The 144,179-nt window shown below is 39.0% G+C and overlaps 1 pseudogene; it reads right to left on the bottom strand.

The window, feature by feature from the left end:
- Positions 1-92,486: 92,486 nt before the first annotated feature.
- Positions 92,487-143,239, bottom strand: LOC138421178 (craniofacial development protein 2-like; annotated as a pseudogene).
- Between the last annotated feature and the right edge of the window lie 940 nt (positions 143,240-144,179).

The raw sequence follows: 144,179 nt of genomic DNA, 5'->3' as shown, positions 1-144,179 counted from the left end.
CTCTCTCCATACATTTCACCCTCTCTCCATGTCCATAAGTCTGCTCTCTATGTCTGTTTCTCCATTCAGTTCAGTCACTCAGTTATGTCCAGTTCCTTGGGACCCCATGAACCGCAGCATGCCAGGCCTCCCTGTCCATCACCAACTCCTGGAGCTTACCCAAACTCATGTCCTTTGAGTCAGATATGCCATCCAACCATCTCATCCTATGTCATCCCCTTCTCCCCCTGCCCTCAATCTTTCCCAGCATCAGGGTCTTTTCAAGTGAGTCAGCTCTTTGCGTCAGGTGGCCAAAGTTTTGGAGTTTCATCTTCATCATCAGTCCTTCCAATGAACACCCAGCACTAATCTCCTTTAGAATGGACTGGTTGGATCTCCTTGCAGTCCAAGGGACTCTCAAGGGTCTTCTCCAACACCACAATTCAAAAGCATCAATTCTTTGGCACTCAGCTTTCTTTATAGTCCAACTCTCACATCCATACATGACTACTGGAAAAAACCATAGCCTTGACTAGATGGACCTTTGTTGACAAAGTAATGTATCTGCATTTTTCTCCACTGCTGTTCTGTAAATAAATAATTCACTACCATCTTTCTAGATTCCATATATATGCATTAGGATACGATACTTATCTTTCTCTTTCTGACTTACTTTATTATGTTTAATAGGGTCTAGGTACATCCACCTCATTAGAACTGATTCAAAGATGATCCTTTTATGGCTAAGTAATATTCCATTGTGTACATGTACCACAACTTCTTTATCCGTTCATTTGTTGATAGATATCTAGGTTGCTTCCATGTCCTAGTTATTGTAAATAGTGCTGCAATGAACACTAGGGTATATGTGTCTTTTTCAATCTTGGTTTCCTCAGAGTAGATGCCTAGGAGTGGAATTGCTGGATCATATGGTGGCTTTATTAGCACTTTTCTAAGGAATCTCCATGCCGTGTTTCATTGTGGCCATAACAATTTACATTCCCATCAACAATGCCAGAGTATTCCCTTTTCTCCACAACCTCTCCAGCACTTATTATTTATAGACTTTTTGATGATGGCCATTCTGACTGGTGTGAGGTGATAACTCATTGTAGTTTTGATTCGCATTTCTCTAATAATGAGCGATATTGCACATCTTTTCTTGTGCTTGTTAGCCATCTGTATGTCTTCTTAGGAAAAATGTCTGGTTAGCTGTTTTTCTTACTTTTTGATTGGGTTCTTTGTTTTTCTGGTGCTGAGTTGTATGAGCTGCTTGTATATTTTGGAAATTACTCCTTTGTCAGTTGTTTCATTTGCTATTATTTGGCCCATTCTGGGGGTTGCCTTTTTTACCTTGCTTATAGTTTTCTTTGCTGTTTAAAAGCTATTGAATTTAATTAGGCCCCATTTATTTATTTTTATTTTTATTTCCATTACTCTAGGAGGTGGATCATAGAGGATCTTGCTTTGATTTATGTCATCAAGTGTTCTGCCTATGTTTTTCTCTAAAAGTTATATAGCTTCTTGTCTTACATTTAGGTTTTTAATCCATTTTGAGTTTATCTTTGTCTACGGTGTTAGGAAGTGTTCTAATTTCATTCTTTTACATGTAGCTGTCCAGTTTTCCCAGCACCACTTATTGAAAAGGCTGTCTTTTCTCCATTTTATATTCCTGATTCCTTTGCCAAAAATAAGGTAGCCATAGGTCCATGGCCTTTTTTCTGGGCTTTCTATCATATTCCATTGGTCTTTTTTTTTTTTAATTTTAATGACATTTTATTTAATCTTACATAATCAAAACTATCTTTACATGTCATCAATATAAACATTATGAACGGAATATTTTACATTCTTTTTTCAACATTAACTCTGTGATATCTGGTGTGTATTTTACTTACGGCACATCTCAGTTTGGACTAGCCACATGTTTAGGTGCTCAATAGCCTTGTGTGTGCTGCTGTTTAAGACTATGGGACTAGAACATCTCTGCTGCCCGTTTCAGTGCTGGTAACATTCTTTTTTTTTTTTTCTTTAAGTTTTTTTTTTAAGTTTTTTTTTTTAATTTTAAAATCTTTAATTCTTACATGCATTCCCAAACATGAACCCCCCTCCCACCTCCCTCCCCATAACATCTCTCTGGGTCATCCCCATGCACCAGCCCCAAGCATGCTGTATCCTGCGTCAGACATAGACTGGCAATTTAATTCTTACATGATAGTATACATGTTAGAATGCCATTCTCCCAAATCATCCCACCCTCTCCCTCTCCCACAGAGTCCAAAAGTCCGTTATACACATCTGTGTCTTTTTTGCTGTCTTGCATATATTGCTGTTTTGTGCCAGGACACACTACAGTCTTGATGACTATAGCTTTATAGTATAATCTGAAATCAGAAAGGTTGATTCCTCCAGCTCCATTCTTCTTTATCAAGACTACTTTGGCTGTTCAAGGTATTTTGTGTTTCCATAGGAATAGCGAAATTTTTTGTTCTAGTTCTGTGAAAAATGCCATTGATAATTTGATAGGGATCACATTGAATCTGTAGATTGTGTTTGGTAGTATAGTCATTTTCATAAAATTGATTTTTCCTACCCAATTGAGCACTTCCTACCCAGTGCTCACGAGCTCAGTGTTCATGAACCGTGAACTTCCAGATGTTCAAGCTGGTTTTAGAAAAGGCAGAGGAACCAGAGATCAAATTGCCAACATCCGCTGGAGCATTGAAAAAGTAAAAGAGTCCCAGCAAAACATCTATTTCTGCTTTATTGACTATGCCAAAGCCTTTAACTGTGTGGATCACAATCAACTGTGGAAAATTCTAAAAGAGATGGGAATACCAGACCGCCTGACCTGCCTCTTGAGAAACCTATATGCAGGTCAGGAAGCAACAGTTAGAACTGGACACGGAACAACAGACTGGTTCCAAATAGGAAAAGGAGTATGTCAAGGCTGTATATTGTCACCCTGCTTATTTAACTCCTATGCAGAGTACATCATGAGAAATGCTGGTCTGGAAGAAACACAAGCTGAAATCAAGATTGCCAGGAGAAATATCAATAACCTCAGATATGCAGATGACACCACCTTTATGGCAGAAAGTGAAGAGGAACTCAAAAACCTCTTGATGAAAGTGAAAGTGGAGAGTGAAAAGTTGGCTTAAAGCTCAACATTCAGAAAATGAAGATCATGGCACTCGGTCCCATCACTTCATGGGAAATAGATGGGGAAACAGTGGAAACAGTGTCAGACTTTATTTTTCTAAGCTCCAAAATCACTGCAGATGGTGACTGCAGCCATGAAATTAAAAGACACTTACTCCTTGGAAGAAAAGTTACAACCAATCTAGATAGCATATTGAAAAGCAGACACATTACTTTGCCAACAAAGGTCCATCTAGTCAAGGCTATGGTTTTCCCAGTGGTCATGTATGGATGTGAAAGTTGGACTGTGAAGAAAGCTGAGTGCTGAAGAATTGATGCTTTTGAACTGTGGTGTTGGAGAAGACTCTTGAGAGTCCCTTGGACTGCAAGGAGATCCAACCAGTCCATTCTGAAGGAGATCATACCTGGGATTTCTTTGGAAGGAATGATGCTGAAGCTGATACTCCAGTACATTGGCCACCTCATGTGAAGAGTTGACTCACTGGAAAAGACTCTGATGCTGGGAGGGATTGGGGGCAGGAGGAGAAGGGGACGACAGAGGATGAGGTGGCTGGATGGCATCACTGACTCGATGGACATGAGTCTGAGTGAACTCTGGGAGTTGGTGATGGACAGGGAGGCCTGGTGTGCTGTGATTCATGGGGTTGCAATGAGCGACTGAACTGAACTCAAGAACATTGAATAGCTCTCCATCTGTTTATGCTGTCCTTGATTTCTTTCATCATATAATTTTCCGTATAATGTTACTTTGTCTCCTTCAGTTCAGTTCAGTTCAGTCACTCAGTCATGTCCAACTCTTTGTGACCCCATGAAATGCAGCATGCCAGGCCTTCCTGTCCATCACCAACTCCCGGACTTCACTCAAACTCATGCCCATCGAGTCAGTGATGCCATCCAACATTTGTCTCCTTAAGTAGGTTTAACCCTAGGTATTTAATTCTTTTTGTTCCAGTGGTAAATGGGGTTGATTCCTTAATTTTTCTCTCTGATTTTTCATTGTTTTGTTTGTGTGTGTGTGTTTGTTTGTTTGTTTTTAATGATGTTGAGAATTCTCAGCTGTTGTAGAGTCTTGATTTCTTTAAAGCATGAGAAGTTCTGTGGGTAGTTCATATGGTAAAGCTTTTGATGCATGCAGCTCTGTTCAGTCGCTCAGTCATGTCCAACTCTTTGCAACCCCATGGCCTGCAGCATGTCAGGCCTCCCTGTCCATCACCAACTCCTAGAGCCCACTCAAACTCATGTCCATTGAGTCAGCGATGCCATCCAACCATCCCATCCTCTGTTGTCCCCTTATCCTACCACCTTCAACCTTTCCCAGCATCTGGGTCTTTTCAAATGAGTCAGTTCTTTGCATCAGTTGGCAAAAGTATTGTAATTTCAGCTTCAGCATCAGTCCTTCCAATGAATACTCAGGACTGATCTCCTTTAGGATGGACTGGTTGGATCTCCTTGCTGTCCAAGGGACTCAGGAGTCTTCTCCAACACCACAGTTCAAAAGCATCAATTCTTCGGTGTTCAGCTTTCTTCACATTCCAACTCTCACATCCATACATGACTACTAGAAAAATCATAGCTTTGAGTAGATGGACCTTTGTTGGCAAAGTAATGTCTCTGCTTTTTAGTGTGCTGTGTAGGTACCTCATAACTTTTCTCCAAAGGAGCAAGTGTCTTTTAATTTCATGACTGCAGTCACCTTCTGCTGTGATTTTGGAGCCCCCACAAATAAAGTCTCTTACTGTTTTCACTGTTTGGCCATCTATTTGTCATAAAGAGATGGGACTAGATGCCATGATTTTATTTTTCTGAGTGTTGAGTTTTAAGCCAACTTTTTCACTCTCCTCTTTTACTTTCATCAAGAGGCCATTTAGAACTTCTTCACTTTCAGCCATAAGTGTGGTGTCATCTGCATATCTGGGGTTATTGATATTTCTCCCAGCAGTCTTGATTCCAGCTTGTGCTTCATTCATTTCAGCATTTCTCATGATGTACTCTGCATATAAATTAAATAAGCTGGGTAACAATATATAGCTTTGATGTACTCCTTTACCAATTTGGAACCAGTCTGTTGTTCCATGTAGAGTTCTAACTGTAGTTTCTTGACCTACATATAGATTTCTCAGGAGACAGGTCTGGTGGTGTGATATTCCCATATTTTTAAGAATTTTCCACAGTTTGTGGTGATCCACACAGTCAAAGGCCTTAACTTAGTCAATAAAGCAGAAATAGATGTGTTTTTTTTTCTGCTACTCTCTTGTTAATATATAGGAATGCAAGTGATTTATGTGTATTTATTTTGCATCCTGGGACTTTGCTAAATTCACTGATTAGCTCTAGTAATTTTCTAATAGTATCTTTTGAGTTTTCTGTATATTGCATCATGTCATCTGCAAATAGTAAGAGCTTTATTTCTTCTTTTCTGATCTGGATTGCTTTTATTTCTTTTCCTTCTCTGATTGCTGTGGCTAGGACTTCCAGATCTATGTTGAATAATCGTGGTGAGAATGGACACCCTTATCTTGTTCCTGATCTTAGGGGAAATGCTTTCAGTTTTCCACCATTGAGAATAGTTTTTGCTGTGGGTTTATCATATAAGACCTTTACTACGTTGAGGTATGTTCCTTCTATGCCCATTTTTTGAAGATTTTTAATCATAAATGGGTGCTGAATTTTGTCAAAGACTTTTTCTGCATCTATTGAGATTATCATATGGTTTTTAACTTTCAACTTGATAATATGTGTATCACATTGATTGATTTGCATATATTGAAGAATTCTGGCATCCCTGGAATAACCCCAACTTGATGATGTTGTAAGAGCTTTTTAATATGTTGTTAAATTCTGTTTGCTAGAATTTTGCTGAGGATTTTTGCATCTATGTTCATCAGTGATATTGGGCAGGTTTTTTTTGTTGTTTGTTTGTTTTTTGCTGTCTTTTTCTGATTTTAGTATCAGGGTGATGGTGGTCTTGTAGCATGAGTTTGGAAGTGTTCTTTCTTTCTTTTTTCTTTTTTAGTTTTTTATTTTTTAAATTTTAAAATCTTTAATTCTCACATGCGTTCCCAAACATGAACCCCCCTCCCACCTCCCTCCCCATAACATCTCTCTGGGTCATCCCCATGCACCAGCCCCAAGCATGCTGTATCCTGCGTCAGACATAAACTGGCGATTCAATTCTTACATGATAGTATACATGTTAGAATGTCATTCTCCCAAATCATCCCACCCTCTCCCTCTCCCTCTGAGTCCAAAAGTCCGTTATACACATCTGTGTCTCTTTCCCTGTCTTGCATACAGGGTCGTCATTGCCATCTTCCTAAATTCCATATATATGTGTTAGTATACTGTATTGGTGTTTTTCTTTCTGGCTTACTTCACTCTGTATAATCGGCTCCAGTTTCATCCATCTCATCAGAACTGATTCAAATGAATTCATTTTTACAGCTGAGTAATACTCCATTGTGTATATGTACCACAGCTTTCTTATCCATTCATCTGCTGATGGCCATCTAGGTTGTTTCCATGACCTGGCTATTATAAACAGTGCTGCGATGAACATTGGGGTACATGTGTCTCTTTCAATTCTGGTTTCCTCGGTGTGTATGCCTAGCAGTGGGATTGCTGGGTCATAAGGTAGTTCTATTTGCAATTTTTTAAGGAATCTCCACACTGTTCTCCATAGTGGCTGTACTAGTTTGCATTCCCACCAACAGTGTAGGAGTGTTCCCTTTTCTCCACACCCTCTCCAGCATTTATTGTTTGCAGATTTTTGGATCGCAGCCATTCTGACTGGTGTGAAGTGGTACCTCATTGTGGTTTTGATTTGCATTTCTCTAATAATGAGTGATGTTGAGCATCTTTTCATGTGTTTGTTAGCCATCCGTACGTCTTCTTTGGAGAAATGTCTATTTAGTTCTTTGGCCCATTTTTTGATTGGGTCGTTTATTTTTCTGGAATTGAGCTGCATAAGTTGCTTGTATATTTTTTTTTTTTTTTAGTTTTTTAGTTTTTTATTTTTTAAATTTTAAAATCTTTAATTCTTACATGCATTCCCAAACATGAACCCCCCTCCCACCTCCCTCCCCATAACATCTCTCTGGGTCATCCCCATGCACCAGCCCCAAGCATGCTGCATCCTGCGTCAGACATAGACTGGCGATTCAATTCACATGATAGTATACATGTTAGAATGTCATTCTCCCAAATCATCCCACCCTCTCCCTCTCCCTCTGAGTCCAAAAGTCCGTTGTACACAACTGTGTCTCTTTCCCTGTCTTGCATACAGGGTCGTCATTGCCATCTTCCTAAATTCCATATATATGTGTTAGTATACTGTATTGGTGTTTTTCTTTCTGGCTTACTTCACTCTGTATAATCGGCTCCAGTTTCATCCATCTCATCAGAACTGATTCAAATGAATTCTTTTTAATGGCTGAGTAATACTCCATTGTGTATATGTACCACAGCTTTCTTATCCATTCATCTGCTGATGGACATCTAGGTTGTTTCCATGTCCTGGCTATTATAAACAGTGCTGCGATGAACATTGGGGTACATGTGTCTCTTTCAATTCTGGTTTCCTCGGTGTGTATGCCCAGCAGTGGGATTGTTGGGTCATAAGGTAGTTCTATTTGCAATTTTTTAAGGAATCTCCACACTGTTCTCCATAGTGGCTGTACTAGTTTGCATTCCCACCAACAGTGTAGGAGTGTTCCCTTTTCTCCACACCCTCTCCAGCATTTATTGCTTGCAGATTTTTGGATCGCAGCCATTCTGACTGGTGTGAAGTGGTACCTCATTGTGGTTTTGATTTGCATTTCTCTAATAATGAGTGATGTTGAGCATCTTTTCATGTGTTTGTTAGCCATCCGTATGTCTTCTTTGGAGAAATGTCTATTTAGTTCTTTGGCCCATTTTTTGATTGGGTCGTTTATTTTTCTGGAATTGAGCTGCATAAGTTGCTTGTATATTTTTGAGATTAGTTGTTTGTCAGTTGCTTCATTTGCTATTATTTTCTCCCATTCAGAAGGCTGTCTTTTCACCTTGCTTATATTTTCCTTTGTTGTGCAGAAGCTTTTAATTTTAATTAGATCCCATTTGTTTATTTTTGCTTTTATTTCCAGAATTCTGGGAGGTGGATCATAGAGGATCCTGCTGTGATTTATGTCTGAGAGTGTTTTGCCTATGTTCTCCTCTAGGAGTTTTATAGTTTCTGATCTTACATTTAGATCTTTAATCCATTTTGAGTTTATTTTTGTGTGCGGTGTTAGGAAGTGATCTAGTTTCATTCTTTTACAAGTGGTTGACCAGTTTTCCTAGCACCACTTGTTAAAGAGATTGTCTTTACTCCATTGTATATTCTTGCCTCCTTTGTCAAAGATAAGGTGTCCATAGGTGTGTGGATTTATCTCTGGGCTTTCTATTTTGTTCCATTGATCTATATGTCTGTCTTTGTGCCAGTACCATACTGTCTTGATGACTGTGGCTTTGTAGTAGAGCCTGAAGTCAGGCAAGTTGATTCCTCCAGTTCCCTTCTTCTTTCTCAAGATTGCTTTGGCTATTCGAGGTTTTTTGTATTTCCATGCAAATCTTGAAATTATTTGTTCTAGTTCTGTGAAAAATGTGGCTGGTAGCTTGATAGGGATTGCATTGAATTTGTAAATTGCTTTGGGTAGTATACTCATTTTCACTATATTGATTCTTCTGATCCATGAACATGGTATATTTCTCCATCTATTAGTGTCCTCTTTGATTTCTTCGATCAGTGTTTTATAGTTTTCTATATATAGGTCTTTAGTTTCTTTAGGTAGATATATTCCTAAGTATTTTATTCTTTTCATTGCAATGGTGAATGGAATTGTTTCCTTAATTTCTTTTTCTACTTTCTCATTATTCGTGTATAGGAATGCAAGGGATTTCTGTGTGTTGATTTTATATCCTGCAACTTTACTATATTCATTGATTAGCTCTAGTAATTTTCTGGTGGAGTCTTTAGGGTTTTCCATGTAGAGGATCATGTCATCTGCAAACAGTGAGAGTTTTACTTCTTCTTTTCCAATTTGGATTCCTTTTATTTCTTTTTCTGCTCTGATTGCTGTGGCCAAAACTTCCAGAACTATGTTGAATAGTAGCGGTGAAAGTGGGCACCCTTGTCTTGTTCCTGACTTTAGGGGAAATGCTTTCAATTTTTCACCATTGAGGATAATGTTTGCTGTGGGTTTGTCATATATAGCTTTTATTATGTTGAGGTATGTTCCTTCTATTCCTGCTTTCTGGAGAGTTTTTATCATAAATTGACATTGAATTTTGTCAAAGGCCTTCTCTACATCTATTGAAATAATCATATGGTTTTCATTTTTCAATTTGTTAATGTGGTGAATTACATTGATTGATTTGCGGATATTGAAGAATCCTTGCATCCCTGGGATAAAGCCCACTTGGTCATGGTGTATGATCTTTTTAATGTGTTGTTGGATTCTGATTGCTAGAATTTTGTTGAGGATTTTTGCATCTATGTTCATCAGTGATATTGGCCTGTAGTTTTCTTTTTTTGTGACATCTTTGTCAGGTTTTGGTATTAGGGTGATGGTGGCTTCATAGAATGAGTTTGGAAGTTTACCTTCCTCTGCAATTTTCTGGAAGAGTTTGAGGAGGATAGGTGTTAGCTCTTCTCGAAATTTTTGGTAGAATTCAGCTGTGAAGCCATCTGGACCTGGGCTTTTGTTTGCTGGAAGATTCCTGATTACAGTTTCAATTTCCATGCTTGTGATGGGTCTGTTAAGATTTTCCATTTCTTCCTGGTTCAGTTTTGGAAAATTGTACTTTTCTAAGAATTGGTCCATTTCTTCCACGTTGTCCATTTTATTGGCATACAACTGCTGATAGTAGTCTCTTATGATCCTTTGTATTTCTGTGTTGTCTGTTGTGATCTCTCCATTTTCATTTCTAATTTTATTGATTTGATTTTTCTCTCTTTGCTTCTTGATGAGTCTGGCTAATGGTTTGTCAATTTTATTTATCCTTTCAAAGAACCAGCTTTTGGCTTTGTTGATTTTTGCTATGGTCTCTTTTGTTTCTTTTGCATTTATTTCTGCCCTAATTTTTAAGATTTCTTTCCTTCTACTCACTCTGGGGTTCTCCAACTCTTCCTTTTCTAGTTGCTTTAGTTGTAGAGTTAGGTTATTTATTTGACTTTTTTCTTGTTTCTTGAGGTATGCCTGTATTGCTATGAACTTTCCTCTTAGCACTGCTTTTATAGTGTCCCACAGGTTTTGGGTTGTTGTGTTTTCATTTTCATTAGTTTCTATGCATATTTTGATTTCTTTCTTGATTTCTTCTGTGATTTGTTGGTTATTCAGAAGTGTGTTGTTCATCCTCCATATGTTGGAATTTTTAATAGTTTTTCTCCTGTAATTGAGATCTAATCTTAATGCATTATGGTCAGAAAAGATGCTTGGAATGATTTCGATTTTTTTGAATTTATCAAGTTTAGATTTATGGCCCAGGATGTGATCTATCCTGGGGAAGGTTCCATGAGCACTTGAAAAAAAAGGTGAAATTCATTGTTTTGGGGTGAAATGTCCTATAGATATCAATTAGGTCTAACTGATCTAATGTATCATTTAAAGTTTGCGTTTCTTTGTTAATTTTCTGTTTGGTTGATCTGTCCATAGGTGTGAGTGGGGTATTAAAGTCTCCCACTATTATTGCGTTATTGTTGATTTCCCCTTTCATACTTGTTAGCATTTGTCTTACATATTGTGGTGCTCCTATATTGGGTGCATATATATTTATAATTGTTATATCTTCTTCTTGGATTGTTCCTTTGATCATTATGTAGTGGCCTTCTTTGTCTCTTTTCACAGCCTTTGTTTTAAAGTCTATTTTATCGGATATGAGTATTGCCACTCCTGCTTTCTTTTGGTCTCTATTTGCGTGGTATATCTTTTTCCAGCCCTTCACTTTCAGTCTGTATGTGTCCCTTGTTTTGAGGTGGGTCTCTTGTAAGCAGCATATAGAGGGGTCTTGTTTTTTTATCCATTCGGCCAGTCTTTGTCTTTTGGTTGGGGCATTCAACCCATTTACATTTAAGGTAATTATTGATAAGTATGATCCCATTGTCATTTACTTTATTGTTTTGGGTTCGGGTTTATACACCTTTTTCGTGTTTCCTGTCTAGAGGATATCCTTTAGAATTTGTTGGAGAGCTGGTTTGGTGGTGCTGAATTCTCTCAGCTTTTGCTTGTCTGTAAAGCTTTTGATTTCTCCTTCGTATTTGAATGAGATCCTTGCTGGGTACAGTAATCTGGGCTGTAGGTTATTGTCTTTCATCACTTTAAGTATGTCTTGCCATTCCCTCCTGGCCTGAAGAGTTTCTATTGACAGATCAGCTGTTATCCTTATGGGAATCCCCTTGTGTGTTATTTGTTGTTTTTCTCTTGCTGCTTTTAATATTTGTTCTTTGTGTTTGATCTTTGTTAATTTGATTAACATGTGTCTTGGGGTGTTTCGCCTTGGGTTTATCCTATTTGGAACTCTCTGTGTTTCTTGGACTTGGGTGATTATTTCCTTCCCCATTTTAGGGAAGTTTTCAACTATTATCTCCTCAAGGATTTTCTCATGATCTTTCTTTCTGTCTTCTTCTTCTGGGACTCCTATAATTCGAATGTTGGAGCGTTTCATATTGTCCTGGAGGTCTCTGAGATTGTCCTCGTTTGTTTTAATTCGTTTTTCTTGTTTCCTCTCTGATTCATTTATTTCTACCATTCTATCTTCTATTTCACTAATCCTATCTTCTGCCTCCGTTATTCTACTATTTGTTGCCTCCAGAGTGTTTCTGATCTCATTTATTGCATTATTCATTATATTTTGACTCTTTTTTATTTCTTCTAGGTCCTTGTTAAGCCTTTCTTGCATCTTCTCAATCCTTGTCTCTAGGCTATTTATCTGTGTTTCCATTTTGATTTCAAGATTTTGGATCATTTTCACTATTAATATTCGGAATTCCTTCTCCAGTAGATTCCCTACTTCTTCCTCTTATGTTTGGTTTGGTGGGCAACTGTCCTGTTCCTTTACCTGCTGAGTATTCCTCTGTCTCTTCATCTTGGTTATATTGCTGCGTTTGGGGTGGCCTTTTTATATTCTGGTAATTTGTGGAGTTCTCTTTATTATGGAGCTTCCTCACTTTGGGTGGGGTTCTATCAGTGGCTTGTCAAGGTTTCCTGGTTAGGGAGGCTTGTGTTGGAGTTTTGGTGGGTGGAGCTGGGTTTCTTCTCTCTGGAGTGCAGTGGAGTGACCCGTAATGGGTTATGAGACATCAAAGGTTTTGGGATAATTTTGAGCTGCCTGTATATTGAAGCTCAGGGGAGTGTTCCTGTGTTGCTGGAGAATTTGCATGGTACGTCTTGTTTTGGAACTTGTTGGTCCTTGGGTGGAGCTTGGTTTCGGTGTAGGTATGAAGGCATTTGATGAGCTCCTATTGCTTAATGTTCCCTGAATTCAAGAGTTCTCTAATGTTTTCAGGCTTTGGATTTAAGCTTCCTGCTTCTGGTTTTCAGTTTTATTTTTACAGTAGCCTCTAGACTTCTCCATCTATACAGCACCGATGATAAAACATCTAGGTTAAAGATGAAAAGTTTCTCCACATTGAGGGACACTCAGAGAGGTTCACTGAGTTACGAGGAGAAGAGAAGATGGAGGGGTAGTTAGAGGTAACTGGAATGAGATGCGGTGAGATCAAGAGAGGAGAGAGCAAGCTAGCCAGTAGTCACTTCATTATGTGCGCTCTATAGTCTGGACCACTCAGAGGTATTTACAGAGTTATACGGGGAAGAGGAGAGGGAGGAAGTAGACAGAGGTGACCAGGAGGATAAGAGAGAGGAATGAGTAGGAGAGAGACAAATCGTGCCAGTAACCAGTTCCTTAGGTGTTCTCTACCGTCTGGAACACACAGAGATTCACAGAGTTGGATAGAGAAGAGATGGGGGAGAAAAGAGACAGAGGCCACCCGGTGGAGAAAAAGGAGAGTCCAGAGGAGGAGAGAGTGGTCAAGCCAGTAATCTCGCTCTCAGGTAAACTTGGGTAGTGAAGTTTGGGTTTTTAAATGTACAAAATTGACAACAAAACCTAAGAGCAAAGATTAAAAATCTAGAGTAGAGGTTGGATTTTCAAAGATACGATATTAAAGAAAAGCAGAAGGAAAAAGGAAGAAAGAAAAAAAAATAATTATTAAAAAAAAAAAAAACCAACAACCATCCAAAGAGTATATATGGTGTTTGCCTTAAAAAAAAAAAAAGTCTTTTTTTTTAAATAGTAATAATAGGTTATAGAAATAAAAATTAGAGGAGAAATAGAAGACCTAACAATTTAAAAAAGCTAGGAAAAAAAAACAAAAAAGCAAAAAGCAAAAAAAAAAAATAAAAAGGAATGATTTTAAAAATATTAAAAATTCTCTGACGTTATGGGCCTTGTGGGCTCACTTCCAAGGTGGTTCCCTCTGTTTAACTTCTTCTGTTTGCTGGTGTTTTAGGCTCACTAGTTCAGTCGCGCTGTGGGGAGGGGGTATGCTGCAAACAAATAGCACTGTCGTGTGCACACCGTATCTCAGCCCCACTTGACCTGTCCTTTCTCGCGGCGCACAAACCGCTCCGGCTCTATGATGCTCAGCCGGAAACCGTCTGGGGCCGGCCCTAGGCTGCGTGCACTTCCCCGGTCCAAGTCGCTCAGGTTCAGCACTCAGGCAGCCCTCAGAGGCACAGATTCGGCTGGGACTGCGCTTTGTGCCCTTCTCAGGTCCGAGTAACTCAGGAGTTTGGCGAGCGCGATCGCCGCGGCTTGTCACCTTTTCCGCCGCTGCCGCTCAGCTCTCTGGGTGGACCGCTGGCGCATGCCGTGAGGCAGACTGTGACTGTCCAGCACCCCCAGAAGTCTTAGCAAAGGAGCCTGCTTGCAGTTAGGTACGTAAAGTCTCTCCGGGTCTGTAATTGCCCCTTTCCAGTCCTTACGGCTCTGGCTGCCTGTCCCCGGCGGGGAATGGTCTGCAGCCGGCTTTTTCCGTTCCATCCTTTGTTCTGTGCTTGGTCCTGGTGGTGTCTTATGTTCGAGCTTTTCGTGTGGTAGCTATCCCACAGTCTGGTTTGCTAGCCCAAGTTAGATCGTTCTGGTTGCGCGTGGGGCGTTCCTGCCCGATTCTTGCAAAGCTCTGCAGCCCGCGCCTCCCGCGCGTCCCTGCCCTGCCCCCACTTCCCAATGGCGGATGCAGGCATCTGTGCTGCTTTTCCGCTGGGGGAGTTACTGTTGGGCTTGTAATCTGTTGGTTTTAAATATTTATCTATTTTTCCTTCCTGTTATGTTGCCCTCTGTGTTTCCAAGGCTCGCCACAGACTCGGCAGGGAGAGTGTTTCCTGGTGTTTGGAAACCTCTCTTCTTAAAATTCCCTTCCTGGGACGGGCTTCCCTTCCCGGGACGGAGCTCCCTCCCCACCTCCTTTGTCTCCTTTTTCGTCTTTTATATTTTTTCCTACCTGTTTTTGAAGACAATGGTCTGCTTTTCTGGTTGCCTGATGTCCTCTGCCAGCCTACAGAAGTTGTTTTGTGGAGTTTGCTCGGCGTTGAAATGTTCTTTTGAGGAATTTGTGAGGGAGAAAGTGATCTTCCCGTCCTATTCCTCCGCCATCTTTCCCTCCCCCCTCTGGAAGTGTTCTTTCCTCTGCAATTTTCTGAAAGAATTTTAGAAGGGTAGGTTTTAACTCTTCTCTAAATGCTTGCCAGGAGAAGGCAATGGCACCCCACTCCAATACTCTTGCCTGGAAAATCCAATGGATGGAGGAGCCTGGTAGGCTGCAGTCCATGGGGTAGCTAAGAGTTGGACAAGACTGAATGACTTTAGTTTTACTTTTCACTTTCATGCATTGGAGAAGGAAATGGCAACCTACTCCAGTGTTCTTGCTTGGAGAATCCCGGGGACAGGGGAGCCTGGTTGGCTGCCATCTATGTGGTCACACAGAGTCAGACACGACTGAAGCGACTTAGCAGCAGCAGCAGCAGCAGCAGCAGCAGCAGCAGCAGCAGCAAATGCTTGATAGAATTGATCTGTGAAGCCATCTGTTCCTGAGGTTTTTCTTTTGAGGGAGGTTTTTAATCACAGCTTCGATTTCAGTGCTTGTAATTGGTTGTTCATAATTCTATTTCTTCCTGGTCCAATCTTGGAAGATTAAGCTTTTTAAAGAATCTGTCCATTTCTTCCAGGTTATCCATTTGATTGGCATATTGTTGTTCATAATAGTCTCTTATAATCCTTTGTAGTTCTGCATTGTCTGTTGTAACCTCTCCTTTTTCATTTCTAATTTTGTTGATTTGATTCTTCTCTCTTTTTTCCTTGATGAGTCTGGCTAAAAGTTTGTCAATTTTCTTTATCTCCTCAAAGAACCAGCTTTTAGTTTCATAATCTTTACTATTGTTTTTTTTTATTTCTTTTTCATTTATTTCTGCTCAGATCTTTATGATTTATTTCCTTTTACTAATTTTGGTATTTTCTTTGTTCTATTTTTTCCAGTTGTTTTAGGTGAAAAGTTAGGTTGTCTATTTGATGTTTTTCTTTTTCTTGAGGTAGGATTGTATTGACATAAACTTCCTTCCTAGAAATATTTTTGTTGTATCCCATAGGTTTTGATTTATGTTTTTGTTGTCATTTGCTTCTAGAAATTTTTTATTTCCCTTTCGATTTCTTCAGTAATTTGTTCATTATTTCAAAATGTATTGCTTAATCTTCATGTGTTTGTATTTTATACAGTTTTTTTTTTCCTGTAATTGATATCTAATCTCATAGTGTTGTGGTCAGAAAAGATGCTTGATATAATTTCAATTTTCTTAAGAGGTTTGATTTATGACCCAAGATGTGGTCTATCCTGGAGAATGTTCCATGTGCACATGAGAAGGTGTATTCTGCATTGGTAGAGAATATCCTGAAGATATCAATGAGATCCACTTCATCTAATGTATCATTTAAGACTTGTGTTTCCTTATTATTTTTCTGTTTTGATGATCTGTCCATTAGTGTGAGTGGGGTGTTAAAGTCTCATACTATTATTGTGTTACTGTCAATTTCTCCTTTTATGTCTGTGTTTGTCTTATGTTTTGAGGTGCTCCTATGTTGGGTGCATTGATATTTACAATTGTAGTGTCTTCCACTTGGATTGATCCCTTTATCATTATGTAGGGTTTTTCCTTATCTCCTGTAATATTCTTTATTTTAAGGTCTACTTTGTCTGATATGAGGATTACTACTCCAGCTTTCTTTTGCTTCCTATTTGAATGTAATATATTTTCCTATCCTCTCACTTTCAGTCTATGTATCTTTAAGTCTGAAGTGGGTTTCTTGTAGACAGCATATATATGGGTCTTGATTTTGTACCCATTCAGCCAGTCTGTGTCTTTTGATTGGAGAATTTAATCCACTTATGTTTAAAGTAATTATTGATATATATGTTCCTATTGCCATTTTATTAATTGTTTGGTGTTTGATTTTGTAGATCTTTTTCTTCTCTTGTATTTCCTGACTATATAGTCCTTTTAACATTTGTTATAAAACTGGTTTGATGGTACTGAATTCTCTTAATTTTTGCTTGCTGAAAAGCTTTGAATTTCTCCATCAATTTTGAATGAACCCCTTGCCAGTTAGAGTAATCTTGGTTGTAGATTTTTTCCCTTTTAATACTTTAAATATATCATGCTGTTCCCTTCTAGCCTGCAGAGTTTCTGCTGAAAGATCAGCTGTTAAACCTATGAGGTTTCCCTCATATGTTACTGGTTGCTTTTCCTTTGCTGCTTTTAATAGTCTTCCTTTGTGTTTAATCTTTGTTAGTTTGATTAGCATGTGTCTTGGTGCATTTCTTCTTGGGTTTATTCTGTATGGGACCCATTGTGGCTCTTGGAATTGATTGACTATTTCCTTTTCCATATTGGGGGAATTTGCAACTATAATCTCTTCAAAAATTTTCTCATACCCTTTCTTTTTCTCTTCTTCTGGGATACCTATAATTCGGGTGTTGGTGCATTTAATATTGTCCCAGAAGCCTCTGAGACTATCGTCAGTTCTTTTCATTCTTTCTACTTTATTCTGCTCTTTAGCAGTTATTTCCACCATTTTCCCTTCCATCTTACTTATCTGTTCTTCTGCTTCAGATATTCTGCTATTGATTCCTTCTAGAGTATTTTCAATTTCAGGAGTTGTGTTGTTTGTCTCTGTATGTTTATTCTTTAATTCTTCTTGGTCTTTGGTAATTGATTCTTGCATTTTCTCCTTTCTATTTTCAAGGTTTTTTTTAATCATCTTTACAACGATTATTCTGAATTCTTTTTCAGGTAGTTTGCTTATTTCCTTTTTATTTATTTGGACTTATGTGTTTCTAGTTTGTTCCTTCATTCATGCAGTATTTCTCTGCCTTTTCATTATTTTTTTTAACTTATTTTATTTGATGTCTCCTTTTCCCAGTCTTCAAAGTTGAATTCTTTCTTCCTTTTGGTTTCTGCCTTCCTAAGGTTGGTCCAGTGGTTTATGTAAGCTTTGTATGGGATGAGATTTGTCCTTGGTGTTTGTTTTTTTTTTTTTCCTGCCTCTGATGGGCAGGGCTGAGTGAGGTGGTAATCCTGTTTGCTGGTGACTGGGTTTGTATTTTTGTCTTCTTTGTTATTTGCATGAGGTGCCCTACACAGGCTGCTACTAGTAGTTGGGTGATGCCAGGTCTTGTATTCAAGTGGTTTTCTTTGTAGGAGTTCTCAGTATTTGATAATCTCTAGGGTTAGCAGTTCTCTGGTAGTCTGGAGCCTTGGAGTCAGTGCTCCCACTCCAAAGGCTCAGGGCTTGATCTCTGGCCAGGAACAGAGATTTTATAGGTGGTTTGTTACGGCATTCTGTAAGATTAAAACAAATATCCAAAAATGAGAAACCAAAGATGAACCCCAGACAAATTGCAGGTGCAAAATCAGGAAAATAATAATTAAAGTAGTGGAATACACACATATACATATATACCCATAAGCAAAATCAAAACAGCCCAACAAAAATTAAGTACAATAGGTTGACCCAGTGAACAAAGGAAACCAAAAATAATGTCCACCATTTAAAACAAAACTAACTTAAGTACCATCTGGAAAACAAAATTAAGCAAAGTGCCAACTGGCGAATAAAGCAATGAAAACAAAACTAACAAATATGGTGAGAAAACGAAAGGAAGGAAAGAAAAGAAAGAGAGAATAGGTATGGAAGTTAAATAGAGGTAGAAGTCCATGGAATTCTCCAAGCCAGAATACTGGAGTAAGTAGCAGTTCCCTTCTCCAGAGAATCCCCAACAAAGGCATAGAATCCAGGTCTCTCGCATTGCAAGAACATTCTTTAGCAGCTGAACCACCAGGGAAGTCCAAGAATACTGGAGTGGGTAGCCTATCCGTTCTGCAGCAGATCTTCCCAACAGAGGAATCGAACCAGGATATCCTGCATTGCAGGTGGATTCTTTACCAACTGAGCTATCAGGGAAGTATAGCCTAATATCAAAGAGCATGATCCTCCAGCTTCATTCTTCTTGCTCAAACTTGTTTTTGTCATTCAGGGTCTTTTGTATTTCCATACAAATTTTTGTTGTTGTTCTAATGCTGTGGAAGATGTCATTGGTATTTGAAAGAGATTTCATTGAAACTGTAGACTGCCTTGGGTAGCATGATCATTTTAACAATATTGATTCTTCCAATCCAAGAACACACTAAATCTTTCCATATGTTTGTGTCATCTTCAATTTCTTTCATGGGAGTCTTACAGTTTTCAGAATACAAATCTTTTGCTTCCTTAGGCAAGTTTATTACTAGGTATTTTATTCTTTTTGAAGTGATATGTCCCTTCTAGTGAGAGATCCACAGTGTGAATTTAATAAGGATCAAACACAAGTAGAAAAAAGCCATCCTCAGCCTTAATGTCTCATATAAGCTATGACCAACCTAGACAGCATATTTTGCCAACAGAAGTCCATCTATTCAAAGCATGGTTTTTCCAGTAGTCATGTATAGATGTGAGAGTTGGATTATAAAGAAAGCTGAATGATGAAGAATTGATGCTTTCGAACTGTGGTGTTGGAGAAGACTCTTGAGAGTCCTTTGGACTTCAAGGAGGTCAAACCAGAGAGTCCTAAAGGAAATCAACCCTGAAAAGTCACTGGAAAGACTGATGATGAAGCTGAAACTCCAATACTTTGGCCACCTCATGCGAAGAGCTGACTCATGGGAAAAGACCCTTATGCTGGGAAAGATTGAAGGCAGGAGGAGAAGGGGATGACAGAGGATGAGGTGGTTGGATGGCATCACCAACTCGATAGACATGAGTTTATGTAAACTCCAGGACTTGGTGATGCACAGGGAAGCCTGATGTGCTGCAGTCCACAGGGTTGTAGAGTCGGACACAGCTGAGCGACTGAACTGACTGACTGATGGTCATTTAATTAAACACTTATTACAATTAAACACACATACATACAAACATATGGCAAAAGAAAGCATCCCATAAAATATTTTTACAAACTTTTCAGCAGTATGAAAGATACTGATAATATTTTAAGATATAAAAATCAATAGAAATATAACCCCATTTTTCATAAAATGAAACTTACTTGTAGATAAATAAACTGGAAATAAGGGTGGATCTTGATTTTGTATAGTCTAAAGTTTATACCATGTGAGGAAGAGACCATCTTAGGAAAAAAATACAAAATGATGAACACAAAATTACCTGGGCTCCTATCAAGCCCTGGAAGGGGACCGATAGAAGTTTTATTAGCTCCATACAAATCTGTCCTTGTCTAAAAGTTTTTACCACACAATGTTAACAGGTATATATCCAGGTAGCAAGGTTACCAGTGATATTTTTTATTTCCTCTGTCCACTATTCTTTTCTTAAGTTTTATAACAAAACAAGTAATTGCTCATTTAATAGGAAAAAAAAAAGTACTTTTAAAAAGTTTTGACAAAGTAAACTTCAAAGGAAAATTTGCACAGCCTGAGTAAAAGAATATTGATTTCAACTGTCAGATAGGATAGATTCAGTATATGCTTATAACAATATCTGAAGAGATCGATTGATAGTATTTCTTAAGACAACAAACAGTCAAGAATGACTCAGTCCATCCTATAATGAGAACTAGAGGTTTTATCCATGGTAACTATAATAAATATGAAAATTCAAAAGATACAAAGTATTTCTGATGTAAAATGGTCAGTTATTCTTTAATTCACTTTTCATCACATCCTACTTGGAATCACAAAATGATATTAGTTCTATCTAGTATTTTGAAGTCCAAACTCTTTCTCCTCTCCTCCACTTCTCTAGTCCAAGACACTGTCAGCTCTGGCCAGGACTACTGTGTCAGTCTTGCAGTTAAATTTGGCTTGCACACTCCACCTCAGTCCATTATTCACTGGCAGATAAAATCATCTTCTAGAAACATACAATAGATGGTGTTGCTCCTGCTTTAAATTACCCTGGGTGGTTCCCTCTGGACAAGGAAGGAGATGCAAATGTGGTCACATGGCCTTGATGGGTCTGTATGATTGGGCTTCTGCCTCCCTTACCAAACTTACTTAGAATTCTCCCTTAACATTCCAACCATACTCATCTCCTTCCCCTGCCTTGAGCAACAAATTTCTTACTTCACTGTCTTTGCATTTACTATTCTTTCTATTTAGGAAGTTTAAGTGCCAGTTTTTCAATTGCCCAACTGCTCCATATCCTGCAGGTTTTCACTTACCTATTGTTGCCTCTGAAAGGTCTTCCCTGTCAGCCTCCTAAAACTGCAGCTCCACTCATCAAGACTCTTTATTTTCTAATGCATCCCCCAAATATAAATAGATGTTCCCCCTCAGAGGCAGAATTACAGATTCTTTCTTCTTTCTACATTTTTGATTTACTGAATTTTTGGAAAGCAGTAGAATAGGAAAGACTAGAGATTTCTTTAAGAAAATTGGAGATAGCAAGGAAATATTTTATCCAAAGATAGGCAAAATAATGGACAAAAATGGCAAGGACCTATCACAAGCAAAAGAGATTAAGAAAAGAAGGCAAGAATACATAGAACTTAATGACCCAGATGGCCACGATGGTGCAGTCACTCACCTAGAGCCAGACATCCTGGAGTATAACGTCAAGGAGGCATTAGGAAACATTACCACAAACAAAGCTAGTGGAGGGGATGGAATTCCAGCTGAGCTATTTCATATCCTAAAAGATGATGATGTTAAAGTGCTGTACTCAATATGCCAGCAAATTTGGAAAACTCAGCAGTGGCCACAGGACTGGAAAAGGTCAGTTTTCATCTCAATCCCAAAGAAAGGCAATGCCTAACAATGTTCAAGTTGCCATACAATGGCTTGCATTTCACATTATAGGAAAGTAATGCTCAAAATCCTTTAAGCTAGGCTTCAGCAGTATGTGAACAAAGAACTTCCAGATGTTCAAGCTAGATTTAGGAAAGGCAGAGAAATCAGAGAACAAACTGCCAACATCTGTTGGCTCATAAAAACAAGAGAATTCCAGAAAAAAATTCTGCTTCATCGACTACGCTAGAGCCTTTGACTGTGTGGATCACAACAAACTTTAGACAATTCTTCAAGAGATGGGAATAACAAACCACCTTACCTGTCTTCTGAGAAACCTGTATGGAGATCAAGAAGCAACAGTTAGAACCGGACATAGAACAAAGGACTGGTTCCAAACTGAGAAAGGAGTATGTCAAAGATATATGTTGTCACCCTGGTTATTTAACTAGTAGGCAGAGTATATTATGCGAAATGCTGGACTGGATGAAGCACAAGCTGGGATCAAGATTACTGAGAGAAATATCAATAACCTTAGATATGCAGATAACAACACCCTTATGGCTGAAAGCAAAGAGGAACTAAAAAGCCTCTTGATGAAGGTGAAAGAAGAGAGTGAAAAGACTGGCTTGATATTCAACATTCAGAAAACTAAGATCATGGCATCTGTCCCATTGCTTCATGGCAAATAGATGGGGAAAAAATGGAAACAGTAACAGATTTTATTTTCTGGGCCCCAAAATCACTGCAGATGGGGACTGCAGCCACGATATTAAAAGATGCTTGCTCCTTGGAAGAAAAGCTATGACCAACCTAGACAACATATTAAAAAGCAGAGACATCACTTTGCCAACAAAAGTCCATATAGCCAAAGTTATGGTTTTCCAGTAGTCATGTGAAAGCTGGATGGTAAAGAAAGCTGAGCAGTGAAGAATTTATGGTTTACAACTGTGACATTGGAGAAGACACGAGTCCCTTGGACTGAGAGGAGATCAAACCAATCAGTCCTAAGGAAATCAACCCTGAATATTCATTGGAAGGACTGATGCTGAAGCTGAAGCTCCGGTATTTTGGCCACCTTATGCAAACAGCCAACCCATTGGAAAAGACCCTAATGCTGGGAAAAATAGAAAGGAGGAGGAAAAGGGAGCAACAGAGGATGAGATGTTTAGATGGCATCACTAACTCAATCGACATGAGTCTGAAAAACCTCTAGGAGATGGTGAAAGACAGTGAAGCCTGATGTGCTGCAGCCCACAGGGTCACAAAGTGTTGGGCACAAGTGAGTGACTGAACCACATGCAGACTACATCATGCAAAATGCCAGGCTGGATGAAGCACAAGCTTAAACCAAGATTGCCAGGAAAAATATCAGCAATCAGATATGCAGGTGATATCACTTTAATGGCAGAAAGTGAAGAGGACCTAAAGAGCCTCTTTATAAAAGTGAAAGAAGAGACTAAAAACGCTGGCTTAAATCTCAGCATTCAAAAACTGAAGAGCATGGCATCCCGTCCTATCACTTCATGGGAAATATATGGACAAAATATGGAAACAGTGTCAGAATTCATTTTCTTGGACTCCAAAATCACTTTGGATGGTGACCGCACCCACAAAATTAAGACACTTGCTCCTTGGAAGAATGAAAGTATTAGTTGTTCAGCTGTGTGTGACTCTTTGTGGCCCCATAATCTATACATGTAATTCTCCAGGTAAGAATACTGGAGTGGGTTGCCATTCCCTTCCCCAGGGTCTTCCCAATTCAGGGATCAAACCTGAGTCTCCTGCATTGCAGGCAGATTCTTTACCATTTGAACTACCAGGGGAGCCTTAAAAGAATAGCTACAACAAACCTAGTGAAGTGAAAATTGCTCAGTCATGTTCAACTCTTTGCAACCCCATGGACTGTAGTCCATAGGGATTCTCAAGGCCAGAACACTGGAGAGGGTAGCCTTTCACTTCTCCAGGGATGACAAACCTACACAGTGTATTAAAAAGCAGAGACATCACTATGTCAACAAAGGTCCATACAGGCCATGCTATGGTCTTTCCAGTATTCATGTAGGGATGTAAGTGGACTATAAAGAAGGCCGAGCACCAAAGATTTGATGCTTTCAAACTGTGTTACTGGAAAGGACTCCTTGGTCCCTTGGTCTGCAAGGAGATTGAACAAGTCAATTCTAAAGGAAATCAACCCTGAATATTCATTGGAAGGACTGGTGCTGAAGCTGAAGCTCCAATACTTTGGCTACCTGATGCAATGAGCCGCCACATTGGAAAAGACCCTGATGTTGAGAAAGGTTGAGGGCCAGAAGAGAAAGTGGCTACAGAGTATGAGATGGATTAATGGCATTACTGACTCAAAGGACATGAGTTTGAACAAACTCCAGGAGATAGTGAAGGACAAGGAAGCCTGGTGTGCTGCAGTTCATGGGGTCACAAAGTGTTGGACATGACTTAGCAACTGGACAACCACAACAGTAACAAAATGGTGCAGCTAAGTTGGAAAACAATATGAAAATTCCTCAAAATATTGAAAATAGAATTGCCATATGATCAGCATTTTCACTTCTGAGTATTCACCCAAAGAAAATGAATATACTAATTCAATAAGATATACGTCTCTTTTGCAAGAAACTAAAGAGACCATCAGTTCAGTTCAGTTCAGTTCAGTTCAGTTACTCAGTCGTGTCTGACTCTTTGCGACCCCATGAATTGCAGCACGCTAGGCCTCCCTGTCCATCACCATCACCCAGAGTTCACTCAGACTCACGTCCATCTAGTCAGTGATGCCATCCAGCCATCTCATCCTCTGTCATCCCCTTTTTTTCCTGCCCCCAATCCCTCCCAGCATCAGAGTTTTTTTCCAATGAGTCAACTCTTTGCATGAGATGGCCAAAGTACTGGAGTTTCAGCTTTAGCATCATTCCTTCCAAAGAACACCCAGGACTGATCTACTTTGGAAATGACTGGTTGGATCTCCTTGCAGTGCAAGGGACTCTCAAGAGTCTTCTGTAACACCACAGTTCAAACGCATCAATTCTTCAGTGCTCAGCTTTCTTCACAGTCCAACACTCACATCCATACATGACTAATGGAAAAATCATATCCTTGACTAAACGGACCTTTGTTGGCAACAGCAAAAAATCAACAAAGCCAAAAGCTGGTTCTTTGAGAGGATAAACAAAATTGACAAACCATTAGCCAGACTCATCAAGAAACAAAAGGGGAAAAATCAAATCAATAAAATTAGAAATGAAAATGGAGAAATCTCAACAGACAACACAGAAATACAAAGGATCATAAGAGACTACTATCAGCAACTATATGCCAATAAAATGGACAACGTGGAAGAAATGGACAAATTCTTAGAAAAGTACAACTTTCCAAAACTGAACCAGGAAGAAATAGAAAATCTTAACAGACCCATCACAAGCACAGAAATTGAAACTGTAATCAGAAATCTTCCAGCAAACAAAAGCCCAGGTCCAGACAGCTTTACAGCTGAATTCTACCAAAAATTTCGAGAAGAGCTAACACCTATCCTATTCAAACTCTTCCAGAAAATTGCAGAGGAAGTTAAACTTCCAAACTCATTCTATGAAGCCACCATCACCCTAATACCAAAACCTGACAAAGATGCCACAAATAAAAGAAAACTACAGGCCAATATCACTGATGAACATAGATGCAAAAATCCTTAACAAAATTCTAGCAATCAGAATCCAACAACACATTTAAAAGATCATACATCATGACCAAGTGGGCTTTATCCCAGGGATGCAAGGATTCTTCAATATCCGCAAATCAATCAATGTAATAAACCACATTAACAAATTAAAAATAAAAGCCATATGATGATCTCAATAGATGCAGAGAAGGCCTTTGACAAAATTCAACATCCATTTATGATAAAAACCCTCCAGGAAGCAGGAATAGAAGGAACATACCTCAACATAATAAAAGCTATATATGACAAACCCACAGCAAACATCCTTAATGGTGAAAAATTTAAAACATTTCCTCTAAAGTCAAGAACAAGACAAGGGTGCCCACTTTCACCACCACTACTATTCAACATAGTTTTGGGAGTTTTGGCCACAGAAATCAGAGCAGAAAAAGAAATAAAAGGAATCCAGATTGGAAAAGAAGAAGCAAAACTCTCACTGTTTGCAGATGCCATGATCCTATACATAGAAAACCCTAAAGACACCACTAGAAAATTACTAGAGCTAATCAATGAATATAGTAAAGTTGCAGGATATAAAATCAACACACAGAAATCCCTTGCATTCCTATACACTAATAATGAGAAAATAGAAATAGAAATTAAGGAAACAATTCCATTCACCATTGCAATGAATAGAATAAAATACTTAGGAATATATCTACCTAAGGAAACAATAGACCTATATATAGAAAACTATAAAACACTGGGGATAGAAATCAAAGAGGACACTAATAGATGGAGAAATATACCATGTTCATGGATTGGAAGAATCAATATGGTGACAATAAGTATACTACCCAAAGCAATCTATAGATTCTATGCAATCCCTTTCAAGCTACCAACGGTATTTTTCACAGAGCTAGGACAAATAATTTCACAATTTGTACGGAAATACAAAAAATAACCTCGAATAGCCAAAGCAGTCTTGAGAAAGAAGAATGGAACTGGAGGAATCAACCTGCCTGACTTCAGGCTCTACTACAAAGCCACAGTCATCAAGACAGTATGGTACTGGCACAAAGACAGACATATAGATCCATGGAACAAAATAGAAAGCCCAGAGATAAATCCACACACATATGGACACCTTATCTTTGACAAAGGAAGCAAGAATATACAATGAAGAAAAGACTATCTCTTTAACAAGTGGTGCTGGGAAAACTGGTCAACCACTTGTAAAAGAATGAAAATAGAACACTTTCTAACACCATACACAAAAATAAACTCAAAATTGATTAAAGATCTAAACATAAGACCAGAAACCACAAAACTCTTAGAGGAGAACATAGGCAAAACACTCTCCGACATACATCACAGCAGGATCCTCTATGACCCACCTCCCAGAATACTGGAAATAAAAGCAAAAATAAACAAATGGGACCTAATTAAAATTAAAAGCTTTTGCACAGCAAAGGAAACTATAAGCAAGGTGAAAAACCTTTAGAATGGGAGAAAATAATAGCAAATGAAGCAACTGACAGGGGATTAATCCCAAAATTATACAAGCAACTCCTGCAGCTCAATTCCAGAAAAATAAATGACCCAATCAAAAAATGGGCCAAAGAACTAAACAAACATTTCTCCAAAGAAGGCATACAGATGGCTAACAAACACATGAAAAGATGCTCAACATCACTCATTATCAGAGAAACGCAAATCAAAACCACAATGAAGTACCATTTCATGCCAGTCAGATGGCTGCTATCCAAAAGTCTACAAGCAATAAATGCTGGAGAGGATGTGGAGAAAAGGGAACCCTCTTACACTGTTGGTGGGAATGCAAACTAGTACAGCCACTATGGAGAACAGTGTGGAGATTCCTTAAAAGACTGGAAATAGAACTGCCATACGACCCAGCAATCCCACTGCTGGGCATATACACTGAGGAAACCAGAATTGAAAGAGACATGTGTACCCCAATGTTCTTCGCAGCACTGTTTATAGTAGCCAGGACATGGAAGCAACCTAGATGTCCATCAGCAGACAACTGGATAAGAAAGCTGTGGTACATATACACAATGGAGTATTACTCAGCCATTAAAAAAAATATTTTTGAATCAGTTCTAATGAGGTGGATGAAACTGGAGCCAATTATACAGAGTGAAGTAAGCCAGAAAGAAAAACACCAATACAGTATACTAATGCATATATATGGAATTTAGAAAGAGCGTATCAATAACCCTTATGTGAGACAGCAAAAGAGACACAGATGTATAGAACAGTCTTTTGGACGCTGTGGGAGAGGGCGAGGGTGGGATGATTTGGGAGAATGGCATTGAAACATGTATAATATCCTATGTGAAATGAATCGCCAGTCCAGGTTCAATGCATGATACAGGATGCTCGGGGCTGGTGCACTGGGATGTCCCAGAGGGATGGTATGGGGAGGGAAGAGGGAGGGGGCTTCATGATGGGGAACACGTGTACACCAATGGCGGATCCATGTTGATGTATGGCAAAACCAATACAATATTGTAAAGTAATTAGCATCCAATGAAATAAATAAATTTATATTTAAAAAAATATAAGATACACGTCCACACATATTCATTGTAGCATTATTAACAATAGTCAAGATGTGGAAGCAACCTAAGTGTCTGTCAATTGGTGAATAGATAAAGATACACATACATAAACATGAATATTCTGATCCATACAAAAAAATAAATCTTACCAAAAAAATTGTTGTTTGCAGCAACATGGATGGATCTAGAATATATTTTGCTAATGAAATAAGTCACAGAAAGGAAGGCAAATACCGTATAATCTCTCTTATATGTGGAATCTAAAAAGCAAAAACAAAACAAATAAAAATGAACTCATAAGTAAAGAGAACAAAAAGGTGGTTGGGAAAGGGTGGAATATGAGAAATAGGTAAAAAGGATTAAGAAGTACAAACCTCAGAAATAAATAAGCCAGAGAAATATAATATAATGCATAAGAAATAGTAATATTACTTTAATAACTTTGCATGAGGATAGTTGCTTAATAGACTTGTGGTGGTCATTTCATAACACATACAAATCACAAAGCAGTGTACCTGTAATGACATAATATTGTATATAATGCTATTTCAATTTTTTTATTTATTAAGGAATTAAACTCAGTAACATACAAACAGTCATTTGAGTATAGGAAAGAAAAGAATATAGTCACACATGAGACCAAGGTTTAAGCCCAACTGACTGAGAAATTGTGGCTATTCCTTTAACAACACTACACATGCCGAAGAACTGACCTGATTTGTGAGAAGAGATGCAAATGGGATATCTAGGAAGTCACTGGAGAACAGAAAGCCAGCTGTGAGGAACCAGAGCTTAGGAAGGAAATGAAGGCTGCAGCAAAAGGGAAGTTGAAGTGGATCCTGTCATTGAGAAAGAAATCACAGAGAAATAAAAGACAGCTTCCTAACTTGACAAAGCTCTCTAGAAAGATACCAGAAGCTTGAAGAAGGCAGCATAGGAGATTGAAGGGAATCCTCTAGAAACACACATTCATCCTCCCCTTTCAGAAGTGCAAATTACCAACAAGAAAGAACAGCAAGTTCAACATTAGATTCTTGTCTTCACCATTCTTCTCTTCCTGCAGTATTTATGAGGCACCTGTCATTACTACACAGCCTTAAATGGTATCTGATTTTCAATGTATTGACAGTAGAAATGGCTGTCATCTTGCATCTAGTTAAGAGGGTCACTGGCAGTAGAGTTCATGTACAGTAATCCAGTCAGTTCACAGGGTAAAACAGGCACCATGGCTTTAATCTGGAGCATACAGGAAATTTTTGATAACATATCACTTCTACAAACTCATAGGAAGTATGTCATCACTTTCTTTTGTTTTTATGTCTTCCACTGAGACCCAGTTTTGGCCTGAAATACTTAGCTCCTACTCATTCAAAGAGGCATCTAATGTGATAATGCTGGAACACTGTAGGCATGATTTGCATGGCAGTATTTTATGAGATGTAAGTGAAAGGTAGCAGGGCCCAATCAATAATTTTGTTTGTCCTATTCAATCAATGAGAGATTTAAAAACCTATAATGCTAATACAGAAAGGAATGTATTTCTTCATATAACTCAAATCACATGAATTATCAGTGGAGACATATAGTCTGACATATATATATATGTATATATATAGATATATATGTGTGTGTGTATATATATATATATATATATATATATATACCTTCCTGCACGCATGTGCTTGCACGCACACACACACACACACACACAATACATATCACACAATCAAGACTAACTGTAGAAGAAAAATATCTGTCTTTCTAGGGAGGCATGCCCAAACCTGACATTTTCTACTTCAAGAGGAAATCATGGCAGTTTCCACTTATATTATTTCTTCAACAGCCATATATGCAGATACATACAAGAAGGAAACATGTCCCTAGGGGTTTTCCCTGGTTGTAACTAACCCATATAGTACTTTTGAAATGGATTCAGATAAAAGTAACTACTAAATCAAGTGAAGACACACACACATACACACACACAGACACAAACAAAGTGTTAATGGAAAGAGATCATAAGGGATTGCAATATCAGCAAAGAGCCCCACCAAGAAACCCACACTCCAGTGAACATTTCTGAAGCAGCAGTTAGCCTAGATTTGGTTTCCATGGCAATAAATTCAAAAGAGAGGGCTACTACTGCCTGTTGAAAAGAAGAGTCAGAAATCAGTAAAATATTCTTTTAAAAATTGCCAAAACCAATCACAGTGGCACTCACTACTGTCAAAAATAACTGCTTAATGAGATTGTGGCTTTCAATCCTGATTAAAAATAACAAGAGAATTTTATAAAGTCTCCAAATTGTATAGTGATTTTATGCTAAACCCCAATAGTGAAAGAAAGTGTTAGTTGCTCAGTCATGTCCAACTCTTTGCGACCCCATGGACTATAGCCTACCAGGCTCCTCTGTCCATGGGATTCTCCAGGTAAGAATACTGGAGTGGGTTACCATGCCCTTCTCCAGGGTATCTTACCAACCCAGGGATTGAATATGCATCTCCTATGTCTCCCGCATCGCATGCAGATTCTTTACCATCTGAGCCACCAGGGAAGCCCAGTAGATCTACATAAATAACCATCAGATGATTCAGAGCCTACTCCACGTAGTGTGCCTGAATTTGGACACTGTGGACAGTATTTAGCAAGCACCAGAAGGGTTGCAACAATAGGGTCACCTATGGATGTGGCCTTTAGAATGACAATATTAATGTAAAATCTAACATAACTACATGTGCAAAGTAAGCCTGCATTCAGAGAAAGCGGTGATAATTATTTGTTAACTGTACCATTCATTCAGGCTTCAGTGATTCACTTCACACTTGGTCTGTGTCGGGCAAACTTTTGGGCACTAAGTACTTAAAGTTGGAAAAGAAATAACTTTTCTCTCAAGGATTTTAGCATCTACCAGGGAGGCACACTCATAAAACAATGACTAAAATAAGACAAATGCCCAAAAGAGAGGTATGAATCTTTCAGTGGCTTATGAGAAAGTCACTGTAGTTATTGTTCAGTGGCTCAGTCATGTCTGACTCTTTGCAACCCCATGGACTGTGGCACATCAGGCTTCCCTATATTTTACTATTTCCCTATCTTTTACTACTTTTAGAGTTTGCTCAACCTCATGCCCACTGAGTCAATGATGCCATCCAACCAACTCATCCTCTGTTGCCCACTTCTCCTCTTGCCCTCAATCTTACCCAGTGTTAAGGTCTTTTTCAAAGACTCGGATTTTTGTATCAGGTGGCCAAAGTAGTGGAGCTTCAGCATTAGTTCCTTCAATGAATACTCAGAGTTGATTACTTTTAGGATTGACTGGTTTGATTTCCTTGCTGTCCAAGGGACTCTCAAGAGTCTTATCCAGCACCAGAGTTCGAAAGCATCAATTCTTCAGCACTCAGCCTACTTAATGGTTCAACTCTCACATCCATACATAACTACTGGAAAAACCGGTTTTGACTATATGGACCTCTATTGGCAAACTGATGTCAATGCTTTGTAATATACTATCTAGGTTTGTCATAACATTTCTTCCAAGGAGCAAGAATCTTTTAATTTCATGATTGCAGTCACCATCCACAGTGATTTTGGAGCCCAAGAAATAAGGTCTGTCACTGTATCCATTTTTCTTCTTCTATTTGCCATGAAGTGATAGGACTGGATGCTATGACCTTAGTTTTTTGAATGTTGAATGTCAAACCAGCCTTTTCATTTTCCTCTTTTACCTTCATCAAGAGGCGCTTCAGTTTTTCTTCACTTTCTTCTATAAGGGTAGTGTTATCTGCATATCTGAAACCTTAAATATTGATATTTCTCCTGGCAATCTTGATCCCTGCTTGTGAGTCATCCAACCCAGCATTTGGCATGTACTCTGCATATAAGTTAAATAAACAGGGTGAAAATATGCAACCTTGATGCACTCCTTTCCTTGTTTGAACCAGTTCGTTGTTCCATGTCACTTTTAACTGTTACTTCTTGAACTGCATACAGGTTTCTCAGGAGGCAGATAAGGTGGTCTGGTATTTTCTTTAAGAATTTTCCAGTTTGTTTTGATCCACACAGTCAAATACTTTAGTGTAGTGAATGAAGCAGAAGTAGATGTTTTTTCTGGAACTCTCTTGCTTTTTCTATGATCCAACGGACGTTGGCAATTTGATCTCTGGTTCCTCTGCATTTTCTCGATCCAACTTGTACATCTGGAAGCTTTCACTTCATGTACTGTTGAAGCCTAGCTTGAAGGATTTTGAGAATTACCTTACTAGTATGTGAAATGAGTGTCATTGTGTGGTAATTTGAACATTCTTTAGCATTGCCCTTATTTGGGATTGGAATGAAAACTGACCTTTTCCAGTCCTGATAAAAGACCTTAGGGTGACGTCAGAACTTCCCATGGCTTCATTGCCCTCTGCCAGCTCTTGAGTCTCATCTGCCCTGACTCACTCGACTCTCCGTTCCAGCCATTACTGGTCTTCCTGAGCTCCCTGTTGCCTCCAATTTTTCTACATGTTTTCCCTCTATCTAGTGATCTTTCCCTGTCCCTTCATCAGGCTACTCCTAGTGATCCTTCAGGTATCAGTGTAAGCCTCACTTCCAAGAACTGCTTTTATCATATCCTTTTATCACATTTTCTCATGGTCCTATATTCTTCCTCTGGACTTTCCTGAAGGCTCATATGGTAAAGAAGCTGCCTACAGTGTGAGAGACCTAGATTCAGTCTCTGGGTCAGAAAGATCCCCTGGAGAAGGAAATGGAAACCCACTCCAGTATTCTTGCCTGGAGAATCCCGTGGACAGAGGAGCCAGGTGGGCTACAGTCCATGAGTTCACAAAGAGTCACACATGAGTGAACTAGTGACACAAACATTCTTCATCTATCATAATTTGTACTTGGGTGGGTTTAGTTTCTGACTAAACTCAGTGATAGATGTGATCAATTGTTACATGTTGCCTCACATCCCTAGATGTAATTGTAAGCCCTCAGAATGGCACATTAAAAAGTTCAAATATTTATTGAATGAATGAAATTGCTCAGGAATAGGTGACTACAAAAAAGCAATATAAGTAAGTAGATTACAAATTAATATGAAAACCTTTGTAGAATTCAGACATTCCTACAGATCTGGTTCAGTATTTGATTAATTCATACCTTATCCAGCAAAAAAGTACCTGAAACATCAAACTGGCTTAGTAAGAACCAGAGTAAAGACATATACATTTAGACTGCAGACATTTGGAATTCAGCTCATTGGGTTGAAGCTTGCATGCTTTCTTTAATTATTAATAGAAAGGTTTGCTAAGCAGATGGTGGGTATGTTGGGTGAGTCACTCATGAGGTGTAAGCAGAACACAGTAGCTATAAGCAGAACATACCAGGTGTATTTTGAAGTGTGGTAGACAGAAGACTCAACCAGGAGTCAGAAGAACTCATTCTTTGACCAAATCTGACACTAACAAGCTCTCATTGACCTTTTTGGGCCCCAAACTTATTATCTATAAATTGAGGTCTGACTCCATGGCTTTCACAATACATCCAATCTGACACTTCCCTGAGTTTGTGAAAACACAGCCAATTCCATACAAATAATCAATAGGTTAGTCATTTCAGCAAACCAAATCTTCAAGGGCCTTTAACACAATGAATGTGTTCTGAAGAGGTATTTTTGCAATACTACTACATTTCATTAAAAATGAAATATTAATTATGTAAATATTCATTGATATTCACTACATCTCCCTAGACTAGCTCAATTAGGAACTTCTGTTGAATATGATGACTGGAATAAATTCATGAACCTTGTAAAAGTTGGGCACAAGGCAAGGGAATCATGCTCACAAATATACTGCATCTCATCTCTGCAGGTTCAGGGGTGGATGGAAGAAATAGACACAACAGGACCAGTCTAAGGAGAAATATCAAGGATGAAAGCTTCTACTATTTGTCTTCTGATCATAAACTGGTTCACCACTACAGAACCCCATGCCAAGACAGACAATAACTTTCAAAATAATTTAATCTACCCAAGAAACTAATTTTAATAAAATAAAGAATATCTTCACCAAAACAAATAATAAAAATATTAAGTACATCATCTCAAAAATGAACACCTGCTAAAATATAAATGCAATAAAAAGCAGAGACATTACTTTGACAACAAAGATCCATCTAGTCAAAGTTATGATTTTTCTTGTAATCATGTATGGATATGAGAGTTGAACTATAAAGAAATTTGAGTGCTGAACTATTGATGCTTTTGAACTGTGGTGTTGGAGAATGCTCTTGAGAGTCCCTTGGACTGCAGAGAGATCCAACCAGTCAATCCTAAAGGAAATCAGTCCTGAATATTCACTGGAAGGACTGATGCTGAAGCTGAAACCCCAATATTTTGGCAACCCGATGCAAAGAACTGACTCCTTGGAAAAGACCCTGATGCTAGGAGGGATTGGGTGCAGGAGAAGGGGATGACAGAGGATGGCATCACCAACTCAATGGACATGAGTTTGAGCAAGCTCCAAGATTTGGTGATGGACACAGAAACCTGGAGTGTTGCAGCCCATGGGGTCACAACTAGTTGGACACAACTGGGCAACTGAACTGAGCTGAATAAAATTGCTTCAAATTATGAATAAAAAGAATAAATCAGCCCATCAGTTAGGCAACTGAGATCATTAAATGTTCCTTGATGAGGTCATTCAGTTTTTGTCTTTCTTTTTTCTACATCACTAGTATATGGACACATACAATTCTCACCGTTTTCTCCTCCTAGTCTAATTACCCTCAAATACACAGTTCTGTTTTCAGTCAGCATATATATTGAAAAATGTAAAACAGAAACACATTTCTAGAGAAAATATTTCCTCCCTTTCTTCCTTCTCTTCCTTCTTTTGTTTCTTCATAAAAAGAGCACTATTGGCATTGATTGTATAACTAAAAGAATTTAACTTTCTAAGGGGGAGCTTATTTTTTTTAATAAATTTATGTATTTAATTGGAGGTTAATTACTTTACAATAGTGTATTGGTTTTTCCATACATCACTATGTATTCGCCACAGGTAAACACAAGTCCCCCATCCTGAACCCCCTTCCCTCCTCCCTCCCCATACCATCCCTCTGGGTCATGACCTTGAAACACAATCCGATTCAGAGACAAATCAAATACAAGAAACAATTAGAAATTACAAGGATAAGCAAGAATGAGAATTCAGTGCAATCTGTACATCAATGTACTGAAAAATAAAGTTATCTTTGAGAGTAGAGTCAGTCTTGGAGGTTGCCCTGAAAGAAATGGTATTTGGACCAGATTTTAAACAATTGGTTGGAATTGTTATGCTAGAACATAAGGAAGTGCTCAGAAAGAAAGGAAGGGGTGGAGGAAAGTGGTGGGTATCACAAGGAGATACAGAGATACTGAGTTAAAAAGTTAAAACTCAATATTCAAAAACCTAAGACCATGGCATCCAGTCCCATCACTTCATGGCAAATAGATGAGGAAAAGTGGAAACAGTGACAGATTTTATTTTCTTGGGCTCCAAAATCACTGCAGACCATGACTGCAAGCATGAAATTAAAAGACACTTGCTCCTTTGAAGAAAAGTTATGACAATTCTAGTCAGCATATTAAAAAGCAAAGACATCACTTAGCTGACAAAGATCTGTATAGTCAAAGCTATGGTTTTCCCAGTAGTCATATACAGATGTGAGAGCTGGACCATAAAGAAGGCTGAGTGCCAAAGAACTGATACTTTCAAATTGTGGTGCTGGAGAAGACTCCTGAGAGTCCTTTGGACAGCAAGGAGATCAAACTGGTCAATCCTAAAGGAAATCAACTTTGAATATTCACTGAAAGGACTGATGCTGAGGCTGAAGCTACAATTCTTTGGCCACCTAATGTGAAGAGTCAACTCTTTGGAAAAGACCCTGATGCTAGGAAAGATTGAGGGCAGGAGGAGAAGAGAGTGAGAGAGGATGAAATGGTTGGATGGCATCACTGACTCAATGGAAATGAGTTTGAGTGAACTCAAGGAGATAGAGAAGGACAGGGAAGTCTGGTGTGCTACAGTCTGAGGGTTGCAAAGAATCGGACATGACTTAACAGATGAACAACAGCAACAATACAGGGATACTATAGCCAGCTTGAAGGACATTCCACTGGTCAAATACAGACAATTTCACCTTCAAAAAAATTAAGTTCAGTAATAAATAATAAACAATTGAAAAATAGAAAGTCATGAGCCTATACAGCTAGTAATTAAATAATCAAATAACTATTTGCAGTAGAATGGCAAGGGCCAACTGGTAAATGTGCAGAGAATGTTGTTACTGGTGTGGAAAAAATCATTATTTTGTAGTTGTTGTGGCAAAGACAAGATCAGGCAGAAATTGTCAATGCATTCTAGTTCAAGCCCCTTCATGGATCTCTGCCTTGTCATGATGAAGGGGTTTGCATAACTGACAAAGCTATGAGCCATGCTGTGTATGGCCACCCAAGACAAAGGGGTCATAGTGGAGAGTTCTGACAAAATGAGATCCACTGCAGGAGGAAATGGCAAACCACCCCAGTGTACTTGCCATGAGAACCTCATGAACTATATAAAAGGACAGAAAACTTTTACACCTAAAGATGAGTCCCCCAGATCTGAAGATGCCCAGTATGCTACTGGAGAAGAACAGAAGGGAACTACTAATAGCCACAGAAAGCATGAAGAGGCTGGGCCAAAGTGGAAATGATTCTCAGTTGTGGATGTGTCTGATAAGGAAAGTAAAATCCGATTCTTCAAAGAACAGTATTGCATTGGAACCTGGAATGCTAGAATCATGAATTGAGGGAAATTGGACATGATCAAGTAGGAGATGGTAAAAGTAAACATCAACACCTTAGGAATCAGTGAACTAAAATAGATGGGAATGGGTGAATTTAATTCAAATAACCTTTATGTCTACTACTGTGGGCAAGAATCCCTTAGAAGAAATGGAGCAGCAGTATAACAGGAACAAAAGAGTCCAAAATGCAGTACTTGGGTGCAACCTCAAAAATGACAGAATGATCTCAATTTGTTTCCAAGGGAAGCCATTCAACACCTCAGTAATCCAACTCTATGCCCCAACCATCCATACTGAAGAAGCTGAAGTTGATGAGTTCTATGAAACCTAGAAGACCTCTTAGAACTAAGACCAAATATATATATATATATATACATATATATATATATATATATATATATATGTATATATATATATATATATTCTACCCATCTTTGGGGATTAGAATGGAAAGTAGAAAATCAAGAAATACCTGGAGTAACAGGCAAGTTTGGCCTTGGATAACAAAATGAAGCAGGGCAAAGGCTAACTGAATTATGCCAAGAGAGTGCACTGTTCATAGCAAATACCTTTTTTTCAACAATGCAAGAGATGACTTTACACGTGGACATCACCAAATGGCCAATACCCAAATCAAATTGGTTACATTCTTTGTAGCCACACTGTTCTCCATAGTGGCTGTACTAGTTTGCATCCCCACCAACAGTGTAAGAGGGTTCCCTTTTCTCCACACCCTCTCCAGCATTTATTGCTTGTAGCCTTTTGGATCACAGCCATTCTGACTGGTGTGAAATGGTACCTCATTTTGGTCTTGATTTGCATTTCTCTGATAATGAGTGATGTTGAGCATCTTTTCATGTGTTTGTTAGCCATCTGTATGCCTTCTTTGGAGAAATGTCTGCTTAGTTCTTTGTCCCATTTTTTGATTGGGTCATTTATTTTTCTGGAATTAAGCTGCAGGAGTTGCTTGTATATTTTTGAGATTAGTTGTTTGTCAGTTGCTTCATTTGCTATTATTTTCTCCCATTCTAAAGGCTGTCTTTTCACCTTGCTTATAGTTTCCTTTGTTGTGCAAATCTTTTAATTTTAATTATGTCCCATTTGTTTATTTTTGCTTTTTTTTCCGGTATTCTGGGAGGTGGGTCATAGAGGTTCCTGCTGTGATTTATGTCGGAGAGTGTTTTGCCTATGTTCTCCTCTAGGAGTTTTATAGTTTCTGGTCTTAAGTTTAGATCTTTAATCCAATCTTGGCTACATATAAATATAACTCAGGTCAGGGAAGGATAAAGATTGTGGTGTAGATATTCCCCTGGTTAGGTATGTGACGATAAGTTACTTGAGTAGCTATTTCACTGTTGGTGTTTTATTGAATTATAATGCACATGGAGTAAAAAGAACAAATCCTAAGTTGCCAGCTCTGTAAATTTGCTCAAAGTTAACCTGCTCATTTATCTGCTCCTTAAGATCAGAAACAAGATATTATCAGAAGTTCTTCCTGATAACTGTGTGTCTGTTCTCTAAGAGTAAACGTTATTATAATTCCTAATAATATAGACTAGTTTTGCCTATTTTTGAGTTTATATGTTAATAATTTTATATGTTAATAAATGAAACCATATAGCATGTGTTGTGTTCTGACTTCTTTCTCTCAACATTATTTATGAGATTCATATAGGTTATTGCAATTAGCAATAGTTTGTTCATTTTCATTACCTTATTGTACTTCTTTCACTCAATCATTAATATAAAATTTGATTTTCCAAAATGAAGAATTATTAGTAAGAGTAGTATGAAAGTCTAACACATGATTTTAGTATGCATTATGTATGCCTTATTTCTGAACATAAAGATGAGAGTATAATTGTCGAGTTACAGGGTCTGTGTATATTCAGTTTTCTTTGTCTTTGTTGTTCTGTCTCTAAGTCACATCCGACTCTTTGCAACTTCATGGACTATTGCATGCCAGGCTCCTTTATACTCCAGCATCTCCCAGATTTCCCTCAAACTCATGTCCATTAAATTGGAGATACTATCTAAGTGACATAGATACTGCCAAACAGTTTTCCTAAGTAGTTATGCCAAACTATAGTCACATCTAATGTATGACAATTCCAGTTGCTTTACGTCCTATCCCATCCTTAGAATTGTCATTTATTTTTGCCCTTTTAGTACATTTTAAAGTGATCCACTGTCTTGTCATGGCAAAGGGGCTTGGTTAACTCAATGAAGCTATGAATCCTGTTGCACAAGGCCACCCAAGACAGACAGGTCATAGTGAAGAGTTCTGACAGAACGTGGTCCACTGGAGGAGAAAATCACAACCCTGGTGCACAGTATTCTTGCCTGGAAAAACCTCATGAACAGTATGAATAGGCAAAAATATATGACACAGGAAGATGAACCTCCAAACTCAGAAGGTGTCCAATATTCTACTGGGGAAAAGCAGAGGGAAATTGTGAATAGCTCCAAAAAGGATGAAGCAAAGGACCAAAGCAGAAATGATACTCAGTTGTGAATGTGTCTGATGCTGAAAGTAAAGATTAATGCTGTAAAGGACAATATTGCATATGAACCTGGAATGTTAGGTCTATGAATCAAGGTAAATTGGACGTGAATGGGAGAATTTAATTCAGATAACCTATCTATTACTGTAGGCAAGAATCCCCTTGAAGAACTCTAATAGCCCTCATAGTCAATAAAAAGTCCAAAATGCAGTACTTGGATACAGTCTCAAAAACAACAGAATGAACTCAATTCATACCCAAAGCAAACTATAAAACAACACATTAATCCAAGTCTATCCCCCAACCACTGATGCCAAAGAAGCTGAAGCTGGTCAGTTCTATGAAGACCTATAAGACCTTCTAAAACTAACAGCTAAAAAGATGTTCTTATCATCATAGACTAAAATGCGAAAGTATGAAGTCAAGAGATACCCAGAATAACCAGCTAGATTGCCATTGGAGTACAAAACGAAGCAGGGCAAAGGCTAACAAAGTTTTGCCAAGAGAACGCACTGGTCATAACAAACACCTTATTCCAAAAACCCAAGAGACAACTCTACACATGGACATCACCAGATGGTCAACACTAAAATCAGATTGATTATTTTCTTTGCAGCCAAAAATGGAGGAGCTCTATACAGTCAGTAAAAACTAGACCTGGAGCTGACTGTGGCTCAGATCATGAGCTCCTTATTGCAAAATTCAGACTTAAATTAAAGAAAGCTGGGAAAACCACTAAGCCATTCAAGTATAACCTAAATCAAATCCCTCTTACACTGTTGGTAGGAATGCAAACTAGTACAGCCACTATGGATAACAGTGTGGAGATTCCTTTAAAAATTGCAAACAGAACTGCCTTATGACCCAGCAATCCCACCTCTGGGCATACACACCGAGGAAACCAGAATAGAAAGGGACACATGTACTCCAATGTTCATCGCAGCACTGTTTATAATAGCCAGGACATGGAAACAACCTAGATGTCCAACAGCAGATGAATGGATAAGAAAGCTGTGGTACATATACACAATGGAATATTATTCAGCCATTAAAAAGAATACATTTGAATCAGTTCTAATGAGATGGATGAAACTGGAGCCAATTATACAGAGTGAAGTAAGCCAGAAAGAAAAACACCAATAGTATACTAACACATATATATGGAATTTAGAAAGATGGTAATGATGACCCTGTATGCAAGACAGCAAAAGAGACACAGATGTGTAGAGCAGACTTTTGGACTCAGAGGGAGAGGGAGAGGGTGGGATGATTTGGGAGAATGGCATTGAAACATGTATACTATCATGTAAGAAACGAATCGCCAGTCTATGTTCAATGCAGGATGCAGGATGCTTGGGGCTGGTGCACAGGGATGATCCGGAGGGACGATGTGGGGTGGGAGGTGGGAGGGTGGTTCATGTCTGGGGGCTCATGTACACCCGTGGTGGATTCATGTCAATGTATGCCAAAACCAATACAGTATTGTAAAGTAAAATAAAGTAAAAAAATAAAAAATAAAGAAAGAAAGAAAGCTGAGTGATGAAGAATTGATGCTTTTGAACTGTGGTGTTGGAGAAGACTCTTGAGAGTCTCTTAGACTGCAAGGAGATCCAACCAGTCCATCCTAAAGTCCTGAGTGTTCATTGGAAAGACTGATGTTGAAGCTGAAACTCCAATACTTGGTCACCTGATGCAAAGAGCTGACTCATTTGAAAAGACTTGATGCTGGGAAAGATTGAAGGCAGGAGGAGAAGAGGATGACAGAGGATGAGATGGTTGGATGGCATCACCGACTCAATGGAGATGAGTTTGAGTAAACTCCGGGAGTTGGTGATGGACAGGGAGGCCTGGCATGCTGTGGTCCATGAGATCACAAAGAGTTGGACAAAACTGAGCAACTGAACTGAACTGAACTGATGATTATACAGTGGAGATGAGGAATAGATTCAAGGGATTAGATCTGGTAGACAGAGTGCCTGAAGACTATGGGCAGAAGTTCATAACATTGTACAGGAGGTCCTGATCAAAACCATCCACAAGAAAAAGAAATGCAAGAAGATAAAGTGGTTGTCTTAGAAGGTTTTACAAACAGCTGAGGAAAGAAGGGAAGTGAAAGGCAAGGGAGAAAGAAAAATATATATCTAACAGAATGCCGAGTTCCAGAGAAAAACAAGGAGAGATAGGAAGGTCTTCTTAAATGAACAATGCAAAGAAATAGAGGAAAACAACAGAATGGCAAAGACTAGAGATCTCTTCAAGAAAATTGGAGATACTAAAAGACTTTTTCATGCAAGAATGGGCACGTTATAGGGCAGAAACAGTAAGGACCTAACAGAAGCAAAAGAGATTAAGAAGAAATGGCAAGAATACACAGAATTATACAAAAAAAGTCTTAATGAAACAGATAACCATGATTGTCTGGTCACTCACCTATAGTCAGACATCCTGAAGGGTGAAATCAATTGGGCCTTAGGAAGCATTACTATGAACAAAGTTAATGGAGGGATGGAATTCCAGCTGAGCTATTTCAAATTCTAAAAGATAACGCTGTTAAAGTGCTACACTCAATATGCCAGAAAATTTGGAAAATTCAGACGTGGCCAAAAGGCTGGAAAAGGTCAGTTTTCATTTCAGTCCCAGAGAAAGTGAAAGTTAAATTCACCCAGTTGTGTTTGGCTCTTTGCCACCCCATGGACTATACAGTCCATGGAATTCTCCAGGCCAGAATACTGGAGTGGATAGCCTTTCTCTTCTCCAGGGGATCTACCCAACCAAGAGATCAAAACCAGGTCTCCCACATTGCAGGCAGATTCTTTACTAGCTGAGCCACAAGGGAAGCCCAAGGATACTGGAGTGAGTAGCCTATCCTTTCTCCAGCAGATATTCCTGACCCAGGAGTTGAACCAGGGTCTCCTGCATTGCAGATGGATTCTTTACCAACTGAGTTATCAGGGAAGCCCTGTACCAAAGAAGGGCAATGGCAAAGAATATTCCAGCTACTATACAATTGTGCCCATTTCACAAACTAGCAACGTTATTCTCAAAATCCTTCAAGCTATGCTTTGGCTCTGTGTGAACCAAGAACTTCCAGTTATACAGACTGGGTTTGAAAGAGGCAGAGGAACAAGAAATCAAATTGCCAACCTTTGTTGGATCATAAAAAAAAACAAGGAGTTCCAAAAAAAGACATCTACTTCTGCTTTATTGACTATGCTAAAGCCTTTCTCTGTGTGGATCACAATAAACTGTGGAAAATTATTTAAGAGATGAGCATACCAAACTACCTTACCTGTCCCTTGAGAAACAACATTTAGAACAGGACATGAAACAATGGGCTGGTTAAATTTGGGAAAAGAGTATGTCAAGGCTGTATATTGTCACCTGGTTATTTAACTTATATACAAAGTACATCATGTGAAATGCCAGGCTGGACGACTCACAATCTAGAATCAAGATTGCTGGGAGAAATATCAACAACATCAGATATGTAGGTGATACCATTCTAAAGGCAGAACATGAAGCAGAACTAAAGAGCCTCTTGATGAGAGTGAAAGACAAGAGTGAAAAACCTGGTTTGACACTCAATATTAAAAAGTGTAAGATCATGTCATTTGGTCCTATCAGTTCATGGCAAATAGAAAGAGAAAAATTGGAAGCAGTGACAAATTTTATTTTCTTGGGATCTAAAATCATTGCGGACAGTGACTGCAACCAGGACATTAGGAGATGCTTGCTCCTTGGAAGGAAAGTTATGACGAATCTAAACCAAGTATTAAAAGTAGAGACATCACTTTGCTGAAAAATGTCCGTATAGTCAAAGCCATAGTTTTCCCAGAAGTCATATATGGTTTTGAGTGTTGAACCATAAAGAATGCTGAGCACTGAAGAATTGATACTTTCAAATTGTGGTGCTAGAGAAGACTCTTGAGACTCCCTTGGGCAGCAAGGAGATCAAACAAGCCAATCATAAAGGAAATCAACCCTGAACATTTATTGGAAGGACTGCTGCTGAAACTCAAACTCCAATATTTTGGCCTCATGATGGCTAGAGCAGACTCTTTGGAAATGACCCTGATGCTGGGAAAGACTGAAGACAAAAGAAGAAAGAAGTGACAGAGGATGAGATGGCTAGATTGCAACTGAATGAGCATGAATTTGAGCAAACTCCAGGAGATAGTGGAGGACAGTGTAGCATGGTGTGCTGCATTTTATAGGATCACAAAGAGTCAGACATTACTTAGTGACTGAAAAACAACAACAACAAAGTGATTGTAAGTTGAATTTCCCTAATGACCAATGAATTGAAACACCTTTTCTTGTACTTTTTGGCTATTTGGATATTCTATTTTGTGAAGTGCTTTTCACATCTTTGCCTGCTTTTCTTTTGGGATGATTCTTTCTCATTAATTCCTATGAGTTTGTTGCATAGCCAAATAATTATTTTGATGGATATATATACTGAAAACATCTTCTTACCTTTTGATTATTATTTTACCCTCCTAGTGGTATCTTTTTTTTTAATTTTACTCTATTTTACTTTACAATACTGTATAGGTTTTGCCATACATCAACATGAATCCACCACAGGTGTACATGAGTTCCCAATCCTGAACCCCCTTCACACCTCCCTCCCTATACCATCAGCAGATGAGTGGATAATAGCAGTATCTTTTTATGATTATAAATTGATAATGTTGAAATTTGAACTGTCAATCTTTCTCTCATGTTTAGTGCTTTCTGTTTTTGTTAAGAAATATTTTTGTATCAAAAAGACATGAAGATATACCATCATGTGTTTTAGAAGCTTTACTGTTAGGTCTTTCCTATTTCTACCTAAATTCAACCTGAAATTGATTTTTAGTTTGGCGTGAAGTTAGAGTTTATGATTTGGTTTTTTCTATGTGACTTTCCAATTGATCCAATGCCATTTGTTGATAATTCATCCTTTCCACAGAGCACAGCAGTCTGTTGTAAGTTTAGATCTGTCTCTGGACTTCTATTCTTTGGTTTAATTCTCTACCTTTGTGCCAATACCACACACACCTTTAATTACTATTGTTTTAAAATAAATCTGGACAATTCTAGTGTAACTTTTTCAACTTTGTTCAGCTTCTTCAAGATTAGTTTGCTATTTATTCTAGGCCTTTTGACTTCCCTGGTGGCTCAGTGGGAAAGAATTCACCTGCCTAATAGGAGACATGGGTTCAATTCCTGGGTTGGGAAGATCCCCTGGAGATGGAGATGGCATCCCACTCCAATATTCTTGTCTGGAAAATTCCATGGACAGAGGGGTCTGGTGAGCTACAGTCCATGGGGTCACAAAGAGTTGGACACGACTGAGTGACTAAAGAGCAGCAGTGACATTTGGGCCTTTTGCATTTACATAATTTGTAGGATCAAATTGTCAGTTTCAAATACAAAAATATATACAGAGAGACATAACTTACTGGGATTTTTGTGGTGATTGAGTTGAATGTATAAGTCAATTTAGGAAAATCAACATCATTACAATATGGAGTATTCCAAGTGGTGTTGGAGAAGACTCTTGAGAGTCCCTTGGACTGCAAGGAGATCCAACCAATCCATTCTAAAGGAGATCAGTCCTGGGTGTTCTATGGAAGGACTGATGCTAAAACTGAAACCCCAATGCTTTGGCCATCTCATGCGAAGAGTCAACTCAATGGAAAAGATCTTGATGCTGGGAATGACTGAGGACAGAAGGAAAAAGAGGCGACAGAGGATTAAATGGTTGGATGGTATCACTGACTCAGTGGACATGAGTTTGAGCAAACCTCCAGAGATGTAAAGGACAGCGAAGCCTGTTGTGCTGCATTCCACAGGATCACAAAAAGTCAGACACGACTGGGTGACTGAATAATAATAACAACATTGTCCTTATTTTACAAGCGAGGACACTGCAGCTTATGGAGGCACAGAAACTTTCTCAAAATCACACAATTAATACATGGAAATCCATATGCTTCAATTTACCAGGCTTCCTAAATAAATAAATGCATTGACTTATGTTCTGGAATTATGTCAGAATATGTGATTCTTACTGTGTTCTGAAGAGTTTTTGTTTACATATTCAATTCTCAAATACTTGAAGACTCTCAAGGAAAAGAGAAGCCAGGTTGAATGCGAATATTCCAGAGGGAAAAAATAAGACCAAAAATGAAGAAGTTATAAAGAGTCAGTTTGTACTTCAGCATAAATAATTTTTCAATAATCACATCTGTTTAACAAGTGAAATAATGTTCTATCTTTTGTTTAGAGTAGTGGCTACATAGGTATGTACACTTGTTAAAACTCGTTTAATATAGCTTCAGATACGTGTATTTCACTATGTATAAATTTAACATAATTTTTTAAATAAAGAGGCTACTTCATGAGATAATGAGCTTCATTCAGGAGCCTAATGATAACCTGCTAGTGATAAAGAGGATTCATAAGTTAACCTCAGGGTTCTTTCAACCTCAGTCTTTATAATATTTTCATTGGCATATATAAAAGATAATATGAAGTCATTTCCAAACCTGAAACACTTTTTTAATTGGTTACTTTTTATACTCATATTGTCTTTTCAAATTTGCAAGTAAGTCACCTTGCAAGTGTGTTTCAAGTAGGAAAAGAAGAGTCAGTGATTAGCTTAGAGGGTTACTTGTCAAACAAGCAAATAACCTCACTAGAGACCTCCCAGCATGGACTTCTCACATTAATTGCATTGGTCAATAGTCTAGTTCTTAGCCTTTAAATCTCAGAAACCTCATTTTATTTGTATATCAAGAGCACAGCACAATAATAAATATTACAAAATAACGGGCAAACTTTATTATTTCCAAATAAGAAACAAATGTTTTAAGAGGAACAGACCCATTGGATCTTCCAGATAGCACATTGTTCTTGAAGCATGCCATAGAGGAAAATAAACTATAATCAGAGAGTTTATTCATAATCATGTATTCAAAATAAAGGTACTGTATGACTCACAATTTTATTGACATCTTTAGGCAGCTTAGGGGCTTCCCTCACAGCTCAGACGGTAAAGAATCTGCCTGCAGTGCAGGAGACATGGGTTTGGCCCCTGGATCGGGAAGATCCTCTGGAGAAGGAAATGCAACACACTGCAGTATCCTTGCCTGGAAAATCCCATGGACAGAGGAGCCTGGTGGGCTGCAGTCCATGGGGTCACAAAGAGTTAGGCACAACTGAGCAAGTAACACTTGTGACTTGTGACTTAGGTAGCTTAGCCTTCAATCAGATTATGGTACCTAGGAGCAATCTTGACTCAAATAAAGAATTATATATGCTCATCCTGGTTAACTGTGGATTGATATATTGATATATTATCAGGGTAAATTTTCTTTCCTTCATATATAAGTTTCTGAAAAACACTATGGTCTTTATGCACTAGAAAAGCCAAAGAATTAATGCTTTCAAACTGTGGTACTGGAGAAGATTCTTCAGAGTCCCTTGGACTGCAAGGTAATTAAACCAGTCAATCCTAAAGGAAATCAATCCTGAATATTCATTGGAGGGAACTGATGCTGAGGCTGAAATTCCAATACTTTGGCCACCTGATGCAAAGAGCTGACTTATTCCAAAATATCCTGATGCTGGGAAAGATTGAAGGCAGGAGGAGAAGGGGATAACAGAGGACAAGATGGCTGATGGCATCACCAACTCAATGGACATGAGCTTGATCAAACTCTGGGAGATGGTGAAGGACAGGGAGGCCTGGCATGCTGTAGTCCATGGGTCCCAAAGAGTCTGATGTGACTGAGCAATTGAATGACAATGCACTATAAGTGATGAGGACAAATGGAAATATTACCTATAAAATTCAGTAGGTTCTTTGTCTTCCATGAAGCTGGTCTCTGGTGCCAGAAAGTTTGGAGAACACAGGTGTAAAATACTAAATAACTTTCTAGAGGTAGGAATTGAGCTAAGAGAGATTACCTGACTAACTAATGGTTCACAACTATTGAGCAGGCCGGCTAGAATTTGAACCCAGTCTGCATGATATGAATGCCTGGTTTCTATCCGTATGCTAATCTTTTCTTGCTCTCCTGATACTTGACATCTTCTAATGGTAAAATATTTTGTTTTATAAGAGGAAAGAAAATGTTGCTCCTTCAGCTTCCTGAAAGCTTTGTCTAACACACCCTGAAAAACTATACACACAAAAGTGACCAAATTCATCATTGACCACCATTCAACCCCCTAACCAACCAAAGTGCTGCATGATGAGAAGTTAAAACTCTTAAAACATAATTACACAGTACTGAAAAATATTCTAAAATGTAATTATACAATATTGGGTAAAATTCTGTGAACCTTCTCAACTGTGCCATGAAAACTTTACAGTGCAAAAGAAGAGACAGATCTCAAGTGCCAGCTGCTGCCTTTTGGGAAAGCCGCCTGCCATGGCCACTTCTCCAGAGAGCTTCCCAAGCAAGGATGCCAGTCTTGCAGAAACCAATCAAAGTTGTTTCAGAAACATGTCTAATAGGGCTCCCAACATCTACAAATGGATCATCCAGAAAATGCATCTATTCATTCTACAGACATTACTATATACCTACCCAAAGCTAGTGTTGTTTTCTGGGTCCTAAGCCAGAGATGGGCGAGAGACATTCAAGCAAGGATGCAGTCAGTATTAAAACTCCTCTACTACAGATGTATACTGGTTCCAACATCAGTTCAGTTCAGTTCAGTTCAGTCACTAAGTCATGTCAAACTCTTTGTGACCCCATGAATCGCAGCATGCCAGGCCTCCCTGTCCATCACAAACTCCTGGAGTTCACTCAGACTCATCTGCATCGAGTCAGTGATGCAATCCAGCCATCTCATCCTCTGTCGTCCCCTTCTCCTCCTGCCCCCAATCCCTCCCAGCATCAGAGTCTTTTCCAATGAGTCAACTCTTCGCCTCAGGTGGCCAAAGTATTGGAGTTTCAACCTCAGCATCAGTCCTTCCAAAGAACACCCAGGACTGGTCTTTAGAATGGACTGGTTGGATCTCTTTGCAATCCAAGGGACGCTAAAAAGTCTTCTCCAACACCACAGTTCAAAAGCATCAGTTCTTCAGCGCTCAGCTTTCTTCACAGTCCAACTCTCACATCCATACATCACCACTGGAAAAATCATAAGCTTGACTAGACAAACCTTTGTTGGCAAAGTAATATCTCTGCTTTTTAATATGCTATCTAGGTTGGTCATAACTTTCCTTCCAAGGAGCAAGCATCTTTTAATCTCATGGCTGCAATCACCATCTGCAGTGATTTTGGAGCCCAAAAAAATAAAGTTTGACACTGTTTCCACTGTTTCCCCATCTATTTCCCATGATGTGATGGGACCAGATGCCATGATCTTCGTTTTCTGAATGTTGAGCTTTAAGCCAACTTTTTCACTCTTCTCTTTCACTTTCATCAAGAGGCTCTTCAGTTCCTCTTCACTTTCTGCCATAAGGGTGGTGTCATCTGCGTGTCTGAGGTTATTGATATTTCTCCTGGCAATCTTGATTCCATCTTGTGCTTCTTCCAGCCCAGCATTTCTTATGATGTACTCTGCATAGAATTAAATAAACAGGGTGACAATATGCAGCCTTGACATACTCCTTTTCCTATTTGGAACCAGTCTGTTGTTCCAGTCCAGTTCTAACTGTTGCTTCCTGACCTGTAGATAGGTTTCTCAAGAGGCACATCAGGTGTTCTGGTATTCCCATCTCTTGAAGAATTTTCCATAGTTTATTGTGATACACACAGTCAAAGGCTTTGGTACATGCTAGTAAAGTAATGCTCAAAATTCTCCAAGCCAGGCTTCAGCAATACATGAACCATGAACTTCCAGATGTTTAAGCTGGTTTTAGAAAAGGCAGAGGAACCAGATATCAAATTGCCAACATCTGCTGGATCATTGAAAAAGCAAGAGAGTTCCAGAAAAACATCTATTTCTGCTTTATTGACTCTGCCAAAGCCTCTGTCTGACTGTGTGGTTCCAGCATACTGCCTATTAAATGCCACAGAGTGAGTGAAATAGACACAAATTCCTGCCCTCACAAAGCTGACAATCTATGGGGGATGAACAGATGAATAAATAAAGTAAAATGTATATTATGTCAAATGGAATTAGGGTTTATACCTCACTTGCAGCAAATGATAGTACTAGATAGAAAACTAGCAAAGGTATAGAACTGTACAACTCAATCAATTGATTTTCTTGAACTATAGAGAACACTTCATCCAACAACAGCAAAGTACATATTTTCCCCAAATATCACTACTTATGAAACATTCACCAAGATAGACAATGTTCTCATTCATAAAACAAATATTAACTAATTTTAAAATGTTGAATTCAAATAAAACTCTCTATCATGGAATAAATTAATAGCAAAAAAATCAGGGTAATTTCTAAACACCTGGAAATACAATAATAAATTTCTCAATGATACATCAGTCAAATAAAAGAATCTCAAATATTGAAATAAGAACCCTCTACACTGTTGGTAGAAATGTAAATTAGTGCAACCACTATGGAAAACAGTATGGAGGTTCCTTAAATAAACTAAAAATAGTTTCCATATAATCCAGCAATCTCACTTCAGGGAATATATCCAAACAAAACTATAATTTGAAAAGCTACATGCACCCTTAGGTTCATAGTAGTACTGTTCACAATAGCCAAGATGTGGAAACAACCTAAATGTCCATGAACAGATGAATAGATAAAAAGATGTAATATATACACAGTGGAATACTGTTGTTGTTGTTGTTGTTGTTGTTTAGTCACCAAGTTGTGACAGACCTCCCTGTCTTTCACTATCTACCAGAGTTTGATCAATGTCATGTCCATTGAGTCAATGATGCCAGCCAACAATCTCATCTTCTTTTGTCCCCTCTCCTCCTGCCCTCAATCTTTCCCAGCATCAATATCTCTTCCAATGAGTCAGCTCTTCACATCAGATGGCTAAAATACTGGAACTTCAGTTTCAGCACCAGTCTTTCCAATGAATATTCAGGGTTGATTCCTTTTAGGATTGAATGATTGATCTCCTTGCTGTCCAAGGGACTTTCAAGAGTCTTCTCCATCAACACAGTTCAAAAGCTCAATTCTTTGATGCTCAGCCTTCTTTGTGGTCCAGTTCTCACAACAGTACATGACTACTGGAAAGACCATAGCCTTGAGTAAATGGATTTTTGTTGGCAAAGTGATGTCTTTGCTTTTTTACACGCTGTCTAGGTTTGTTACAGATTTCCTGCCAAGAAGCAATCATCTTCTAATTTTACAGCTACAGTCACTATCTGCAGTGATTTTAGAGCCCAGGAAGAGGAAATCTGTCACCGCTTCCACCTTTTCCCCTTCTATTTGCCATGAAGTGATGGGATTGGATGCCATGATTTTAGTTAGTTAGTTTGTTTGTTTTTTAATATTTAGTTTTAAGCCAGTTTTTTCATTCTCCTCCTTCACCCTCATCAAGATGTTCTTTAGTTCCTCATAGTTTTCTGTCATTAGAGTCATATCACCTGCAGATACAAGGTTATTGATATTTTTCCTGACAATCTTGATTCCAACTTGTAACTCATTCAGTCCAGCATTTCTTATAATGTGCTCTGCATATAAGCTAAATAAGCAGTGTGACAATAAACAGGCTTGTGGTACTCTTTTGTCAATCCTGAACCAGTCTTTTGTTCCATACAAGGCTTGAACTATTGCTACTTGACCTGCATACAGGTTTTTCAGGAGACAGGTAAGGTCATCTGGTTAACCCATCTCTTTAAGAGCTTTCCACAGTTCTTTGTGATCCACAGTGTCAAAGGCTTTAGTGTAGTCAATGAAACAGTGGTGGATGTTTTTCCAGAATTCTCTTGCTTTCTATGATCCAGCAAATGTTGACAATTTGATCTCTGGTTGCTCCATCTTTTCTAAACCCAGCTTATATATCTGGAAGTTCTCAGTTCATGTAATACTGAATCCTAGTATGCAAGATTTTGAGCATTACCTTACTAGCATGGAGATGAGGACAATTGTCTGATGACCTGAACATTCTTTACTACAGCCCTTCTTGGGAACTGGGATCAGGATTGACCTTTTCCAGTCCTGTGGCCACTGCTGGATTCTCCAAATTTGCTGATATATTGAGTGCACCTCTGATAGTAGCATCTTTTAGAATTTTAAATAGCTCAGCTGGAATTCCATTGCCTTCACTAGCTTTATTAACAGCGGTGCTTCCTAAGGCCTACTTGACTTAGGAGGGGTCAAGCAGGAAATGGCAAGAGTAAACATCAACATCTTGGGAATCTTTGAACTAAAATGGATGGAAATGGGTGAATTTAATTCAGATGGCCATTATATCTACTACTGTGGGCAAGAATCCCATAGAAGAAATAGAGTAGCCTTCACAATCAACAAGAGTCCAAAATACAGTACGTGGGTGAACCCTCAAAATGACAGAATGATCTCAATTCATGTCCAAGGCAAACCATTCAGTATCACAGTAATCCAAGTCTATGCCGCAACCACCCATGCCGAAGAAGCTGAACTTGATCAGTTCTGTTAGGACCTAGAAGACCTCCTAGAATTAACACACACACACACACACACACACACACACACATACACACACACACAAAGATGTCCTATTCATCATAGAGAATCGGAATGCAAACGTAGGAAGTCAAGAGATTCTTGGAGTAGCAGGCAAGTTCGGCCTTGGAGAAAAAAATAAAGCAGGGCAAAGGCTAACAGAATTCTGCCAGAAAACACACTGGTCATAGCAAACACCCTTTTCAACAACACAAGAGACAACTTTACCCATGGACATCACCAAATGATCAATAGCAAAATCAGATTGATTACAAGAAAAGATTAGCACATGGATAGAAACCAGACATTTATATCAGACTGGGTTCAAATTCTAGCCCTGCTTCTCAATAGTATTATGCAACCATTAGTTAGTCAGGAAATCTCTCTTACCTCAGGAATTGAAGTAAGCTCTATTCCTACCTCTAGAAAGTTATTTGACATGTTACATCAGTGCTCTCCAAACTTTTTGGCAGCAGAAACCAGCTTCATTAAGACAAAGAAACCACTGAAATTTATATGCAGTATTTCCATCTGTTCTCATCATTTGTAGTGTATGAAGACCACAGTGTCTTTCAGGAACTTGTAGATGAAGGAAAGAAAAGATTACATTTTTTGTAGTTGAAGATAGAAAGCTGTATACAGTCAGCAAAAACATGACCTGGAGCTGACTGTGGCCCAGATCACCAACTTCTCATGAGAAAATTCAAAACTAAAAAAAGTGGGAAAACTCACTAGGCCAGTCAGGTAGAACTTAAATCTGCTATTAATATACAATGGAGGGACAAATAGATTCAAGGGATTAGATCTAGTAAACAAGGTGCCTGAAGAGCTATGGACAGAGGTTTGTAGTATTGTTCAGGATACAGTGAACAAGACCACTCCAAAGAAAAAGTAAGCAAGAATGCAAAGTGGTGGTCTGAGGAGACTTTACAAATTGCTGAGGAAAGAAGAGAAGTGAAAAGCAAGGGGAAAAGGGAAAGGTACATCCAACTAAGTGCAGAGCTCCAGAGAATGGCAAGAGAGACAAGAAGGCCTTCTTCAATGAACAATGCAAAGAAATAGAGGAAAACAACAGAAGGGGAAAGGTGAGATCTCTTCAATAAAATTGGAAATATCAAAGGAAAATTTCATCCAAAGATAGGCACAATAAAGTGCAGAAATGGTAAAGACCTAATAGAAGCAGAAGAGATCCAGAAGTATATATATAATACATATATATAACAGCAAGGAGAATATATATATATAATAGCAAGGAGAATATGCCTCACTTCCCTGCATATTAGCTTAAGAATGCTGGCAGTTTCAAAGAAGATAAAAGAGTAGACAGATGGTACTATGGGAAAAAATTTTGTAGAACTAAATATGTAAAACCTGGCAAGGAAAGAATGTCACTAACCAAAACTAGAATTGTGTTTTAATGAAATTAAAGATTTATTTTGCCTAGCACATATGATGAATTACCTAGGAATTATGAAACCATTCCATGAAAATTAAACATTTAGTTTGAAGAATTCTCAAAAAAAAAAGAAAAGAAAAAAAGTAGGGGAAAAATCACAGTACTGGCATGGTACATAATTCAGTAAATATCTAAACTCAAGACCTATGAAGAATATTTTAAAATATTCTTAATATATTCTTTAAAATACATTTAGAATATATAAAGTTCTCAATGAAATTACAAGTATTTCTAAAACTTCATGTAGTTTCAAAATAGGTTAAGCATATACAATTATGCTTAAAGCAAAGATTAATGGAAAATAGCATTCTACATATTTTTAACATAACACATTAAAACCAAAAAAAAGAAAAACCATGATACATCAAAATGTTATGAACATGAGAATTTTTATATTGGTATAATTTTAGCTTTGTGTATAATTTTCAATATTTCAATTACCACATTCTGGGTTAATTCTAAGTGATATGAGGTTTTAAAAATAATAAGAAAAGGTCAGGGATAGAAAATGTAGGATGTGCTGCTTAGTCTTCCTTTATCTTTTATATGTTTTTTAACCTAATGATAATACAATAGATTAAAATCTAATTTTAAATATAAATTTATTTATTTTAATTGGAGGTTAATTACTTTACAATATTGTATTGGTTTTGCCATACAGCAACATGAATCCACCACAGGTATACACGTGTTCCTCATCCTGAACCCCCCTCCCTCCTCCCTCTCCGTACCATCCCTCTGGGTAGTCCCAGTGCACTAGCCCCAAATCCGGGGAGACTCCACTGAGATATTTCCCTAGATCTTAAAGATTTGCATCACTAGACTTTATAAATATTAAAAGATCATTGGGATATATGTCCTAATTTACCTTTGACAAGTACCGGTTTGAAACGCTAATTGCTGTTATGCTGAGCTGTTAGATGTATGAGTCATAGCTATTCATTTCCTATAAGAAAGATAACAGCTTGTAGTAAAAAGTGTGAAAAGACATTAATAGAAGAACACTTTATATTATATTTTATTTATATGACACCCTTTTTAAGTTCTAAAGAAAGCTATGAGTAAACTATCCACTTTGAAATGATGCTTATTCAATTATGTTTCCTGGTAAGTAATACAAACATTTGTGAACATAAACAGGAAAGCTCATTAAAGTAAGGTATAACAATAATTTGAAACAAATGTTTAGTAAGTAAACAAATTAAACCCATAAATTTTATCTCAATTTTGCCTAAATGGCTATAGAAAACATTTTAAAACTCCATATAAGTTGATCACTTACAGTGAAAAAAAACCCAACATTAATCATATATGTAAGAAAAAATTTTTCCTATAAATTTTTTTTTGCAAATTAAAAATTTTAATTGGAGAATTAATGCTTTACAATTTTCTGTTGGTTTCTGCCATACAATGCAAATCAACCATAACTATAAATATAGCCTCCCACTTTAGCCTCCCTCCCAACCCCAAATCAACCCCTCTAGGTAGTTACAGAGTGCCAGATTGAGCTTCCTGTGTTGCGCAGCAGCTTCCCACTAGCTATCTGTTTTACACATGTTAGTGTATATATGTCAATGTTACTCTCTCAATCGTCCCACCCTCTCCAACTCCCACTATGTCCAAAGTCCATTCCCTGTATCTGCATCTCTATTCCTACCCTGCAGATAGGTTCATCAGTACCATTTTTCTAAGTTCCATATATGTGTATATATGTTAATATATGATATTTGTTTTCCTGTTTCTGACTTACTTCATTCTGTATAACAAGCTCTATCTAGGTCATCCACCTCACTATTTGTCCCTGACTCAAATTTGTTGCTTTTAATGGTTGCATAATATTCCATTTTATATATGTATCACAACTTCTTTATCTATTCATCTGTTAATGAACATCTAAAGTTTTTTCCAAGTCTTGGCTATTATAAATAGTGCCACAATGAACACTGGGTACACGTGGCTTTTTGAATTGTGGTTTTCTCAGAATATATGCCCAGTAGTGGAATTGCTAGTTTTTTAAGGAATTTCCATACTATTTTAGTAAGTGGCTGTACCAATTTACATTCCCACCAACAGTACAAGAAAGGTCTTCTTTTCTCCACAACTTCTCAGCATTTATTGTTTGGAGATTTTTTGATATGTGATATTGATAATTCTGATCATTGTAAGGGGATAATCTTATTATAGCTTTGATTTGTATTTCTCCCATAACGAGCAATGTTGAGTATCTTTTCATGTGTTTGTTGGCTCTCTGCATATATTCTCTGGAGAAATGTCAGTTTAGATATTCTGCCATGTTTTGATTGGCTTGTTTATTTCTCTGATACTGAGCTGCATTACCTACTTGTATATTTTGGAGATTAATCCTTTGTCAGTTGTTTCATTTTTAATTATTTTCTCCCATCCTGAGAGTTGTCTTTTCATCTTATTTATAGTTCCCTCGCTCTGCAAAAACTTTTAACTTTAATTAGGTTCAAGTTGTTTATTTTTGTTTTAATTTCCATCACTCTTGGTGGTGGGTCAAAGAGATCTAGCTGCAGTTTATGTCAAAGAGTGTTCTGCCTATGTTTTCTTCTAAGAGTTTTATAGTTTCTGGCCTTATATTTAGGTATTCATCTATTTTGAGTTTAATTTTGTGTATGGTGTTAGGAAGTGTTCTAATTTCATTCTTTTACGTGGAGCTGTCCAGTTTTCCCAGAGCCACTTATTGAAGAGACTGTCTTTTCTCCATTGTACTTTCTTGCCTCCTTTGACAAAGACAAGGTGCCCATAGATGCATAGGTTCATCTCTGGGTTTTCTCTCTTGTTCCATTTGTTTATATTTCTGTTTTTGTGCAAGTACCATACTTCCTTGATTATAGTAGTTTTGTAGTAAAATCTGAAGTCAGGAAGGTTGATTCCTCCAGCTGTTTTTCTTTCTCGTGATTCATTTGCCTTTTCTAGGTCTTTTGTGTGTCCCTTTAAATTGTAAAATTGTAGTTCTATTTCTGAGGAAAAAATGACATTGATCATTTGATATGGATTGAATTGATTTGTTTGATTGTTCTGAGTAATATAATCATTTTCACAATATTGATGCCTCCAATTCAAACTATGGTTTATTTCTCCATGTATGTCATCTTTTATTTCTTTCATCAGTGTTTTATAGTTTTTTTAAATATAAGTCTTTTGTCTCTCTAAGTAGGCTTACTCCAAGGTATTGTATTCATTTTTATTGTAATGGTGAATAAGATTGTCTCCTTAATTTCTCTTTCTGAGTTTTCATTGTGAGTGTATGGGACTTCTTAGGTGGTTCAGTATTAAGGAATCCACATGCCATTTAGGAGATACAGGAGTTGTGGGTTCAATTCCTGGTTCAGGAAGATCCCCTAGAGGAAGGCATGGCAACCCACTCTAGCATTCTTGCTGAGAGAATCCCATGGACAGGGGAGCCTTGCGGGATGTAGTCTCTGGGGTCACAAAGAGATGGTCATGACTGAATCGACTGAATACACATGCAAGTATACAGATAGAAGGGATTTCTGTGTATTTGGCATCCTGCAACTTTACTAAATTCATTGATTAGCACTAGCAATTTTCCAGTGGCATCTTTAGCGTTTTCTATATATAGTATCATGCCATCTGCAAACAGTAAGAATTTTACTTCTTTTCCAGTCAGGATTTCCTTATTTCTTTTTCTTCTCTGAGTGTCATGGCTGGAACTTACAATATTATATGAAATGATAGTGGAAAGAGTGGGCATCCTTGTCTTGCTCCTGGCCTTAGTGGAAATATTTCCAGTTTTTCATCACTGAAAATAGTGTTTGCTATGGGTTTCTAATATATGGCCTCTATTGTGCTGAGGTAGGTTCTTTCTATGCTGATTTTCTGGAGAGTTTTTTATCATAAGTGGGTGTTTAATTTTGTTGATAGCTTGCTCTGCATCTCTTGAGATGATTATAACATTTTTATCTTTCAACTTACTAATATAGTATATCACATTGATTTGTGTATATTAACGAATCATTGTATCTCTGGGATAAACTCCACTAGATCATGGCATCAATTCAGTTCAGCCACTCAGTCTTGTCCAACTCTTTGCGACCCCATGAACCACAGCACGCCAGGCCTCTCTGTCCATCACCAACTCCCAGAGTTCACCCAAACCCATGTCCACTGAGTCGGTGATGCCATCCAACCATCTCATCCCCTGTCATCCCCTTCTCCTCCTGCCCTCAATCTTTCCCAGAATCAGAGTCTTTTCTAAGGAGTCAGTTTTTCTCATCAGGTGGACAAAGTATTGGAGTTTCAGCATCAACATCAGTCCCTCCAATGAACAGCCAGGACTGATCTCCTTTAGGATGGACTGGTTGAATCTCCTTGCAGTCCAAGGGACTCTCAAGACTCTTCTCCAACACCACAGTTCAAAAGCATCAATTCTTCTGCACTCAGCTTTCTTTATGGTCCAACTCTCACATCCATACATGACTACTGCAAAAACCATAGCCTTGACTAGACGGACTTTTGTTGTCAAAATAATATTTCTGCTTTTTAATATGCTATCTATGTCAGTCATAACTTTCCTTTCAAGGAGCAAGTGTCTTTAATTTCATGGCTGCAGTCACCATCTGAAGTGATTTTGGAGCCCCAAAAAATAAAGTCTGACACTGTTTCCACTGTTTCCCCATCTATTTGTTATGAAGTGAAAGGACTGGATGTCATGATTTTAGTTTTCTGAATGTTGAGCTTTAAGCCAACTTTTCACTCTCCTCTTTCACTTTCATCAAGAGGTTCTTTAGCTCTTCTTCACTTTCTGCCATAAGGGTGGTGTCATCTGCATATCTGAGGTTATTGATATTTCTCCCGGCAATCTTGATTCCAGCTTGTGCTTCCTCCAGCCCAGCATTTCTCATGAAGTACTCTGCATATAAGTTAAATAAGCAGGGTGACAATAGACAGCCTTGATGTACTCCTTTCCTATTTGGAACCAGTCTGTTGTTCCGTGCCCAGTTCTAACTGTTGCTTCCTGACCTGTATACAGGTTTCTCAAGAGGCAGGTCAGGTGGTCTGGGATTCCCATCTCTTGAAGAATTTTCCACAGTTTATTGTGATCCACACAGTCAAAGGCTTTGGCATAGTCAATAAAGCAGAAATAGATGTTTTTCTGGAACTCTCTTACTTTATTCGTGATCCAGCAGATGTTGGCATTTGATCTCTGGTTCCTCTGCCTTTTCTAGAACCAGCTTGAACATCTGGAAGTTCACGGTTCACATATTGCTGAAGCCTGGCTTGGAGAATTTTGAGCATTACTTTACTAGTGTGTGAGATGAGTGCAATTGTGCGGTAGTTTGAGCATTCTTTGGCATTAGCTTTCTTCAGGATTGGAATGAAAACTGACTTTTTCCAGTCCTGTGGCCACTGCTGAGTTTTCCAAATTTGCTGACATATTGAGTGCAACATTTTCACAGCACTATCTTTTAGAATTTAAAACAGCTCAACTGGAATTCGATCGCCTCCACTAGCTTTGTGCATAGTGATGCTTCCTAAGGCCCACCTGACTTCACATTCCAGGATGTCCAGCTCTAGGTGAGTGGGAGTGATCACACCTTTGAGATTATCTGGGTCGTGAAGATCTTTTTGTCCAGTTCTGTGTATTCTTGCTACCTCTTCTTAATATCTTCTGCTTCTGTTAGGTCCATAACATTTCTGTCCTTTTTGAGCCCATCTTTGCATGAAATGTTGCCTTGGTATCTCTAATTTTCTTGAAGAGTTCTCTAGTCTTTCCCATTCTATTGTTTTCCTCTATTTCTTTGCATTGATCATTGAGGAAGACTTTCTTCTCTCTCCTTGCTATTCTTTGGAACTCTGCATTCAGATGCTTATATCTTTCCTTTTCTCCTTTGTTTTTCACTTCTCTTCTTTTCACAGCTATTTGTAAGGCCTCCTCAGACTGCCACTTTCCTTTTTTGCATTTCTTTTTATTGGGGAAGTTCTTGATCCCTGTCTCCTGTACAATGTCACGAACCTCCATCCACAGCTCATCAGGCACTCTGTCTATCAGATCTAGTCCCTTAAATCTATTTCTCGCTTCTACTTTATAGTCATAAGGGATTTGATTTAGGTCGTACCTGAATGGTTTAGTGGTTTTCCCTACTTTCTTCAATTTAAGTCTGAATTTGGCAATAAGTTCATGATCTGAGCCACAGTCAGCTCCCGGTCTTGTTTTTGCTGACTGTGTAGAGCTTCTCCATCTTTGGCTGCAAATAATATAATCAATCTGATTTTGGTGTTGACCATCTGGTGATGTCCATGTGTAGAGTCTTCTCCTGTGTTGTTGGAAGAGGGTGTTTGCTATGACCAGTGCATTCTCTTGGCAGAACTCTGTTAGCCTTTGCCCTGCTTCATTCTGTACCCCAAGGCCAAATTTGCCTGTTACTCCAGGTGTTTCCTGACTTCCTACTTTTGCATTCCGGTCCCCTATATTGAAAAGGACATCTTTTGGGGGTGTTAATTCTAGCAGGTCTTGTAGATCATGGCATATGGTCCTTTTAATATGTTACCAGATTCTGTTTGCTAGAATTTTGTTGAAGATTTTTGCATCTATACTCATCAGCAATATTGGCTTGTAATTTTCTTTTTCTTGTGGCATCTTTGTCTGATTTTGGTATCAGGATGATGCTGGCTTGTGGAATGAGTGTGGGAGTCTCCACACACCCCCCTTTAATTTTTGGAAGAGTTTGAGGAGGATAGGTGTTAATTCTTCTGTAAACTTTTGACACAATTCACCTGTGAAGCCACTAGGCTTTTGTTTTTTGGAAGGTTTTTGATCACAGTTTCAGTTTCAGTGTTTGTGGTTGGTCTGTTCATATTTCCTGTTTCTTCATGTTTCAGTCTTGGAAGGTTGTTCTTTTCTAGTATTTGTCCATTTTTTTCAGGTTGTTCACTTTATTGGCATATGGTTCATCAGAGTAGTCCCTAATGATCCTTTGTATTTCTTTCTTGTCTGTTGTAACTTCTCCTTTTTATTTCTAATTATATTGATTTGAGTCCTCACTCTTTTTTTAGGGAGTCTACCTAATGGTTTGACAATTTTGTTTATCTTCACAAAGAACAAGATTTTAGTTTTATTGATCTTTGCTATTATTTTCTTCATTTCTTTTTCACTTCTTTCTGCTCTGATCTTTATATTTCTTTATTTCTGTTAACTTTGGTGGGTTTTTGGTTCCTCTTTTTCTAGTTTCTTTAGGTGTAAGATTAGGTTTGGTCACCTCATGCGAAGGGTTGACTCATTGGAAAAGACTCTGATGCTGGGAGCATTCGGGGACAGGAGGAGAAGGGGACGACAGAGGATGAGATGGCTGGATGGCATCACGGACTCAATGGATGTGAGTCTGAGTGAACTTCATGAGTTGGTGATGGATAGGGAGGCCTGGCATGCTGCAAATCATGGGGTCGCAAAGAGTCGGACACGACTGAGCGACTGAACTGAATTGAAGATTAGGTTGCTTATTTGATGTTTTTCTTGTTTGTTGAGGTAGCCTTGTGTTGTTATAAACTTCCCTCTTTGAACTGCTTTTCCTGCCTCATCGATTTTGGATTGCCATATTTTTGTTGTCATTTGTTTCTAGGTTTTTTTATTTCCTCTTTGATAATTGTCAGTGACCTCTTGGTTATTTAGAAGTTTAGCCTCCACATGTTTGTGATTTTTACAGATTTTTTTCGATAATCTATATCAAATTTCATACTGTTGTGGTCAGAAAAAATCTGGACACAATTTCAGTTTTCTTAAATTCACCATGGTTTGATTTATGACCCAAGATGTGATCTATCCTGCAGAATATTCTATGTGCACCTGTGAAAAAGATGTATTCTGCTGCTTTGGGATGAAATATCCAGCAGATATCAGTTAGGTCCTTTGGTCTAATGTGCTATTTATTTAAGGCTTGTGTTTCCTTATTAATTTTCTTTCTGGGTGATCTGTCCATTGCTGTGAGTGGGATGTTCCCTGCTATTATTGTTTTGCTGTTGATTTCACCTTTTATAGCTATTAGCATTATGTAGTCAGGTGGGTTCTATGTTCAGCTTATAAATATCTATAATTTTATATCTTCTTCTTGGGTTGGTATCTTGATCATTATGTAATGTCTTGCCTTTCCTCTTGTAGCAGTCTTTATTTTATTTTTTTTCTTTTTTTTTTTTTTAGTTTTTTATTTTTTAAATTTTAAAATCTTTAATTCTTACGTCTATTTTGCTTGATGACTTTCCTGATAGCTCAATTGGTAAAGAATCCACCTGCAAAGCAGGAGACTCTGTTCAATTCCTTGGTCAGGAAGGTCCGCTGGAGAATAGATAGGCTACCCACTCCAGTATTTTTGGCTTCCTGTGACTCAACTGGTAAAGAACCCACCTGCAATGTGGGAGACCTGGTCTCAATCCCTGGGTTTGGAAGATGCCCTGGAGAAGGGAAAGGCTACCTAATCCACTATTCTGGCCAGGAGAAGTCCATGGTGTCTTTTCATTTTGTTTGATAGGACTACTGCTACTCCAGCTTTCTTTCGATTTCTATTTGCGCGGAATATCTTTCTCCATCCCCTCACATTCAGTCTGTATATGTCCCTATGTCTGAAGTGGGTCTCTAATATGAGTTTTGTTTTTGTATCCATTCAACCAGTTTCTTTATTCTGGTTAGAGCATTTAGTCTCTTTACATTTAAGGTAATAATTGATATATATGATCATATTACCACTTTATTGTTTGGGTTTTATTTTCATAGGTCTTTACCTTCACTTGTGTTTCCTGCCAATAAAAGTTCCTTTAACATTTGTTAAAAAGCTGGTTTGATGGTGATGAATTTTCTTAACTTTTGCTTCTCTGTAAAGCTTTTGATGTCTCCAACTAATCTGAATGAGATCCTTGCTGGGTGGAGTACTCTTGGCTGTAGGTTTTTCCATTCATCACTTTAAATATGTCCTGCCGCTCCCTCTGGCCTGCATATTTGCCACTGAAAAATCAATTAATAACCTTATGGTGATTCCCTTTTATGTTATTTGTTGCTTTTTCCTTGTTGCTTTTAATATTTTTCTTTGTATTTAGTTTTTGTTAGTTTGATTAATCTGCGTCTCAGGGTGTTTCTCCTTGAGTTTATCCTGTATGTGACTTTCCGCTTCCTGGATTTGAGTGACTATTTCTGATCCCATGTTGAGTAAGTTTGATTGTGAATTCATGAAATATTTCCTCAGCCCCTTTCTCTTTCTCTTCTTCTTCAGGGACCCCTATAATTCAAATGTTGGTGGACTTAATCTTGGCCCAAAAGTCTCTGAGACTGTTCTCATTTATTTTCATTCTTTTTACTTTAGTCTTCTCTGTGGCAATTATTTCTATCATTCCATTTTCCAACTCACTTATCTTTACTTCTGCTTATGTTTCTCTCTAGTGTATTTTTATTTCAGTTATTGTGTTTTACACCATTGATTTCCATTCATTATTTCTTTTATGTTCTTGTTAAACATTTATTTTATCTTCTCAATCCATGCCTCCATTCTACTTATCTGTGCCTCCATTCCATTTCCAAGATTTTGGATTATCTATTATCAATATTCTGAAGTCATTTTTAGGTAGACTACTTATATCCTCTCCATTTCTTTGGTCTTGTGGGTTTTTACCTTCATTTGGTAAGCTAAAAAACCTTTGTTTGGTTTACCTTACCTTCATTTGGTAAGGTAAAAAACCATTTGTGAGTTTTACTTCTTCATTTCTCTGTCTTCTCATTTTGTTTAACTTACTGTGATTGGGATCTCCTTCCCACATGCTGCAGGGTCATAATTCCTCTCAATCATGGTATCTGCCTCCTATGGTTGGGGTTAGACAAGTGCCTTTTTTAGGTTTCCTGGTGGGGGGAATCTCCCCTGTTGGCTTCTCTGGTGGCTCAGACAGTAAAGAATTCACCTGCAATGTGGGAAACATGGATTCGACCCCTAGGTTGGGAACATCCCCTGAAAGAGAGCATGGCAACCCACTCCAGTATTCTTGCCTGGAGAATTCTCATGGACAGAGGAGCCTGGCAGGCTACAGTCCATGGGGGTCACAAAGAGTCAGACATAACTGAGTGACTAAGCACACATGGTTGGGGGGTGGTCTGGTGCCTGTGTTTTGATGAGTGGAATTGGATCTTTTCCATCTGATGAGTAGTGCTACATAGAGTGGTGTGTTTTGGGATGTATATGAGTTTCTTATTGTTTTAAGCATTCTATCTGCTAATGGGCAGGTCAGTATTCCTGTTTGGCTAGTTTTCTGGCCTGAGGTGTCCAGCATTGGAGCTCACTGACCATTGGTTAGAGCCAGGTCTTAATGTTGAGATGGAGGCCTTTGGGAGAGATTTCACCATTTAATATTCCATGGTGTCAAGAGCTCTCTTATGGTCCAATATCCTGGACTTGGGTCTCCCACCTTGGAGGGTCAGCCTTGACCTTTGGCTGTGTCACCATTACTCTGTAAGCTACATGACACAGAAGAGAAGGAAAAATGAAAACGAAAACAAAACAAGGAAAAAAAAAGACAGGCAAAACCCTTTATGTTTTGTCTATGTTAATTGCAAATGTTAAAAGCAAAGCTAAACAGATAGAAAAGCACAAAGAAACACACATGCACACTCACAAAAAAAGAAGCGAAAAAATGAAAAAACAAAAGAGAAGAGAGCAATCAAACTAACAAATACATAAATAAAAACAAATACTAAAATCTAAGCTAGCAAAAACACAAAATCAAGAGCAAATCAAAATACAAAAAGTAGTTAAAATAATATAAAAACAACACAAAACAAAGGAAAAATCATGGGAAATACTACATAACAAAAAATATAGTAGATAGAGGGAAGAATGAAGTAAAAATATATTTAAAAATAAAAGCATAAAAATGAAAAAGCAAAAATTGGAAGGATAATAAAAAAGAACAATGATAGAATAAAACAAAAAAGAAAAAACAGAGCACAAGAGTAGTAGTAATAAGAATATTTTCCTGTGACCTCTGTTATCAGCATCCTTGCCCCCACAGTGAGTTCTAGTCAATCTGCCTACTCAGGAAATCCTCCAATATTTCTAGGAAATTCTCTGGACCTGCTGTGGGCACTGTGGGGCCAGCTTAGGCTCTGATCTTGCCTTACTCCAGCTTTTACTTGATTCCAAATTTCACGATTGCCCTCAAAGTCCACAACCTCAAATGTGGGAACGTTCATTTTCTATTTGTACATTCCACAGATGCAGTTTACCAAGCTAATTGTGAAGGTTAATCTGATGCTCCTGTAACTGTATAAGAGAATTCCCTTCCTCTTCTTTTGTCACACAGTCCCTGGAGCTCAGCTTTGATTTTGGCCCTGCCTTAGCTTGTAGGCCAACCTCCATCTGTTTCCTGCCCAGACAGGATGGAGCAAAAGCAGCAGCTGACTAGAGCTTACTTGCTTATTCAGGCTGGGCAGAGAGTGATGTGACAGACACAATTGGGATGTTTGGGGAGTGCCTACAGTGACTAAAGCTGGCAGGAAGTTGCTACTCCCTGAGGCAAGCCATGTATTCTCCCAGGGGAGTTGGCCCTGGACCCCTGGCAGTGTCAGGTTGCACAAGCTCCTGGGAAGGTGTGGGCAGTGACCTGTGCAGCTCAGTTTGGTGGCAGTGGTGGCAGCCACTGTGTCCACTTCTGGGATCAGAGATAACAGCCATGACTCTCACCCCTTCTAGAGAAGTTCCCTGCCATCTGTGACTGCACAGAGGTAGAAGCTCCTTGGCTGGCCTTCCCCTCTTCTCATGTACCCCACAATAGTGATCTCTTGCCCTGGCAAGCCAAGGCTTTTTCCTGGACTCTATCAACTGTGTCATTTTGGCCCTCTCAGATTTTCTTCACAGCAGTCAACCTCAATTCTCTCCTTGGGGTCTGATCTCCCAAGTCTGAATCTAAGCACCTAGCCCCCACTCATCCTGGTAGGCAAGCATCTCAGACTGGAGAGTGCTGGTCAGCACTAACCTCTGTGAAGAATTCTCTCTGCTTTGCCCTCTGCACACCTGTTGTTGTGCTGTCCTCTGAGGCTCTGAAGCTACCCCCTAACTCCACCAGTGTGGGGATTTCCTAGTGTGCACGAATTTCCCTCCTCCACAGCTCCCTCCCAGGTGCGTAGGCTCCATCCCAATTCTTTTGTCTCTTTGTTTTTGCCTTATTTCTTTTTCCCTACCCCTTTATGTGGAGATTAGCTTGCCTTTTTGCAAGTCTGAGGTCTTTTGCCAGTGTTCATTAGGTGTTCTATAGGATTTGTTCCACATGCACGTGTATTTTTGATTTATCTGTGGAGAAGACGGTGATCTCCACATCTTACTCCTCTGCCATCTTGAAGGTAACCCACCTGCAAATTTTCAAGAAACAGTCATCTAATTGATGGATACTGGTAAAGTTTAAATGTTATCAGTCTTGTAGATTATTATGTGGATAAAACTTGCTCTCTGCCCTGTACACTAAGGGGATGGCACTACTGTCCACCCACAATAAGAACTTGGCACCCACTTTCAGGCCTTCTTTCTTTATCCCTCACATCTGACCAATAACAAGAGTTTATTGACTCTTCCTCATTAACAGTCCCTCCTCTTGAACCTGCTTTCTATCCAGCACCAGTCTGTTCTATTTTGGGGATCATTATCAGAATGACTTTCGAAAACACACATGTGAATATGACTCCACCATTACACTACACCCCTTCACCTGCATAATAGACTTGGATAAACAACAAGCAGTCTCAGCCACATCATATAAGTGTAATATAAATATAATGACAGAAAAAGAGCCAAATGTGCAAAAATTAAAGGAGGAAAGTTAATTTTCCTGAACAAAAACCCACTCCAAACTGAATTTAAGCCAAGTTAGTTCAATTCAGTCACTCAGACATGTCTAACTCTTTGCGACCCCATGGACTGCAGCATTTCTCTGTCCATCACCAACTCCCAGAGCTTGCTCAAACTAATGTCCCTTAAGCCTGTGATGTCATCCAACCATCTGATCCTCTGTCATCCTGTTCTCCTGCCTTCAATCTTTCCCAGCATCAGGGTCTTTTCTAATGAATGAGTTCTTTGCATCAGGTGGTCAAAGTATTGGAGCTTCAGCTTCAGCATCAGTCCTTCCAATGAATATTCAGGACTGATTTCATTTAGGATAGACTGGTTTGATCTCCCTGTAGTCCAAGGGACTCTCAAGGGTCTTCTCCAACACCACAGTTCAAAAGCATCAATTCTTCATGGCTCAGCCTTCTTTCTGGTTCAACTCTCACATCCATACATGATTACTGGAAAAACCATAGTTTTGACTATATGGACTTTTGACAGCAAAATAATCACTCTGCTTTTTAATATTGCTGTCTAGGTCTGTCATAGTTATTCTTCACAGGAGCAAGCGTCTTTTAATTTCAGGGCTACAGTTATCATGTGCAGTGATTTTGGAGCCCAAGAAAATAAAGTCTGTCACTGTTTCCATTATTTCCCCATCTATTTGCCATGAAGTGATGGGATCAGATGCCATGATCTTAGTTTTTAGAATGTTGAGTTTTAAACCAGCTTTTTCACTGTCCTCTTTCATCTTCATCAAGAGGCTCTTTACTTCCCCTTAGCTTTCTGTCAAAAAGGTAGCATCATCTGCATATCTAAGGTTATTAATATTTCTCCTGCAATGTTGATACTAGTTTGTGCTTCATCCATCCTGGCATTTTGCATGATGTACTCTGCATATAAGTTAAATAAGCTAGGTGACAATATATAGCCTTAATGTACTCCTTTCAAATTTGGAACCAGTCCTCTGTTCCATGTCCTGTTCTAACTGTTGATTCTTGACCTACTTATAGATTTCTCAGGAGACTGGTAAAGTGATCTGGCATTCCTATCTTTTGAAGAATTTTCTACAGTTTGTTTTGATCCACATAGTCAAAGGCTTTAGTGTAGTCAATGAAGCAGAAGTAGAGGTTTTTCTGAAATTCTCTTGCTTTTTCTATGATCCAACGAATGCTGGCAATTTGACTTCTGGCTTCTCTGCCTTTTCTAAATCCAGCTTGAACATCTGGAAGTTGCTTGGTTCATTTGATACTGCTGAAACTTAGCTTGGAGAATTTTGAGCATTTCTTTGTTAGCATGTGAAATGAGTGCAGTTGTGTGGTAGGCTGAGCATTCTTTGGCATTGACTTCTTTGGGATTGGAATGAAAACTGACTTTTTCCAGTGCTGTGGCCACTGCTGAATTTTCCAAATTTGCTGACATATTGAGTGCAGCATCATCTTTTAGAATTTGAAATAGCTCACCTAGAATTCCATCACTTCCACTAGCTTTGTTCATAGTGATACTTCCTAAGTAACACTTGACTTCGTGCTCCAAGATGTCTGGCTCTAGGTGAGTGATCACACCATGGGGGTTATCTGGACCATTAGGATCTTTTTTGTATAGTTCTTCTGTGTATTCTTGCCACCTCTTAATATATTCTGCTTCTGTTAGGTCCATACAATTTCTGTGCTTAATTATGCCCATATTTGAATGAAATGTTCCCTTGGTATCTCTAATTTTCTTGAAGAAAACTCTAGTCTTTCCCATTCTGTTGTTTTCCTCTATTTCTTTTCACTTAGGAAGGCTTTCTTATCTCACCTTGATACTCTTTGGTACTCTGCAATCAGATAGATATATCTTTTCTTTTTCCATTTGCCTTTAATTTCTCTTCTTTTCTCAGCCAAATAAGGCCTCCTCAGACAATCATTTTGCCTTTTGCATTTCTTTTCCTTTGGAATGGTTTTGATCATAGCCTCCTGTACAATGTCATCACTTTTGGTAAAATGGAACAAACCTCTGTTCATAGTTCTTCATGCACTCTATCAGATCTATTCCCTTGAATCTAATTGTCACTTCCACTGTTTAATCATAAGGGATTTAATTTCGGTCAAACCTGAATGGCCTGGTAGTTTTCCCTACTTTCTTCAATTTAAGTCTTATTTTGGCAATAAGGAGTTCATGATCTGAGCCACGGTCAGCTCCCAGTCTTGTTTTTGTTGACTGTATAGAGCTTCTGTATCTTCAGCTGCAAAGAATATAATCAATCTGATTTTGGTATTGACAATATGGTGATTTCCATGTTTAGAATCCTCTCTTGTGTCATTGGAAGAGTGTGTTTGCTTTGACCAGTGCGCACTCTTGGCAAAAATTTGTTAACCTTTGCCCTGCTTCATTTTGTACTCCATGCCCAAACTTGCTTATTACTCCAGGTATCACCTGACTTACTACTTTTGTATTCCAGTCCCCTATGATGAAAAGGACGTCTTTTTTTTTTTTTTTTTTTTGGTGTCAGTTCTAGAAGGTCTTATAGGTCTTCATAGAGCCACTCAGCTTCAGCTACTTTGGTATTAGTGGTTGGGACATAGACTTGGATTACTGTGATATTGAATGGTTTGCCTTGGAAATGAGCAGAGATCGTTCTGTCATTTTTGAGATTACACCCACATACTGTATTTTGGACTCTTTTGTTGATTATGAGGGCTACTCCATTTTTTCTAAGGGCTTCTTGCTCACAGTCAGTTCAGTTCGGTCGCTCAGTCATGTCCGACTCTTTGTGACCCCATGGACTGCAGCACACCAGGCCTCCCTGTCCATTACCAAATCCCAGAGTCTACTCAAACTCATCTCCATTGAGTCATGATGCCATCCAACCATCTCATCCTCTGTCATCCCCTTCTCCTCCTGCCTTCAATCTTTCCCAGCATCAGGGTCTTTTCAAATGAGTCAGTTCTTCACATCAGGTGGCCAAAGTATTGGAGTTTCAGCTTTAGCATCAGTCTTTCCAATGAACACTGAAGTAAGTATATTGGTCATCTGAATTAAATTCTCCCATTCTGGTCCATTTTAGTTCACTGATTCCTAAAATGTCAATGTTCACTCTTGCCATCTCCCTTTTGATCACTTTCAATTTACCTTCATTCATGAATTTAAGCCAACTAGGAAATAAATGAAAAAAAAGTTGATAGTGAACACTAAATTAGAGAACCATTAAGTATCTTGCTTCTCAAGAGTGATTGTGTCAATCTCTTACATATATCTAAACAGTACTCTGTAAACAATTCAGAAAAGTTTTGAGGAGCTAGTATAATATTAACCCTGAAAACATACACAAAAATCTACAGGCCAATGTTACTCATGAAATAACAATGCAATAATCCTAAATATAACATCATTAAATAGAACACATGGCACACTGTTAATGAATAAATTACCATATCTAAGTGGAGTTAATTTTAAAAAATTAGAAATGTACAATATTAGAAATCTCTTGATATAAATCATCATAATAATGTTAAAGGAGAAAAATCATCTCTGTAAAGGCAAAAAGAGGCATTTGATACAATCTTAAATCCATTCCTGATAAAAAGAAAAACATCTTAATACATAAACACTGCCTTGCTGCACTGATCCATTAATGTAAGTCAGCCATATCTTATGGTATAAGTAATCAAATATCAAGAGCTCAATTTATGAAGAATTTCATTTAATACTACTTCTTTGGCTTATAAGCTTTACTTGCATTAAGAAGATCAATTAAGATTCTTCTGAGCAGCAAAGTGCTGTGAAATCAGAGCCCACAGGTAGACTTTTGTAGAGTTGGTACATGTTCTATTTCGTTTTCCTCTAAAATACTTCAGTACATAGTAATGACAATCTCTTCATTTAGATTTATTTCATTGATCTTTTTAACCTAAAAATTCAGTTACTTAAATACTGAGGATTATATGAATGCTTTATCTGTGAGGATTACTTTAAGATTACAATAATATCTAATATCTGTCAAAGAGATCAATGAGTATAGATATATAAACATTTTAGAGAGAGATTAATAAAACTTGCTTTTTATGTCAGATTATAATAGCTAAATATTAAATATTGAAGCTATTGTATAGATTTCAATGGAGTGTGGGATTGTTTTAGCATAAACTCTTTTTGTTTTGAGGGTCAGGAAATCACAGCTTTTTGCCATTGAAATAACACAAAGAATATTTTCTATTTAAAACAAATTGCCATCAGAACACAAGGGAAGAAGTCTGCCGTAATAAATGGATATTGCTCATGGAGAGAGAGGGATGATTTATTCAAAAAAATGGACAAGGAAATCACTATCTAGAAAATGATGAAAAATCATATTCTTATTTCATATCTTATATCAAAATCAATTCCAGGTTAACTAATGATTTAATGTTTCATTAACTTAATATAATTATTAAAGTATAGTTTCCATGTAAAAATAAAATTTTAAAAGCTCCAGAAGAACACAAGATAATCTCAGAGAACATATGCCATGTCTGTCTTCACAGTGCAATCCTAGCAATCCAGCCCCTTAAAACCCAGTTCTTATATTTGAATGAATTGAATTGAATTGAATACCAGCTGTTAAAAGGAATAAGAGCCATGTTCCATAAAATGCCTGTGAGTATACAAATAGAGTATTGCCACAGAGTCCTTGGGGAAATATGTCATTGCCTGTAGTAGTAAGAGCTTAAACAAATTTGGGAAAGAGACATACTCAGTTCCCCACCTGAGAGAAGTCAAGGATCTCCTGGTAGCAGAATGAGCCCTCAGTCAAAATCCACAGGACAGTTCCTGCCCTCTCCTGCAGCAGAGACCTCCTCCATTCACCACATCTGTCATTCACAGCATCTGCCCAGCTGAGTTGTAGCAAATGTATCCTGCTCCCCGGCAAGCCTCCAAAAGTGTTGCTTTTGGTGACTCCCTCTGCCAGTAAATGTAGAGTATGTCACACAGACAAAATTGCCCATGGCTTGCTAGGGAGAGCAGGCAAATACTTTATGGATGACCTGGTACAAAGCTTCAAGTGGTGTGGCAAAGCAGTGGGACAAAGAGAAGCAGCAACTGCAGTCAGACCAGCTCTGCAGTAAGCTATTAGGATTCCAGGAGCTCCTTTTGAGCAAAGAAATCTGTCCCATCGAGGTTGAAGCAGCCTTAGCAACAGTGGCAGGCTTTGTTCAAGACATGCTATATCCAATAAGCAAACGTGAGCTCTAGGTGGTGTCAGGAGGGAAGGATCACAAGTCCCAAATCCATAAGCAAAGGATCATCATCAATTAGTGCTAACAACCTGAAAGTGAACAACTTTACAAAAAAATGTCTGTGGCAGGTTTCTAAAGGCAGTGAATGTCTGCTTCGTCTGAAACTTGGAGCTTCTTCGAGAGGAAACTCTGCTGAAAATTTCCCCAAAATACCAAACTGCTCTCATTCAATGTTTAGCTCCCCTTTTCTTTAATTAAAAAAAAAAGGCAAGCAGATTTTATTTATTTGTTTGTTTGTTTGTTTGGCTGCACTGGAGTCTTAGTTGCAGCATGTAGAATCTTTACTTGCAGCATACAAGATTTTTAGTTGCAGCATGAGAACTCTTAGTTGCAGCATATGGGAGTTGACCTGACTAGGGATCAAACCTGTGCACTGGGAGCATGGAGTCTTAGCCATTGCCCCACCAAAAAGTCCCCATCTTTTCTAACATTGATAGTGTGGATTAACCAGATTCAGGATTCTATAAAGCCTTTGACTGTGTGGATCACAGCAAACTGTGGAAAATTCTTCTAGAGATGGGAATACCAGACCACCTTATCTGCCTCCTGAGAAATCTGTATGCAGGTCAAGAAGTGAAAGTTAGAATTGGACATGAAGAAGCAGAAGGCTTCAAAATTGGGAAAGGAGTACATTAAGGCTGTTTATTGTCAGCTTGTTTATTTAATTTATGCACAGAGTACATCATGTGAAATGCCTGACTAGATGAAACACAAGCTGAAATAAAAATTGCAGGGAGAAATATCAATAACCTTAGATATGCAGATGACACCACCCTTATGGCAGAAAGTGAAGACAAACAAAACAGGCTCTTGATGAAGGTTAAAGAGGAGAGTGAAAAAGAATTCAACATTCAAATAACTAAGATTATGGCATCCAGTACCATCACTTCATTGCAAATAGATGGGGAAACAGTGGAAACAGTCTTTATTGTCTTGAGCTCCAAAATCACTGCAGATGGTGACTGCAGCCATAAAATTCAGAGGCATTTGCTTCTTGGAAGAAAAGCTATGAAAAACCTAGACAGCATACTTAAAAACAGAGACATTACCAACAAAGGTCCGTCTAGTCAAAGCTATGTTTTTTCCAGTAATCATGCATGGATGTGACAGTTGGACCATAAACAAGGCTGAGCTCTGAAGACCTAATGCTTTTGAACTGTGGTGTTGGAGAATACTCTTGAGAGTCCCTTGGACTGCAAGGAGGTCCAACCAGTCCATCCTAAAGGAAATCAATTCTGAATATTCACTGGAAGGACTGATGCTGAAGCTGAAACACCAATACGTTGGCCACCTGATGCAAAGAACTAACTCATTTGAAAAGACCCTGATGCTGGGAAAGATTGAAGGCCAGAGGAGAAGGGGACAACAGAGGATGAAGTGCTTGGATGACATCACTGGGCTGAGTGACATGAGTTTGAGCAAGCCCCGGGAGTTGGTGATGGACAGGGAAGCCTGGCATGCCAGAATCCATGGAGTCACAAAGAGTTGTATGTGACTGAGTGACTGAACAGAACTGAAGGATTTTATAAGGATCCACTATGAACCCAACACAGTGCTTGTGCCTGAGGAAGTCTTGAGTATTTTAAAAGTGCATACCTTAGGCTCCTATGAGCTTATAATTTTTCATCATAAAAGTAAATTTAAGTCACATGAAATGTTTGGGGAATAATTAAATATGGAAGAGTGATAATTATTATAATCCCAGTAAACAGAAACACAGAAAAAAGACAAATATAAATAGAGGAAGTAGGATGTGATTGCAGAGAAGGCAGTGGCACCCACTCCAGTACTGTCGCCTGGAAAATCCCATGGACGGAGGAGCCTGGTGGGCTGCAGTCCACGGGATCGCTAAGAGTCGGACACGACTGAGCGACTTCACTTCCACTTCTCACTTTCATGCATTGGAGAAGAAAATGGCAAGCCACTCCAGTGTTCCTGCCTGGAGAATCCCAGGGATGGGGGAACCTGGTGAGCTGCCGTCTATGGGGTCGGACAGAGTCAGACATGACTGAAACGACTTAGCAGCAGCAGCAGGATGTGACTGAGGGGAATGTAATTAGTAGGCAGAGGGAAAGGAAGATTGTGGGTGGGAGGAATAGAATGAATGGGGACACAAAAGTGAAGGAGAATGAGCATGAAACTAAGGTCATATCATCTGGCAATAGTTCATGAATCTGTATCTACAGAAAAGACATCTGGTGCCTATAATGTTGTCTTGAGTTTTCTTTACATTGCCAGGCCAATTGTACCAGGCTAACGGGTGAAATTAAAAGACGCTTACTCCTTGGAAGAAAAGTTATGACCAACCTAGATAGCATATTCAAAAGCAGAGACATTACTTTGCTGACTAAGGTCCATCTAGTCAAGGCTATGGTTTTTCCAGTAGTCATGTATGGATGTGAGAGTTGGACTGTGAAGAAAGCTGAGAGCCAAAGAATTGATGCTTTTGAACTGTGGTGTTGGAGAAGACTCTTGAGAGTCCCTTGGACTGCAAGGAGATCCAACCAGTCCATTCTAAAGGAGATCAGCCCTGGGATTTCTTTGGAGGGAATGATGCTAAAGCTGAAACTCCAGTACTTTGGCCACCTGATGCGAAGAGTTGACTGATTGGAAAAGACTGATGCTGGAAGGGATTAGGGGCAGGAGGAGAAGGGGATGACAGAGGATGAGATGGCTGGATGGCATCACTGATTCGATGGATGTGAGTCTGAGTGAACTCCAGGAGTTTGTGATGGACAGGGAGGCCTGGCATGCTGCGATTCATGGGGTTACAAAGTCGGACACGACTGAACGACTGAACTGAACTTCAAACTATCCCACATTGTTTGAAACAGTGTCTTGAAAATGGCTAGCTGGACTATTAGAATAAAATGTTAGAGCTATGAGGGTTCATTGCACTTATCTAGACCATCATTTCTCTCTTTTTTTTAATTTTACTTTACAATACTGTATTGGTTTTGCCATACATCAACATGAATCCACCATGGGTGTACATGAATTCCCAATCCTGAACCCCCCCTCCCACCACCCTCCCCATATCATCCCTCTGAGTCATCCCAGTGCACCAGCCCCGAGCATCCTGTATCATGCATCGAACCTGGACTGGCGATTCATTTCACATACAATATTATATATGTTTCAATGCCATTCTCCCAAATCATCCCACCCTCACCCTCTCCCAGAGTCCAAAAGTCTGTTCTATAAATCTGTGTCTCTTTTGCTGTCTCGCATACAGGGTTATCGTTATCATCTTTCTAAATTCCATATATATATGTTCAGTTCAGTTCAGTTCAGTCACTCAGTCGTGTCCGACTTTTTGAGACCCCATGAACTTAGTATGCTGTATTGGTGTTTTTCTTTCTGGCTTACTTCACTCTGTATGATCGGCTCCAGTTTCATCCACCTTATTAGAACTGATTCAAATGTATTCTTTTTTAATGGCTAAGTAATATTCCATTGTGTATATGTACCACAGCTTTCCTATGAGGCCACCATCACCCTAATACCAAAACCTGACAAAGATGCCACCAAAAAAGAAAACTACAGGCCAGTATCACTGATGAACATAGATGCAAAAATCCTTAACAAAATTCTAGCAATCAGAATCCAACAACACATTAAAAAGATCATACACCACGACCAAGTGGGCTTTATCCCAGGGATGCAAGGATTCTTCAATATCCACAAATCAATCAATGTAATTCACCACATTAACAAATTGAAAAATAAAAGCCATATGATTATCTCAATAGATGCAGAGAAAGCCTTTGACAAAATTCAACAACCATTTATAATAATAAAAAAAAACTCTCCAAAAAACAGGAATGGAAGGAACATACCTCAACATAATGAAAGCTATATATGACAAATCCACAGCAAACATTATTCTCAATGGTGAAAAATAGACCATCATTTCTATTCACAGATTGAGAAAGATTGTCCTTCAAGGTCATGGCTATTAATACTGAGATCCACAAGATATCCCGACAACTTCATGGTTCTTTTCCTCTAAGACACATTTCATATTCTAAGCCCAGAAGATTTTACCTCTGATCTCACTATTTCATCAAATACTATGCTTCTTAAGAACAGGGAGATCCATCAGCTTTACCTAGCACAGGATAATTATTAAATATGATCCATGTGCAAAGCATTTTGGCTTATAATATAAATTATATAAAAACAGGAGAAATGTAGCAACAATGTCCCTGCTTGCATCCTTAGTGCTAAATTCAAATGGGAAGTTTTGTTCAGTAGCATGTATATTATTATAAATGACTCTACGTGGCATGTGTTAGTGTTAGTCACTCAGCTCAGTCATGTTCAACTCTTTGTGACCCCTTGGACTGTAGCCCACCAGACTTGACTGTCCATGTTATTCTCCAGGCAAGAATACTAGAGTGAATAGCAATTTCCTTCTCCAGGGGATCTTCTCAACTCTGGGATCAAACCCACATCTCTGTAGGTGAATTCTTTACCACCTGAGCTACCGTGGGAACATAAAAGATCTGGATGGGGGAAGCAGAGGCAAAACCACATAGAGTTTATCGCAATATAGTATGTTAGTGAAATTACATCAATGAGCTATGGCTGATGAGCAACACTGAAGAGGGAAAATTAATCCAGTTCAGATTTTGGGAAACAGAAGGCAAGATATCAGAGAGTCTACATGAAAGTGTTAATATCTGAATTTGGTCCTTACTAATAAATAAAAGTTACCCAATTAAATAAAAGATGATAAAGGGAACAGCAAGAGCAAAGGCAAGATGACCTGGTGTGCTCAGAGAGCTAATGCAATTCAGTATTGGTAAAATACATTGCTATAGTATTGGAGAGATAGAGAAAGAAACTGTTGAGAGAGCTATAGGCCAGATTTGACTTTTATTGTGAAGTCAACAGGGATCTACAAAAAATTTAAAGCAGGCCAGTGACATGATCAAGCTGGAAATTAAGGGAGACAAGATTAGAAACTAGAAAATCAGTTAGTATCACATCAGGAAAGAAACAACACAGTAGGAATTTTTTAAAAAGAAGTGGCCAATTTAAAGAGTATTTTTAGAAGTAAATTTTATAGGATTTGGTGTGTGAGTAAATGGAGATGATTGGATGAGAAACATAATCAAGGATGATTTCTGGTTTTCTAATTTGTATGACAGCCACCCTCGAGATACAGAACCCTAGAGAATGAAGACAAGTTCCTTTTAAGGTGAATGGAGTTTCAGCAATCTTTGCAATGTTTGTTTGGGCATGTTTAGCCCACATGTTAACAACTTGGAAGTTCAGAGGAGAAAATTTGGCAGGAGGTAATATCATATATGAAACGAATCGCCAGTCCAGGTTCGATGCATGATACTGGATGCTTGGGGCTGGTGCACTGGGATGACCCAGTGGGGTGGTATGGGGAGGGAGGAGGGAGGGGGGGGTTCAGGATGGGGAACAAGTATATACCTGTGGCTGATTCATGTTGATGTATGGCAAAACCAATACAATATTGTAAAGTAATTAACCTCCAATTAAAATAAATAAATTTATATTAAAAAAAGAAGTCCCCCCAGTAGTTAAAGTTGAGAAAGTAGATGAGACCACCAAAAGGAAAATGTAGAATGAGGAAATAATCTATCTAGAAATGGAGCCCTAAGAAACAAGAATGTTAAAGTGTGGGGAATACAAGAGGCTTCAGTGAAGAAGTGGAGAAGGAATGGCCAGAGAGAATTTACAGGTACACACAAGGGAGTACAGGCGGGCATAATCAGCAGTTTCAACATAATAATGATCAATAAGATAAATCTAGAGATGTCTGTTATAGTTTTCAAATGGTAACTCATTGATGACTATAATAAGATTTATTTTGAAAATGTGAAACAAAAGGCAGTTTGCAATGAGTTACAGTAACTGGGAGGTGAGGAAAAGACTACTAATCATTAATTTGGGAATAAGCGGGAGAGAGTTTGGATGGTATCTTGTATTGCGTCATAAAAGTATTTGTTTTTGAAGATAATCATGTGTATGAGATAAGGAGATGTCAGGAAAGAGCGAGACTAATGGTAAAGGAAAGAGTGAAGGATGGCTGACAGAGTGATCTCCCAGGAGCAGCAAGAGGAGAGGGAACTGAAGCTTGCCCTTGGTAATACCTAGAACATTCTTCTGAGTCTGAAGGGAGGATCATAAGGATAGATCTGGATATAGATACATTTGCATATGGGGCAAGCAGGCGGGAAATTTAGAGACAAAATAAGAAACAAGATCATCCAATAACGGGTAGGGAAGACAGCATGATCTTGTGACAGTACAGTTTTTGAGACTATACTGTATATGTAGAGGATACAACCCAATCAGATCATCCATGACCAAGGGGAGAAAGTCTAGAGGAGCCTTTATCAACAAAACTTCATAACAGAGAATTGCCACCGACCCAAGATATGAATAAGTGCTGCAAAACTACTAACTTTGGCCTCCCCAAAAAGGGAAAACATCAATATTATTTGACAACAATATGTCACACTAGTAAGCTGTAGCATGTTTAACATACTCAAAGGGAAAAAAACTGCAAATTAGGGTTTCAAATCTATCCAAAATTGTATTCAGATAAAGGTCACAGACATACTTGAACTTAGAGAATATTGTTTCCACGAGCCTATTCTGACAAATTTACCAAAACTAAGCTTCAGATGGCTACAAAATAATTGGAAGGTCTTAACATAATGTTCTAGGAGTGAGCACTAAATATATTTATCTACTTAAATAAGATTAAAAGATGAAGCTAAATGTACTATAATAGTATGAACTGGTATATGCTCTAAAAATATACAAAAGTCACACTTACTGATTATTGTGTACTGGGATACGTGTATGTGGGATTTGAAGCTTGCAAACCAAGTAGTCAGGGATCAGTATACTTAACACTAAAAAAAAAAAAATTTAAGTTGATACTAATGCCTAAAGTTGGAATATAGGAGAGTTACAGTAGAGAAAAGAATAAATGATTACTACTTAACCTCAGTACTGGTCAAATAAGAGATGACTAAAAGTATTAAACAAAGATAGAAATGTATCTGTTTTAACAAAAATTAAAACACTCAACAAACAAAAGAAACACCAGTAGAGGGCAAAGAAAACACAAAGTTAAAATAAAAACACCACATAATATCATATATATATATATATGTATATAGTTACATTTGGTAGGAGGAGAAGGTGGCGACAGAGGATGAGATGGTTGGATAGCATCCCTGACTAAATGGACATGAGTTTGAGGAAACTCCAGGAGATGACTAGTAGGAATAAATTAATCTCATATTGGTTTCTTTTAGATTCAGATAGATCAACTGGACAAAGTCAATTAGTAAAGATATGGAAGATCTAAATGACCAGAAAGGCAGGTCTTATGAATATATATTGAGCTCTGTTTTCCAATAATGAAGGATGCACCTTCTTTAAGAGTGCCCATGGAACATTTACAAATGATACACATATTAGAACGTTAAAATATTCTTTTTCAAATACAGAATAGTATATTCTGACCAAAGTACAATAAAGCTAGAAATTTATAATATCTTTTAAAAGTCTTTCTACTTGAAAATGTAAACTAACAAACATACACAGACACACAAAGAAGGTAACGGTAACCCTGTATGTGAGACAGCAAAAGAGACACAGATGTATTGAATAGTCTTTTGGACTCTATGGGAGAGAGCGAGGGTGGGATGATATGGGAGAATGGCATTGAAACATGTAAAATACCATATGTGAAATGAATCGCCAGTCCAGGTTCAATGCATGATACAGGGTGCTCGGGGCTGGTGCACTGGGATGACCCAGAAGAATGGGATGGGGAAGGAGGTGGGAGGGGGAGTTCAGGATCGGGAACACATGTACACTCATGGCAGATTCAAGTCAATGTATGGCAAAACCAATACAATATTGCAAAGTAAAACAAATAAATTAATTAATTTTTTAAAAATTAATTGCAGAATTTCCAGAAGGCAACAATAAATCAAATACAATATATTCTATCCAGGTGATAGTCAAACTAAACACTCCAAAATTCATCACTTTCTTACCCATATCAGTAAAAATGAAACGAGTTAAACATTCAAATTCAAAAGTGAATAAAAAAACAACAAAGGATACCAAAAGAAAGCAAAAGTATTACTAAAAAGCAGACATAAATGAGTTAGAAAACCAGAAAAGATAGCATTAATAAAAAATCATATCTTTTGAAAAACATAAATAAAATGGACAAATAAATGATTAATACTTTTGGTAAACAGAGGTAGGAAGCAAAAGTACACACAATAAATATGACAAAGGAAAAATAACCATAAAAATACAGGATTTTTTAATCTATGTAATTATGTTGGCATAATTACATGAAAATAGTTTAAAAACTTAGATGAAGTAGATAATCTCAGTCAAAATTAAACATTGAGATTAAAAGCCTAGATAAACTGATTATTATTATTCAAGTAACTAGAGGGTTTTTCAAAAAGCTACCCTTCAAAACAGCACCAGGATCAGTGTGAAGCACTACCAAACAACTAAGAAAACAGATCGTCTAGTTGCTATTTAAATAGTTCCAGATCATGAAAGAAGGAAAGAAAATTATTCAATTTTTAATGTCAAATGTAAAATATTTGTTGACATAAAAAGTTAATACAAAAAAGAAAGCTTACTTGCAAAAACTATGTAAAAGTTATAAGCAAAATATTAAAAATATCATATTTAACTAAAATAAATCACAATCAGAGAGAGTTTATTCTGGGAATACAAGATGATTTCGTATAGGAAAATCCATTATAACTTAATCATATCAATAGGTCAAGGGAGAAATTATACGACAATCTCCAACAATGTCAAAAAAAACCTTTGAAAAAATTAAGCACTTATTCTTGATCATACATACACATTCACACATATACACTCATTTATTAAAATAGAAATCAACTAAACATACATTTTACTTACAGACACTTAAGAAACATTTAACAGCATCTGCATTAATTAATTAAGAAATGACACAAAGTTGCCTATCATTGCCATTCCTATTTGACATAATATTGAAAGAATTAGCCAATCAAATTAGACAAAATAAAGCAATTGGAATGTAAAGCTAGTTCTAACTGTAGGTATTATTATATTAAGAAAAATCAAGAAAATCAATGAAAAAAACTATTAACATAAATCAGTGAATGCAATATATTGTTGTTTAGTCACTAAGTCATGTCTGATTCTTTGGGACGTCATAGAGGGTAGCCCGCCAGAGTCCTCTGTCCACAGGATTTTCCAGGCAAGAATAATGGAGTTGGTTACCTTTTCCTTCTCCAGGGGATCTTCCTGACCCAGGGACTGAATCTGCATCTCCTGCTTGGACGAGGATTTTGTACCACCTGGGAACTTCTCTTAACAGGATACAAAATGAAATATAGAAATCAATAGTTTCCATTTTATATAAACAGTAAAATGTTAGATTGTATAAAGGAAGAGAAGTCCCTGGGTTAAAATATAAACTATCTAGACATACTCTTAGCAAGAACTATACAAAATTTATGTTAAAAATTTTTAAAACACTATTGAAAGACAAAAATGTCTATCTAAATAAATGAAAAATATTCCTTGCTCTTGTAGAATGATTAATATTAATGGAATGATCAAGCTTTCACAAAGAAGCAAATAGAGGGAAGAGACCATGATGGTACAGTTAGATGGTTCTGAGCTCACCTCACCTCCCCCCTCATGAACATATGTAAAATATATATTTACATGAGGAAAAATTCTCACTGAAAACCAACTGGAAACTGACAGAAAGACTTTTATACAACTAGACTGTAAAGGAAGATCCACATGGATTTGGGTAGGAAGGTCATTCAGGCAATCAGGTTATTCAGGCATCCCCCTGGGAGAGGACACAGTTGAGGAGGGGGATTACACAAGCACAGAGATCTCCCTGGGGAGTGAGTGATTCAAGCCACATATTGGGGACCCCAGCCTGGGATTCAATGACAGGAAGCTGTGTTCCCTTTGTATGGTTTGAAAACTAGTGGTACAAACAGGAATTCTGTAAGAAACCTAGTGCCTACTGATAAAGAGCATGCTTATACTTACTTACTCCTGGGAACAAGGTTGAGGAAGCAAACCGAAACTTCCCAGGACACTGGCTGGTTCCCATGACTCAGCACATACTAAGTACCTGCTCCAGCCCCTTTAACACTTGCACAGCCCCACACTAAGGTGAAAGTGGCAACTACCAAAAATAGTGCACATGTGTGGGGGATGAAGCAGATACTGACCTAGCACCGCATCTAAATGGAGCAAGGGTAACCATTGCTGGCAATTGTGAAGGCAGTGGATCAGAAGTGACCTGGAACTGTGCCTGGAGTGCTGGGACCACACTACCTCACACTCAGCCCACAAAGAGTGCCAGCTATGGCCCTTCTTCTTCCAAAGCTACTCCTTTCTAGAGTGAAAGTGCTGATGCTAAAAGTGGGAAGAGCGCACACCTAGAGGGAATGGAAGGAAATTGGACCCAAGCCTCGGGGCCTCTGCTCCAGCACCTTGGACCCAAGCCCAATCCTGAAAAGGCAGTGAAAAACACTGAGCATAGGAGCAGCCCAGCCTCACATCTGGCTCTGACTCTAACCCTTTCTTCTTGAGCCCTACCTCTCACCATCATGCCTCGTAGTTTCATTGAGTGTCTAACTCAATGAAACTACGAGGCATGCCATGTAGGGCCATCCATGATGGATAGGTCATGGTGGAGAGTTCTGACAAAACATGGTCCACTGGAGAAGGGAATGGTAAACCACTCCAGTATTCTTGCCTTGAGAATCCCGTGAACAGTATGAAAAGGTGAAAAGATATGACATTGAAAGATGAACTCCCCAGGTCAGCAGGTGCCCAATATGCTACTGGAGAAGAATGCAGAAATAACTTCAGAAAGAATGAAGAGAAAAAGCCAAAGGAAAAACAGTGCCCAGCTGTGGATGTGACTGGTGATGGAAGTAAAGTCCAATACTTTAAGAACAACATTGCTTAGAAACCTGGAATGTTAGGTCCATGAATCAAGGTAAATTGAAAGTGGTCAAACAGGAAATGACAAGAATGAACACTGACATTTTAAGTATCAGTGAACTAAAATGGACTGGAATGAGTGGATTTAATTGAAATGGCCATTATATCTACTATTGTGGGCAAGAATCCCTTAGAAGAAATGGGGTAACCCTCATAGTCGACAAAATAGTCTGAAAAATGCAGTATGTGGGTACAGTCTCAAATATGACAGAATGATCTCTGTTCACTTCCAAGGCAAACCACTCAATAGCATAGTAATCTAAGACTATGCCCTAACCAATAATGCTGAAGAAGCTGAAGTTGAATGGTTCAATGAAAACATACAAGACCTTCTAAAACTAACACTCAAAAGAGATGTTCTTTTCATCATAGTGGGCTAGAATGCAAAAGTAGTAAGTCAAGAGGTACCTGGAATCACAGGCAAATTAGGCCTTACAGTACAAAATGAAACAGGACAAAGGCTAACAGAATTTTGCCATGAGAACACACTCATAATAGAAAACACCCTCTTCCAAAAACACGAGAGAAGGCTTTATACATGGACATCCCCAGACTGTCAATACTAAAATCAGATTGACTATATTCTTTGTAGCCAAAAATGGAGAAGCTCTATACAATCATAAAAATAAGACTGAGAGCTGAATGTGGCTCAGGTCATGAGCTCCTTATTGCAAAATTCAGACTTAAATTGAAGAAGGTAGGAAAAATCACTAGACCATTCAGGTCAGTTCAGTTCAGTCCAGTCACTCAGTCATGTCTGACTCTTTGCGACCCCATGAATCACAGCACGCCAGGCCTCTCTGTCCATCAGCAACTCCCAGAGTTCACTCAGACTCACGTCCATCGAGTCCGTGATGCCATCCAGCCATCTCATCCTCTGTCATCCAATTCTTCTCCTGCCCCCAATCCCTCCCAGCATCAAAGTCTTTTCCAATCAGTCAACTCTTCGCATGAGGTGGCCAAAGTACTGGAGTTTCAGCTTTAGCATCATTCCTGCCAAAGAAATCCCAGGGCTGATCTCCTTCAGAAGGGACTGGTTGCATCTCTTCTGCAACACCACAGTCCAAAAGCATCAATTCTTCGGTGCTCAGCCTCCTTCACAGTCCAACTCTCACATCCATACATGACCACTGGGAAAACCATAGCCTTGAGTAGACGGACCTTAGTTGGCAAAGTAATGTCTCTGCTTTTCAATATGCTATCTAGGTTGGTCATAACTTTCCTTCCAAGGAGTAAGCATCTTTTAATTTCATGGCTGCAGTCACCATCTGCAGTGATTTTGGAACCCAAAAAATAAAGTCTGATACTGTTTCCACTGTTCCCCATCTATTTCCCATGAAGTGATTGGACCAGATGACATGACCTTCATTTTCTGAATGTTGAGCTTTAAGCCAACTTTTTCACTCTCCTCTTTCACTTTCATCAAGAGGTTCTTTAGTTCCTATCACTTTCTGCCAAAAGGGTGGTGTCATCTGCATATCTGAGGTTACTGATATTTCTCTCAGCAATCTTGATTCCAGCTTGTGTTTCTTCCAGCCCAGCGTTTCTCATGATGTACTCTGCATAGAAGTTAAATAAGCAGGGTGACAATAGACAGCCTTGATGTACTCCTTTTCCTATTTGAAACCAGTCTGTCGTTCCATGTCCAGTTCTAACTTGCTTCCTTACCTGCATACAGATTTCTCAAGAGGCAGGCAAGGTGGTCTGGGATTTCCATCTCTTTCAGAATTTTCCACAGTGTATTGTGATCCACACAGTCAAAGGCTTTGGCATAGTCAATAAAGCAGAAATAGATGTTTTTCTGGAACTCTCTTGCTTTTTCCATGATCCAGCGGATGTTGGCAATTTGATCTCTGGTTCCTCTGCCTTTTCTAAAACCAGCTTGAACATCAGGAAGTTCACGGTCCACGTATTGCTGAAGCCTGGCTTGGAGAATTTTGAGCATTACTTTACTAGCATGTGAGATGAGTGCAATTGTGCGGTAGTTTGAGCATTTTTTGGCATTGCCTTTCTTTGGGATTGGAATGAAAACTGCCCTTTTCCAGTCCTGTGGCCACTGCTGAGTTTTCCAAATTTGCTGGCATATTGAGTGCAGCATTTTCACAGCATCATCTTTCAGTATTTGAAATAAAGAAGAGCTAATACTTATGCTGCTCAAGTTATTCCAAGAAATTGAAGAGGCAGGAATAAAACTGAATTCATTCTTAAAGTCCAGCATTATCCTGATACCAATTCCTCCTAAAGCCACCACCCAAAAGAGAAAAAATTACATGATAATATCACTTATGAAGATAGATGAAAAAATTCAACAAAATATTAGCAAATGGAATTTAATTACATAGAAAAAGTGTCATGCACCATAATCAAATAGAATTTATTCTAGGAATACAAGAATGGTTCAATATCTGTCATTTAATCATTATGATAACCACATTTTTAAAAAGGAAAAATAAAATTATATTATCATTGCAAATAAACAGTAAAAGCTTTTAACAAAATTCAGTATCCACTTATGATAAAAATTCAAAGTTGTTATAGAGGGAACATATTTTAATATAATGAAGGCCATTTATGCCAAACCCACAACTAACATCATTCTTGATAATGAAAACCTGAAAGCTTTCTGTCTAAGATTAGGAACAAGACAAGGATGCTTACTTGCACCATTTTTATTTAACATAGTATAGTTATAGCTCTAGTCATAATAAACAACCAAGAGTCACATCAAACAAGCAAGAAAAACAAATAAAAGTTAAAAAATTGGAAGGAAAGAAGTAAAATTGTCACTATCTATAGATGGCATGATATTATTACAGAAAACCCTAAGAACTCCATTAATATACTATACAATATACTAGAGCCTCCTCCAGGGGATCTTCTTGACACAGGGATCAAACCCACAACTCCTGTGACTCCTGCATTGCAGGCAAATTTTTTAGAAAATGAAAACACTAACTTGAAAAAGACAGATGCATTCCAATGATAATAGGGTCATTTATTATTTGATTATTAATTATTTGCAATAACAAGATATTGAGGCAATCTAAGTATCTATCAGCAGATGAATGGATAAAGAAGGTGTGTGTGTGTGTGTGTGTGTGTGTGTGTGTGTATTACTCAGGCATAAAAAAACTGAAAATTTGCATTTGCAACAACATGGATGGACTGGGAGGGGTTATTCTTAGTGAAATAAATGAGAGAGAGAAACATAAATACTGCTTTCACTTATATATGGAATATGAAAAATAAATGAATGAAAAAATAAAACAGAAACGAGTTCATATATAGAGAACAAACTAGTGGTTACCAGTGGAGAGATGAAAGCAAAAGTATAGAGGATTAAGAGATGCAAACCATTATGTATAAAATGAATAAGCTACAAAAAATTATTGTGTAGGACAGGGAATATACACATATATTAATTAACTAACATACTGTTGTTATTGTTCAGTCATTCATTCGTGTCTGACTCGGTGATCCACTGGACTGCAGCATACCAGGCCTCCCTGTCCTTCACCACCTCCCAGAGTTTGCTCAAACTCATGTCCACTGAGTCGGTAATGCCATCAAACCATTTTAACTTCTGTCATCCTCTTCTCCTTCTTCCTTCAATCTTTCACAGCATCAGGGTCTTTCCAATGAGTCAGCACTTTGCATCAGGTGGCCAAAGTATTGGAGCTTCAGGTTCAGCATCAGTCCTTCCAATGAATATCCAGGGCTCATGTCCTTTAGGATGGACTGGTTGGATCTCCTTGCAACAAACGGACTGTCAAGAGTCTTCTCCAGCACCGCAGTTCAAAAGCATCAATTCTTCAGCACTCAGCCTTCTTTATGGTCCAACTCTCACATCTGTACATGACTACTGGAATAACTTTAGCCTTTGTTGAAAAGTGATGTCTCTGCTTTTAATACACTGTCTAGGTTTGTCATAGTTTTTCATCCAAGGAGGAAACATCTTTTAATTTCGTGGCTGCAGTCACCATCTTCCATGATTTTGGAGCTCAAGAAAAGTCTGTCACTGTTTCTGTTTTTTGCCCATCTATTTGCCATGAAGCGATGGGACTGGATGCCATGATCTTAGTTTTTTGAATGTTGAGTTTTAAACTAGCTTTCTCACTCTCCTCTTTCACTTTCATCAAGAGGCTTTTTAGTTCCTCTTCACTTTCTGCCATAAGGGTGGTGTCATCTGCATATCTGAGGTTATTGATATTTCTCCTGGCAATCTTGATTGCAGCTTGTGATTCATCCAGTCCAGCATTTCACTTAATGTACTCTGCATATAAGTTAAATAAACATGGTGACAATATACAGCCATCACATACTCCTTTCCCAATTTGGAACCAGTCTGTTTTTCCACATCTGGTTCTAACTGTTGTTTCTTTACCTGCGTACAGATTTCTCAGGAGGCAGGTAAGGTGATCTGGTATTCCCTACTCAAAGAATTTTCCACAATTTGCTGTGATCCACACAGTCAAAGGCTTTAGCATAGTCAACGAAGTAGATGTCTTTCTGGAATTCTCTTGTTTTGTAAGTAGCCCAGTGGATGTTGGGGATTCGATCTCATTCTTTTGTCACTTCAAATCCCAACTTGTACATTTAGAAGTTTGTCTCATTTATTGTTGAAGTGTAGTTTGAAGGATTTTTGAGCATTACCTTGCATGTGAAATGAGCATGATTATGCACCAGTTTGAAGATTCTTTGGCATTGCCTTTCTCTGGGATTGGAATGAAAACTGACATTTTCCAGTCCTGTGGCCACTGTTGAGTTTTCCATATTTACAGACACGTTGAATGCAGCACTTTTAACAACATCATCTTTAGGGATATAAAATAATTTAGCTGGAATTCCATCACCTCCATGAGCTTTGTTTGTAATAATTCTTCTTAAGGCCCGTTTGACTTTATACCCCAGGATGTATGGCTCTAGGCAAATGACCACATAGTCGTGGTTATCCAGGTAACTAAGACCTTTTTTGTAGAGTTCTTCTGTGTATTCTTGCCACCATTTCTTAATCTCTCCTGTTTCTATTGGGTCCTTATCGCTTCTGTACTTTATTGTGTCCATCTTTGCATGAACTATTCCCTTGGTATCTCTAACTTTCATGAAGAGATCTCTAATCTTTGTCATTCTATTGTTTTCTTCTATTTCTTTGTACTGTTCATTTAAGAAGGCTTTCTTTTTTAATATAAATTTATTTATTTTAATTGGAGACAGCAAAAGAGACACAGATGTATAAGAAGGCTTTCTTATCTCATCCTACTACTCATTGGAACTCTGCTTTCAGTCGGGTATAGTTTCCCCTTTCTCCTTTGCTTTCCTTTCCCTTTTTCTCAGGTATTTTTAAGACCTCCTCAGATAACTATTTTGCTTCCTTGCATTTCTTTTTCTTTGTAATGGTTTTGGTCACTGCTTCCTGTATAATGTTACAAAGCTCCATTCATAGCTCTCCAGGCGTTCTATCAGATCTAATCCCTTGAATCTATTTGTCACTTCCACTTTATAATCATAAGGGGTTTTATTTAGGTCATACATGAATGACCTAGTGATTTTCCCTACTTTCTACAATGTAAGTCTGAATTTGCAATAGAAAGCTCGTACATGAGCCACAAGTCAGCTCCAGGTCTTATTTTTGTTCACTGTATAGAACTTTTCCTTCTTCAGCTGCAAAGAATATAATCAATCTGATTTCGACATTCACCATCTGGTGATGTCCATGTGTAGAGTAATCTCTTGTGTTGTTGGAAGAGAGTGCTTGCTATAACAAGTGCATTCTCTTGGCAAAATCCTGTTACCCTTTGCCCTGCTTCATTTTGTACTCCAAAGCCAAATTTGCCTGTCACTCCAGGTATATCTCTACTTCCTGCTTTTGCATTCCAGTCCCTTATGATGAAAAGAACATCTTTTTTAGATGTTAGCTCTAGAAAGTCTTGTAGGTCTTCATAGAACCTTTCAGTTTCAACTTCTTTGGCACTAGTGGCTGGGGTATAAATTTGGATTACTGTGACTTTGAGTTGTTTCCCTTGAAATGAACCAAGATCATTCTGTCGTTTTTTATATTGCATCTGCACTGTTCATAGCAAACACTCTTTTCCAACAACTCAAGAGAAAACTCTGCACATGGACATTACCAGATGGTCAAAACCAAAATCAGACTGATTATGTTCTTTGCAGCCAAAAATGGAGAGCACAATGCAGTCAGTGAAAATGAGACCTGAAGCTAATTGTGACTCAGATCATGAACTCCTTATTGCAAAATTCAGGCTTAAGTTGAAGAAAGTTGGGGAAATGATTAGACCATTCAGTTATGAAAGAAATAAAATCCCTCATGATTATACAATGGAGTAACAAATTGGTTCAAGGGGTTAAATTTGATAGACTGAGTGCCTGAAGAACTATGAAAAAAAGATTCATAACATTTTACAGAAGGCAGTGACCAAAACCATTCCAAAGAAAAAGAAATTCAAGAAAGCAAAATGCTTGTCTGAGGAGGATTTACAAACAGCTGAGGAAAGAGGAGAAGCAAAAGGCAAATGAGAAAGAGAGAAAGATATACTCAAATGAATGCAGAGTTCTAGGGAATAGCAAGGAGAGGTAAGAAGGCTTTGTTAAATGAATAAGGGAAAAATAGAGAAAAACAGTAGGATGGGGAAAATTAGACATCTCTTCAAGAAAATGTTAGATATCAATGGAATATTTCACGTACAAATGGGCAAGTTAAAGGACAGCAATGACTAGGACCTAAAAGAAGTAGAAGAGATTAAGAATAAGTGACAAGAATATTCATAAGAACTGTATGAAAGAAAGGTCTTAAGACCCATATAACCATGATGGTGCAGTCACTCACCTAGAGCTGGATAAGCTGGAATGTGAAGTCAAGTGGGCCTCAGGAAGTATTACTACCAATAAAGTTAGTGGAGGTAATGGAATTCTAGCTAAGTTATTTCAAATCCTAAAAGATAATGCTATTAAAGTGATGCACTCAATATGTCAGCAAATTTGGAAAACTCACCTGTGGTCACAGGACTGGTAAAGGTCCGTTTTCATTCCAATCTCAAAGAAGGAACTATCCAAGAATGTTCCAACTACCATACAAATGTGCTCATTTCACATTCTAGCAAGAGTGCACTCAAAATCCTTCAAGCTAGGCTTCAGCAGTATGTGGACTGAGAACTTTAACATGTATAAGCTGGGGTCTGAAGAGGCAGTAGAACCAGAGATCAAACTGTCAACACTTGTTAGATCATGGAGAAAGCAAAGGAGCTCTAGAAAAACATCTACTTCTGCTTCATCAACTACACTAAAGCCTTTGACTGTGTGGATCACAACTGTGAAAATTCAAGAGGTGGGAGTATCAGACTGCCTTACCTGTCTCCTGAGAAACCTGTATGCAGGTCAAGAAGCAAAAGTTAGAACGAGACATAGAAGAGTGGACTGGTTCCAAACTGAGAAAGGAGTACATCAAGGCTGTTTATTGTCACCTTGTTTATTTTATGTGCAGAGTACATCATTCAAACGCTGGGCTGGATGAATCACAAACTGGAATTAAGATTGCTGGGAGAAATATCAACAACTTCAGATATGCAGATGATAACATTCTAATGACAGAAATGGAAGAGGAACTAAAGAACTTCTTGATGAAGGTGAAAAGGGGAGTGAAAAGGCTGGCTTAAAACTCAACGTTCAAAAAACTAAGTTAATGGCATCAGATCCCATCACTTCATGGCAAATAGAGGGGGGGAAGTGTGAACAGTGGCAGATTTTATTTTCTTAGACCCCCAAATCATTGTAGATGGTGACTACCATCTATTTATTTCTTTTCCTTTGCTGCTTTTAATATCTTTCCTTTCTTTCCAGTTTTTGTTAGTTTGAAAAACATGTGTCTCACTGTGTTTCTCCTTGGGTTTATCCTATATGAAACTCTGTGCTTCCTGGATTGGGGTGCATATTTCCTTTCCCATGTTAGGGAGATTTTCATTTGTAAATTTTTGAAATAGTTTCTCAGGCCCTGATCTTCTTCTCATTTCAGTTCAGTTCAGACCAGTAGCTCAGTCATGTCCGACTCTTTGCCACCCTATGAATCGCAGCATGCCAGGCCTCCCTGTCCATCACCAACTCCCAGAGTTCATCCAAGCTCATGTCCATCGAGTCAGTGATGCCATCCAGCCATCTCATCCTCTACCGTCCCTTTCTCCTCATGCCCCCAATCCCTCCCAGCATCAGTGTCTTTTCCGATGAGTCAACTCTTCACAAGGGGTGGCCAAAGTGTTGGAGTTTCAGCTTTAGAATCAGTCCTTCAAAAAAACACCCAGGACTGGTGTTTCCACACAGGAAATGGTAACCCACTCCAGTGTTCTTCCCTGGAGAATCCCAGGGATGGGGGAGCCTGGTGGGCTGCCATCTATGGGGTTGCACAGAGTCAGACACGACTGAAGTGACTTAGCAGCAGCAGCAGCCTTCAGGATGGACCGGTTGGATCTCCTTGCAGTCCAAGGGACTCTCAAGAGTCTTCTCCAACAGCAAAGTTCAAAAACATCAATTCTTCAGCGTTCAGCTTTCTTCACAGTCCGACTCTCACATCCATACACGACTACTGCAAAAACCATAGCCTTGACGGACCTTTGTTGGCAAAGTAATATCTCTGCTTTTCAATATTCTATCTAGGTTGGTCATAACTTTCCTTTCAAGGAGTAAGCATCTTTTAATTTCATGGCTGCAATCACCATCTGCAGTGATTTTGGAACCCAAAAAAAACAAAGTCTGACACTGTTTCCACTGTCTTGCCATCTATTTCCCATGAAGTGATGGAACCAGACGACAAGGTCTTCGTTTTCTGAATGTTGACTTTTAAGCCAATTTTTTCACTCTCCTCTTTTATTTTCATCATGAGGCTTTTGAGTTCCTCTTCACTTTCTGCCATAAGGGTGGTGTCATCTGCATATATGAGGTTATTGATATTTCTCCCAGCAGTCTTAAATCCAGCTTGTGCTTCTTCCAGCCTGGCATTTCTCAGATGTACTCTGCATAGAAGTTAAATAAGCAGGGTGACAGTATACAGCCTTGATGTACTCCTTTTCCTATTTGGAACCAGTCTGTTGTTTCATGTCCAGTTCTAACTGTTGCCTCCTGACCTGCATACAGGATTCTCAAGAGGCAGGTCAGGTGGTCTGGTATTCCCATCTCTTTCAGAATTTTCCACAATGTATTGTGATCCACACAATCAAAGGCTTTGGCATAGTCAATAAAGCAGAAATAGATGTTTTTCTGGAACTCTCTTGCTTTTTCCATGATCCAGCGGATGTTGGCAATTTGATCTCTGATTCCTCTGCCTTTTCTAAAGCCAGCTTGAACATCTGGAAGTTCACAGTTCACATATTGCTGAAGCCTGGCTTGGAGAATTTTGAGCATCACTTTACTAGCGTGTGAGATGAGTGCAATTGTGTGGTAGTTTGAGCATTCTTTGGCCTTGCCTTTCTTTGGATTTGGAATGAAAACTGACCTTTTCCAGTCCCGTGGCCACTGCTGAGTTTTCCAAATTTGCTGGCATATTGAGTGCAGCACTTTCACAGCATCATCTTTCAGGCTTTGAAACAGCTCAACTGGGATTCCATCACCTTCACTAGCTTTGTTCATAGCGATGCTTTCTAAGGCCCACTTGACTTCACATTCCAGGATGTCTGGCTCTAGGTGAGTGATCACACCATCATGATTATCTAGGTCATGAAGCTCTTTTTTGTACAGTTCTGTGTATTCTTGCCACCTCTTCTTAATATCTTCTGCTTCTGTTAGGTCCATACCATTTCTGTCCTTTATTGAGCCCATCTTTGCATGAAATGTTCCCTTGGTATCTTTAATTTTCTTGAAGAGATCTCTAGTCTTTCCTATTTTGTTGTTTTCCTTTATTTCTTGGCATTGATTTCTGAAGAAGGCTTTCTTATTTCTCCTTGCTATTCTTTGGAACTCTGCATTTGATGCTTATATCTTTCCTTTTCTCCTTTGCTTTTCACTTCTCTTCTTTTCACAGCTATTTGTAAGCCCTCCCCAGAGAGCCATTTTGCTTTTTTGCATTTCTTTTCCATGGGGACGGTCTTGATCCCTGTCTCCTGTACAATGTCACAAACCTCATTCCATAGTTCATCAGGCACTCTATCTATCAGATCTAGGCCCTTAAATCTATTTCTCACTTCCACTGTATAATCATAAGGGATTTGATTTAGGTCATACCTGAATGGTCTAGTGGTTTTCCCTACTTTCTTCAATTTCAGTCTGAATTTGGCAAGAAGGTGTTCATGATCTGAGCCACAGTCAGCTCCCGGTCTTGTTTTGTCTGACTGTATAGAGCTTCTCCATCTTTGACTACAAAAAATATATTCAATCTGATTTTGGTGTTGACCATCTGATGATGTCCATGTGTAGATTTTTCTCTTGTGTTGTTGGAAGAGGGTGTTTGCTATGACCAGTGTGTTCTCTTGGCAAAACTCTATTAGCCTTTGCCCTGCTTCATTCTGTACTCCAAGACCAAATTTCTCTATTACTCCAGGTGTTTCTTGACTTCCTACTTTTGCATCCCAGTCTCCTATAATGAAAAGGACATCTTTTGGGGGTGTTAGCTCTAAAAGGTCTTGTAGGTCTTTATAGAACCATTCAACTTCAGCTTCTTCAGTGTTACTGGTTGGGGCATAGGCTTAGATTACCTTGATATTGAATGGTTTGCCTTGGAAATGAACAGAGATCATTCTGTTGTTTTTGAGACTGCATCCAAGTACTGCACTTCAGATTCTTTTTAACCACGATGGCTGCTCCAATTCTTCTAAGAGATTCCTGACCGCACTAGTAGATATAATGGTCATCTGAGTTAAATGCACCCATTACAGTCCATTTTAGTTTGCTGATTCCTAAAACGTTGACGTTCACTCTTGCCATCTCCTGTTTGACCACTTCCAATTTGCCTTGATTCATGGACCTGACATTCCAGGTTCCTGTGCAATGTTGCTCTTTACAGCATCGGACCTTGCCTCTATCACCAGTCACATCCACAGCTGGGTATTGTTTTTGCTTTGGCTCCATCCCTTCATTCTTTCTGGAGTTATTTCTCCACTGATCTCCAGTAGCATATTGGGCACCTACTGACCTGGGGAGTTCCTCTTTCAGTATCCTATCATTTGCCTTTTCATACTGTTAATGAGGTTCTCAAGGCAAGAATACTGAAGCGGTTTGCCATTCCCTTCTCCAGTGGACCACATTCTGTCAGACCTCTCCACCATGACCTTCCCATCTTGGGTGGCCCCACATGGCATGGCTTAGTTTCATTGAGTTGGATAACTCTGTGGTCCATGTGATCAGATTGGCTAGTTTTTTGTGATTATGGTTTCAGTGTGTCTGCCCTCTGATCCCCTCTCACAAAACCTACCGGCAAGAATACACGGAAGAACTGTATAAAAGAGATCTTCACAACCCAGATAATCATGACTATGTGATCACTCATCTAGAGCCAGACATCTTGGAATGTGAAGTCAAGTGGGGCTTAGAAGCATCACTATGAACAAAGCTAGTGGAGGTGATGGAATCCCAGTTGAGCTGTTTCAAAGCCTGAAAGATGATGCTGTGAAAGTGCTGCACTCAATATGCCAGCAAATTTGGAAAACTCAGCAGTGGCCATGGGACTGGAAAAGGTCAGTTTTCATTCCAACCCCAAAGAAAGGCAAGGCCAAAGAATGCTCAAACTACCACACAATTGCACTAATCTCACATGCTAGTAAAGTAATGCTCAGAATTCTCCAAGCCAGGCTTCAGCAATACGTGAACCATGAATTCCCTGATGTTCAAGCTGATTTTAGAAAAGGCAGAGGAACCAGAGATCAAATTGCCAACAACCGCTGGATTATGGAAAAAGCAAGAGAGTTCCAGAAAAACATCTATTTCTGCTTTATTGACTATGCCAAAGCCTTTGATTGTGTGGATCACAATAAACTGTGGAAAATTCTGAAAGAGATGGGAATATCAGACCACCTGACCTGCCTCTTGAGAAATCTGTATGCAGGTCAGGAAGCAACAGTAAGAACTGGACATGAAACAACAGACTGGTTCCAAATAGGAAAAGGAGTATGTCAAGGCTGTATATTGTCACCCTGCTTATTTAACTTATATGCAGAGTACATCATGAGAAATGCTGGACTGGAAGAAACACAAGCTGGAATCAAGATTGCCGGGAGAAATATCAATAACCTCAGATATGCAGATGACACCACCCTTTGGCAGGAAGTGAAGAGGAACTAAAAAGCCTCTTGATGAAAGTGAAAGAGGAGAGCAAAAAAGTTGGCTTAAAGCTCAACATTCAGAAAATGAAGATCATGGCATCTGGTCCCATCACTTCATGGGAAATAGATGGGGAAACAGTAGAAACAGTGTCAGACTTTATTTTGGGGGGATCCAAAATCACTGCAGATGGTGATTGCAGCCATGAAATTAAAAGCCGCTTTCTCCTTGGAAGAAAAGTTATGACCAACCTAGATAGCATATTCAAAAGCAGAGACATTACTTTGCCGACTAAGGTCCGCCTAGTCAAGGCTATGGTTTTTCCAGTAGTCATGTATGGATGTGAGAGTTGGACTGTGAAAAAAGCTGAGCGCCGAAGAATTGATGCTTTGAACTGTGGTTTTGGAGAAGACTTTTGAGATGCCCTTGGACTGCAAGGAGATCCAACCAGTCCATTCTGAAGGAGATCAACCCTGGGATTTCTTTGGAAGGAATGATGCTAAAGCTGAAGCTCCAGTACTTTGGCCACCTAATGCGAAGAGTTGACTCATTGGAAAAGACTCTGATGCTGGGAGGGATTAGGGGCAGGAGGAGAAGGGGAAGACCGAGGATGAGATGGCTGGATGGCATCACGGACTCGATGGACGTGAGTCTGAGTGAACTCCAGGAGATGGTGATGAACAGGGAGGCCTCACGTGCTGCGATTCATGGGGTCGCAAAGAGTCGGACACGACTGAGCAACTAAACTGAACTGAACTGGACTTGCGGTATCTCTTCATGGCTGCTCCAGCAAAGCGCAGCCGCCGCTCCCTACCTCGGACGAGGCCCTTCCTGACCTTGAAATTGGAGTAGCTCCTCTCGGCCCTTCTGCACCCGTGCAGCTGCTGCTCCTTGGACGTGAGGTTGCTCCTCTCGGCAGCCTCACCTGACCTCGGGCATATGGTAGCTCCTCTCGGCCGCACCCCGCCCCCCCGACCTCAGAGGTCAGGTGGCTCCTCTCGGCCACTGCTGTGCCAACACAGATTGGCACTCAGTCGCTGCCCTTGACCTTGGGAGAGGGGTAGCTCCTCTCAGCCACACTTCTGGGCAGTTCATCTCAGTTGGCGAGCTTCTGCTATGACCCTATAATTCAGATGTTGTTGCATTTAATGCTATCCCAGAGGTCTCTGAGATTGTTCTCACTTCTTTGCATTCTATTTTCTTTATTCTGCTCTTCAGCAGTTATTTCCACCATTCTGTCTTCTAACTCACTTATCTGTTCTTCTGACTCAGTTATTCTGCTATTGATTCCTTCTAGCATATTTTTCACTTCATTTATTGTATTGTTCATCACTCTTGGCTTGTTCTTTAGTTCTTCTAAGTCCTTTTTAACATTTCTTGTATTTTCCCCACCTGTGCCTTCACTCTATTTCCAAGATTTTTGATCATCTTTACTATCATTACTCTGAATGCTCTTTCAGGTAGATTGCCTACTTCCTATTCATTTATTTGACCTTATTTTTTACCTTGCTCCTTCATCTGCAACATATTTCTCTGTAATCTTATTTTCTCTAACTTACTGTATTTACCATCTCCTTTCTGCAGGCTGCAGAGCCATAGTTCCTCTTGCTTCTGTTGTCTGACCCCTGGTGAGTGAGTAGGTTCAGAGGCTTGTGTAGGTTTCCTGATGGTTGGGACTGGTGCCTCTGCTCTGGTGGGTGGGGCTGAGTCTTTTCCCTCTAACTGATAGGGCCATATCAGAGGGTGTGTTTTGGGGTATCTGTGACCTTAGTACTATTTTAGGCATCCTGTCTGCTGATGGGCAGAGCTGTGGTCCTGTTTCACTGTTTGGCATGAGATGTCTAGCATGGAAGCCTGCAGGAAGTTGGGTGGAGCTGTGTCTAGGTGTTAGGATGGATACTCAGGTTAGGGAGGGATATGGTGGGTTTGTGGCTAAAGTTTTTCTTTCAGCTAAGCATCGTCTTAAAATTGGCTCTATTGTCCGGCTTCCCAGTCATACTCCTATATTTCAATTTTTAAAAAAGTAAAAATAATTCAACACAGAAAAAGCAAAAAAAGGATGAAAAGTAAATGTGTTGGTTTCTAAGTTGTATTTCTGACTCTTTGAGACCCCATGGACCATAACCAACCACACTCCTCTGTCCATGGAGTTCTCCAGGCAAGATTACAGAAATGGGTTGCCATTCACTTCTCCAGGGAATCTTTCTGGCCCAGGGATCAAACCTGTGTCTCTTGCATTGCAGGCAGACTATTTACTGTCCAAAAGTGAAAGTGTTAGTTGCTCAGTCATGTCTGATTCGTGACCACATGGACTACAGCCCACCAGGCTCCTCTGTCCATGGAATTATCCAAGCAAGAATATTGGAGTGATTGCCATTCCCTTCTTCAGGAGATCTTCTCAAACCAGGAACCTGGTCTCCTGGGTCGAACCTGGGTCTCCTACATTGTAGATATTCTTTACTGTCTAAGCCACTAGTAAACAAATAGGGCAGAATCTTCAAAATAATTGAAAATTAATATATCTGTGGAACTTCTTATTTCTCTTTACTTTTTGTTTTTAAGATACTTAAAATATTTTTTAATGAGTGTAAGTAGTTGTGTTAACGGAAGTGATGACTTAAAAAATTACAGATATTATTTTCTCCCATTCAGAAGGCTGTCTTTTCACCTTGCTTATATTTTCCTTTGTTGTGCAGAAGCTTTTAATTTTAATTAGATCCCATTTGTTTATTTTTGCTTTTATTTCCAGAATTCTGGGAGGTGGATCATAGAGGATCCTGCTGTGATTTATTTCTGAGAGTGTTTTGCCTATATTCTCCTCTAGGAGTTTTATAGTTTCTGATCTTACATTTAGATCTTTAATCCATTTTGAGTTTATTTTTGTGTACGGTGTTAGAAAGTGATCTAGTTTCATTCTTTTACAAGTGGTTGACCAGTTTTCCCAGCACCACTTGTTAAAGAGATTGTCTTTACTCCATTGTATATTCTTGCCTCCTTTGTCAAAGATAAGGTGTCCATATGTGTGTGGATTTATCTCTGGGCTTTCTATTTTGTTCCATTGATCTATGTGTCTGTCTTTGTGCCAGTACCATACTGTCTTGATGACTGTGGCTTTGTAGTAGAGCCTGAAGTCAGGCAAGTTGATTCCTCCAGTTCCATTCTTCTTTCTCAAGATTGAAGCAACTGACAAACAACTAATCTCAAAAATATACAAGCAACTTATGCAGCTCAATTCCAGAAAAATAAACGACCCAATCAAAAAATGGGCCAAAGAATTCAATAGACATTTCTCCAAAGAAGACATACGGATGGCTAACAAACACATGAAAAGATGCTCAACATCACTCATTATTAGAGAAATGCAAATCAAAACCACAATGAGGTACCACTTCACACCAGTCAGAATGGCTGCGATCCAAAAATCTGCAAGCAATAAATGCTGGAGAGGGTGTGGAGAAAAGGGAACCCTCCTACACTGTTGGTGGGAATGCAAACTAGTACAGCCACTATGGACAACAGTGTGGAGATTCCTTAAAAAATTGCAAATAGAACTACCTTATGACCCAGCAATCCCACTTCTGGGCATACACACCGAGGAAACCAGAATTGAAAGATACACATGTACCCCAATGTTCATTTCAGCACTGTTTATAATAGCCAGGAAATGGAAACAACCTAGATGTCCATCAGCAGATGAATGGATAAGAAAGCTGTGGTACATATACACAATGGAGTATTACTCAGCCATTAAAAAGAGTTCATTTGAATCAGTTCTGATGAGATGGATGAAACTGGAGCCAATTATACAGAGTGAAGTAAGCCAGAAAGAAAAACACCAATACAGTATACTAACACATATATATGGAATTTAGGAAGATGGCAATGACGACCCTATATGCAAGACAGGAAAAAAGACACAGATGTGTATAACGGACTTTTGGACTCAGAGGGAGAGGGAGAGGGTGGGATGATTTGGGAGAATGGGAATTCTAACATGTAAACTATCATGTAAGAATTGAATCGCCAGTCCATGTCTGACATAGGGTGCAGCATGCTTGGGGCTGGTGCATGGGGATGACCCAGAGAGTTGTTGTGGGGAGGGAGGTGGGAGGTGGGGTCATGTTTGGGAATGCATGTAAGAATTAAAGATTTTAAAATTAAAAAAAAATTTTTTTTAAAAAAATTACAGATAGAAATGCAGTTGGGTTTACTAAGAACAAAGAAATAGCTTGAGGGATAGGGCAAAGGTCAGGGCAGAGGATCCTGGCTTGGGAAGGGCCAGTCTGCACTGATGGAGGTATATAAGTGATATATAGGAACTTGTTTGTATGAGAAAAAGAAGAAAGGAATCAAGGGATGACACACTTTCCCAAAGCCAAACAATCCAATCATGTAAGGATCAGCCAAACTCCAAGGACATCAAATAGAAAATTCAGGATTGGCTGGTCAGTAATGGACAAAACAGGAAGTGAAGCATAGCATGGGGCCTGGCACTAGAGCAGTGAAAGTGCAATGAATACGTCTCCTTAACCTGCACCATTCTTGCAGGTGTCCTGTTCTTAAGCTTTCCTTCTTCACTGAAGCCAGCACTTCTTGCTCTCTTTTCTGGTCTCTTAGAATAATAGCTGCGTACTCAGCACTATACATATTTAATAATGACACTGGCTGACATTTATCTGGTGGTTGCCTCCTGGTAAGGTGAGCACGCTGCTCAGGGATTCTCTCCATGAATCCTCATGGCAAACCAAGGAGTTTGAATGATGTTAGACAAAGTGAGGGAATTGGGATTTGAGTGATTGCAAGGCCAGAACTCCTAAACAAAAAGTAATACTATAATTATAGCTTGTTAGCTTCAACTTCTCTGATTTTTTCTTCAAGAAAATATTTCAGCATCCAAACAAGTGATGTTTAGAAATTACACTGAATCCACCCTAATTATATACAGAATAAATAACTCACAAATTTTAGGTTTTCAGTTATTATTACTAGTAAATTACCTGCAATAAATCTCACAACCAAATGTGACACATGTGTGTAATAGTAAATACTGTAGCTGAAAACTGAATTCCTAATATGCATAGTCTTCAAAAAATTTTTTAATTTCTTCTGTGATTAGGTACTTAATTTTTCTGTTTTGTTCATAAATATGAGATATTTATGCCAGATATTCCCAGTAAATTATAATCTCCTTGAGATGAAAAATTAAGTCCTGTAATTAAAAAAAAAAAAAAAACTCTCCAAAGAATTCAGAATATGCCAAGCTTATTCAGTTCAGTTCAGTCCAGTCACTCAGTCGTGTCCAACTCTTTGGGACCCCATGAACCACAGCACGCCAGGCCTCCCTGTCCATCACCAACTCCCAGAGTTTACCCAAACTCATGTCCATTGAGTCGGTGATGCCATCCAACCATCTCATCCTCTGCCGTCCCCTTCTCCTCCCGCCCTCAATCTTTCCCAGCATCAGGGTCTTTTTTTTTAATGTAAATTTATTTATTTTAATTGGAGGTTAATTACTTTACAATATTGTATTGGTTTTGCCATACGTCAACATGAATCCGCCACAGGTATACACACTTTCCCCATCCTGAGCCCCCCTCCCTCCTCCCTTCTCCCTCCCCGTACCATCCCTCTGGGTCATCTCAGTGCACCAGCCCCAAGCATCTAGTATCATGCATCGAGCCTGGACTGATGATTCGTTTCATATATGATATTATACATGTTTCAATGTCTTTTCAAATGAGTCAGCTCTTTGCACCAGGTAGCCAAAATATTGGAGTTTCAACTTCAACAACAGACCTTCCAATAAACACCCAGGACTGATCTCCTTTAGTATGGACTGGTTGGATCTCCTTGCTGTCCAAGGGACTCTCAAGAGTCTTCTCCAACACCACAGTTCAAAAGCATCAATTCTTCTGTGCTCAGCTTTCTTTATAGTCCAACTCTCACATCCATACATGACTACTGGAAAAACCATAGCCTTGACTTAGAAATCACTTAATAAATATTCTCTGAATAGAACCAAATTACTGAACTAATAGTAGAAGTAGTAACAGATGATATTAAAAAATGGGGCTTTCCTATTTACAAATCCCTTCCATCTAGTCATCAGACTTCTTTTGAAAGTACAGAATGGAATCAGAGACTCCAATCCAAAATGGGTATTTCCGTTATGATAGAGTTGCTTTTTTTATCCTATGTCCTTAGAAAAGACATGGATGGAGAAGTTTTCTAGAATTGAGAGTGTAAATGACACAGCTGGATCTCTTTTGTTTTAACTCTGAACCCTAGTGCATTCTAGCATAGCTTCACAAGCTTATGTTTGCCTAAATAAGATCTTATATCAGCACCCAAAACTCAGTCTATTAACAAGTAAATAAAATTGATTTTCGGTACAGAGAAATGAATGCTCACCTGACAATGTAACTCATTGGTTTTCAAAAAATATTCATATACTTATATAACTACTGTAAATTCTTTAGTATGGATTTCTAACACAAAAAATAAAGTAATATCTACCAAACTGGGCAGTTTAAAAAGTTGAGTCAAAAAGAGAATACAGAGTCAAGTTATATTACAATTAAAGACATTCTGCAAGTTTAAAAGGTAAGGTGAAAAGAAAACATCAGAATTTGCAACAACTAGGATACTTTTCACAAAGAAGGGCTCATGCTCTTGTATTTTAGGTCAGAAGAGTAGCAACTTCTTCCTTTTGGGTACTTCCTAGCAGGGAACTTAAGAACATGCTATTTTAACTAGGCGGGACTGCCTGAGGACACTTGGTAAATGTTAGCTACCATCTCCTTTCCTCTAGGGATAAAGGAGCTGTAGGGTAACACTGGTTCATGTCTTCCTAATGGATGGGGGGCCCTCTGTGCTCTGTGACCACTCTTCCTAGGCAGACCTTGCTAGGTGAATATACTACCCAGAGAGATGGTCCTGCAGTCTTCTCATGAACTTTTCTGAGAAAAAAAAGATAAACAGTTGGGTGGTGAATTGAGTCCAAGACCGTTCTGAAGACCAACTAGCTAGCTCTTTCACTTTTTATTCACTTCTTTTGTATTGCTAATATGAGGGTTTCAGATCCCAAGACTTGTAAGGAAGGCAGAGCCAATTAGGCATCAAACTCAGACCCCAAATGGATGCCAGGCAGCACTGAAGCATGGCTGAGTCAGAATCACATCATTTCATAATATCAGAATTCTACTATAACCCAAATTGTCATTGTTATTATATTTCATTGCTGTTATTACTGACTTTGAAGTGTGGAGGTCAATTGTGTAATCAATTGACTTATAGAGGCTTCCCATTGTCTGCGTGCATCAGTCCTATCTTACCCTTCTAGTTCACTTTCTGGCTAATTTTTCCTACTATGTGTAGGTATCCTTTATTGGGTGCCAGTCACTTTAGTCATGTTTATACAATTCTTTTTATCTTAATATTAATTAGTCTTTGCTATTCATTCTGAAATAATTCTCTCCACTTTATATAAGAGGACATGGACAGAGAGTTTAAGTAACTTGTCTAGAACCATGCAGCTTATGAGTGGGAGACTCAGATCTGAAATTCAGATCCATCTGACACCCATGAGCATACCTCATATGAATGTCCCTACTTTACCATTTCCATTTGAAACCCCTTGAGAACTTCAGTTGCCTTAGTTTCATAGAAATGGAATCAAGGTCATGGATTCAATATATAAGATCCTCTATCCCTTGAGTCAATTGTGAATTGACTCAAGTCCCTTCTCCAACCACCACAACGCATATCATCCACTATCTCTGATCCACTCAGAGTTAAAAAGTTTTCTCTGATCAAGACTGCTTCTTCCAGCCTTATCATAAGTCAGATATCTTTGTTTCAAATCAGGACCTCTGAATTTTTAGAGTAGGCATCAATTAGGACACAAGTCACCCACCTCTTGTCATTCAGCATCTACCACCAAATCTCAAAGAGACATACTGCTCAGGTGTAGGAGGAGTGTACTTGCCCATCACTTAGATCCTAGATTGACTGGATTTGGCAGTGCTCAAACCTCAGGCCTCCATTTTTCCTCACGTCAAAAAAGAGAGGAAAAAATGCCCAGATACTTATATGTGACATTAGAAAAGGTCCCTTTACCTTTGGAAGTTTCTCCAACAGTCAGAAAGAGCATATGTTGTATTTAAATAATACCTCCAGCCCTCTCAGTGATCATGAGAAAGCCAGAAATGAAAACAAAAGCTTGCAGCTGAACAAAAGGAGGAATGGTATACTTGAAAGGAGGATAAATGATAAGACACCGTATATTGTGAATCACTGTCAGTTCAGTGGGAAAAGATCAAAGCTGGGCCTTCTATTCAAAGAATAGTGCCAGGCCATTATTTGACTCACTTTGTCAAACATTTCTTTAACAATTTCTTTTCAGCCACCTTTGTAAAGTGTCATCTCTTGACTTCAGGTTTCACCATTTATTACAAATCTTGGCAGGAAATCCAAATACTATTCAAGCTTTTATCAGTTAGTGGTAGCTCAACTGGTAAGGAATCTACCTGCAATGCAGGAGATCCTGGTCCAATTCAGGTGAGGAAGATCCCTTGGAGAAGGGAGAGGCTACCCACTCCAGTATTCTTGGGCTTCCCTGGTGGCTCAGTTGGTAAATAATACACCTGCAATGCAGGAGACCCCAGTTCAATCCCTGGGTTGAAAAGATCCCCTGGAGAAGGGAATGGCTACCCACTCCAGTACTCTTGTCTGGAGAATTCCATGGACAGAGGAGCCCGGCAGGCTACAGTCCATGGGATAGCAAAGAGTCAGACACAACTGAGCAACTTTCACTTTCAGGGATTATTTTAATTAGAACAATTTCATTATGAAGCTGTTGTGAGTTCCTTAAAAAGAAAAGCAGACTCTCCAGAAGGCACAATATCTCAGTCTTCCCTGTAATCAATTGAGCAGTGGCTTCCATGTATTTTTCTTAGAATTAAACAATTGCTAGAGCAAAAAGCTCAGAGTCCTCAGGTGAATTCAGTGAGCACACAAGAATCTTGACACCAGACATTATTAGGTCTCATCCAGTTAGAAGAAGATAGAGTAAGAATGTTTTGGGAAAGAGTCTTCAACCAGATGATGGGACATTGTCCCACTGCCCAGAAGGCCCTCTCCTCCCTCTTCAACAAGTTAACCCCTTCTCATCTGTTAAAACTCAGCTAAGGCCTCATTTCTTAGCTAGCATGGGACACCCTTCTCCAGCATCACTGTGCTTGCCTATAGAGCAACCCACTCTATGCTATAATCACTCATCTGTCTGTGTCTCTCCTGTTACAATGAGAAGGGGAAACTGACTCTTTTCTCTGTATCAACACATAAGCTGTATCTCTAGCTCAACACATAAGTGTTGAATGACTATTTCTTGAATAAATAGATGGATAAATAAGATGGATGCAATGGATGGATGGATGGCTGAGTGAGCAAGGGAGTGAATGAAGGAATAGCACAACCTCAAGGTACAGGTTTGGAATCCTGCTCTGGTCTAGATCAGTCCAAATGACAGTGGGCCTATCTGAAGCAGGAATAATAGACCAAGATAATAATTTCCACTTACTAGCTTTATTATTGAAAAAAAAAAAAGATAGTCACTCAGTCATATCTGACTTTTTACGACTCCATGGACTATAGCCAGCCAGGGTCCTCTGTCCATGGAATTCTCCAGGCAGGAATAATGAAGTGGGTAGCCATTCCCTTCTCCAGGGGATCGTCCCAACCCAGGGATTGAACCCAGGTCTCCCGCATTTCAGGAAGATTCTTTACCATCTGAGCCAGCAAGGTACTAATTTCATTATATAAGGATATGAATTCCACCTTTCTTCCTCAAATACCAGTATTAACACTTTTTTCCTCTCTTATTGACATGTATCCAGGCACAAGCTACATACCTAAAGACACTAAATTTGCTCAAAGAATCTCATTTCTCTCTGGGTAGAACTCATCTGATACCATAGTTCTTCAACTTCACCTAGCAAAGACCCAAAGGACCATACTGTCCACAAAAGCTTTAGCTTCAGAAACCAGGAGACAAAGACCAGAGGAATCAATAGAAATACCTCAACCAAAAACTGCGAGACACTCCTTATCCCCTCAGGCCAGAATGGACCACGGGGACTACGACCCTGAGTGACATGTTCCAGGACCAAGCAACCATTGTTTGTCTTCAGACCTCAAAGCCAGAGTTCACTTAGAACATGTCCACACCTTTGTGTGTTAATTACCGAATGCACTGAAAATCCCCTTGTTTTTTATTTCTCCCAAAGTTCCCCATTTATGCTTTCACCCACGCCACATAAACTAGCTCAGTCTGCAGGGGAGATACCAAAGGAAAGCAGAAAGAAATAAGAGCCTTTAGGGGCACAATCTCTCTGGCAAAAGTTGTGAAGATGTTGATTACTGAGGTCCAGAGGTCACCAATAAATAATATAAACATATAACCTAAATTCTTCAGCCAAAAACCCAGGTGCCAAACCATTTGTCTGCAGCTGGCCCAAAAGATAGAGGCTACATGAGAAGAAGTAACACAGAATGAGTACTGCTAACCATTCAGCAGGGATTTTACATCATTACTGCCTCTGCCAGTATGCTGGGAGATTCTGAAGTTCTTTTAAGATAATCTCAGTTTGTGTATTTTATCCACATAATCATCAGAACTGAAATATACAGTAAGAAGTAGGAGGCTCTTTGCAATCTGATGAAATGAGGTTAAGAGGATTAGTTTGACCCATATCCACCAAAAGAGATTGCATTCAATTAAACTTGGTTTTTCTCACAATTTATATTTTCAGTGCTTCTGAGTAATTCTTATGGGCACATGTTTAGAAGTAAAAGAAAGGAAGATTCAGAATTGCATCCTTCCACTTTGGACTTAATACATTTATTGGAAGGTTTGTGTTGTTTTTCTTTTTTAACTGTAGTACTTGAGGCAAGTCCATATACAGCATAGTAATATTCTCAAATATCACAGCAGAGATTCCAGAAAATGTCCCTTGGCTCAAATAGAGTCATCACTGTACTCTAATGCAGTGTATCAATACACAATATAGTCGTGCACATGACATTACAATAAACTTGGTCATTGTAATCCCTCACCCAATGCTCTGATAAAAAGACTATTTTCACAAAGGATCTGGGAAAGAGATGGGTTGATGAAATCCCTGAGTACAGTATATACTGAACAGAGAAAGGAACTGTCTAGGACTTGGAGGATGACTAGTGTACACTTTAGGAAGGTTTGTGTTCTCCCTTCAATTACGACTTCGAGAAGCAATAGTAATCAGCAATGTGGGACCTGACCACGAACTGTGCCCAGAAATGCTTTAGATGCCTGTCTTCCAGTTTTGACTTCTGGAACGTAGGCACTGCCTCTGCTCCACTAATTCCCGACAAACTGTTTCTCTTTATATATGTTGAGTGACATAGGATTTCAAATGAGAATTCAGATAGCATGAAACTCAGTTTATTCTGCTTTCGAGAAAATAAAGACTAGCTCATGTTCATGATTTTTAGATAGGATAACAGAAGCACAGATAACATAAAGGAAAATAGACAGGTGGAACTGCATCAAATTAAAATCTCTGTACAGCAGAGGAAACAACCAACAGAGTAAAAATGCAACCTATGGAATGGGAGAAAATTTTTGCAAACTATATATCTGATAATTGAGCTAATATTCAAAATATATAAGGGATGCATACAACTTAATAGCAAAAAAACTAATAACCCAAATTTTTTAAATAGGCAAAGGACCTGAATAGACATTTCTCAAAAGAAGATATACTAATGGTCAATATGCAAATGAAAAGGTGCTCCACTAGGGAAATACAAATCAAAGCCACAATATTATATCATCTCATACCTCTTAAAATGCTATTATCACTGTCAACTATAAATTGTCACTTGCCATTTACATCTACAAGGATTAAATCATGTGCTCCTGTAGCTACTGACCTTCAAGACCCCCTGAAAGAGTTCAGGGTGGAGAGCAGAAATGAAGCACTTTGTGCTCAGGAGAAAAAACTGCAAAGATAGGTCTTCAGATGGTTAGATGTTTTCAGGAGCCAGTTTTATGAGCCCAATTCTTGTATCTCCTCAACTGTGACCTCTTGACTAGCGGAAAGCTTTATGAGAGTAGTAGAAACTTTCTAAAAAACCATGTGCTTGATTGCAGATCTTCCCCCTTCACCAAAATCACATATATACTGACTTTTCTCCGTGCATCTTTGGAGCAGTTTCTCAGAGCTCTCTGAGGTGCTGTCTCTTGAGCTGCAGTCTTCACTTTGCCCCAAACAAAACTTAACTTGCAAATTTCATGTTGTGCAATTGTTTTAAGTTGACATCAGAAAGAAAAAAGATAAAAGTATTAGTGAAGATATGGAGAAAAGAGAACCCTTGAACATTGTTGGTGGGAATATAAATTGTTATAATCACCATGGAAAACAGTATGGAGGATCCTCAAAAAGTTAAAAGTAAAGCTACTTTATAACCCAGTAATTTCAATTCTGGGACTATATCCAAAGGGAATGAAGTCAGGATCTTAAAGAGATAACTATACTGGGGCTTCCCTGGCGGCTCATTGGTAAAGAATCCACTTGTCAATACAGGAGATGTGGGTTTTATCCCTGATCCAGGAAGATCCCACATGCCTCAGAGTAACTAAGCCTGTATGCTATTGAGCCTGTGCTCTAAAGCCCACGAGCCACAAGTATTGAGCCCCTGTGCTACAACTACTGAAGCCTGCATGCCCTGGAGCCTGTGCTCTGCAACAAAAGAAACCACCACAATGAGAAGCCCATGCCCCACACCTAGAAAGCAACCCATGCTTACAACAGAGAAGAGCCTGTGCAGCAATGAAGACCCAGTGCAGCTAGAAATAAATAAATGAATAAATTTTAAAAAGAAACAGCAAGAAGGCCAGTATGTCTGGAGTGAATGGGAAATGAATTCAGAGAAATAATGGAGGATACTTCCCCGGTGGCTCAGTGGTAAAGGATCCACTTGCAATTTAGGAGATATGGGAGACACATTGTCAATACCTGGGTCAGGAAGATTCCCTGGGGTAGGATATGGCAACCCACTCCAGTAATCTTGCCTGGAGAATCCTATAGACAGAGGAACCTGGCAGGCAACAGTCTATAGGACTGCACAGAGTCAGACACAACTGAAGCAATTTAGCATGCAAGCACGTATATTAAGTAGAGGGGCCTTGAAGGGCTTTATGAAGACACTGACTTTTACTATGAGTGAAATGCAATTTTAAACAGGAAGTACAATGACCTACATTCTTCACATCTTAACAGAATAACTCTGACTTCTCCACTGAGAATAGGTGGTGGGAGAGGGGATGAAAATTAGGAAACTATGGCAAGAATCCAGATAACAGGAAAATGAGACTGACACCAAGGTGGTAGTTAGGGAAGTGGTGAGAAATGGAATTCTGAATCGATACTGAGGATAGACCCAACAAAACTAGCTGATAGATTAGATGTGAAATGTGAGAGCCAAAGAATTTCAGGTTTGGAGCCTGAGCAACTTTGAGTTCAAGCTCAAAGTTTGAAGAGTTTGGAAAAGCGTTCAATCGTTTTTCTTCAAGAGTTTAATCAGTCCTCAACTGTATGTAGCAGTTTAGGAATATGCACTGGGAACTGGGGCATGGTAGGGTAGGAAGGAAAACCATAGTATACAGCTCCTGTGCTTTCAACTATGTTTTGTTTCTGGATCACTAATTAGTTCAGTTCAGTTCACTTCAGTTCAGTTGCTCAGTCATGTCTGACTCTTTGAGACCCTATGAATCGCAGCACTCCAGGCTTCCCTGTCCATCACCAACACCTGGAGTTCACTCAAACTCATGTCCATCGAGTCAGTGATGCCATCCAGCCATCTCATCTTCTGTCGTCCCCTTCTCCTCCTGCCTGCAATCCCTCCCAGCATCAGAGTCTTATCCAATGAGTCAACGCTTCACGTGAGGTGGCCAAAGTACTGGAGTTTCAGCTTTAGCATCAGTCCTTCCAATGAACACCCAGGTCTAATCTCCTTTAGAATCAATTGGCTGGATCTCCTTGCAGTCCAAGGGACTCTCAAGAATCTTCTCCAACACCACAGTTCAAAAGCATCAATTCTTCAGCACTCAGCTTTCTTCACAGTCCAACTCTCACATCCAGACATGACCACTGGAAAAACCATAGTCTTCACTAATTAAGGGATCTCTAAACTTGAAATCTTCTAGGAAATGGTCATCCTCTGCTCAACAATAATAGAATTTCTGCTTCAGAAGTCACTGGCTCTTGTTTCATAAAACAGTCACACTCCAGTGTGGAAATATGCTCCCTACAATTTCTGTGGCCTTTGCAGTCTATTCGGGCACTATTCTGAAATAAGAAATCATTGATTGCACTGTCTCCTCAACCCTGGCAAGGGTCTTAGTAACTATTTCAATTGGGTGAGAGTTCTTCCTCTTCTCTTGAAGCCCATGAGAAGCCCAGAGAACCAAAAACACTTTTCAGGTTGCCACTGTAGGATGAACCTGCACCAAATCCTGCATTGAGACTTCTCTGGCAATGAGTTTTGAACTACTTCCTTTTAGCCACGGCCTCTATTACAATGGTCATGGTTCAGCCAAGGAATGCTTTGTTTAAACAAAATCATAAGCAGTGGTCCAGTATTCAGAGCCAAGCCACTATGGTTGAACTGTAGGTAGGAGACCAGGAATCCCAACTCTTGGCCTCCCTCCCCACCCATCACATTTTCGCACTCTCTCATTCCCCTGCAGGCGGGGGGTACTCTCAGTAGACACTGAAGAAAATTCAGGGCTCTGTGCAACATATTTTGAAAATGAATGAACAATGGCTTTCTGTAAGAACAACAACACAAATAAGTAAAGTGTTCATTTGTTCATTCTCTTCCAGTTCGTCAAGCTTAAGAAACGCACTGTCCTACAACTTCCCATATTTGAATAACTGTTAAATATAATCGAGTTCTCCATCACAGCATTCTGCCAGAGAAGTTGGACAAACTCCAGCAAAGAGCCATACAAACTATCAACACCCTTATTTTATTTCTTTCTGGAGCCTACCTCTCAGAAGTCAAAGTTCAAAGGTTTTTAGTAAGGCCAGAAAAGAATCCTCCAAGGAAACTGTCCATTTTCTGACTTCATTCTTTTTATTAATACAAGAGGCTGTCAAATTTCCTCACCATTTTTCCCACTACAAAAATTTATTTCTCTGGTGGCATGCCAAACCTTGAGACTGTATGAGTGACACTGTAGCCAGGGTTGATATAGTCTAAGTTTTTCCTTGGAAAGTATCATCTTTTAAAATACTCAGTGCCAATGGTATGGGGCTAAAGATCTCTTCTCAATCCCACTTTCCCTACTACCTCTCCTATACGACAATCAATTTTACCAAACCTGGAAAGGCTTTAGCTGGAATTCTCCTCACTTCTGAGCTGTTGGCTGATGGAAGAGAATGACCCTCTGTCTACTTCTGGGTTGTACTGCACCAACTGAGCCTCAAAGGAGCGTCACCTATGCTTAGAGGCTCATCATGACCTTCCCCAAAATATCTTCAGCTTCTGCTTATAACTTCTCTTGTTCTGGGGGCTCAGAATGAACCCAAATTATCTGCCCTTTCATTATATTATTCTTTTCTTGTGTTGCCCTTATACCTCCACAGAAATGTCCTTTTTTTCTCTTCTGATGAAGAAGGAAGAGATGCTCTTGTGACTATTATTTCATGAGAATATGCTCAGTGGAAGATGAGCTTGGGCTGCTAGGACACTCAGCCCAATCTATGCTTAAGCGGAGCCAACGGCCACCCCAGCAGCTACATACAGATGAGGAAACTAACCCCTACTCATCATTAGGAAGACTTACTTGAGGTCACAGAGGTCATTAGAGACAAAGCTGGCCTTTTACATGATGCACCTTAATTCCCTATCTAAAGGGCATCAACTCTCTGAATAAAAGTAACAGATTTTTCAAAGATCAAAATATTTTATTATTTTTAAAATTTAAGTATAACTTGTAAAAAGTGTTGTTATTTATCACAGGGGGAAAAAAAAAACTTATTCTGGAGAAATTCTTTTTTTCAGCCTTCTAGTGACTAATTTTCATCCTTTATTATGAATTAGCTCAAAGGCATGTGCCTGCACCTAAAATCCATTAGCCATAAAAGTGGGAGGGAAGTGGGCTGAATGTCTGACAGTATCCCTCCCAAACCCTCAACTGCACAGGTAAAGGGATGAATGAGCTTTGTGTGCCTACAGTAAAAAGGAAAAGAGTGGAAAACAGCACACTGGCAAGGCTCATACATCAGCTTCTCAATGATTAAAAACTGCCCATAGGGGTGGCATTTTCTGAACTCGTATAGTCAGCTGCTGTGGCTGTGCTTTCCACTTATTACAGGGATCCTCAAGAAAGGACTTGGTTATTATTCCCTGTTCTTCAGAGCTAAATTATCTTGCAGTGCACACAAGTCAGCAAAGCTGTTTCCCAGCAAATTGTGAACAGTCACTTCCCACAGTAATTGTTCTGTGAATTCCTCTGTCTGCATAGACAAAAGGTTCCAACTTTAACTTTATGCATAAGTTTGGCAGTTACTGTGAGAATAGACCAGCTCTCAGGCTGGAAGTCAGGAAAGCACTAATATGGAGGGTATTGTGCTGGCCAAATTCAGGGGAGAAACTGACAGCTTGAAATGACAACAGAATAAAACATGGCAAATGACTATGGATCTTTTAATAGAGGGCATTTCAGAGGTCTCTATATTTTAAATTAATTTTTAGAGAAGGAATGGATAAGGAGGGGCTGACAGTGGAAGGGAAGTGAGATAAAAAGGGATAGAAAGGAGTGGATCCTTTTGTTTTCTTTTCTTTGTGTGGTCTTAATCCATAGGAGAAAGAAAAATTCTGGATGCTGAGCATGACCAAAATAATTTACCTTCATATAATGTGACCACTTGCTTACTCAGTGAGACTTGTCTTAAAAAATGAAAGTGTTAGTAATTCAGTTGTGTCTGACTCTTTGAGAGCCCATGGACACCTGCCAGGCTCCTCTGTCCATGGAATTCTCCAGGCAAGAGTACTGGAGTGGGTTGCTATTTCCTTCTCCAGGGGCTCTTCCTAACTCTGGGATCAAACTGACGTTTCCTCCATTGCAGGCACTTTCTTTACCATCTAAGCCACCAAGGATTCAAGGCCAAAGTTAGGCTTGCTCTTAAAACAATAATAACAATAACAACATTAGTAATAATAACGCAATGCCATATTACTGACTCAGTGTCAGCTAACCTCCACTCACTATGATCCTGTGCCTTTTCTTTGTCTAAAAGCACCAACCACTCTCTCCCCACCTTTCTCAGTCTCTAGAAGTTCAACCTTTCAATATTTCATTGCCTAGAATGTAAACAACAGACTTAGATATGTGCAGAACCCCAAAAGCACCTGCTTCTCTCAATACCTACTTCAGGATATATCTGCTTCTGCTCACCACTATACTCTCTGCTCCTAGAGGGTGCTTAACAAAACTTTGTTAAAAGAATAAATGAATCACTCCCTCCCAATCTATCTACCCAGTATAAAGAAATAGGTACTGCCTTATTTTCTAAATGTTTAAAATTTTATGATTTTTTAATTTATTTTTGGCTGTGCTCTCTCTTTGTTGCTGCTAATACATTTTCTCTAATTGCAGCGAGCAGGGTCTACTCTCTAGTTGTGGTGTGCAGGTTTCTCATTGCGGTGGCTTCTTTTGTGGAGCAGCGGCTCTAGAGCGTGGGCTTCCACTGGGCTTCAGTAACTGTGGCGCACAGGTTTTGTTGCCCTGTACCATGTGAGATCTGCATTGGCAGGTAGATTCTTAACCACTGGACCACCAGGGAAGTCCAGCACTCCTTCTTGGACTTGGCTTTTTCAGTTTCTAGATTTTTCTCTAACTCCTCAAGGCCATTTTGAACCACACACTTTTTCTTCAGAGTGTGGCAAACACACTGATGATGTCAGTGTCATCTTAATATTCTAAATGAACTTCAGATCCAGCTTGTGTTCTGCCTAGTTCATGAAGCCTCTGCTGCCCATATCAGCTCAAAGTGACCTTTCTACTCTGATCTTACCAAGCACACAGCTCATTTGTCATTTATTTGGTTTCATTTTATTTCGTAGATTTTCAGACATGTTTGCCAATTATAAATACACTGAAGAAAAGAACCGCACTTTATATTTCCCTTACCTCCTAAGTAGTGCACAAACTTTAGCAGGAAGGCAGTAACTAAACATTGACATGAATCAATGAAAACACTTTCTATTTCAGCATTCCTGCTAGAGTTTTTAAATGCTGGACTTAGTTTTGACTGAGTTCTGAGTAACAGTACTGATAGAGCCTTAAAAACAGAAATAAAACTGTTCTCTTTTTATTCTAACAGTTGTGTGGCCTCGTTAAAATGATATTCATGAAAAATATCACCAGTCAATACATATCCACAAAAACCCAGAGCCTGAAAGAAATCAAGTAGCAAGCAAGAAAAATTACTAGTAAATAATAGCTATGGGGACTTCAAGATTAGTTTGTATTTCTACCTAAACAACTGACCCTTCAATTATTAGGCACTGATATATAGAGGAAAGAGAAGGTTCTTTTTTATTGTTTATGTTTTAATCTCTGGTTATACATTTATTGCCTGGAAGATTCACTTATTTGTCTTCAGTCAAAAGTTCCTAAATGATATCACCATCATCAAGTTCCTCGTCATTCCTGGTATGGAGTTGAAAGATAAAAAGAGAAAATAAGGCATATCTGATTCCTGACACCTTGAAACATCGCAAAAACAGGCACACTGGTGGGAACACTCCTTGCAGAATACACCGGTAGCTGAATCTTGACCAAAATCTATCTTGCGATTGAAACATGCATAGAGTCATAAGGCGGTTAAATAGAAGTAGTACTGATAGAAAATATGGGTTCTGATTTCAACTTTGCCTCTACTCAATTGAGGGATGTTATACAAGTCACTTAGAAGCCCTGGCCCAGATTCTTTACTTCCAAAATGTAAGAATTTGTACTAGATAATCTCTAAGATCCCTTCAAGCTCTAAAATTTAAACAGCAGCAGATTTTTGTCATGTCCCCACTCCAGGGCCACCATTAACAAAATAATATACAACTGATGACAGTACGCAAACAAAGTGGATGAAGACAAGCCTGGGTTCAATTCTGACTGTGCCACTCACTAATTTGAGGCAAATCATTAACCTCAGTGAGTGTAACTCTGCAAATGTAAAATGAGTCCAGTGATATTCGTATACTACCATAAGAATGACAAGAAATGTAAGTTACCCGGAACATACTTGGTATTCAGTAAATATAACCATTATTGAAATTATTTCCCCTCTAACATTTAATGCATAAAATAGACTCAGAATCCTTTTATAGTAAGCACACAAAAATCTGTTAACTCCAAGATTTGAACAATTTGGATGTTTGACCCATCAGTCAGAGGACTAAGAAACCACCTTGATGGCTGCTCTGGGGCTTAAGTGCTAGGACAATTTGTCACTACACTGGGCCTCCTCATATTTCTTCTGAGATATCCAACACCCACCAAGATCAGGACATGGCTTGCCTTATATCAGTTTTTTTATGTGATAAAAACCAAAGACCACCAGAAACTTTCTACTTCTTAGAATATATTCCAAAAGTCTCTGCAGTATTTGAAGTTTCACTATTAGAGACTTGCTTCTTGGATAAAAGCTCAAAAAAGAGTCCTCACCAGATTTCTGTTTTCAAATTGCAAGTTCTTTAGAGGGTGATAAGTAATCTGTTAGTGATTAAGCAGACAGAGGGCATCATAGGAATGAAAATGTCCTGAGGGAGGGAAAATGCTACTGAATTCTAATGATAAACTTTTACTAATTTCACAGTTCTGAGAAGCACTGTACTTGGATGGAGGTACTTTGTGGAGAAAATGTGTCCCGTTGGTGATATCCACGGGAGGTGATTTGTGCCAAAGGACATCATACGCAATATCCTCCACTTTTCACCTGACTGGTTCCCAGTGTTCAGGCTATATATCCATGGGTATCTGCACCCCTAACTACTGTGGAAATGCCTTCCTGGCCTTCTGCTTCATGGAACTTACAGCTTTCTCTATATTTCGTCTGAGCTCTGTGCCATCTCCTGACACTGCACATCCAGCATCCCTGCCCAATCTCTCTAAAGAAAGTGAGAGAGGTCTAGGAGAATGGCTGAAACGGGAGACTGATGGCCCAACCCAGAGGGCCAAATCTTCACCAGAGGATTCTGAATGCCACAGCTGATTAGAAAAGGCCAAAAGTTCCTCCACTGAAAGAGCATAGTTTACAACTCTGATAATTTATACACGGGTTCACTTTCCCTGAATAATTACAGGTTATTATCTAGCTAATTACAGTACATGGTATTAAAAGATCTGGAATTCATTACTTCAATCTAGAAAATTACTTTGGCACGTGTTTTGAAAAGAAAAGTGCTAGAAAAGGAGTTTAATTCTTGCCAGGGTGATATAGTGCAATAGCTTCATGCTCTCTTCCCAGCATGAGACAGGCTTATATTTCCATGTATCCTGCAGATGTCCTATAAAGCGAATTTTAGCATCTCAGTCCCAAGTGACTTCTCTCTAAGTAGCAAATAAAAACACAGGATGCCCAGTTAAATTAAGATTGTACACAAACTTAGTGCAAGTATATGGGCTTCCCTGGTGTTTCAGATGGTAAAGAATCTGCCTGCTGGGTTGGGAAGATCCCCTGGAGGAGGACATGGCAACCCACTCCAGTATATTTGCCTAAAGAATCCCCAAGGACAGAGGCGCCTGGTGGGTTACATTCCATGGGGTCACAAAGGCTCAGACACAGCTGAGCAACTAAGCACAGCACAGTGCAAAGATATACCAAATATAGCATGGGACATATTTACACTAAAAAATTATTCATTGTTTATCTGAAATTCAAATCTAAATCAGCATCCTGTATTTTATCTGACAAGCTTATCCCCAAGGAAGTTTGAAACAGCAAATAATGCTGTAAAAGGCTATGTTCAATGAACAGCGTCTTAGTGTCAACAACTGGGAGGTCAAACTTCATCCAAAAATATGAATCTTCAACAGTAGGAGGAAAATATCCATCAGTTCAGTTCAGTCGCTCAGTCGTGTCCGACTCTGCAACCCCATGAACCACAGCACACCAGGCCTCCCTGTCCATCAGCAACTCCCGGAGTCCACCCAAACCCATGTCCATTGAGTCGGTGATGCCATCCAACCATCTTATCCTCTATTGTCCCCTTCTCCTCCTGCCTTCAATCTTTCCCAGCATCAGGGTCTTTTCAAAAGAGTCAGCTCATTGCATCAAGTGGCCAAAGTATTGGAGTTTCAGCTTCAACATCAGTCCTTCCCATGAAGACCCAGGGCTGATTTCCTTTAGGATGGACTGATTGGACCTCCTTGCAGTCCAAGGGAGTCTCAAGAGTCTTCTCCAACACCACAGTTCAAAAGCATCAATTCTTCAGCACTCAGCTTTCTTTATAGTCCAACTATCACATTCATACATGACCACTGGAAAAACCATAGCCTTGACTAGATGAAGCTTTGTTGACAAAGTAATGTCTCTGCTTCTTAATATGCTATCTAGGTTGGTCATAACTTTCCTTCCAAGGAGTAAGCATCTTTTAATTTCATGGCTGCAATCATGGGAATTCTCAAATGAGTCTTCAACCCCAGATCAAAATAATAAAAGGGTTAACTATTCCATTCCTATGTAGATCTGATCCTTGTGGAGAGTGCCTGGCTATCTTCAGCTACTAAGAATCTTCTCAATCAACATTTCAATCATCATCATCTCTCTCTCTCTCTCTGTCTCTCTCTCTCTCTCTTCCAAACACACACACACACCTACATACACACACACAGAGCCTTTGTGTGTGTGTGTATGTAATAGAGTTCACTGAGGGTTTATGAGAGGCACATAAAGACAGTTAACTTCACCACAATACAAAAACTTAAAATTGAATGTTACACATTCCTGTCATAAACCATCTTGGGGCACTGTATCTATCATTTTGCTTCTACCTTCTGGGCTTCCTCTCCAACATTCTCTTCATATCTAATAATAACTTTTTACTTCTTATGTTGATTTACCTTCTACTAAACTACCACTTCAGTGTCTCGCCTTTTGTTCAGCTTATCAAGGTATCTCTCTAAAGAGTTTCTTTCTTAAAGAGAAATTCTGGTCACAGTTTTAAGATAATAATTCGTTTCAACTAGTTACACATAATAGTCAGAAATCTACATTTTCCTCTGTGGTCTAGTATGTGAATTATCAAAATCCTTTGATTTTGTGGTAACAGAAAGTTTGAGTAAAACCAACACTATTTCTTCTTGCAGTCAGTTTTCCAGATCTTTTTTGTGTACATAGACTATATGTCTGGTGTACAATAAGTTCTTAATAAACATTTAATGAATTTAATTCAGTGTAATACAACCTGCTTGTGTACCATGGAGAGCATAGAACAGATATATGAGAATGAGCCAACAGCAACAAAAGCAGCCAGTTTATTCAAAAAAATTTGCCACTACCTGCCCTTAGGAGTAAGTTACTATTCATGCTATTTAGTATTCTTGAGGGAGAGGGTGGGATGATTTGGGAGAATGGCATTCTAACATGTATACTATCATGTAAGAATTGAATCGCCAGTCTATGTCTGACGCAGGATACAGCATGCTTGGGGCTGGTGCATGGGGATGACCCAGAGAGATGTTATGGGGAGGGAGGTGGGAGGGGGGTTCATGTTTGGGAACGCATGTAAGAATTAAAGATTTTAAAATTTTAAAAATAAAAAACTAAAAAAAATAATAATAATAAAATAAAATATACTTAAAAGGTACCTTTTGAAGCAAGCTCAGGAAGAATATATCTCTGTCCTTTGAGATTTCACATTTACAGATGTATCACCCAGAACGTCTCAAGAGGATACTGAAAATAGAAGTAATTAAGCCATCGTCAGTTAGATTCACCCATTACCCACATCTAATCAACGTATCAAAATTTTCTCTATTTAAACAAAATTGAGTAACATCCTAATTGCGCTAGAATTTTTCAGAGTTTCTTTATGATTCATTCTTGTCTTAATAGGATTTGTTGTTGTTCAGTTGCTAAATCATGTCCTACTTTTTACGGCCCAAGTACTGTAGCATGCCAGGCTCCTCCGTCCTCCACTATCTCCAGGAAGAGAGTGTCCACTGAATCAGTGATGCTATCTGGCCACCTCATCCCCTAACACCCCCTTCTTCTTTTGCCTTCAATCTTTCCCAGCATCAGGTTCTTTTCCAAAGAGTCTGCTCTTCCCATCAGGTGGGTCAAAATATTGGCGCTGTCAGTCCTTCCAATGAATAGGTTGATTCCTGTAGAATTGACTAGTTTGATATTCTTGCAGTCCAAGGGACTCTCAAGAATCTTCTCCAATACCACAGTTCGAAACCATCAATTCTTTGGCGCTCAGCCTTTTTTATGGTCCAACTCTCACATCCATACATGACTACTAGAAAAAACAGCTTAGACTCTATGGATCTTTGTTGGCAAAGCAATGTCTCTGCTTTTTAATACATTGTCTAGGTTTGTGATAGCTTTTCTTCCAAAGAGCAAGCATCTTTTAATTTCCTGGCAGTCACCATCTGCAGTGATTTTGGAGCCCAGGAAAAAAGAAGTCTGCCACTACTTCCATTTTTCCCTATTCTTTTGCCATGAAATGATGTGACTGGATGCCCTGGTCTTAGTTTTTTGAATGCTGAGTTTTAAGCCAGAGTTTTCACTCTCCTCTTACACCTTCATCAAGGGGCTTGTTAGTTCCTCTTCCATTTCTGCCATTAAAGTGGTATAATCTGTATATCTGAGGATGTTGATATTTCTCCTGGTAATCTTGATTCCGGATTGTGAGTCATCCATCCCAGCATTTCGCATGATGTACTCTGCATATAAGTTAAATAAGCAGTGTGACAATATACAGCCTTGACGTACTCTTTTCCCAATTTTGAAGCAGTCATTGTTTCACGTCTGGGTCTAGCTGTTGCTTCTTGACCTGCATACAGGTTTCTCAGGAGACAGGTTATGTGGTCTGGTATTCCCATATCTAAGAATTTTCCACAGTTTTTTGTGATCCACATAGTCAAAGGCTTTAGTGTAGTCAATGAAGTAGATTTTTTTTTTTAATCCCTTTGCTTTTTCTATGACCCAGCAGATGTTGGTAATTTGAAATCTGGTTCCTCTGCCTTTTCTAAATCCAGCTTATACATCTGGAAGTTCTCTCTTCATATATTGCTGAAGCCAAATTTGAAGGATTTTGAGATTAATCTTGCTACCATGTGAAATTAGTGCAATTGTCCAGTAATTTGAACATTCTCTGTCATTGCCTTTCTTTGGGACTGGAATGAAAACTGACCTTTTCCAATCCATTCAGGTATGACCTATATAACCTAAATCAAATCCCCTTTGATTATACAGTGGAGGTGATAAATAGCTTCAGGGGATTAGATCTTGTAGACAGAGCGCTTGAAGAACTATGGATGGAAGTTTCTAACATTGTACAGGAGGCAGTGAACAAAACCATCCCAAAGAAAAGAAATGCAAGAAGGCAAAGTTGTTGTCTGAAGAGACCTTACAAATAGGTGAGAAAAGAAGAGAATTGAAAGGCAAAGGAGAAAGGGAAAGATACGCTCAACTGAACACAGAATTCCAGAGAACAGCAAGGAAAGATAAGAAAGACTTCTTAAGTGAACAAGACAAAGAAACAGAGGAAAGCAATAGAATGGGAAAGACTAGAGATCTCTTCAAGAAAATTGGAGATACCAAAGGAACATTTCATGCAAAGATGGGCACAATAAATGACAGAAATGGCAAGGAACTAACAGAAGCAGAGGAGATTATGGAGAGTTGGAAAGAATACACAGAAAAACTGTGCAAAAAATGTCTTAATGACACAATGACACAGACAAACATGATGGTGTGATCACTCACCTAGAGCCAGACATCCTGGAGTGTGAAGTCAAGTGGGCTTTAGGAAGCATTACTATGAACAAAGCTAGTGGAGGTGATGGAATTTCAGCTGAGCTATTTCAAATCTTAAAAGATGATGCTGTTAAAGTGCTGCAACAATATGTCAAAAAATTTGGAAAACTCAGCAGTGGCCACAGAACTGGAAGAGGACATTTATCGTTCCAAGGAATGCATGCATGTGCTAAGTTGCTTAGGTCATGTTCGACTCTGTGGGATCCCATGGACTGTAGCCTGCCAAGCTCCTCTATCCATGGGATTCTCCAAGCAAGAATACTGGAGTGAGTTGCCATTTCCTTCTTCAGGGGATCTTCCTAACCAAGGGATTTGATCCCATCTCTTATGTCTCCTGCACTGGCAAGCAGGTTATTTACCTCTAGTGTCACTTCTGACTAGTGCTGTGTCTTTAAATTTCACGCTGCAGTCATCATCTGCAGTGATTTTGGAGCCCAAGAAATTAAAGTCTGTCACTAATTCCACTTTTTCCCTTTCTATTTGCCATGAAGTAAAGGGGCTGGATGCCATGATCTTAGTTTCTTGAATGTTGAATGTCAAGCCAGCTTTTTCACTCTCCTTTTTCACCCTCATCAAGAGGCTCTTTAGTTCCTCTTCACTTTCTGCCATTAGAATGGTATCATCTGCATATCTGAGGTTTTTGATATTTCTCCCTGCAATCTTGATTCCAGCTTATGATTCATCCAGCCCTGCATTTCGTATGATGTACTCTGCATAGAAGTTAAATGATCAGGGATAATTATTATAATAATCAGCCTTGTTGTACTTCTTTCCCAGTTTTTAACTAGTCAGTTGTTTCATGTGCAGTTCTAACTGTTGCTTCCTAACCTGCATACAGTTCTCTCAGAAGACAGATAAGCTGGTCTGATGTTCTCTTCTATTTTAGAATTTTCCACAGTTGGATTTTTTTGAAGGGACAGAGGATTCAGAGATCAAATTGCCAGCATTTGATGGAGAAAGCAAGATAGTTCCAGAACAACATTTACTTTGCTTCATTGACTATGCTAAAGCCTTTGACTGTGTGGATCACAACAAACTGTGGATTGTGGAAAATTCATAGGACTAACTTAAAATAACTTTTTTTGCAATTGTTCTCATTGAGAGTTATTTTACTTAGTCAATATCAACTCTAAAAAACACTCCTACTAGAATCTTGCTATGGTCTGAATGTCTGTGCCATCCCGAAGTGCATGTGCTGAAATTCTAGCCTCCAACATAATATTTGAAAGTAAGACCTTTGGTGAGTAATTAGGTCTTGATGGTAAAGCCCTTATGTGTGAGATTAGTGACTTTATAAAAGAGACCCCAGGGAGCTCCTTCCAACATTTGAGGAGACAGAGGATGAATCAGCAAGCAGGCCCACACTAGACACTGAATCTGCTGGTGTCTTGATCTTGGAATTCCCAGGCTCCAGGAGTGTGAGAAATAAATTTCTGTTGTTTATAAACTGACTAGTCGACAGTACTTTGTTACTTTGCACCCAAACAGACTAAAACAAACCTTGAACTCCCAGCAAGTCATACATAGTCCAACCTCTAAGCTATTGATTACCATGAATCCACCTGACATTTTGTCAACCACCTCTCACCCCCAAAGGTACTCATTCCCCTTTTTGCTTCCCAAATCTTTATTATACTTTCATCCTAGCATTATGAAATTATATTGTAAGTACTTATAGCTAGCTTCTCTCACTGGATTATGTGGTTTCTGAGAGTAGATATAATACTCTTTTTTTGTAGCTCTATCCCCTAGTACAATGCTTGAAAGAGGTGTTGCAGTTGCTTAACAAGTGCTTGCTGACTAAATCAATCTCTTGCCTAGCAACTTATGGAAGAGATGAAAGAACTGTAGAATTATATTGGAAAGAATTAAATAATTTTTTTAATTTCTATTTAATGTCTATTGCATAAAAGACAACTTTAAATATTCTGTTAATCTACCCTAATCTTTCATCCAAATTAGAATTCAGGGCACTCTGCTCCACACATGAATTGCCCAGTTTATGAGAATACAGTAATTTTTTTTTAATTTTAAAAATTTTACAATAAAATTGGTTGTTCAACAGTAAGTGTTCCAGGCTCTTCTTGGTCCCCCTGAGTTCTAAACAGTTCAATGTAATGAAGGAAAGAAGCTGGAGATGTGATAAGCAAGAAGGCTGACAGGGGTCTAGCTTCGATCTGCCCATGGATCCTCTTTATGAAAATATACCTAAGTCCTGGCAAAGCTGAGAATCAAAAGAGGAACCCTTAATGGAGGACCCTATAGGGAATCCCATCCTTTTCCAGAATCCAAAATATTTTAAAAGAAAAGGGAGACAGGCCAGAGCTGTCTGGTAGAGGGTATAAGAGAGTAGATATTCTTCATTTTTTCAAGCATGTCAGTACTATTCCAAGTCAGTTCTTTGTGGAGGAGACAAATTCCTAATAGTCTGGGGAAAAGTTACCAGCAAAGAGAAGATATTTTTAATCAGTTGAACTTGAAGGTGGTCATCATATAAATTTCTTTGAAGAGATATCCATAATCAACAACAACAAAAAAATAGTAGAAAAGGACTGAAAATTCTTTGAATCATCAAGGGACCATTAAGATATTTAGTCAGCCTCCATTATGACTACATCTCTGCCTCTTCCTTGGCCATCCAAATCCTACCTACTTGTCCAGTTCTAGTGTGTTTCATCTCTTCATCTAAACCTCCACAAAATTCATCTAATATCATGCAACATCACTCCGTTCTGATTTGGATGAGTCTAGGTTATTATTCTAGCTGCCCACTCTCCTTTAAAGTTGAACATTCTGAATCCGCACACATCAAGCCGCCTGTATTGTACACACTGGTACAGTACCAAGTGTTCCCTTCAACTAATTTAGTGAGTGAACTTGATGTTCTCAGGATGCGCCTCCATCTGCAAGTAAGACTGCCAAGTTTGCATCTTTGGGCAACCTATTTCTCGGAATCTTAGTTCTCTCAGTTGTTAAGTGAAAATAATTTTATCTATTTCAAGTATTTTGCTTATGTTTAAATAGGATATAACACATGAAAAGTACCTGGAATTTAGTAACAGCTCATAAAATCTTACTAATTTGATAAAAATTAATAAGTTCTATATTTTGTATTAGGAAGCCTTGTTCTTTCTACTAAGGGTCCATAAAATTTTCCATCTTGATGACTTTGTTCTTTCATACTCTCTTCCTTCACAATTAATATCAAAATATTCTCTTATAATCTCATCTCTTTATCTCTGAGATCCCCCCCATAAAATATTATATGGGAGTAAAACGTCAGTAGAAACCAGTTCTTGTCTGTGCTCAAGCATTTATCAATTCTTCTATAGGAAAAGTTTTTAAAGTGTTTAAATTGCTGAAGATTGAACTGCTGCTCTTTTCCTGAGTGGCTACCCAACAGCTCAAAGAGCCTACCCCTTGACACCATATGTGAAAGAGTTGCTTTCATTACTGAGGTCTGAAGCTCAAAACGTCTGAGGCATTTGTAAGTGATCCTTCAAGTTATCCACTTGCTAGTATCCATGTCAGCCTTGTTCTTGTTTCAACTGGCAAAAAAGAAATTCTATAAGGGCAGTATGAAGAATGGTCCCCCAAAAGGTCCAGTTTTTAAATTTTTTTACTTTTTAACAGCTTTAGACTACAGAAGAGTTGCAAAAATAATAGAGAATTCCAATGTTCTCTTCAACTTGCTGATGTATTAATTTCATACAACCATAGCACAATCATCAAAACTAAGAAAATAACTTTGATACAATACTATCAATATTAACAAGGCTTTATTCAGATTTTACCAGTTTTTCGCTAATTTCCTTTTTCTCCTCAGAGTCCATTCCAAGACCCCATATTGTAGAGACATTACTTTGCCAACAAAGGTCTATATAGTCAAAGCTATGGGTTTTCCTGTAGATATATATGGATGTGAGAGCTGGACCATAAAGAAGGCTGAGTGCTGAAAAACTGATGCTTTTGAACTGTGGTGTGGGAGACTCTTGAGAGTCCCTTGGACTGCAAGGAGATCAAACCAGTCAATTCTAAAGGAAATCAATTCTGACTATTCACTGGGAGGACTGATGCTGAAGCTGAAGTTCCAATACTTTGGCCACCAGAAGTGAAGAGCTGATTCGTTAGAAAAGACTCTGATGCCAGGAAAGATTGAAGGCAAGAAGATAAAGGGACAACTGAGGATCAGATACTTGGATGGAGTCACCGACTCAATGGACATGAGTTTAAGCAAGTTCCAGAGAAGCCTGTCATGCTGCAGTCCATGAGGTCACAAAGAGTTGGACATGATAGAGTGACTGAACAACATCATGTCTCCTTAGTTTTTGCAATCCTGTGCCTGTTCTTCAGTCATTCATGACCTTGACATTCTTTTATTATTACTATGATGTATAATTGATTTACAATGTCTTAGTTTCAGGTGTAAAACGCAGTGACTCACATGTCTATATTTTTATATTTTATATTTTAGAGTATATATATATATATTCTTTTCAGATTCTTTACCCTTATATGCTATTATAAAACACTGAATATAGTTCCCTCTGCTACACAGCAAGATATTGTTGTTTACCTATTTTATACATACAGTGGTGGTATGTATGTGTTAATCTCAAGCTCCTAATATATCCCTAGTCCCATTTCCTTTTTAGTATACGTAAATTTGTTTTCCATGTCTGTGTCATGATCTGGAATTTCTTGGAGAGTATTAGGACTGGTCAAGTGTTTTGTCTCTCAGTTTAGGGTTGTCTGAAGGTCCATCTAGTCAAAGCTATGCTTTGACTATATGGACTATAAAAAAAGCTGAGTGCCAAAGAATTGATGTTTTGAACTGTGGTGTTGGAGAAGACTCTTGACAGTCCCTTGGACAGCAAGGAGATCCAACCAGTTCATCCTAAAGGAAATCAGTCTTGAATATTCATTGGAAGGACTGATGCTGAATCTAAAATTTCAACACTTTGGCCACCTGATGCGAAGAACTTACTCATTTGAAAAGACCCTGATGCTGGACAAGATTGAAGGCAGGAGGAGAAGAGGATGACAGAGGATGAGATGATTGAATGGCATCACCAACTCAATGGACATGAGTTTGAATAAACTCCTGGAGTTGGTGATGGACAGGGAGGCCTGGCGTGCTGCTGTCCATGGAGTTGCAGGAAGTCGGACACAACTGAGTGAACTGAACTGAACTGACAGCTTCTCTTGTTTAGACTAAGTTTATTAATGTTTGAGAAGAAGGCCAGAGACAGAATGGGCCTTTCTTATCCTAAAATACAGTACATGTTGCCTATACATGTACAGTACATGTGTTGTTACTGGTGATATTAATTTTGATAATTTTGTTAAAATGGAATGTGCTCAGATTTTCTAGTTTTGTTGAAAGTTTATGTGTAACTAGTAAATATTCTCCTTTCTTCTGAGTAAATATTAATTCAAAAATATTTCTTCTTCTCTGATTTCAATATTCATCTGTGGCTCTTGTCTACAGAAATTATTACTGTGCTGCCCTCTTCATGATTTTCTACAACCCTCATTCTTTCTACACCTATCAATTGGAGTTTTTTGTGAGGAATTTTCCTTTTATTTTTTACTCAGCTATGTATATCAGTATGTACTTATGAATATTTTCTTCTTTGAGTTATAATCCAATTAGTTCAGTTCAGTCAGTTCAGTCACTCAATCATGTCTGACTCTTTGTGACCCTATGAACCACAGCACTCCAGGCCTCCCTGTCTATCACAAACACCCAGAGTCCACCCAAACCCATGTCCATTGAGTTGGTGATGCCATCCAACCATCTCATCCTCTGTCATCCCCTTCTCCTCCTGCCCTGAATCTTTCCAAATATCAGGGTCTTTTCAGATGAGTCAGCTCTTTGCATCAGGTGATCAAAGTATTAGAGTTTCAGCTTCAACATCAGTCCTTCCAGTGAACACTCAGGACTGATCTCCTTTAGGATGGACTGGTTGGATCTCCTTGCAGTCCAAGGGAGTTTCAAGAGTCTTCTCCAACACTGCGGTTCAAAAGCATCAATTCTTCAGTGCTCAGCTTTCTTTATAGTCCAACTATCACATTCATACATGACCACTAGAAAAACCACACCACAGCCTTCACTAGACAGACCTTTGTTGACAAAGTAATGTCTCTGCTTTGTAATATGCTGTCTAGGTTGGTCATAACTTTCCTTCCAAGGAGTAAACGTCTTTTAATTTCATGGCTGCAATCACCATCTGCAGATTTTGGAGCCCCAAAAAATAAGGTCAGCCACTGGTTCCACTGTTTCCCCATCTATTTACCATGAAGTGATGGGACTGGATGCCAGGCTTTGGCATAGTCAATAAAGCAGAAATAGATGTTTTTCTGGAACTCTCTTGCTTTTCTGATCATCCAGTGAATGTTGGCAATTTGATCTCTGGTTTCTCTGCCTTTTCTAAATCCAGCTTGAACATCTGGAAGTTCACAGTTCACATATTGCTGAAGCCTGGCTTGCAGAATTTTGAGCATTACTTTACTAGCATGTGAGATGAGTGCAATTGTGCAGTAGTTTGAACATTCTTTGGCATTGCCTTTCTTTGGGATTGGAATGAAAACTGCCCTTTTCCAGTCCTGTGGCCACTGCTGAGTTTTCCAAATTTGCTGGCATATCGAGGGCAACACTTTCACAGCATCATCTTTCAGGATTTGAAATAGCTCAACTGGAGTTCCATCACCTCCACTAGCTTTGTTCGTAGTGATGCTTCCTAAGGCCCACTTGACTTCACATTTCAGGATGTCTGGCTCTACATGAGTGATCACACCATTGTGATTATCTGGGTTGTGAAGATCTTTTTTGTACAGTTCATCTGTGTATTCTTGCCACCTCTTCTTAATATTTTCTGTTTCTGTTAGGTCCCTACCATTTCTGTCCTTTATATAATATAATCCAATACTACTTTTATATTTTTGTATTGTACAATAATACAATAACTATATAGTATAATCCAATATTACTCTTATTTATTTTGTTGTGCAAATTGTTCCAGCTTTGACCATTGCAAGTTGTTTTAGGTAGGTTCCAGTGTTAATTTTAATATATCTCATCTTTGTTTGTAAGCACCTATTAGCACTATGTCAGACCATTTTTCCAAGGACAGCAGCCTCAATTTTTTCCTAACTTGTTTAATATAATGAGTGCACCTAATGTTCTTGGATTGATGGCACTAACCTACAAGCATTACTGCACTAGAGAAATCACTTACCCTTACAAATCTAGTTGTTCCTCCCAGCTTAATCACATAGCATTTTTCATCTATTTCTACTGGAATATACCTCAAATTGCATTCTAACCATTCGTTTGCATTCTTGCAGTTTCATCTAGATTCCTCAAGCCTGGGGCTTTCTCTTTTTCTTTTATTCAAAACATAATAATTGAGCATTGCTATCATTGGAGATATAATAGTGAATAAGACAAATCCAGTGGGAATACCAGACCATCTTTCCTGACTCCTGATAAAACCTGTATACAGGTGTAGAAGCAACAGTCAGAATCAACCATGGAGCAACAGACTGGTTCCAAACTGGGAAAGGAGTACGTCAAGGCTGTATATTGTCACCTAGCTTATTTAACTTACATGTAGAGTACATCAGGAAAAACGCTAGGCTAGATGAAGCACAAGCTGGAATCAAGATTCCTGGGAGAAATATCAATAACTCAGATATGCAGATGACACAACCCTTATGGGAGAAAGCAAAGAGGAACTAAAAGCCTCTTGAAGGTGAAAGAGGAGAATGAAAAACTTGGCTTTAAACTCAACATTCCAAAAACTAAGATCATGGCATCTGGTCCCATCACTTTATGCCAAATAGATGGAGAAACAATGGAAACAGTGACAGACTTTATTTTCTTGGACTCCAAAATCACTGCAGATGGTGACTGCAGGTATGTAATTATAAAAGACACCTCCAATTAAAATAAATAAATTTATATTTTAAAAAAAGATGCTTACTCCTTGGAAAAAAAGCTATGACCAGTCAAGACAGCATATTAAAAAGCAGAGACATTACTTTGCCAATGGTGGTCCATCTAGTCAAAGCTATGATTTTTCCAGTAGTCATGTATGAATGTGAGAGTTGGACCACAAGGAAACCTGAGTGCTGAAGAATTTATGGTTTTGAACTGTGGTGTTGGAGAAGACTCTTGAGAGTCCCTTAGATCGCAAGGAGATCAAATCAGCCAATCCTAGAGGAAATCAGTCCTGAATATTCTTTAGAAGGACTGATGCTGAAGCTGAAACTCCAATACTTTGGCCACCTGATACAAAGAACTGACTCACTGCAAAAGACCCTGATCCTGGGCAAGATTGAAGGCAGGAAGAGAAGGGAATGACAGAGGATGAGATGGTTGGATGGCATCACCAAGTCAGTGGGCATGATTTTGAGCAAGTTCCAGGAGTTGTTGATGGACAGGGACACCCGGCATGCTGCAGTACATGAGGTCACAAAGAGTTGGACACAACTGATCAGCTGAACTGATGTAATGTTTCCCTAAGCTACCTTGACTTTCATGATTTAAAAACAAAAAAAAAAAAGGAAATGTCTTGAGGAAGAGTAATAATTACTATATATATTCATGTTGCAGTATAGTCTTTATGTTGGATACATATAGACAAAGCTCAGCGTTTATATATTTCATATAGGACAGATCGAAAATTATATAAGTAATGGGAAAGAGTAAATTCTCTTTAAGAGTGCAAAAAAATCTCTACCTTAGAAGAGAAATTTGCTACAGAAGCTACACAAACAGCAAACAGTCAAACAACCTTATGGATTCCTTCTGTCAAACCTAGTTACCCAAGAGCCTAAGGCAAGATACTTCTTGTAGAAACCAATAGTAAACTTTAAATGTAGCAGACTTCCAAACCCCTAACACTTTAGTCTTTATCACAGGAAACAAAATAGAATCTGACTTTTTAATATAATATCATCTTTAAACACTTAGAGAATTCCTATATTTTAAGTTATATGTAGTGTACCTAAATCTAGTAAGGGAGAATAGACTGCCAGTTTATAAAATAAAATCTGAGCTACGCTTCATTTCTCAAGGCTCAATTACAAAGGTTTGTAAGGAAGAAGCTGCATCACTATTGTTAAGTGATTACTTCCCTCTGAGAATGATATGTGTGGATTTTCATCAAGTTTCTTTACCATTGATTCAAATTTGCTTATGAGGAAACTTCCCTTGAACAAATAAGCTATTATTATTATAAGAAAGTTTTTTGAAAAGTGTAGAACTAAGATCAAATGTACCAAAAAATTTCCTTATGTGTGTGTTGAAAATGAATAATCCTAGACACCATCTCATACCCAAATGAATCTATATTTTTTAAAAGATGATTCCTTTGCACATCAAAATTTGAGAACCACTAAAATATAGGCAAAACTCTGATGACCTTCATCTTTACCTAAAATGTGTGAGTGTCAGAGCATAGAGAACAGAAAATGATGTTGGCAAATAGTTCAAAGCCCCAGAGAAATTGTTATGTATTTACATAATGTAGTAGCAGTTTCTTCTGCATAAGATAGAATAGCTAGTAAAACTAGACTTATTCTCCTGCCATAAACAATTATAAAACTGGAAAAAAAATATATAAGACAGCTGTTGTCATGCATTAAATGATGAGACACACAGGGCCAGAGTTCTTGAGCAAAGGAATACTCAGGTAAAACCTATATTCACCCAGGATTTCTGCCTGGGGGCACTTTTCAGAGCAGAAAGTATAGTGAGGTAGAGACAAAGTACAGAGGAACTGTCTCACTGAGCTGCAGAAGCAGACATCAGGGTTTATACTAGCTGAAGTGACTGGATTTTGTGGGACAAGCTATTAGAATACGTATCTAGATATCAATATAGCTACAAAGTTTGGCCAATCTCAAGCAAGATAAATAGAAATCAAAACCATTCCTAGTTATTTAATAGCCAAGCTGCTGAAAACCAAAACTAAAGAGACAAGTAACTTAAATGTCCATCAATAGAAGCATGGATAAAGAAGTTTAGTACATACATGTATACGTATATATACACTTTAGTACATACTAAACTTAAACAGTACTAAACTTAAACTGTGTATATATATATATATATATATATATATATATATATAATGAAATATTACTCAACCATAAAAAGGAACACATTTGAGTCACTTCTAGTGAGGTAAATTAACCTAGAGCCTGTTATACAGACTGCAGTAAGTCAGAAAGAGAAAAACAAATGTCATATACTAACACCTATATATGGAATTTAGAAAAATGATGCTAATGAACCTATTTGCAGGGGAAAAATAGAGATACTGACATAGAAAACAGACTTGTGGATAGAGTAAGAGAAGGAGAGGGTGGGACAAATTGAGAGAGTAACGTTGAAACATATACATTACCGTATGTGAAATAAATAGCTAATGGGAGGTTGCTATATAACACAGGGAGCTCAACTCTGTCCTCTGTGACAACCTAGAAGGATGGCATGACATGGAAGTAGGAAAGAGGTTCAAGAGGGAGGGGACATATATATACTTATGGCTGATTCTCTTTGTTATATGGCAGAAACCAACACAATATTGTAATTATTCTCCAATTAAAAATAAATTTAGAAATAAAAACTAATAAAAAAAAGACTGTAATGTAAGTTGAGGATACACATTGTAATCTATAGAAAACTCATTGTCAAAAATACAGTGGAGTATAGCTAAAATATGAATAAAAGGAAAAATATAATACTAAGAAATGTTTAGTGTATGGATATGAGAGTTGGACCACAAAGAAAGCTGAGCAGTGAAGAATTGATGCTTTTGAACTGTGGTGTTGGAGAAGACTCTTGAGAGTCCCTTGGACTGCAAGGAGATCCAACCAGTCCATCCTAAAGGAGATCAGTCCTGGATATTATCGGTTTGGGAATGAAAAAGCGGCAGAGCCACAGATGCTATAGACCAGCTGGCACACTGTGGCCTGTGGGCTGGATCTGCCAGCGCCTGGTTTTCTGTAGCTTGCAAGCTAAGAATGGTTTGTACATTTTTTAATGGTTGAGACATGAAAATTATGTGAAGTTTATATTTTAGTGCCTACCAATTACTTTATTAGAACACTGCTGCTACTGCTAAGTCCCTTCAGTCATGTCTGACTCTGTGCAACCCCATGGACAGCAGCCCACCAGGCTCCCCCGTCCCTGAGATTCTCCAGGCAAGAACACGAGTGGGTTGCCATTTCCTTCTCCAATGCATGAAAGTGAAAAGTGAAAGTGAAGTCACTCAGTCGTGTCTGACTCTTCGCGACCCCATTGACTGCCGCCCACCAGCCTCCTCCGTCCATGGGACTTTCCAGGCAAGAGTACTGGAGTGGGGTGCCATTGTCTTCTCCGTTATTAGAACACAGCCATGTTCATTCATTCATGTATTACCTATGGCCACTTTCACACCACAATAGCAGAACTAAGTGCTTGTGGAAGAGACTGCCTGGCTCATAAAGCCTAAATGGTTTACTATGTGGCCCTTTACAGAAAAAAACTTTCCAAGCCCTATAAACATTAAAAGGATAATAAAGAAATAGTACTTAAAACTTTATGGCAACAAATTCAACAATTAAGATGAAATAAACACATCCCTGAAAAACATAACTAACCAAAACTGACCCCAAAAAAATGTGAATATCTACTAGATATTGAATTTGTAATCAAAAACCTTTCCAAAAAAGTAAATTCCAGGTCCAAAGGTGTCCATATACTAAATTTAATTTCAGATGGATTGCAGCCCTAAATGTGGAGAGTAAAATAATAAAGATATAACATCAGAGGATAGTTAGTATTGGAAGAGTTCTTAACCAGGACAGTAAAAGTACTAACCATAAGGAATAACATTGATAAATTGGACTTTACTCAAATTCAGAACTTATGTTCATCAGAAAATTCCTTTAAAAGAATGAAAAGGCAAGCCACAGATGGGAGAAGATATTTTCAAAATGCATCACTGGCAAAAAGAACTCTTACAAACCATTTTTTTTTTAAAGGCAACACTTTTTTTAATGAGCAAAAGAATTGAACAGTCACTCTACAAAAGAAGAAAAGTAAGCATATTAAAATTGCTATCATTAATTATCAGAAAAGAGCAAATTAAAAATACAGTGATAAAAATCTATTGTTTGCAACTTAACACCTTGTATCAAACATAATCAAATTTTCTTTGACTTCTACTTCTACTTCTCCATTCTTAACTATGTAGATTGGATAGGAATCAACTCAACCTTAACTCGAAGGCTAGAACTTGATTAACCTTAGCCAATTAACATACCCCATTTTCTGGCTGCAAAGTTTGGTATGAACATGAAACCCAATCAGAACCAGTGAAATATGAAACTACAACTTGAAGTTACAGTTTCAAGCAAAGGAATTTTTCTTTCCAATTAGAAATACCAGCAGAGGTTGTTTCTTTCTTTCTTTTTTCTTTTTCCCCCTAATGGATAGCCAGTGAACTAGTACAATCAAAAAGGGAGAGCCTAGAAGATCAAAGTGAAAAAAAGAGTTGATTGTAAAGGTGAGTGGGATAGGAAAGATGAAGAGAAAGTTTCCTTGTTGTTGTTGCACATAGCTATTAGGAAGGTGGATCAAATCTCATCTGAAGCTACTCCCACCCATGATCTTTTTATATATGTCAACCAGCAAATTTCCTTTATTATATAAGCCACTTTCAGTTGAATTTTCAATGGCTACAACATATAGTCCCTAATGTTGATATAGTTACCATATTTTAGTGCTTGCTAATGTAGCAGAAAACATGCTCAGTGCTTTGCGTCCAGGGTCCCCTAACCCCCAGAGCTGTACCTGCTGCACAGCAGGAACTGAGTGGCTGGCAAACAAGTGAAGCTGCTCCCCATCGCTCCCCATCCCTCACACTACCACCTGAACCACCCCCTACCCAGCCTTGTCCATGGAAAAATCGTCTTCCATGAGACCCATCCCTGGTGCCAAAAAGACCGGGGACCTCTGCTTTACACACACAATCCCAAAACTCTAACATACTGAGACAGGCATTATGACCTCTACTTTGCAGATGAGTCAACCAGGAAATGGAGATGCTGAGTGGTCAGGAGACTGACACTCAAACATACAGCTGCCTCTTGCTCCATAAAACCTGTGACTCAGGAGAGCCCTGCCAGGCGATGACAGAAACTACATCAGCATTTGAGCTGCCTACTCATGGACCTGGAGAGCTAAGAGTCACATAAGGAAGAGCCTATGAGCATTTTATTATTATTTCAAAGTAAACAACAAATAATTATGAATTTACCTTTATTGCGGTTGGGACATAGACTTGGATTACTGTAATATTGAATGGGTTGCCTTGAAAATGAACCGAGATCATTCTGTCATTTTTGAGATTGCACCCAAGTACTGCATTTTGGTGTTTCCTTGGTGGCTCAGACAGTAAAGAGTCTGCCTGCCATGTGGTTCCATCCCTAGGTTGGGAAGATCCCCTGGAGAAGGAAATGGCAATCCACTCCAGTACTCTTGCCTGGAAAATTCCATGGACTGAGGAGTCTGGTAGGCTACAAGTCCATGGAGTCACAAAGAGTCGGACACGACTGAGCGACTTCACTTTCACTTTCACTGCATTTTGGACCCTTTTTCTGACTGTGAGGGCCACTTCATTTCTTCTAAGGGATTCTTGCCCACAGCAGTAGATATAATAGTCATCTGAATTAAATTCACCAATTCCAGACCATTTTAGTTCACTGATTCCTAAAATGTCAGTGTTCACTCTTGCCATCTTGTTTGACCATTTCCAATTTACCTTCATTCATGGACTTAACATTCCAGGTTCCTATGCAATACTGTTCTTTACAACACTGGACTTTACTTTCATCACCAGACACATCCACAACTGGGCATTGTTTCCACTTTGGCTCAGCCTCTTCATCCTTCTGGAGCTATTTCTCCACTCTTCTCTAGTAGCATATCGGGCACCTACCAACCTGGGGAGTTAATCTTTCAGTGTCATATCTTTTTGCCTTTTCATACTGTTCATGGGGTTCTCAAGAGAAAAGTGCTGAAGTGGCTTGCCATTCTCTTCTCCAATGGACCACACTTTGTCAGAACTCTCCGTCATGACCCATCTGCCTTGGGTGGCCTTACACTGTATGGCTCATAGTTTCATTGAGTTATACTAGGTTGTGGTCCACGTGATCAGTTTGGTTAGTTTTCTGTGATTGTGGTTTTCATTGTCTGCCCTCTGATGGATGCAGGTAAGAGACCTGTGGAAGTTTTCTGGTGGGAGGAATTAGCTGTGGGTAAAACTGGGCCTTGCTCTGCTCTCGTGGGCAGGGTCATGCTCAGTAAATCTTTAATCCAATTTTCTGCTGATGGGTGGGGCTGTGTTTCCTCCCTGTAGTTGACTAAACTATGGTAGGGGTAATGGTGGTAATGGCGACCTCCTTCAAAAGGACTTATGCCCGCATGCTGCTGCTCCAAGAACTGTTTTAGTCAGTGCCCCTGACCCTGTGGCATGCCACTACTGACCCACACCTCTGCCAGAGACTCCTGGACACTCACAGTGAGTCTGGCTCAGCCTATTGTGGGATCACTGCTCCTTTGTCCTGAATCCTGGTGCACACAAGGTTTTGTTGTGCCCTCCAAGAGTCTGTTTTCCTAAGAATTCTCAGTCCTTTTGCCGATCCCAAGGTTGGGAAATCTGTTGTGGGACCTAGAACTTTTGCAATAGTGTGAGAACTCCTTTGGTATAATTGTTCTCTAATTTGTGTGTCATCTGTTTGGTGGCTCTATAGTGGAGCTAATGGTGACCTTCCCCAAGAGGACTTGTGCCACGCACTGTACCTCCCAAGTCTGCTGCAGCTAGAGCCTCTGTCCCCATGACAGGCCTCTGCTGACCCCTGCCTCTGCAGGAGACACTCAAACACTCAAAGGTAGGTCTGACTCCATCTCTTGTGGAGGTCACTGCTCCTATCTCTGGGTCTGGGTGTGCCCAAGGTTTTGTTTGTGCCCTTTGAGCATCTCTGGCAGGTCTGGGGTCTGATTCTAAACGTGACTTTGCCTCTCCTACCATCTTTTTGGGGTTTCTCCTTTGCCCTTGGACATGGGATATCTTTTTTTGGTGGGATCCAACATTCTCCTGTCAATGGTTGTTCAGCAGCTAGCCGTGAGCTTGGTGTTCTCACAGGATAAGATGAGCACACATACTCCTACTCTGCCATCTTATGGGAGAGGGAGAGGAAAAGTATTTAATAGACAGTTTGAGGGAGTTAATTTTTTTCTTTATTTTAAACTCTTTAATATTAAATAGCTCAGGGGAAGAAGTAGACTAGAGCTGTCCTGCTTTTGTGGCCCAAAGAGAGGCATGACCTACTCTGCGATACACTCAATGTAAAGGACACTAGATAGCTAAGACATAAATTACAAATCATGGACTTCTACTGGCTGCCTAACCACAAGACAGAGAAAGAAAAGACCCCAGTGGCTCCTGCCAATTCCAGCATTGCCCCACATTATTTGTTTAATCATCTCTGGATACTTTCAAGCCTCCTCATAGCACTGCCTCTAATTTTTCCTAAGTTACTTCCTAAGTGTAATGTTCTGAGAGTATCTAGTACAAGCTATGCAAAAGCTGGTTCTGTTATGCAGAGGCAGAAAAAAAGAAATGTCAGCTTTCCAGCTTCCCTCAAAGATTCTGACAAATAGCAAAGGAGGTGGCATTCAGTTAGTAAGAATCAAGCAATTTCCTAGGAATTTTTTTTCTTTAAAAAATTTTTTTTCTTTTTTTAACTTTACAATATTGTGTTGGTTCTGCCACACAGCTAGGAATTTTTTATTACTAAAAATAAAATGTAAATCCTTATAATATCACTATTAGAAATAAGTACTCTTATCTCTAAACATTTTGTGTATGTATGGTTTTCCTTGTTTTTCACCAAAAAGCATGGAATAATACAGTACTTCAAGCTCAAACATTATTGGGCATCCGTCATATCAATAAATAGGCTCTTACAACATGATACTATTGACTAGGTAATCCATTACGCATATATTATGATAATCAATTTAACCAGTCTCATTCTGTTGATGTTCAAATCATCTCCAAATTTTAAACCTGCTATGGAGAAGGCAATGGCACCCCACTCTAGTACTCTTGCCTGGAAAATCCCATGGGCAGAGGAGCCTGGTAGACTGCAGTCCATGGGGTCGTGAAGAGTTGGACACGACTGAGCGACTTCCCTTTCACTTTCATGTATTGGAGAAGGAAATGGCAACCCACTCCAGTGTTCTTGCCTGGAGAATCTCAGGGACAAGGGAGCCTGGTAGGCTACCGTCTATGGGGTCGCACAGAGTCGGACACGACTGAAGCGACTTAGCAGCAGCATGTTGAACATTTTGCAGTGTAGTATCTTTACCCTTGTCAAATTATCTCCATGGGATAAATGCTTAAAAGTCAAATTTCTGAGTCAAAAAATAAACATTTTTAAAGCTTTTGACATGTACTCACTCTCTGGAAAATTTGTACAAATTCATATTTATAGACTCAAACTTGAAAGTTCACCTAGCCACTGATTGCCCTAAATACTTGTTCCCCATCAGTGCTCTTCTGTAGTTTGCCTTCATTCTTAATAGAAGGGAAGTTGCTCTCTATAAATCTTTTCTTAGTTTATTGATAAACTTGATTGTCAAACCCACACATGCCAAAGACTGTCTTTATACTCCTTCTTCATAAAATAGAAACCCACATTTCCTGAGTGTTTAAAAATATTAAATAGAGATATATTAGATGCAATAGATTTTCAATAAATATTTCTAATGAATAAACGAATGAATGGAGAATAGCTGGGTTTAACCCAGATCTATCTAACTCTAAAGACATTGTTCTATACATAACAAATGATGCCTGCTTGACTCATACTGAGTCCTGCTTCTGGAAATGACCTTTGATGCACAGGAAGAACCCCACATCTAACTAATCTGATCAGATCATCTCCTGGAAATCTGAATGGGAGAGAACTCAATCCTCAGAACTGGAACACATTGATTTCCAAACTCTGGAGAGATCTACCAAGTCCTAGGGTGGGATCCCCAGAGATGCCCTCATTTATTAACTTTTTTTACTCTTCTTTCAGTCTCATGAAATACCCCCAGGAACTTTTCATTATTTTTCTGTTTTTAGCTTAAGCTAGCCAACGTCTGTTTTTATTGCCTCACAACAAGCAACCTGAAATATTAACTAGAACCTAGACTGTAACTCCAAGTGATGGCAAGGTCTTAAGAAAAAGATTAACCCTTCACAAAACCCTGGGAGCCCCTGATATGCAGACCTGTCTCAAAAATAAGAACCAGTTGCTGGTAGCAGACTGCTGATAGCAAGCTTCCAGATGTCTTGTTACCAGAAATTCCATGAAAATGTGGGCATAAAAGTGCATAAATTTCAGACATCACAGAGGGCTTGTGCTTTCATTGTTCTTTTCCCATATGTTACAAAAGAACAGGCTGTGTAGCTCTGGGTGTGTGGCAAGCTGCAACAGTAGCTAAGTGAATTTTCTTATCAAAGAGCCTGGAGAAAGTTAAAACTGTTTCTTTGAAACACTGCAGGTATAGCTCATACCTTCTGGAAACTAATTATGAGAACTAAATGTCCTTGAATAAACCTGCCAAAAGTGAAAAGACTTGGGCTATTACTTCTTTTTAATGTTTTATGAATTTTTCAAACAGCTGTAGGTTTGTGGAGATTGCAGTTGAAACCACTGGAAACTGGGGAGTGAAATAATTTAGACTAAAAGAAAAAAAAAAGGCTTTATCCTCTATCAGATCCATCTTATGCAGCTTCTTCCTTCAAGGCATTTTCTTGGGTATATTCTCAGAAAGTATGTAATAATGATGCTTTACTTTCCCCTTTCTAATAAGCTCTTCAACACCAGCTCTTCCCAACCCACTGAGGCTCTTCAGAATCTGACTCCACCCTCCATGTCCAATCATGCGTCCCCTTGAATAAATTTTATGCTACAACTAGGCTCCCATCCCTCTTCATCTCCATTTTTCCCTCTCTCCTTTTAATGTTAGTCACTTCAGTCATGTCCGACTCTTTGCAACCCCACTCCAGGCCCTGTCCATGGGATGTCCCAGGTAAGAATACTGGAGTGGGTTGCCATTTCCTTCTCCAAAATATCTTCCTGACCCAGGGGTTGAACCTGGGCCTCCTGTATTGAAGGCAGATTCTTTACCATCTGAGCTACCAGCAAAGCCCTCTCTCCCTTTCCTTTATATTAATCCTCCCTCATTATATTCTCACCTGTCCTGAAAATCCATTAAGATCCAACTCAAGCCCTCACCCTCCAACCTCCTTAGTCACAATGCTTTCACTTGTTTTAGAATTTTGTGGTAGATACAAACTCTCCAGGCCCCAAACTCAGACATCTAGAAATAGAAATCATTTTACTTTTCTGTAATTAAATGTGATTTCTAGCTCAAGCTCCCAGTCTAACTAGAGGTAGTAATTCGATTGTAATCACATTTGTTTCTTCTTACTCAGATCATTTCTGCATTTTCAGATTCTTCTTCTTCCTAGGATCGCATCTAAACTCCAAGCAGCCTTGCACAATGTTTAGGTTGAAGTATGGATGAGGAAAATCTTATTGCCTTGGCATTGTCCACTCTTTATTTATTCTGGCATCTGCTGAGACAGCCATCTCCCCACTGACCTGGCATCAGAGTCTTTCCCTACCTACATCTTCTTTGAGGCGTGAGTTTCCAGGTGGTCTCTCGTTCTACAGACTAACTCAACATCCTATGCTGCATTTTGTCTTCCTGGCCAGGTCTGCTGGTTCATATTCTCAGTCTCTCTAGGGTGATAAACAACTGAGTGAGGTGTGTCAGGCCTCTTTGACTAGACATCCCCCACAGCCACCTCTCCACTAATGCCTCTTGCCCTGAGACAAGAGAACTCTGCTAAGATTGATGACTCCCGAGACTCCAAACGTATAAGCAAGACTCACCCAACTTCTGCTCCCTGACCTTCCAATATACATGATGATTCTATCGTCCTCACCCAGACCAGTGCAGGCTACACTACCCCTTATCAGAAAACTGCACCAGTTTCTAACACTATCCTTCTTCTCCAAGGAAGAGTTTCTCTCGTCTGACTTGGAAAAACAGGTTTTCGCAGATTCTCAGTCTTCCAAATCAAAATTCTATGTCTGAGTCCTTCAGGGCTTTGATTTTTGAGATGGAAATAATTTTTGTGTTTTTATCTACTGTCTCTGCCATGAAGTTTACAAGTCTGCTGTGGAACACAAAAGCTGAGTATTGACCCATTCCCTCCCTGAAAGTTTAGGTTGCCTTAGCTGCCACCTGAAATAAATGGATAGGTTTAAGTACACAGGGAAATATCAGGAACAAAACACAAAGTAAACAAATAATTCAGAGCAGAAAATAATACTCTGTGTCCTTCCCATTCTTGACTCCTGCCCAAAATGCCAGTCCGCCATCATTTATCCCCTCATACCTTCATTCTCTGTGCTTTCTTCATTCCAGTTGCAACGCTAATACTCCAACCCTCCCTTAGTTTTTTCTTCTATATCCCACAGTATTCCCAGCTTCTTCTCAAAACACTCCTCCTCTGTCATGTCTTGACTGAAGTCTGGCTCCTCCACAGGCATGCTGCTGCCCCTTCAGTCTCCACATGTCAGCTATCTAACAGGATCACTACCAGAACCTCTTCCTCCTACTGCACTGCTGAACACCAACATTCATCCCTTCTACTCCTAACTTTGACATCATTAAGACATCCAGACAAAAGACTCTCCACTTTCTACCACACTGTCAGTTTCACATTCTTCCATAGCCAACTTGGACATTGTGATCCATTATTTAAAACACTTTCTGGCATAACCCCCTATCCAGGTTCAACCCAGCATGGGCCTTTTCTGCTAGAAAATAGAAGTATCATTCCAACCCTGGAAGGTACTTAGGCTGCTAGGCAATACACTTTAGTCCACAGTTGGCTCTATCTTTTAATCCCCAACAGCTACATTACAGTACATCTTTCTACTGGTCTGTTTCTCAATGAGGCTTTGAGCTCATTATGAGCAGAAACTGATTTTTCAGTTCTGTATCCTTGAAGCCTCCCAGAGCCTTGTTCATTGTTGCTACTTAAAACATTTCAACTGAGTGAATTAGGAGACTTCTAAAGCTTTTTCAGCTCTAAGATCCAGTGACTATGAAACCCTATCTTTAGGCACTGGCTTTGCCCAGACCAAACTCTTTCTTCCAATCCTGAACTCTACATTCAGAAAAAGCTCTGCTTACAGCTCCAATGCCACTGCAAATATTCAGGAATTTCAGGGCTCTCCTGCCAGAGGGAGAGTTCACAATGTGGTATGAAGATCAAATGAAATATGGATGCAAACAGAAGCATATTCCTTATAAAGAAATGTGCTATCTTCCACCCCACAAATTCCAAGACTATCATAACCAAACTGTCTGCAAAGGACATGTCCCTTATTTGTCTCTGTCTGATAAAAGCAGTAAAGTTTAAACCAATCAAGTTGATTAAGTATATACAATTTATATTATTATAAATATATGCTATATGGGAAATAGATGGGGAAACAGTAGAAACAGTGTCAGACTTTATATTTTTGGGCTCCAAAATCACTGCAGATGGTGATTGCAGCCATGAAATTAAAAGACGCTTACTCCTTGGAAGAAAAGTTATGACCAACCTAGATAGTATATTCAAAAGCAGAGACATTACTTTGGCGACTAAGGTCCATCTAGTCAAGGCTATGGTTTTCCCAGTAGTCATGTATGGATGTGAGAGTTGGACTGTGAAGAAGGCTGAGCGCCGAAGAATTGATGCGTTTGAACTGTGGTGTTGGAGAAGACTCTTGAGAGTCCCTTGGACTGCAAGGAGATCCAACCAGTCCATTCTGAAGGAGATCAACCCTGGGATTTCTTTGGAAGGAATGATGCTAAAGCTGAAGCTCCAGTACTTTGGCCACCTGATGCAAAGAGTTGACTCATTGGAAAAGACTCTGATGCTGGGAGAGATTGGGGGCAGGAGGAGAAGGGGACGACCCAGGATAAAATGGCTGGATGGCATCACGGACTCAATGGACGTGAGTCTGAGTGAACTCCAGGAGATGGTGATGGACAGGGAGGCCTGGTGTGCTGCGATTCATGGGGTTGCAAAGAGTCGGACATGACTGAGCGACTGAACTGAACTGAACTGATACAGCCAGTAAAGAATTTGCCTGCAATGCAGGAGACACAAGAGATGCCTGTTTGATCCCTGGGTCAGGAAGATCCCCTGGAGCAGGAAATGGTGCCCCACTGCAATGTTCTTGTCTGAAAAATCCCATGGGCAATGGAGCTTGGTAGGCTACATTCCAAGGGTCGCAAAAAGTCAGACTCGACTGAGTGACTAAGCACACATATTAAATTATTTGTTGAGAAATAAGCCATGTAAAAATTTTGAGAGAAAAATGTAAAATCAATAGATCTAATATTTCCAGTTTCACTCACTGATAGATAGCATAGTATTGTAAAACAAAATACAACTTCGAGTTGGAGGCTTGGGTTTGTGTTCCTGGGACTATAGACATCCCACTTAATCTCTTTAAACTTTAATTCTCTCCTCCCCAGTGCAGGGTGATACTCAAATATTTACTGACCAGTAGGGCAGAGGAGGCAATGGCACCCCACTCCAGTACTCTTGCCTGGAAAATCCCATGGACGGAGGAGCCTGGTAGGCGGCAGTCCTTGGGGTCGCTAAGAGTCTGGCACGGCTGAGCAACTTCACTTTCACTTTTCACTTTCATGCATTGGAGAAGGAAATGGCAACCCACTCCAGTAATCTTGCCTGGAGAATCCCAGGGACGAAGGAGCCTGGTGGGCTGCCATCTATAGGGTCGCACAGAGTTGGACATGACTGAAGCAACTTAGCAGCAGGGCAGAGGTGCCAACTAATTAGAACCAACACTGGCTGCCATTCTGGAGCTGGGGACAGCACCCTCTTGCTGTGCTAGGCACAGTCCAGTTAGTTATTAAATCCTAGGAAAGATTTGGAGGCAAGGGACCAGAGGAGTTGGGTTGGGATGCTTGAGAAGTTCCAGGCAGTGACTATTTCTAGAGATTTAGAAATATTTTTTTTAATTTTAGTTTTTTATTTTTTAAATTTTAAAATCTTTAATTCTTACATGCATTCCCAAACATGAACCCCCCTCCCACCTCCCTCCCCATAACATCTTTCTGGGTCATCCCCATGCACCAGCCTCAAGCATGCTGCATCCTGCGTCAGACATAGACTGGCGATTCAATTCACATGATAGTATACATGTTAGAATGTCATTCTCCCAAATCATCCCACCCTCTCCCTCTCCCTCTGAGTCCAAAAGTCCGTTATACACATCTGTGTCTCTTTCCCTGTCTTGCATACAGGGTCGTCATTGCCATCTTCCTAAATTCCATATATATGTGTTAGTATACTGTATTGGTGTTTTTCTTTCTGGCTTACTTCACTCTGTATAATCGGCTCCAGTTTCATCCATCTCATCAGAACTGATTCAAATGAATTCTTTTTAACGGCTGAGTAATACTCCATTGTGTATATGTACCACAGCTTTCTTATCCATTCATCTGCTGATGGACATCTAGGTTGTTTCCATGTCCTGGCTATTATAAACAGTGCTGCGATGAACATTGATGTGGAGAAAAGGGAACCCTCCTACACTGTTGGTGGGAATGCAAACTAGTACAGCCACTATGGAGAACAGTGTGGAGATTCCTTAAAAAATTGCAAATAGAACTACCTTATGACCCAGCAATCCCACTGCTGGGCATACACACAGAGGAAACCAGAATTGAAAGATTTAGAAATATTTTGAAGTTTTAACAGAAAGTATAACCACGCTGGTATGCACCTGCTAAATATCAGCTCTGCTTCTATCCTTCTGGGATAGTACTTCCTGAGGCTTCTCATGTGGAAAAGGGAAACTCTGATAACTCCTTTCAAGTTGTCTTGAGAATTAAATGAAGCAATTTTTATGAAAGAAAAAGCCTATTCCCGTTTTAGACATGATAAAGTGAAAGTGTTAGTCACTCAGTCATGTCTGACTCTTTGCAATCCCATACCTACCGTGTTTGATAAATGACAGCTAAATGAATGAATGAATAAATGAAAAGAATCTGTTCTGCCTTCTTCACAAAGTTTTGGGTTCTTTTGTTTGTTTGTTTGGTTGGTTTGCTTTTGCTTTTGTAGTGGCAGGTTTAATAAGCAAGGGAACTTATATTCAAGGCTTGTCTTGGGTAGCTGCAAGATGCGTAGATTCCCAAACCTACCACCGGAATGTTAAAAGTTTACATAGAGGCCTTAATTAGGTTCATTCACCCTTACCTGAATCCTTAACTGGCTTGAGTGCTTAAATGCATCTCCACAACACATTGCTCTCGCAAGGCAGTGCCCTTGAAAATGGCTCCCACAGCTGGAATTATGGGCAGAATGTACATCCAAGAACAGGGGAGGGATGAGGAGCTTCCGATTGCCAGGGTCCCACCATTGTGGGACTGTCATGTCCTCTTGACAACCTCCCCAAACATTCCACCCCATCGTGACCAGCTCTTATAATCCCACATGTCCTCCTCTTCTGTAATGTGCCCTGAGTAGTCAGCAAGGGGTTTCATCAGCATGGAGGTGATTCCTTCGATGGCTACCTGTCTGCATGGGAGACAGATGCCACAGCAACAAGATAGGCACATGCAAGAGAAAACACTCATTGGAAAAGACCCCGATGCTGGGAAAGACTGAAAGAGGGAGGAGAAGTGGATGACAAAGGATGAGATGATTGCATAGCATCACTAACTCAATGGACATGAGTTTGAGCAAGCTCCATGTGTTGGTGATGGACAGGGAAGCCTGGTATGTGGCAGTCTATCGGGTCTCAAAGAGTCGGACATGACTGAGCGACTGAACTGAACTGAACTGAAGAGATAACACAGAGTAAGATAATGATTCCTGATGTGAGCAACATTTTTTCCACCAAGAACCCCATGATCTGAACCACTGATTTAGTTAGGGCCCTAGACTGGGGGTCAGACTACTCAGGGCATTCACTTGTGTCCTCGTGTGATTTAATAAAGATGACACATAAGCAGACTCATCAGGTATGGACATACAACATTTTATGTAGATAATGGCACAGGTGCTTCCTTGCCAGGCAGTAATAATGTCCACGGTCATTTATTTTAAAAGACAGTTTTTTCATTAGAGACATTTCTGTGTTCAGTGAAAACAGGTTTTGCTAGTTATCATTGAAGGCTTATTGGTTCTTAAAGGTTTTTAGAAAGGATAATTGAAAAATGTTAAGCAGGTCTGTGGGCCCTGATTGTTATTTGCTGTCCCCTGGAAACGCATTGTTCTTACCAGAAGCTCTACAATATTCACTGAGACTCTCCCTACATACACCCCACACCTCAAACTATAGAAAATCAGACAATACCTTCCAAGCAAGGTATCTAAGGTTCCAGTGCTTTTGGATTCACCATATCAT

The sequence above is a fragment of the Ovis canadensis genome, chromosome 15, assembly GCF_042477335.2.
Source record: "Ovis canadensis isolate MfBH-ARS-UI-01 breed Bighorn chromosome 15, ARS-UI_OviCan_v2, whole genome shotgun sequence".
NCBI lineage: Eukaryota > Metazoa > Chordata > Mammalia > Artiodactyla > Bovidae > Ovis > Ovis canadensis.
This window is presented reverse-complemented; position numbering and strand designations above follow the sequence as displayed.